Source organism: Vidua chalybeata, chromosome 11 (assembly GCF_026979565.1).
Source record: "Vidua chalybeata isolate OUT-0048 chromosome 11, bVidCha1 merged haplotype, whole genome shotgun sequence".
Taxonomy (NCBI): domain Eukaryota; kingdom Metazoa; phylum Chordata; class Aves; order Passeriformes; family Viduidae; genus Vidua; species Vidua chalybeata.
The window spans coordinates 12,361,736-12,483,631 of NC_071540.1; the positions used below are offsets into that span (position 1 = coordinate 12,361,736).

Sequence of the window (121,896 nt, forward strand, 5' to 3'; positions counted from 1 at the left end):
GTATCATCCAGACAGAGACAAAACATGCAAATACCCAATACTAGATGAGATATATCCTTCACTGTAAGAAAAAGAAACTTCTAGGACAGCTTCCTGAGCTTCTGGGTACTGACACAAACACAGACAGTGATCACAGAAAAGTAAAGGTGCCCTTGCAGGGAATGTTACATATCCCATTCCAGCCAAGCTCTCTGTAGTGCCTCTAGAAGACAGAAGGCAGACATTTTGCTGTTCTAGAAATATACAAATAAATACTTATGCAAATAAGGACTTGCACAATTGGTTCTGCTAACACCACCTTCGTTATCTTCTACATTTGCAGCAGCCTCTGCAGGGGGAGACTTGAGCTTTGAGAACAGCTCTTCTGGCTATCACAAAGGCAAAGCACAGGACCTACAACAAAACAGTGTCATCACATGACTTTTTAACACCTTCAACTAAAAGAGAAATAATTAATTAACCTGGGACCAAATCTGAAATGATCACATCAAAGAAACAGATCTGAGAATTAACAGTGCATTAAACAGTTGTGTTTTCTGGAAAGATAACTGGAATGACTGTCAAGAAATAAGCATCTTCTTGAGACTTCTGAGAAATAAACCAATTGGAAGCTCATCAATAAATGAATACTGTTGGAAAGGCAGAACACAGGGCACATAAACCTAAATATGATGGTTTTGCATCACTGCAACAAGAGTCATATATGCAGCCTTTCCTCTTCTTGTCTCAGTATTGAAAGTCCTGTTTCTAAACCACATAAACTTAGAAGTTGATCAAGTATCAACTGAGAGTTTAATGTTGTAAAACGGAATGTAGTTGCCTTATTTCTCATCACTCTCTGAAGGATGATGATTCCTTTTTCTCCTTGCTTCAGAAGCTGAAAGCTCTCTGTTCATTTGTTGTGATATCCCAGGAGATCAAGAGAGACAGAAATTAGACTGTCATGACCACAGCTTTCAGCATTTGCTTTCTGACTACAGCATCTCAGATTCCAGTTTTGTTTTAATGCTTGCTAGTGACCCACATCAATGCAGTTCGAAGACAACATTATTATGTAAAAGTCATTACAGAGTCCAAATTAAAGATCTCATAACTGATCTGAATGATGGGTCTATCCATAGCAAAAGGCTTCAATTGCAAGGCTTGCTTCTCCTTAAACTAACAGTAGACTCCTCTGTGGTCTCTGTTTCACTCTTTATTGCTTATTTTAGAAGATCAAAATACAGTGGTTCGTAAAGATGATTTGGACAACATTCATCTCTGAAATTAGTCCTGCAACATGTTAAAGTAAAAGTAAGCATTTTTGCTTTAAAAAGTCACAGGGAAACTAGTGTTTTGCTATGAGAAGGGCTAATTATTAGTATACAGACAGACAGTAAATTTAGAAACAGAAAAATAAAGCTTAAGCAACAGCATGAAATGAAAGATTCTAGGTAGCTGCTGGCTGCACAGATGCCACAAACCAAAACCCCCAACTGGCTTAAACTAGTGGTTGTCCACTTTGTGGTCACTAGACTTTAATTTCCATGGATTGGGAAAACTTAAACTTGTTTCTTCGTGACAAAACTCAACATAACTGCAAAGATGATGAAAATTGTCTTGAGCACAGGAAAAGTAAGGCAGTAGAGCTACTTTTGCATACTGCAATAAAATTCTAATGTAGAAATGTCTTCCTCAGCAGTAGTTGACCATAGTTTGTTTCAAGCTAAATTTTGGGTTCAACTCAGCCACTGCAATTGCTACTCAAACTCTATCCAACATAATTGTTAAAGTAATTTTACAAGCAGGAATTATTTAATGTCATAACCGAAGCAGAACTTTGGCCCTTGTACTTTAATGTACTTTAATGGACCACATATCACAAGAAGAAAGATGTTGGTGTATCACAGCTGCTATGAGAACTAGCAAAATCCTGAGAATGAGCAAGGTTGGCAAACTGTAGCAGCCAGCCCTGTGATGCTGCCACAGCAGACAAGAACAAAAACTTCTTGCTGAAATATTTGGCATTATAAAAAACAATATATAAATTTATTCCACCTGAACAGAGCAGCTCATCAAGAAATTGTCCCCTTAGCAAGGTTATCCATTACAGTTGATTGATTTCTGACATCCTCTAGGATTTAAAGAGAATTGTATCTACATAAACCAATGCAGTATAATCCTAAAACATCTCATCTATCCCAGTTATTTCAAACAGGGATTCTGAAGGAGAATTCCATGGTAATGCAGCTGAACAGCTGTCAGTATCCAGCCAGTCAAACAGAGCTAGCACCAGGACCCAAGGAAAGCCCCCTCTCACGTCAAGTTGAATGGACGACAAATGCAAATCCCTGGCCTGACATGGAAATGCACCCTCAAAGTGAGTTACCCATGGGCTGCTGCATTCCTGCTCTCTCACTTTTGTAAGGGATATTTATTTCAGCCCCCTTCCCTCCCACCAGAACAGACATGTACAGTCAACAGATCTGGAAGTAGAAAACTACATTTTCACCAAAGATTGATTTTCTGAAAAGCACAATCACAGCACCACATATGCACCAGTGTCAGACCAGCAGCAGGTTGCAAATTTCTGATCACAGATGGCTGGGCTTGCCTTCAGTCTCCTAGGAACTATAGCCTAAGTTCTTACTTTATAGTCCACTTGTACATCAGTAAAACTAAAACCCATTTCTATGTAATGCTCTCCATGGTTTTAAAATGTATTAGTGTATTCCAGAGATTCTCTGGCAGGAGACCAGTGATCCTGCCAGAGGGGGAAAAAAGAGAAATCTTTTAAAAGGTCATGTTTGCTACATTTGAAATGATATGCTACCTATTTGCTAAGTGGACAAATTAGGCAAAGTGCTGCTATGAAACATAACTGAGCTTTCTTTGGCTACTGAAAACTTCGGAACAGTCTACAAAAATCCTTTACCATTAACCTCAAGAAAACTGTTACTGCAGTTCATTTAATCAGAATTCTTGCTAGCACAGGTTCTTATCTACACATACTTACATGCCAAGAAATCACTTACTACTGAGTCATTACAAAACTTCTTCTGGAAATTACTCTCACCGAGAAAACCAAACAAAAGCCAAAACTCAATTCTGTATTGTTTAGTGTCCTCTCAGGAAGAGCCAGCACATAAAGATTAAAACACTTCATGTGAATGATGAAAGTAAGAATTTAATTTATGCTTTATTTTCAGCCTCTTGTTAAACAAATCTTTCATCTGTTTGTCAAGGAAGATTTCATCCTCAGGTCTGTTTTTTGCTACTATATGTAATCCTCATGTCAGATCCTATATGGAATACACATTTGTGTTCCACCTATAAATTCATCAAGCTAAAAAATTGGAACGGTTTTTCATTCTCACATGCAGACAGTTGTGAGTTATAGTTGGCAAAACCAATGAAATGAAAATATTCTTGTTATCTTCTGTGGTTTTTTTCTAGTTTCCATAATATAAGGCAGAGATAAGAATTAGTCCAAATGATATAAATAAAGTGATTTTAATCTCATCCAAACCCATACCAACTATGCCTAATACATTTATTTATAGAGTTCAGAACTGAAAAAAGAAATAAGATGAATGAATGGTGACTTTCCACTGGAATTTTCTGCGGTGTCTCGTTGTTTTCCCGGTCCCGGGCAGCTCTGGAGAGCCCGGCTAAGGCGCTGGTTGAGGCGCTGCTTCTCGGTGGGACCGGGGTTGCCGCGCGTCCCGGCGCGGTCGCGTTCAGCGCACTGGCGGTGGGGCTGGACGCGCTCTGTGGCCGTCGCTAGGGCGAGACAAGAGGGAAGGAATGTCCAGTCTGTCTGCACAGTTGGCTGGAGAGTTTTTATTGCTGTGTGGAGCTGTGATGGAGAACTGCGGCCGCTCCCTAGCGCCGTGTGGGCAAAATGGCGCTGGGACCGAGGGTGAATGGGATTTTATAGGGGGAGGGCAGATGAGGGTGGAAGCCCCCCTCGCCCAATGGGGACAGGCACCGTGGCGGTGATGTGGACCACGGTGACCAACGGGAACATGACAGGGGCAGACACAGGGCTCTGGGACGAACGGGGACACGGGGATGGGGTAACTGACAGGGAAGTTTCAGGAATGAACAGGGGGTGGTTACTGGAGTGACGTGGGGAAGCTCCAATGGCAGGCAGCCTGGAGCGAACCATCGCAGGGGGAACGGGGGTGTACAAAGGGGTACACAGAATCGGCTACCTTAACATTATAAAACCCCTAATCTGAACACAACCTGGGATGCAACACTTTTCTCTTATCTTATATTGTCTTAATCTATTCAGGGTGTCTGATGTTGTAGCAACTTTTATTTTACATCTTTTAGTACTTAAATACTGTTTAACTGATATCTTATACACAGAGGATTAAGTTATCTACTTGAGCAAAGACTTCAAAATCAGTGCTTTCTGATGATATTTTTACTCTACTGAGTAAGAAGCCAGAAAGACAAAAATTGTTATATTAGCTTGATTATGCCAATGATTAGCTCAGTCTTGTCTCCAGTGCTGGCCAATATCAGACACTGATTGCAAAAGTATACCAATTTGGAATCTACTTTGTAGACAAACCAGGGAGTTATTTTGTTAGGCTCTGGCCTTGCTGTAGAGGTGAAAGCTTTCTAATAATTCTTAAAACCCCACAACATTAATGTCGTAAAAATCATACTAAAGTGTACAAAAAGGCAAAATTCTGTTCTGTAGTTAAAACTAGAAAAACTTAAACCCCACACTTTCTATGTCAGGTTAGAAGTTACTCTCTTCCAGAGGGCACTGAAGTCCATTTCTCAACTATTTAGCAATTCTGCTTCTAGGTGCTGGGAGCAATACTTTACAGATCACAAGATGGCCTGGGACCCTACTGAAGGGAGGTAAAATGCTCTATTGGATTTGTGGTGGAAGAGAACTCCATGGCAGATTTAACAGGCCCTGCAGAACCCAGTCTGAATGAACACAGAACAGTCACAGCGCAAAATAACCAAGGAAGTACATAGAAAAGGCAGTCCTTTTGAAACTGAAAAGTGAGGATGTAAAACAAAGTCTGAGGTTCTGGGCATGATTTTGATCCTCTTTAGGCTATAATCATTGTGATACAACAGCACCCACTTCTCAGATCCATCTTATGTGAAAGATATCTACATTACTGTCTCGGTGAAATCAACACTAGAAGCTTAAATAACAAACTTTTAAAAGAACTGCTCTAAGTGCTAATTTCTGTGAAGACTTCAGACCTCAGACCTCTTTTTCCATGATGCTTATAGATTATTCCAAGTTCCTGCATATGAGTTTCCCAAACCTAAGACCTCATTTTAAGACACTGGAGAAACTCAACTTATTTCAGTTTTCTGCTTTCACTGATAGTAAGAGCTAGGCTAGGTTTCCCATTACATTGTATAAGCTACGTTTGGATACATTTACCATGCTCTATAACTCAGTCTTCCAGCTTGATAAAACAGACAGAAGACCCCAGGATTGGAGAAATGTATTAGTTTGTTATACCAAGTAAATTCCGAGTGCATATGAACAAAGGGAGGGTGAACAAAAAGGCGAACGTCTTAATAATTTGTGAAGGTTTCTGGTTCTACAAATAATATAACCACTTATGTATTTGAAATTAGGTGTTTCTTGTGAATTCTTGTAGCAGCTGCTAAGATCCCTGCTGCAGGTCATGCATGACAGTACAAGAAGAGTAAACAAAACCAGGCATAGCTTGTCCCAGTGAAAGGAGATGGGAACATTTTGCACAGAGGTTGCATTTTTTATTTGATTAAAACTTCAGCGCTGTTCATGGCATTAAACCATTTAATTAATTTACTGGAAGATTAGTTTCAATGCTATGCCTTTTAAAAGAAACTTAACCTGCAAGCCAGAATTTCTGAAATGAGCAAGGCAACCAGCATACTTCAAATACCAAAGTAATTTTTATTTAACAAAGCATATACATAATTCTAAAGCAATCACATAAAGATCTATTGACAGCAGGAACACTATGTATTAGTCAGGGTAAAAAGAGGAGTTGCTATCAAAAGTGAAGCTGGCAGAGTATTGTTTTTCCTATTCATCAGTGCTCTGACATGAAAAACAAATCCATTGCAGATCTCAATGAAATCAAGGCTTTGTATGTGTTCATGGAAGTATAAGAGGGAACTCTTGTCTCAGGTACTCACTGTTAAATTCAGAGCCAAATCCTTGTCTTAGTTAATTCAAACCTGCTGCTAACATCCTAGCTACTGCCCATCCATCCAGACACTAGGTTTGCCTCAGCACTTCCTTGTTGATGGGATTTCATACCTGAACAGATCAACAAAGAAACAAATACTAAGAGCTGTACCCTGAAAGCAAACCATTTAGAGATGAGAGCTCAAATGCAAACTAGCAAGTTCAGGAAAGAGATTATATTTCTCGATGTGCTGTTGACAATGGTTGTTATTAATTTTTGGCTCACAGGTAGTAATTGTCAAGAAATAATGAGAATTTGTTGTGTTCCAGCGCATCTTCTGCACCCAGAAGCTGTGAAAATACAATGTTGTCAAGATTCACACAGTAAGAAGGAATGAAAAGAAGGATATTTGGCAGAAAGATATTTGTTCTCCAATTTGCAGGACAAGCTATGTGTCTCCTTCACATTTCCTTTGTTAATAAATACAAATAAAAGGACTTGACAGCTGTGCAAGGCTCCTTTACATATGTGGAGAGCACACAAAAACACTTGCGATTTTTAAATTTTCTGTCTGAAAAAGGTACCAAATATCAAGTCCTTGTGCTTGCTAGTTCATTCTTAAATACATTCCATACTCAATTGTTTTAAAAGAGAGTGAAAGAAAAAAAGAAAACCACCACCAAACTTTAATGTTGTTCACTACCTGTGACTAAGAAGTGTTTCTAGAGGACTCCAAGCATATTTCAACACTTTTTATTTTAGTCTCCTGACTGAAAATTAAATTCCTTTCGGGCCTCTTATATCAGTCTTAGCAGACGATGCCTAATGACAACATTCTGGTGTTTTAATAACAACAAAAAGAACAGCTATCTTATTTTATGACCTATGATTGGTTCTGCACCTCTTCTATATTACCATTAGATTAAATGGTAAGTAAGTATATTTCTTGGCGAGTTTTCATTTCAAGTGACACTGGATTGTGCATAAATAAATCCAACAAATGTTAACCAACTAAGCAAATAATGTTCCAGTGCCACAGCATACAGCTTTTGGTAATGGTGATTATTATAATGAACAGTTAAAACAAACAAACAAACAAACACTTTTTACCAGATTCAGAAAAAAGAGAAATGGTTAAGGTTGCATTCAGTGTCCCAGCTGACATACAAGAACCACTGTCACTCTCTTGGATGGTAACTTACCTCAGAATAGCACGGCTCATACCAGAAAGAAGAGAATCAGTACAAAGAAATGTTTGGGTTTTTTTTTTAATGAGGAAATAAATGTGGAAAGGAGAATTGATAACATGAAGCTAGTTTAGGTTTGAAATGAAAGTCAGATAATTCAAAGTTAATATTCTCATAATTAGAAATTGCATTTCCCCTCCCCTGCTATGACTCTGCAAAGCACTTGCTCACAGGAGCTTCACAGCAAACAGATGAGAATCTTCTGCTCCAGAACCCACCTGTGAACTCCCAAACCAGAAGATAATGTTATGTCATTTATTTGCTGAGCTTTGCTGGGATGCAGAGGAGACTGAAATGTACTGTTCCAGTAAGAGCTGATACAACTTAATCCACTTGGAGCATTTACCCCACTGTAACCTTTTGATTAGATGAGCTCTTGAGGGCCCAGGCTTCTCTCCTGGGTAAGTGAGTAGTGAGCACAAATGTGAAGTGATGGTCTAGAGCAAAGCCTGTGGGTGTGTCTGGGCTTTGTGCAAAGGTCTGTTTGTAGAAGGGAAAGGTTTCGTGCTGCCTGTCTTGGCTCTGAACTTCTGCTTTGTTCAGCCCCTGAGGAAGTGACCTGGAAAGAATGAACTTGCAAGGTGTGGGAAATAAAGTTTCAAAGATGCAAAGCACGTAGCATTAACAAAAGCAGAACTGCCAGGTGGTAAATAAGCTTAATGAAGAAATCCTACATATCTTGACAAAAATCTTCTGGACACAATGTACAAGAATAAACAATGAATATCCCAATGGTCAGTCCACCTCTTTTGGCAAATATTGAGCCTGCTCTCATTAAGAACAAACTTTTAAAGTAAACTTTACACTAAAAGTTTTAAAGCACTATTATATGAGCTAATGCTTTTTTCAGTTCTCATTCCCTCTCCCGGGAGAAATTATCTTCATCCTGTGTTCAACAAATATGCATAAGCATGATCAAAAGGGTATATATTATTTATTTCTGCATAAGTTGCAGAATTCCCTTGTTTACTTGGGCACTCTAAGCATTTGAAAATGAAAGATATTTCACTCATCTGCCAAAATAGGTGACAGAACCTTTGACACCAATGTTCTAGGGGGATGCACAACATAAATTAGGCAGGCCTGTTGCAATAAATTGACAAATTGCTTTTACAAAACTGCTCAGCCCCAAATGGTGTACAGTAATTAGCAGAAGAGGTTCTTAGCACCTCATCAACATGAGGAAATTCAACACTTTGGATGTCACTGCCCATGGCAGGGGAGTTGGACTAGATGACCTTTAAATATCCCTTTCAACCCAAACTATTCTATGAGCAAACAATTTTTTTTTAAATTGAAGTATTGTATAATGAAATGTCTACATTTTAAGTTTACAACTTGACTATTGGAAAGTTTGCTTTTAGCAGGAAATATTCCAATAGCAATGGTGATTAAATGGCTTAAAAATTCTGGCACTTCTGCCATCATATCCCTTGAACTGTTAACTTGATACTTTTCCAGAGCACATATCTTTATGAAAACCATTAGTGAAGCATGGAGCAAAATTTTCCTTGGAGGAAATTGTGCCCCATTCCTCTTTCCCCTCACCCCCCTTAGCCCTTCGATTCAATTCGTGATTCCTATTTCAGTGAAGATACAATTTTTAAAACAAAAAAATCATTGAGAAGGAGAAATGAAGAGTTATTTAAATGGCTTTAGACAAAACCACATTTCTGTTCATTCTTAATTTCACATCTAAATGACTTGCGGCAAATGCTCAGCATAGATAAAAATTCATAATCCTTTTAATAACAATTTGCCCGCTGTTTAAATCCATTTTTTTTTTTTGGTTAACTGAAGATATTTTGGAAAGTATCATAAAATCATAAGAAACCAATTACAATGTTTTGTTGACACAATCCATTTTTTATGTCACAGGGTGTGAAACTGCTAAAATGCTAAAACTGGAAATTCAAGGATGAAGCCACACAGAAAAAGAACTCTGAGAAATAAATCAGGGTGTTAAGTGTCATCATATTATTTTAGTTAGCATTGTGGAAAGGAAGTATTTAGCATAGAAATCCAGTCTGAAGCAAGTCTTCAGCCTTCAACCTGAGCAGTGTTCTGAGGGTGAGATGATCTTCACCTATTGTACAGTTTGAGGTACTTCTGCACCTACCACAGTGAGCACTTTCAAAAAATACACTCAAGTGCCTGCAGGAGATAAGAGCAAGGAGCTTGGCAGTCCATCAGTTGAAAAACAAATCTCTCTGATAGCAGAAACCAAAATATTTCACTGGAGGAGAATACTATGTCATATCAGAAAAAAAAAGAAAAAACTCTCTCAAATTCTGAGTCAGTAAGTCACTGAGATTTCTACCAAATTCACGTGTTCAGGTTCACTCTCCCTCCTGATTCACTTGTTGCATTGTCCTTGGAGGAATTAAGGACTTAAATAATCAGTAAGTTTTTAAAACCAACTACCTAGTGGGAATATCTTTAATAAAAACAATCATAGAACGTGTAGCTCTAAACATTAAAATATTTCCTTCAAGTCCAGAAAGAATCACTCAATAGAGCCAGCTAGAAAGATCACCCCAAGTAGCCACAAATGTCTTCAAATGCTTGCTTGTGGATTTTTTTGCTTTGGTTTTCTGTTTGTTAAATTTTGTTTTCCACTAAGAAAATTAGAAGGAAATAGAGAAGCTGTTCAATTCTAGACTTTGTTCTGATCATTTTGATTTATTACACAATGTGTTAATTTTATTTCATCTCTCTAATATTTTTTCTCAGAGGTTTCTGTTTTAGCAGACATTGAATTTATTTCATAAAGCTCATTAAACTTTTTCCTAACTATTTATTACAGTAATTTTTTTCCCCAGATAGAGAGTATATGCCTTCAGTATGGACTAATACTTAATGAATCTTGTTTTAATCAGCTTAATTCTTTACCTCCTCCCAGTACTACTTAATGATCTATATTCAGATTAAATATTCCTGAAATAATCTGTTATTCAATGTTAATTTGAGAATCAAAGTCAATTTTTTTACTAGAACCTAATAAGGCAAACTGTTTATGGCAATTATTCAGTATTAAACTAATTTGAATTACAAAGCATTCTGAAATTTCCCAACTTGGATGTCCAAATGTAGGCAGCTTGATCTATGCTTAGGAATCTAAATTAATGGTCTGGCTTTTCAAACATGCTAAGCAATTTTTTTTCTCTAATAAGGCTTAACTAATTAAGTCTAGTCCAAACTTAGTATTTTTGAAGGATTATGAAAGGGGTAAATACTTGGTTTTCATTTCACAAATAGCTTGCAAAATGAATAATGGTATTTTAATGTTTTTATACTAAAAAGTACCATAATAAGTGGTTTTCTATTCCAACATAAATAAAACATTAAACAAAACAGCAAAACCATCCATAACATCAATGGAGTTGTCTTCTAAATACCAAAACATCCAATTCAAATGAATAATGAAAGGCTTCAGCACAGTTTTTATGCTTACAGTATTTACTTATAGATCATCTAATTTCCTCCTAAGGCTAATGTGGAAACTGGAAGCTGCTACCATACACAATCAATAATCCTCTTAGAAGCTTAGTGTGAGATACAGGAGACATTGCCAAAAGTAGTCGGCCAGAAATTAAATTCATTTCAGTTTTGTTGCTGTTGCTGTTGTTTTAAGGAGAAAGCAACTCAAACATTGCCCAGCATCTCTCAGTTTGCTTACTGACTTTTTTTCAAAGGATGATGTTCAAATCTTCTAAAGCTTTGTCTGACTGGCTGGACCTTATTAACACAATTTGAACTTAGAGAAAAAGCAACAAAACATTTTGTAGTTCATGATAACTGTGAAATGTTGGTTACAACACAGAGGGCAAATTCAGCTTGTCAGTCTTTACTGCTATTAAACATACCTTGGGCCCTGAAGAAGGCTGAGTCACTTTGTGGGGGAAGAAATTATCTGGTTGCATTAGAAAGTGGAATTCCAATAAAAGATTACATCTGATGAGAGGCACACACATTTTCTTAGGGACAGCAAGAAGCAGAAGCAAGTAGAATCAGATGTACAAGAGGCTGCACATTTTAACTAATGCTGTTCTCTGACAATATCAAAAACCCCAATGCTCTGTGTGGATTGGCCTCTTGCACACTGGGGGAGAGAACCCATTTCAGGCCAACATGAAAAAATCCAGTTATGCAAAGCAACTTAACTGAACCTCTGAATTTAACTATAGTGTCAGCAGTATTTTCCAGTTTGTGCTCCTGAAGTCAAGCCTAGAGAGCTACTCTTCCAGAAGTGATCCAGCCTCACTCATTAAAATGATAACATTTTCAGAGAATTATTAGAATGGTCCACCATTAAATAGCTGCATCAGGCACTCCCAAGGAATGAAGCATTCAAAAGCATTCAAAAGAATTATCCACTTCCTCTGGAGTCACTTAAATGTCTAAGTTATTAAAATATTCATCCCAAGTGTTGAGTGATAGATCTGTAGGCACATTTAAGTTTTCCCACCACTGGGCCATCCAGAAAAGCAAATATTAAGCAGGATTTGGAGAGCTTTCAAGTCAAAATTCTTAGATTCACTGAAAAATTATTGCTATAATGTTATTTTTTCAATCTTTGAACAAAAGCTCTGCAAACCCCTTGTCTCCATAAGGGAAATCTGGACACTAAGAACTGAAGGGAAATAATCAATACAATGTGAGTTTTAAGGAGAATGTAGTCTCCTTAGTAGGTAGTTGAAATGTCTGTAATCCTCAAAACTTGGTAATGCTTTGCAAGAGGAGAGAACTGCCAAAAATCAAGTTAGGAGATTGCACATACTACTTGGTATTATTTTCAATTCTGATTAAGTGACAAGCCCAAAAATCAAGAAAGGACAAGCATTTCAAAAAAAATCAACATAAACTAGTAATCACTCAAAGTACAAAGAACTAATCAGAAAAATCCTTGAATTTAGTAACTGAGAGGTAAGAGTATTTTGTGGACTTTGCTGATTCTGGCTTGCTTCTGTTTTTTAAATCAAGGTTCCTTTTTACTGGGGATATATATGTTATATAACTCCAGTAATGAAGGCATGTGTCTGCATTCCGAAGGATGGGCAGTGAACAAGCAGGAATACAGATGGGTGTACAGCTTCAAACAGAATGATCAAAAATCAGAGACATTTTTATTTGCCCAGAGAAACCAGGTCTGTAATGTCTATTAAATGTCATTAAAACTGTTCACAGGACAAGAGCTTGAGATGCCCTGATGTTTCTGGTTATTAAGACAAGACTAAAAGCAATCATCATCCTCTATTGCTCACTTGGAAGCTACAATTATCCTGGCCAGTAGGACTTGAAAAAAGATACCCATTCTCCCAGAAATCTGAAGCATAGTCTACTAGTCTGGATAATTACACTGCTTAAATTGCAGATCCAACCCTAATTATTCAATTTGCTGAGCAACAAAAAGATCTGAAGCTGGAAATAAACATTTGGCTCCTGCTTTGCTGTCTTTTGTACATTCTACCTAGGAACATAAGAATGGAGTGTGTGCCTTCAACCTAAGCTTATGTGTTTCTCTGAGTGGCTGTCTAAACTCACTTTTATATTTTCTTCCACTAGGATCTTTCTAGATTTCAAGATATCTGTCAGATGGGCTTTAAGATGAGATTTCTTAGACTTATAATGTAAAAATAAGAGAAATACAGGTCAAGAGAGAGAAAAAAAGGAAAAATTTCAGACTGCTTTCCAGTCCTGATGAGGTAAAAACAGCTTACCTACAAACTTCAGAACATCTTGTTCCCTGAAGATATCCAGATACTGGATAAATCATTCACCCTCATTACCTTATAAGAGGTAACAAAACCTCTTACAATTTTGAACTCAGTATGTTTTCTTGGCACCAGATATCTGATGATAGCTAACTAAGGTAAGTGTAATATTGCTGTCTTGAATTTAAACTCTGAGAGTTGAAAGAAATATGAAGTGAAAAAAGTACAAGAAAGTTGCTTTAATTATGCTATTTTTAACTCTCAACATTTTCTAAATGCAATCTGCTCTATAGAGTTGATTTGACTACAATTTATATTAATGATATATTTCAAGAGCACACTGCTTTGCAATAAAAAGCTTGTAGCTATGAGGACAACACTGATTAAAATGAAGGTTGTGGTGGTGGTCTGAAAAAAGCTTTGTTGGGTTGCACCCAGTAACTGAGAGGGGTTGTGGTGCTTTTTTCCCCCCTACACAGAAATAGAAACAACCTGTCATGGTTAAAAATTATCTCAGATCAAAAGTATTGCATTTTATTTCCTGTTAGAGGAAGATAATTCTCACCCATACCCATAAAAAATTCCATCCATAAATTATAGGCAGCCTGAAGCTATAGTACCATAAATACCAAAAGAGAATACTCACTGTCAACTACCAGATGTCTTCATGTCTTAATCTATAGTAACTTGCCTTCTGGTTGTGTGATCCAACAGGTGAGTTAAAATAGATTTTGTAAGGCTGCAATAGTGGTTTTGTACACTGCAGGCCTTCAGTTCTTGATGGTAAGCTGAATTTAGAAATAATTGCTACTCTCGTGTCAAGCAAATCCAAGTAATTTTGAAAGCCAGGGTTTATGAGCATTATTCTCATGGTATTTAAGAAGATGAATAATTTTACTTCTAAGGATTCAGTGTTTAATTAGCACACTTATTTTACTAAACTCAGTTGTAGGAACATGAAATGTTTGCCTGCCTTTTGGAAACTGACACTTTAAATGCTACTCTGCTAAAGAAGTTAAACTAAAAGTGCAGCAGGAGATAAAGCAAACTTGCTTTTGGGAGACCATGTCAGTAAAATATTTTTCATTATCAGTACAACACTATTAATGAAAAACCTACCTAACTTTACTCTCTGGATCAAGTTTTACCTTCTACTACCTTCAGATATGGTTTAGTCATTATGAGACCCCTTATCCTTCCTTGGTGACAGCAGGACAGTCAATATAATCCATTCTCTTTTCTTTACACAAAGCACAGTTGCCTTATGATGAACAAGAGAACAAGACACAGATTTTTTTCCTCATAGAAAAAATATTCCTGCTTCAAGTTTCTTTCTGTTCATGTAGCCTTCACAGTGAGGGTGTCAGAAGCCACAGCATAAAGTCAGACTGGAAAAATTAATTTCCCACTGTGGATACTAATAAATGGAAGTATGCAATTAAATATCTAAAAAATGCCTCTTCATAGCAGCAACAGAATAAAATTTGCTGGCAACAATTCCAATACCTACCCCAGTACCTTACTGTTCACTATACCTTGCTTTCTCTGCTTTTTTCATTCTCTACTTTGACTCCTTTACCTGACTTGCTTCCTAACAACACAGCTCAATTAGAGATACTGCATTGTGCTCCATTTCATTTCTGCAAACATGACAACAGTTGTCACCTTCTGTGAAGCCCACTTGATCACCATCTTGGATTCTCCAAATCTTGGAGAACTACAGCAAAACATTGGACTGTCTAATTAAAGCCTTTTAGCATTATTGTCTGACAGTTCCCTGTCATAATTCTGAAGTCTTACACATTCACAACTTTTTTTTCCTCCTGGTTTGTTAATTGATGCTCTGAAATCAACTGCTTTCTCAGTTTAATCTGTTCTGTCTGTGCATTTGACATCTACGCTCAATCAGTGGTAAACAAACCCTTACAACTCCATACGTAGAATCCTGTGCCTTGGTATCTCTTACTTGTATAACATTGAATCTCCAATGGCAAAATAATGAAAGACTTATGCAAGACACATCAAACCACTTTGCAGTATTCTCTATGTGAATTGGAAGGTCTAAAAATAATTTCAAAGCCCTATTTAGGAAGTGACTATTTAAGGCCTGATCAAGGCTGTATCTATGAATTTTTAAAAACAGTTGTATTTTTTAGCAAATACCTTGAATTTCTTCTTTTATATGTCCTTTCAATTTTATGAGACTCTAACTGTATATGGCTGTGCCATTTATTTTAGCTATACCATTTGGCACAATCTCAGCTTTTGTATTCTGTTAACAACTTAAGAGAAATATTCTTACTTTATTCTGTCAGTTTATTTCTTTGCAAGGCAAAGAAAATGCTGGCCCTGTATGGTTATAATTTACTGAGGATGAGAAAATGTAGGTAGTGAGGGTGAATCATCACATCTGCTGTACTTTTATTTAATAAGAACAAACCTTCGAAAGCATAATTGGGCAGTCCTTAGACAGAATGATCAGTGATCCTTCAGTATGTCTAATTAAATGTTTACTAAGCCCATCAATAAGAATTTGGATGTACAAAACCTTAAAAGAAGAAACACATTGTGGCATCTGTTGAAAATAACAGTAAATTTTTCTTGCTTTCCTTCATAAGATAGATGACCTACTGAGATAAATGCAGGGATTTCATTGAAATTGGGAAGAAATTTAATCTTTTATCTGGGTTTCCCTGAATCTATCTTATGTGTGCAGGAAAATGGGAGTCACTGTCTCCAGGGTAAGCAGCTTGGTTGCTGCTGACAACAGCACACTACAGCTGCTGTTAGCAGAAACCAGAATCCATGAATCCAGTGATTCAGCTGTACTTGAATGGCTGATGGCTCCTTGTGTAAGATCTCAAAGAACTTTTCATATTTGATTTGATGAAGATATTCCAATTTTACTTCCATCTGGAATCAAGTGTAAGTGTAAAAACCTTAACCTAGCCAGATTTGAAGGTAGTTCTCAGGAATTTCTATGAGAGCTTGGCAGCAAAGCAATGTTTGTTCCTCTATTTTGATGCTCAGAAACTTATAGTTCAAAACAGGGGGTATGAAAGAGGAGAGTAGAAATGATATGAGCTTTTGATTAACTAAGTTACTGTGTATTAAAGTAACTTGTATTAAATTCTTTGAGGCACTAAATCCTTTGATTAAAGATAATTTGAACTGTGTTATGGTTTGAACTAATGGATTTAGATTATTCAGAACTATTTTAAAAAGTGGTTTTAATGTGTCTATATTTCTATTTTTCTTCTTTACAAAGCAGAACATGGTTAGTAGCTTAGCAGGACCCTTTCAGCTAACAAAAGAACAAATTTGGCATCATTAAGATTAATGGGGTGGGGAAATAAAGAGCAGGGAGTAGTGGTAGCTGTCCTCCACATTAGCAATAAAAGGTTTGCTTACTTGTGGTCTTGTAATTTGGGCGTGCCCTATAGCTGCTTACACGCTTGAAGGTTTTCCTCAGGCCTCATGTTTGCCTCAGGCAGGGTCTTTGGCAGGGCAGGGCAGGTTTCTACTGCCTCCATCTCAGGCAGCCTTCAGGAGAGGGAGCCCCAGTTGCACACTAAAGCCCCAGCCTGGAGGAAGTACATTCTATTGCTATATGAGTGTGAAGAAGATGCCAAGTGGAAGAAATTGTTTTCTGTAATTTGTTCTTTACTATATCAAACCCACATCTTGAATAATCTCAAGAGTCATTATTCAAAGTGAAGCATTTGCCATAATATTTTCATAAATACTTTACACATTTACAACTGTGTTTCAGTCAAACAAAAGTTGTAATAAAGTAAATGCTGCTTAAAACTTGTCTACTATACTTTGCTACAACTTTCTAATGCTGAAAAGTTCAGTAAGGTAGGGGACAGAATACGTAATTCTGAGCAGAGTGAATCTTGTGGAAACACTGGGGAAGGTACTTCAGGAAGCAATTTAGCAGTCAGCATGTAGCAAAGATGAGAATAATTATCAAACAGCTGTATATATTCCAAAGACTTATGCTGTGATCAAGTTAGCATGCTGGTGGCATAGAATGTCGTATCATATCAGGCATCTATTACAACAGATCTGGCAGTACTTTAAATCCATGAACCACTGTGCAAAATGCAACATCAGTGTCAACTTCTCAGCCTTTCAGGATGGCTGCAGAAGAGATCTTGCTCAGTAGGGTGTGACTGTGTGATCCAGTTGCTGTCTGGGAAATCTATTACATTTAAGAACTATCCAAGAAAGCATCCAAAGGTGGGCAAGAAATCATTATATTATATACCCATTGAATAAAAAAAAGAAGTAAACCTAACTCCTGCATCTCTGATTTAGAATAAACAACATAGGGATGAAGACAAGACAGTATAAATAAAACATATTGCTCAGTTTATTTGACTGCCCTGGATTTCTGTCATATTTCTTGAAAGTTGGCAGTACAGTAGCTAAAACCTTCTCCTAGATGAGGGCATTGCTCGGAAAACAGGATTTCACAGCATCAAAAGCAGGGACCTTCATGCATCTCAAATATAGTGGATCCTCCACAAGCCTTCAGCATCTTTCAGCGCCACATAATTCAGGGTGAGATGGGAGCCCAAACTTCTACATTCATTAGTTAACTATTTTTAAAATAATACTTGAAAGATTCTTTTATTGTAGTCATTGGCAAAAGAACGTCTAATTTAAAACTACACTAAATAATGGCTTTTTCTTTTGATGACCAAGTAAATAGAAAATGCTTGGAAATACTGTACCATTTAAGTTGTAAATTAACTAATAACACATCCTGCTTCAGAAAATGCTTAATAACTACATGAAAAGCCCTGTATAAACATAGATATCAGAGATACCTTTCTAAGAGCCATCTGCAATTGGATTACAAGCTTTCTTGCTACATTTTCTGCAGTGTTTTGCTTCTAGTGAGGCAGAGTCCTGACTCTGTTTGGCTCTAAACAGCTACACATGTATCACACAACATACAACATGTATCTTATATCTTCCGAATCTTGGTGGGAGGAAGGGAGGCAGTACAGCTTTCAGGACTCTCTCAAAGACCATAAGAACTATACTGTCACATTTTTTTGGTCCCCAAAAAAACCTGACAAAAAAAGGGCAGTCTAACGTGATGGAAATGCTCCTTTTATAAAAGAAGATCCAGAAAGACAATTGCTGGGAGCAGTAAGGCAAGCTTAAAAATCAAGTTAATATGACTTGTATCAGTTCTGATGTTATTAGAGATTCTCCAGTCTGAACAGAAATATTGTACTTCTTATATTCAGCAACTTGGCTTTTATTCTTTTTTTTTTTTTTAACTAATGCTTAAGGTTCAGATATGTAATTCATTTCCAAGACAGCATACATTCAATTTGTCTTATATAGACTGCAGAGTAGCAGATTTTGTGCTTTCCTGTAATAAAAAGTTTTTTTCTGCCCCCACCAAAAAAACCCAAAAAAGGACAGAATCAAACATTTTGGAAAGTCCCCACACAAAGCGCAGCGCCGCAGTGCCAACACCCTGGTGCGCGGCAGCCGCGGCCCCGCGGGCTCCGGGCGGGCGGAGCTCGCCGCTCGGGGGGCGGCGGCTCCAGGCGCTCTCCCGGCGGGGCTCCCGTCCGGGCAGCGGCGCTGCGGCCGCCCGGATCAGCTGCCGCGCGGCCCCCGGCACCGCCCAAGCGAGCCGGCGCTCTCCGCGCTCCACAAGCGCCAGGACTACACCTCCCGGCTGTCCCCGGAGCGAAGCCGCCTCTCTCCGCGGGGCGGCTGGGAAGCGTGGTCACTGCCGCCCATTCCGCTCGGGCGCCGCCCGGGCCGGGGCCCCGCGGAGCGCTGCGGGGCGGGGCGGGGCGGCCGCAGCGCGGCGGGCGGAGCGCGGCCCCCCCCGCGCCCAGGGGCGGGAGCGCGGCGCCGGCCCCGCCCGTGGCGCTCCGTGGAGCTGTTCAGCGCCCAGGTGCTGAGTCTCCCCGCGGCTTACGGAGGCTCCGGCGGCGTTCCCTTCTCACCGCTCCCCGGCGCGGCCATGGCCCCGGCGCTCAGCCGCCTCCGCCAGGCGTTCTGAGCGCCCGCCCGCCCGCCGCGCCCCGGCGTGGATGCAGCAGCTCCAGGCGCCCCTGGCTCCGCGGGGGAAGGCGGCAGGTAAAGCTTTTCCCTCCCCGCCCATCCGCATTACATCTCCGCCCGCCCTCCGCTCGGAGCTGCCGGCTCGGGGGGCTCTTGCCGAGCCGAGAGGCTGCCGGAGGCGCGAGTTGTGTGCAGGGAGCGAGCTCCGCGAGGCGGACCGCGGGGAACAAAGCGGTGCGATCCAGATGCCTTTGAGTAGTTTCGTTATTTTAGTTTCCGAGGAGTGGGGAAGGGAAGAGCGGGATGACTGATTAACTGCAAATATATGTACTTACTTAGATGTAGGGGGAAAATACCCCTACGTATATTAATTTGCTCATGGAATCACATTCCTATTCTTATGGTTCAGCAGGGGGAAAAAATGTGTTTGTCATACAGGTAAGATAGTGCTATAGTCAAGACTGCAAAATGGTTTCCTTGAGTACCCTCCTTAACTGTAATGCTTGTAGATTTTGCACTGCAATGATTTCTTACTTCTTTCTGTGTGGATTACCAGCCCCACTGAAGAGCTAGGACAAGCAGCAGAAGGTCAGAGTAGCAGCCACAGTGTTTCTGTGACAAGGTGTCAGAAAAAGAGAGGAAAAATTTCCACTGTATTTAAGGCCAAATGGCAAGTTGCATCCTACATGAAGTCATTTAGAGCCAAGCATTGTGCTGTTATGCCTGATGCTTCAGGCTTCCTCTTAGCACTGGGTGATGAATAGGGAATTGAGCAAGCATATTAACCATGCATAATCAAGCAGCAAGTGTTCTTCACTTCTTGTATGCGTAGTACCTTCTGTCACAGGATCATTGAGTATTCCTGAGCTATAAAAGACTGTTTCACCCTAAACTGAGTAGGATGCAGCTGCACCCTTTTTGTGTTGTTGGAAAGACAGGTTAACTTACCCTTCTGAGAGTTGCATGGGAAGGGGAATCCTGGCAAAACAGAAACTCAGCACTTTTCTCAGGTGTAGATGGTGAGAAAAGTTTAACCCAGGAGACTGCATGGAGTCAGAGCAGGAACTTCTACAGTTTCTGTGCTGATTTTCAAACGAAACTGAAGAACCAAACTAATATTAAAAAATTGCTTCCTTTAGAAAATCAAATGCAGTCTAATTAGGATATTCTTAGCACTTTGCCTTAACTTACTTCTGCCCTGTATCTAGAATTTCTTTGTGTATTAAGCATCTCGTGCTCCCCATGTTACTGTATCATTGTCCGAAGAAAAGAGCCAGAAAAACAATTGCAGGCAGCAGTAAGGTAAGTAAAAGCAAAATCGTGGGACTCACATAAATTCCCATAATATTAAAGGTTCTCCAGTCTGGACAGAAACATAGTCCTTCTTATTTTCATTGACTTGGCTTTCTTCTTTTTCTTTTTTTAATTTTTGGTACTAATTATTAGGATTCAGGTATGTAATTGATTTCTAAGATAGTGTGCATTCAATTTGTCTTATAGCGGCTGCAGATTGACAGATTTTGTGCTTTACTGTAATAAAAAGAAGTTGAATAGATTGAATGCAGTCTGACAGTCATCTCACATCCAAAAGCTCTCCTTCCAATATGCACCTTGGACATGCAGGGACATAACATCTGGCTTTTAACAGTAGCCTTTTAGGGATCAATTGAGTTAATAATTAAAATAGTGCTTTACTGTAAAATTAAAAATCAATTTGTGCACATGACTGTGTGCAAGGCAAGCTTCTCCTCACACCAGCAGAATTAGATTTCCTGACACAGCTCCTCCCTACCTCTGCCTTTTAGTCTAAGAGCCATCGAAGCCTCAGAGCACGTGATCACTATGTGTGATTTAAGCGATGCTATTGAATTTTTTCCACAGGGAACAATTACTATAGAGTGACAAGTCAACCATTTTGATCTTAACAGATCCAGCTCTGTTTAGTGATGGTAACCATAGCATACTCTGCTTAACCCAGTCTGATTTTCTCACTACAGCAGTTTGCTTCTAATTTAAAAGGACACTGTTAAACCTTAATATAGGTTCTCATTTTTGGGTAGGAATAAGTGGCTTTATAACAGAAGGATGTTGTAGACATTTCAGCTCTATGTTTGCAGTTGCTGCTGCCTGCAACAGCCCTCAAGAAGCCACTAAAATATGAGAAAAGCTAAACAGCATGCTCTGACCACACCCCTACATTGCCATAATTCATAAACCGAGACTCTGTGCTTGCTGCCACATTCATATTTCTACCTGGTCAGTTAGGACAAAGACAAAGCTGCTTTGTCCTAATGAAGCCAGTGCAGCATGCTTTTAATAGAGCAAACAATCTGGGCTTCCCAAAATATATTAAAAAGGACTCTTGTGTTTCCCAACATTGTTTATGCTAAAGGCTATTGCAAATAGAATATTTCTGCTAATTACTTGTATGTCAGCTTGGGCAATAAACAATCAATATTTTACTGATGTAGGATCCACTGCAACTTTCTGTGTCCAGTTATCATGCATTCAGCACAGTAAATTAAATCTCAAGTTGCAATTTCTTTGTGGAATGTTTATTTTAACTTCCAAAGGGGACTGCTGAAGTCATGGAAATGTTTCCATTACACTTCAGTAAAAGTCGGTTTTTCAAAAAGACTTGCACAGAAACCTGACCTGGATGTATTTTTACTCTTAGAGCCACTGTTCTGATCACACTATACAGCAACACATTAAGGGTAAGGGTTTTTTAAGGATTAAAAAAATTCTTATAAGGACAATCTGTATAAAAATGCTATAGTTAATAATCAACATGTGCTATAGAAAACCAGAGACTTTTTAACTGCTGTCTGAGAGAGAATGACAGGACACATACCTTTATATGGTATGGAGAATCAAAGTACTCTGTATTACCAAAACATCTTTTTAATATTGTCCCCTAGGTATGGCTGAGATGGCTTATGTATTTTCTACAATTCTAAAAACAGAAAAAATGATTTTATGTATTGTGTAGTGCCAATTTTCTACTTGAATTTTAGCAATTCTTGGCATTAAACATAACTAGATTTTATTTATCCCCATAAATGCCTGTAAATTGTTGTATGATACTCCCAAGTCTACTCTTTAAAAAAGGCATTTAAATGCACATTGCAATAAGCAATTATGTACTGCTTCATTTTAGAAGAAAGGGCCTGCTAACTAAAAAGGAGCAATCCCAGTGACCTGCTTCAAGTATCAAGTAATGTTTTCAGTGATTTTTGAAGGTATAGCTTGTAAGTATTTGTAGTGTCTAAGCATTTGTTTTAAGTTCTACACAACACTCCGTAACAGAAGAAAATTGTAGCTGCACTCTAGGCATTATTGCTATACTCACGTACTTTTATGTCTCATGGGTCAAAGCCACTCTAAAATCTGGGGAAATGTTAGACTATGATTGAATTGTGACATTGTTGTAAAAATGGACAATCCATAATTTGAGCTGACAGCACAATGCTGACAAGATTTGCAGAAATACTCACTTCCATTTTATTTTGTCTTGAACAAGTAGTTTCTGAGGAATGGGCAGTTTGGAGACAGTATTTATGTAGAATTGCAATGAATACAAGATTTTCCTCCTTGTGTAAGTTCTACTCAGCTTTGTTTCTAGTGCTTGGGATGGGGGCAAGAAGAGGAAAACTATGGGACAGAGGTCAAGCCCTGCACATGCAGTTGTACTTATCCACTGGGAAGTCACCAGATTTTGGTGATTCCTGAGTTGGTCATGCACATACTGCCCTTTGAGGGCTCTGCTGTCAGCCACTCAGCTTTTACTCTAAAAGGAGGCAGAATGCTGGCATACCTTAAAGAAGTGACCAGCAAACATCCTCTTGAGTCAAAGAAGGCGTAAGCAATTTTATGATTGTAGAAAATTTAAGTGAATATGAGGGAAACTGAGAAATCTCTCAGTCTTGAATCTTATGCTGCAAGTTTGAGGTTTAACAAGCATATTTAAAGAACAGAAAGCTCACTCTGTGTGAGCTGACCCCAGTCTCCTCAGTGGGAGTAAGTGCCTGGCAGAATGCCTGCTTCTCTGTCAGAGATGATTATTCTCTCTGGCCTAATACTTGATTGCATTCTTCACTCACCCGTTATTTTACAGAGCAGAGGTGATAGGCCTGGACTAGCACCTGTTTGCAAGCACTGCACGAAACATTTTGTTCTGTTATTTTTCAAATTTCTTCTTTTGCTTTTTTTGGGATGTGTCTGAGGCTGTGTCTGCTATCAAAGAATTACACTTGGGGTTTTTTTAGATCTCATGCTGCTTGTCCTCAAAAAATGCAACTTGACAAAATTTGCAAATACAGACATCTGAGGTATTCCACATGAAACATACAGGACCCAATTATTGAAAATTTCTGAAACAAACAGAATTTCCATTAGTTTCCATTTAAGATGGTAAATTATAAAAGAAGAGTAATCTATATACAACCAATATTCCACCCACAAGAAGTTTATCCTCTGCCTGTCCACTTACCTTTGTGCCAGCATAAAAGGATTATTCTTGCTACATTTGCAATAGAGAGTTGCTCTGGTGACATGGTTTGCTATCTTTGCTTTGGAAGTGCATTAAAACTTCAGCATCACTAATACAAAGCAGAGAAACATTAAAATGGCATCCTAAAAGTATGGGAAATTATTTTTAAAGATGCCCTTTGTTAACATGATTCACACAGCATCTGTTGAAACTTGCACTTTGGAAAGTAGTGCGTGACCTATGACACAGCTCAACTACAGAATAAAAACAAGATTTAACAATTCAGTTCAGTTTTGAGATAATTAAAAATGCATATTCTTCATATAATAAGAGGATGTTTACTCTAGAAATATGTTACCAGGGAACAGGTTACAATTAAACAACATAGGCTGAAAAATTCAGATTTAAAAATTAACTACATCAGTGCTTAGACTTCTATCACTGTCTTATGGGGAAAAAACCACAAGATGAACTATGAGTTCAGAGCAAACTGCAGAGAGATGTTCTGGGCTCTGTTCTGGGTAGCTGATTGCTGTCTCAAGGAGTACAGTTAAGGAAAAAAGTTTAACGTGGGTTTACTGTACAATCACACCCCCACCTCCACTCCCTTGTCTTCTAAAAGGCATCAACTTGAACAGCATTCTATTACTGTTACATAATTTCAAAGTTTAACCACATATATCTGCTTAACTCTGAAAGCTGAGTTAATAAATGCAAGACAAGTGTTTTCTCTGAGGTACTTAAGACTTCTGTTAACTACTGTTCCTCAATCTATTTCAGTATTAACAATAGCAAAAATACCTTTAAAGTGACAAGCCATATCTGCCACTCAAAAGTACACAAGCTTCAATATATTTTAAAACTGACTCAAGTAAAAGAGAGATGATAACTGGATTCCATCTGTCCCTCTTGACTATTTCTAAATGAGTTAACATTGATTAACAGTTTTGCTTTAACACAGGGTTTTGGTGATTTTTTTAGCTCTTTTTCACCTATACTGTGCTCCAAGCACAGTAGAAGCTTTTCAGTTTTAAGCAGGATGCTTCAATCTTTTCTCTGCCAAAAGAGTTAAGTAGTCATTTTATTCCTTTCACTTACTCCAAACATTGGTACAGCCATGGTGGAAAAAGGGGTAAAATTCCACAGATTCCTCTGCAAAGAGGCTAGCAGGAAAATTCATGATCAGCAAGCTGTGAAACTTTGTTTTCTTACTTTACTAAGGAATTACTGCCTGGAGAAAAAGTAGAGTTTAACCCTTTCTGGGAAGAGATAATACCTAAGGAAAGTAAGTAGCTATCTGTTGAGGGGCTGTACTTTTCTGTACAGGCTACTCCATCCCTCCCATCTTGCTAAGCAGAACTGTCATTGAAAACAATGAGAAATTCTGTCTCAATGAGAAATGAAAAGTGAAAACACATCAGAATTATAAGTGTGCCCTGAAACACTTCAAATCTCACAGACTAGAAGAAAAGATCTGTGAAGCGGATCTAGTGTAGCAGATCTAGTCAGAGGATAGAGAGCAGTTGGTGTTCTCTTGTTGCCATGAGTGAGAGAAAAGGATAAAATCCCTCTTGGAATTCCTTAGTGCCCCTTTGAGAGAGAGAGAGAGGGAAGAAGAGACCCTGACAATATGAATTCCTGAGCAGGTGGATACAGACACTGCTGGCACAGGCTGGAGATGGGGATCCTTGCTGGTCCCAGAGGATGCACCTACCACCCCCTTTTCATTCAGGTCTCTCATTCTCCTCATGACTTAATGCTTTTAACTATGACTTCTCACACTGTTTTTTCTTGCACAAACAAGTTTCAAATGTCACACCTAAGAGGAGGAAAAGGATTTTTAGTTTGTTTAGTTATTGTAAATAAATACATCCATTATGCCCATTCACTCCTTCACCTGGTGGTCTGCCAGCAGCTACCTACAATTCTTCAAAAGGGCTCCAGAAAACAGCCACAAAGTTTTCCTCCATACAATCTCAGTTTCAAATGAATGTATACTTCCCATAGAAGCTAGGAAAATCCTGACAGATGGAAGAACCAGTAAACAGCTTCAGTCCAGGAATGGCTTCATATTAACTCTATGTCAGGCAGAGATTACAGCTCTAATTTCATAATCTGCCTCTGAAGAGCCACTTCTGACAACACTGCAAGGCCCAGCTCCAGATTTCTCCACTCAGAACTTACCTATAGAGTCTTTAGATTTGTGCCACAGCTGTTTTTACAGAATATATAAAGTCACTTAATTTAGCTTCTTACCAAAGCTTCTTACTTACATTATAGGTGAATGGAACAGCATGCCATGCCCTGTTTTAAAATGTATGAAAAAGAATAGTAACCTCTACACAGTGATGTTCCTATTACTTTAGGATGTTGCAATGAGCATTTCTTGACAACTGGGTGTGACTTGCTCGCATAGTTTTGATAAAATGTAAATTTATTTAATTATAATACAGTGTAAAAACTATGATAAAACTAAAGCCACGATAGAGAGATTTTATTAGCCTAATATAAAAATTGAGTTTTTATTCACTTCACACTTCTTTAACTATAGTAGTGGAAATTCCAGCTGGTGTGTTAGCTGGTGTGTTAGGAATTCTCTTTGGTAACTGAGATTATTTAAAGCATGAAATCTTGGAATTTTGTGAGGCCTAACTTTTTTTTTAAGAGGGAATTAATTGCGATTTCTTTTAGTTAATAGCATGCTAAGTAGTAGCTAGCTCCTTCTAGCCTAGCATGTAAGTAGATTTTGTTTGCTCTTAAAATACCCTTCCAATCACATTCTGGTGAATAGTTTTATTCTTCTGAAACCAGTTTACAACTTATTTCAAGCAGAGTAAATTATCATAGGCAGTGTGTTCACCTAACAACATGACATTCCTTAATGTTCATGGTTTGAACCCAGACTACAGAGCATATCCTGGTAACAAGAAGTGAAAATAAGTTGTAGCTCACCAGTTTCCTCTGCAGCTTTCTTGGATTTGGATACTTGCTCTTCTTAGCCTAAGACATCTGTAGCTTCACATAATGAGAGAAAAAGTGTATTAGTTACCAGTTCACTGTTGAAGATTTCTGGACAGTTGCAAATTTCTTTGTCTCTGCTGGTTATATTTAATCATATGACTTGCCATGATCACACCTGAGTACCTCACTTAAAAAGGTTTTGGAGACAATCTCTGCTGTCACCTTCTTACTGGAAGTCACACTCTGGAGTTAGGGAGTTGATATGCCTGGGACAAAGACAGAAAAGAAATTCATTTACTCTCACTGTCTTGTATGTTGCTGTCTTGAATGTTTTCGCTTTCTGTGCACAAAGGAAAAAAAGGCCTGAGCAATGGCAGAAAAACATTGCGTAACTCGGTAAAACTTTTCTGTACCACTGGAATTACTTATTACACTGCCATAAATTCTGTTATCAGTGTAGTAATACAGCTTTGACTTTCTGTTAAGCCCAGAAGAGATGAATGTATTATAAACACACTTCTACCAGCATAAGAGCATCACACTATGAGAAGACCTGTCTCAGTGGCAATGTTTAGTTTGGAAGCAGACCTTTTTCAGATGGACAGCCCCTCATGAGAGGCATTAAATGACAGGTCTAAATTTATCCTGGAGGTTGTAAGTACAGTGGGGAAATAAAATCCATCTCACTAATTATTAGTTACTACTGTAAGCATACTCACATTTCTTTATTGTTGAGAAACATTAAGTGTGGAAGAAATCTAGAAGATTACAAACAATGACATCTAACATGCAAATCAACTGGGAGTTTTAATTTTCTGGGGCTTCTTTGTTGTGGACAGCTGCCAGCTGCAGATGCTTGGCTGACTAATTGGCACTAGCAATAAACAATATTTGAGTTTGTCCAGGAAAGGAGCAGAAGGTCTGAGAAAGGCTTATCAATATACATTAAAAAGAAGAAAAGCTGCTATGTCTCTATTGAATTATTATCTGAAAATTGCACTAAACCCAAGTAGTTGTTTATAAAGCTCTCAACACTATCTAACTGAATCTTAGCTATTGGAAGATTATAAAGCAAGTATAGTGTACAAAAATAAACTGCTACTATAATAAGGAATACTATACTCTCAGGGCTTCATAAAGTAATTTTGCATCCAAGCAAAATGGCTTACAAGCAAATGGAACTTCTCATCAAAAAGATTGTTTAGCAATATGCCAGCCCTTGAGCTACAAGAAAATCTATCCTCCTTGTAACACTGATACAGCGCAGAGAAGTTATTATCTAACTTATTGACAAAAGGTAACAATCTTACACTTCTCAGGAACTATTACCTGACTCGTGTAATATCTGAAAGTACTTAGATGCTTCTTGCAGTGATTGTAGATTTACTGTGCCACAACAAACAGAACTGGATTAGGCCTTCCTTGCATTCAGACATTCAATCCCCCAGACAGAATTCAGGGACAAGTTGTCAAATTGAACAAAATTACTCTAAAACTTTCAGGAAAAAAAGTGGAGTGATAGACAAACAACTTGCAAAGGAACCTGTAAAAAGGAGGATGCAGAAGAAAGCAACCATTAAGAGCCAAGGATGGGATCAAGAGGATTGAAATGTAGGATATTCATGTGCAGCAACAATTGTTTTAAAAGTTTCTGAATAAAAAATTAAGAGCTGATGGCATACTCACTAGGACTTACATCTAGTCTGAGAAGGAGAGCTGTTAAGATAGTGAGTGAGCCAGTATGACAGATGGCTGGTGAAGGAACTGACACTGCAAGAGCTGGAACATTCAGTAGGGAGGAAAAACAACAGCTATACCCATGAAGGGACTGCTGCCAAGCACGTAAGTGAAGTGAGCAGAATCACACAATTTCAACAGTTTCTATAAAAATGTCGATGATGTGCTGAACTGCAGGAAATGTATAGGGCCCCAAGCTGACAGTTCTGCATCAGCACAGAAGCAAATAGACAAAGGAAGAATTAAAAGGTCATTACCTGAAAAAACAGCAGCAAATAGCTCAGAGATGTGAAACTACACAAGTGAGTAAAAAGAGATTTTACAAGTGAGGAAATGCTCAATAAGCATAAACATTTAAGAGATAAATATATCACCTAGCATTCATTTGCAAGAACTACCTCTTGTACTCAATATGAAAAACAGTGTCAGAAACTAAGGATTATGACATCACCTCACCCTCCTCACCAGTTTAAATTTATCTACTACAAATAAAATAGTTTCCACAAAGCTAGCATTTCTCACAGCTACAGATTTACTATTAGTGACATTCCAGACATTCGTAACAGTCAACTCCAACACCTGCATCTTGAAACCCACTAAATATTTGCAGTCAAGTTTCCACATACTTTCAAATATTTTTAGTACAATCCACTTCTCTTTACACTGATTAAAAAAAAACAAACAAAACAAAACAAACAAACAAACAAACAAACCCAACAACAACAACAAAAAAACCCCCACAACAAAACCAAAAAAACTGAAAAATCTGCCCATAACATATTGTTGAAAATTGAGTGAATTCAATGCACAGGCTTTAGGGGTTGTAGGAAGAACAAGTTTGAGAACTGAACAGCTTTGCATGCACAAGGAGGTGTTGTGAGGTCTCAGGAAAACTGACCTTGAATTTTGATACCATCATGAGGAGAAATAGTTCTGACAAAAAAGGAGGTTTTCTAAACTTCCCAGATGAGCACCTTATTAAAAAACTTTCAGTTAGCCAAGTTGCCCTTTCTTATTACTTTTCTTTATTACTTTCCAGCCCATTACTGCTGCCAATCATTGAGAACAAGAAGAAAAGTGCATCCTGCTTTTGAGTTCTGTGGTGGTGTTTCTGTATTTAGCATTACCACACAGACACGCACTGAAGTACACACTGTTTTCATTAGTCGTGCAATGTATAATAAGTGTTTAAGCTGTACAGTTCAAGAAAAACAGCTCTGAAGACAGATCTCCAGAAATTCTCTAAGCACTGATGAGTCTATTACCACTACTATAGTAGAAAAATGACTATAGCATAGACAAGTAGAATATTAAAAAGCATGCCAAATTTCATATGGAATGTGATTATCTTTCTGGTATTTGGGAAATTAGATTACTTTTCAAGATGCAGAAAGATTTTAATATAGAGGCCAGGCAAACTAATTAAATAAACAGTATGTATGGGACGGCTCCAAAACATTATAGATCACACATTAATGCAAAAAGCCAATATAATTATGAAGAACTCAAGTCAGGCATCAATAAAGGTAGTAGGGCTTATTCATTATTATTAGTAAAGGCACCTTTTCCCTGGTTTAAGAGCTGTGTTGCTGAAAGTTTGTTGCATAGCGTTAGAAAGATACAGGTAAGGTAAAGGAGGCTATTCCTCAAGAGGGCACTGACACTTTATTCTGAGGCCAGCATTAACTTCGAACAAATACAACATTGAGATGAAGAAGATACAGATCACACTTGATCTAGAGGAGAACAGCGGCGGACGTTTCACCCTCCACCAGAGCACCCGGCTCCCGGGAAGCGGAGAATCTGTGAGCAGCGCCCCTCACGCACCGCCGCCTCAGCGCCCCGAGCGTCCCCGCCCTCACAGCCAGGCCCCGCCCCCGCCGCGAATAGCCAATCAGAGCGCGCTCATCTCCGTCCGCGCCGCCGGGCAGCCAATGAGAGCGCGCGCGGCGGGAAAGCGGGACCCGCGCGGCAGCGCGTGCGGGCGGGCGAGCGCGCGGTCAGCGGCTCCCTCGGGGCGGGCGCGGCGCCTCAGGAGCCCGCGCCGGCCGCTGTGGCGCTCCTCCGCTCGGGCGTGTCGCGGTAGCCTTGCAGAAGGAGGGAGAATGAGGGAAAAGCCTGGGGGAGCGCAGGAACAGCAGCAGCAGCCGCTGAGAGAGGCCGGTTAGCGGGAGGCGCGGCCGCCCCGTCCGGATGTCGTGGGTCGTCTCCTCGGAGCGCGACTTCTGCTCGTAAAGTTCTTGGTTCGCTTTCTTCAGCGTTGTCGTTGTGGAAATAAACGCTGCTATGCAGTATGAAGCAAAAAAAGTGTTTCAATGGCAATAATTTTATTAAGTAATTAAATATTTTATTAAGGAATTTGTTATTAAATAAGCATTGTTTTACTAGATATTTCTTTTTTTTCTGTCGGTGTGCAGATCCTCGCCCAGACTGTACCGAGCTGAAATCAAAGCCTGGTTACAGTTTCTCTTCAAGGGGAATGTGAGGTGAGGCTCAGGGCAGATGTGCCCATTTTCAGGGCATCTCACGAGGGACCAGCCCAGCACACAAAACAGGGAGTTAGACAGAAACAGCACCAAATGATAAGAAAGTCTTGCAGGACAATGTCTTCCCTCTAAAATTACTGAGAAATGATGGAAGCACATGGATCTTTCATCCTCTCCCTCTTAAGTGAGTGAACCTGTAAGTTGGGTAAGCACTCTAAATCCTCGAGGCTAGCCTGGCGTGGCTCTTCTGTAAGCCTCCATCAGGTTTTATTGAGGCTTTAGGATCTTGGGATCAAATTGATTAGCTATTCTGTGTTGTATTTGCTCAAGGGACAGGAAGGAAACATTAAATTACACCCACCTGAGGTTACTTGCTAATGAATAATGTAATTATACACACGGGTATTAGAAGGGTTTTACATTTAATCCCATATGTTTTTGTTTTCTCTTAAGAATCATCTATGTTTAGATAAGTTAGAATTAACATTGCGTCTTTGAAAAGTCTGTATTTGTGATGACAGTAAAAATAGTTTTTGTTAGGAAAATAACATGTTTAAATTATCAGGGCAGGTGGCAGAAGTAAAAAGCCAAGCACTTCATGCATATGTTCTAAAGGCAAGAGTTCCTTAACAGATGCACGGAGACTTCTCCTTATAGCTCTGATCACAGCAGAAAAATCATGGTTCTTTTTCTATATTGGCAGTTCAGAGAATTAATGGAAAGTGACTTTCTAGTGTAACAACTATGTGAATTGGTCAAACCTGTCATTTCAGTTTTACATTTGAACACAGAAGCATAAACAACTACTATAGTGCTAAATTCCAATATCCTCAAATAAACTCCAGTAACAGAACAACTTTTATTTGTGTCTTTGGGACAAAGCATTGTGCTGATGGCAGAGTTTTTGCCTTGGTATTCCATATTTTATATCAAAGTTCAAAGCTGGGAAACATTTTAAATGTGTAAATCAGGCTCATTTTGCACAACACTTTATTTTAGGAAATAAATTCTGGGGTGTATGTTAAAGCTAAGTGATACCATTCTAGCCCACGTAAATAGCAAATGGTTACATTCTCTTTCACAACTGTACAACTTTACAGTTGGATGAATATTCTGGTTTTGGTTTTTTTTTTTTTTTTCCCACGGTGTGTAAACTGGGATAGTTTACAGACATTGAACCTGATTTGGTTACAGGAAAAGTAAGGTGTGAGGGATTGCTACATTTTCCTTCAGGCCAGCTCGTTGTTCTGGCTGCTATCTACTGTCTATAGCAACACCTCAGGCTGATATCAGTGAGGAATTGGTAAAAGGAAGATATGCTCAGTGCTGGCTCAGAAAGACTAATATATAAATAATAGAGGCTAAATCCAAAAGTGGATGGTGCCAGTAAATGTGGTAGTAAGCTTTGTGATTACAAATAGACTTATTCAGTAGATTTACTCTGTGTGTTCTAGGTTGCCTCTTACTTTGTTCCTCCCCTGGTAGAAAAACAGTCAGGACTCCCTTTAGTGACTGCAGTGTTGGTTTAGAATATATGAAAATGGATTTTTAAGAGCTGGGAGCCAGGTTTTCAAGTACTTGGCATCTATAATTGGGGCAGATTTTCAAAAGAGGTAAGCACTGCCTGTTCTCAGCTCTTGTGAAGATTTGTCCATTTGGATTTTGTGCCTAACTGAACTGATTTGTTGAAAATCTGGTCTCTAGCTAAGCATGACATTCTTAGAATGCTGTGAGAGCAGTAATAACACTTCCAAGAAAAAAAAAAAGCTGTACAGCACCCCCCACTCAGTTCAGTACCCCAAAACTGCCACCCAGAGCACAGAGTATGAGTTAGGCAGGGTTGTAAGTTGGTATGTGTTGCCAAACAGTTCTCTAGGATTTCACAGTGAAAACAAGTGTGGTTTTGCTACTTCTGTTCTGGATGTGTTTATTTAAAGTAAAAGCTGCTGTAAAAAAGAAGCTATAAATGCTAGTTATAAGAGTGCAAAAATGTCCTATGTGTTTGGGAAGCCACAAGAGGAAAATGCTTTAATTAAAATGTACTGTAGCTGTTGTTAATAATTTTGTGAGTTCTGAGATAACAGCACTGCTTCTAGAGTTGTGCTGCCTTCTGACCTGGGGCCTGGGATAAACATTTTGATTGTCCATCACTGTAATCAATGGTGCAAATCCTACTGAATTTGATTTAACACTGTTGAGTCCTATATTAAAATAGTAGCAGCATGGACAAAATGAGTGTTTTGTGTTGAAAAAATGTTATTTAAATTGTTATTTAAATCAGCCATGGGCCATCTTTTTTACTGGCAGAGCTGTTACAAGGTGATAATATTGATTTATGTGGTTTTTCTGGCTAGTTATGTCACTTACTATTGCAGATTACTGCAGAAGATTTCTATTTCTGTTTTCAAATAATACCTTTTATTTGAAATTAATTTAATGTCCATTTCTGCAATGTTTTGGCCTTGTCTTTGGTCTCTTAATCACTGTCTGAGGAATGAATTATTAATTGTTGCAGCTGAAGAAACAAACCAATAATTTTCTGTGTCCTTTTGAGGGGAAAAGACAAAAAAAACCAAATCAGATATTTATTTTTGCACACACTGTACTACTTTTATTCTGTACTTGCACAGTTGAAATAAGGATCTTCAATAATCCAGGATAAGCAAACAATAATACTGTAATTTTCATGTAGGAAGTATGGGATCCCTGTCTACATGCTAGGATTGCATTTATAGAATAGTTGAGTGAACCTCTGACAAACAAATGAAAATAAACTGAAAATGACTACATTTGAGTTGATAACTCTCAGAGCAGTAAGATTCAGAGACATTCACATAGAGGTGAGAAGGGAAAAGAGATGAGCTGTTGTTGAGATGCCTGCTTTACAGACCTTTGAACTGGAGATTGAGGCATAATGCTATTTCTTGCCAATTGCCAATGCTAGCTGGAGTGAATTCTAGACTTTAAAAACATTAATAAATTAGAATAAGATGGTGATTGTAGAGATTGAGAAAACTTGCATGAAGGGAACTGCCCTTAAACAGTCACTGCTCTGAGTTCCATGTACAATCCTATTTTGCTTCCATTTTGTTTGGGTGGTTGAATGGAGTTTGTATTTTACTTGTTACTTAACTGTCATGTTGTGTCATTATTCTGCTTTGGTGTCAATTGCAAGCAAGTTTAATGTTAAAGATTTTGTCCAGACTTTGAGAAGTGTTCTTGTGTTCCTTGTTAGCCGTGGCCACAAAGTTCTGGAGTTTGTTGTCCCTGTACTGTTGCATATGTACACATCAATAAACACATGTAATGGGTCTTCTGAAGTCAGTGTGCTATATAGAGTCTATATTTACTGACATCAATTCCACATAGCAGTTGCTAATATTTCATCTCGTGGTTGGTATAGTTATAGAAGTAGAACTTGTACACTGAAATGGCAAAGCACAGCCTGTCCTACTCTGCAGTTCCCAAAGCTATTTTCCCAGGCACATGACTTGGTCACTGTGCTTTCTGTCAGTCCCTTATGGCATGTACATCGTGGTCACAGTGTAAATAAACAGCTTGGGAAAGGGTATGTTTTAAAAAAATTTTTTTTGCTAATTATTTAGTGTGTTTAGTCTGTGTTGAAAAAAATCTCAAGGCTAAAGAAGTCTCACAACACTCACAAACCTCATTTTGGACAAAGACTATTTGATGTGCTTATGATAAGATTAAGCATCCTTTCTCACACTTTTGGCGTAGGTGGATAACTTAGGTATGTTTTACATCTGTATCCCTTGAATGTCCTCCTGCAAATGAAAATTTGATTTGGTGAGGTTAGTACACTGAATTTGATTCAGCTTGCTCCTCACTGACAGTGTGAGCCCATTATGGCATCATTACTCTCCAATTACAGGCATGAAGGTGAGAAGTGACCTAGTAATGAAGGGTACACACCCAGAATGGTGTGGTGAGAATTTTACATAAGGCAAAAGGGAAAAAAATCTACTACAAAGATATCTTTCAAAAGGCTGTTTGTCATAAGTGACTACTTTGAAAGAGTCCCCAGAAGGGCTTGTGCTAAGCATTACTGTGCTCTTGCTGGGATGTGTCTCGGGTGCAGATATCTGCAATTTCTATAGTTCTGTGTACTGCATAGTACTTGTACAGAAACAAGGTCAAGCAGTTTGGGACTTTAATACTTATTTAACTTGTTAGAGTAATGTCTAAGCTACAGTTTAAAATAATATTGACTGAAATATTCTGCTTTAGTACTTAATGTTCTTTCAGTTTTGAAAAAAAAATGCTTTGTGTCAAATGTACTCTAGAAAACACAGATATTTACTAGCATTGTTATTTAATCAATTTAGTTGTATTCTGTGGTTTAAGATATTAAAAAGAACTTTGTCTGCCTTTCCAAAATGTCCTTTCTCTTGTGTGAGTAGAAGTTTGTGACAGTAACTGTTATGAGATCCTACAGGATACATTTTTAGAGAAACTGCACCTGCTGCAGGATCACTTTATTGGGACTGTTCTGAATATGCTGCAGTGAACTGAAGGCTGGAGAGGAAGCAGCAGGATAATAAGTGTCAATAGGAGGCAGAGTCCATCTAAGTTACATTGTATTGATTAGTTTCATACTACTTCACAGGGATGTGTATTTTCATTCTCGAATCAGAACAGACCCACAGAGGAGTGGTGGCCAGAGAAAATGGAATAAACTTGAGCGGCAGGGAAACTACTTCTGGTACAGCAAAAAGTGAAATCTAAGAAAACTGATAAAAGCAGAGACAAAAGCTGCACATTCTTTTCACAGGATGTATCTGAAAGTTGAGGTCTTCTGACAGAGGAAGGGATCCAGTGGAATATAAATAGTAAAGCTGTCAACTGGCAGAGCAGCAAGTAATAGTGAGTTTCATTTAGATTCTCTTCTTTTCCTTTTACCAGTTTATCTACAAGTAGTCACATAAAGATACCAAAGTAGTCAGCTGCACTGTGCTGTGCTGTGGTGCTGTGTAGTATTTCGGGGATGCAGACCCATGCTCAGTTTCAAGATTATTAAAATCAGTGCTGCTACACAGTTTTTAGCTGCATCAATGCCTTGGTTTAGTTAACTGTGCAGGGCTGCATGAGGTGCCAGTGACAAAAAATACCATAAAAACACGTATAGCAAAAGTGCAAACCAATCCTTTCTGGTAAAGGTTCACAGTGGCCAAGTCAAAAGTTCTGTGAACAGATGAAAAATGGTCTTGCACATAGTTTAGTTACTTCTTGCCATTTAGAATATTATTAAATTATGAAATGTCATCTTGCATTTAAATTTGTTCAGCTTTCTGCTCTGGTTTGCTTTCTGGAAAAAATCACTGAAGTTTTCTAGGTGCTATGGAGACAGTGCTGATGTCAGAAATGTTTTCAGTGGGGGCCTGGAAAAGGGAAGCAGATGGCTGCAGTTGCTGGTGAGCATGGCTGGCTGTTGGTGCATAACCAAGCAGTGGAGTGCAGTGCAGAATTGCTGAGCTGGCTCTGGATGGTGAGTCACACTGGCAGCAAGGTGGGAGAGCCTGCAGAGGCTGGGAGCTTTCCCCTGGTGCTGCAGTCACGTTGTGCCCCATGGTGTCCCCACGAGCACGGCCACACCACATGGCTGCACTGCCTTCAATTCATGCCAGCTCAGGTGCCTCTCATTTGCAGGTCTGGGCCAGATTACACTGCTTGTTCAACTCTGGGTTTTTTTATGTCCCAGGAAATGATGTATTTCTGGTACTTATGTTGTGCAGACCTTTATAGACCTTTATTTTCTAGGTGACTTCACAACTCATAGGGCTTTTATAAGACCTGATGACCCAGAGGTGAAGAGACAGTATAGAAGTGCCTCTGTTAATGAAATAAATTCTTGGGTTTTAAAAAGTGTTGAACTTTTGGTAATGTTAAATGCTGTTGCCTTAAAAAACGTAGCACAGTATCTTGCATTTAACTGGAGCAAAACCAGAAACAGTACCACCAAAAAAGCTTTCAAAATTTCAGACTTCTCCCACACTCTGAGAAGAACTTCCTCCTCTGTGAACCTTGAATCCAATTTTGTGCAGTTGACATCAGTGTAGGACTCTGCTGCTGAGGTCATTGGCTTGGCTCTGGAGTCAACCACGCTGTGTGGTTCTCCTGCTTGCCTCTTCAGCACATGAGTGATGGGACCTTGCCAGCTGATTAACTGGCTTATCTATTGTGTCACTTGCTTTTGGTTTTTATTCCGAAGTACAGATGAGCAAAGAGTCTTGGTGGTTTACTTTTCCAGCTTTCTAACAAGTCTCTTTTGTTTTACCTTTCCTTGTGTTTAGAAGAAGCTGCTTCTAAATATTTCTTGGGGTCACCTTTCTTCCTTTGAAGTCCTTTGAAACTCTTATTTGCTGTGAAAGCTGTAAAGACTTTACAGTGGTTAAACAGTGCTTATTGTGATGTTCACTTGGATTTTCCAGTGACTCTGTTCAGTTGTCTAAAAATAAAATGAAATATTCTGTAAGCTCTTCAGAACAGAGACTGGCATTTTGTACAAGCCTTTAACACAGCAGGGCCCAGAAATCCAGGCAAGGGTCTATAATACCACCTCAAGAGAGAAGAAAAAAAATGTTTCCAGGTATGAATTATTTTTTCATAGGAAGGTAAGTGTGGGGTGCCTTCAGGGATCATTTCTTCATAAGGAAATGTGCATTAATTCTAAGAATATGTAATGATTTTTAGTCAGGCTTACATATCTACAATGGAAAGATCAAGGTTTTTTTTTATTAATGGTATTTGGGGCACCAGTAGCATTTCTGTGAGCTCGAATGGTCTATGTGCCAAAAATTATTCTGCTGGAAACCTACAATTATTCTGTAAACTTCAAAATTGAGAATTCAAGATGAGAAGAGGCTGAGAATTTCTGCACTTGATGGGCTCAGGCTGAAAGCTGGAGAAAAAGCAGTTTGCCTTTTATGCCTTCTGTCAGCTACAACAATGCTAACCAAAGAAAGTGTCATCTCCCTAGAGTCTCTTTTCAGACAAATGTGCTACAGGGCAATAATGAATCTTAAAAGAAATTCATGATCAGAAAAAGCAGTGTTTTGCATATAAATGTTTCTAATGGAACTATAAGAATCAGTCTTTTGCTCTATTATTTTGAAAAATACCATGTGAATCCTTGTAGCTGTTAGTAATTCAACACACGGAAGGTGCTATATATTTTTATTTCTGTTATGTTCCTTATAAAATATTAAATACTCTTTTGGCCAAAATTAGTCCTAACTCTTTGAGACTGTTCAGAAATATTATTCATAACTTCAAAAGCTTAAGTTGCTAATGGGTGACTTGGATAAACGGTGATTAGCAGAGAGCAATTCCTACTTATCTCCTAGAGAGGAGTACTACAGGTAAGTAGATTAAAATTTGTAAGGAAATATATTTCTCCAGCATTGTTGACCTAATGAATTTTTTAAGAACAAAGTAATACTTTAAAGCCCCAAGTAAGTCACTTAGATTTTGAAAATTTTTCTCTTAATTTTTCTCTTTGTATCATTTGTGATTATTTTTAGGGCTTACACAGCACAGATTTACAGCTCATCTCTTTAACAATGAGGAGTAAACTCCCTGACTATATTTTAAGAGAATTAAGATCCCTATAATTTGCTGGAACCTTACAAGAAAAAAAAATCCTAGCTCCAAGTATGTTAGGAGTTGTTAATCGAAAGTCAATTAGATCAACATTAAATTAAAAAGAATGTTAGACTTTTTTCCTGTATTGCACGGGAAATTGATCACTGTTTTAATTGTCCATCTTCATGCCACATCCATCCCAAACTCTGCCCACAGAATGTGTGATCAGGAAAATGCAACTGTGCTGAGATTCCACTGCCACATGTGACTGAAACAAGTTTTGACACTTCTTGGAAATTTCATAAGCACATATATAAGCTGAATTCTGAAGTTTTTGGACCAAGAAAATATTTTAGTGTTTGTACAAGTTTTTCCAAATTCAGCTGTTGCAAAATGCTATTCTTAATACTTTTTAGTAAAGCAGGAATAAATGGTTGGCTGCATTTGGGTGTTCTTGTTTGTTGTAGTTCCTCCTCCTTGCAAAGAATATCTCCAGGGAATGACTATTACAGAATGATCTGACTGGAAAAATCTATGTTCCATTAAGACTTTGGTAGAAGCAGCAATCCAGTCTATTTAGCAAATAGAGACTTTATCCCATTGTCTTGTCATTGTTTGCCAGTGGTGTTGCCTGAATAAGTTATGATAAAACAAAGGGGATTTAAGTCCTAATAAGTGGACATAATGTCAATAGGTACTTTTCTGTGGTTCTGGAAAATATTGACAAGTGCTTTCATTTCTTCTTGGGTGTAACTGTGACCTGGTTGCATTGTGCATAATAGGTATTTTTGCCAGTTACAGTTTTTCACTGGAAAGAAACTTGTAAAATTTAAGTTACTCAGGAGTCCCTGGCACTTCTTGCAACTTTGAAACTCAAATGACAAACCCTAATTGCTTACTGTGTTATGTTTTTCTTTGCTATTAGGAAGTACTGTAGTGATGGCTGCAAGTTTCTAAGGCTTGTATGCAGTGATTCTTTTTTCCTGACATAGCTGGGCTCCAGTGGGGACTGCAAATATTTTTGCCTGAAGACAGAGCCAGTTGTGATGTGGCTTGTGCTGGTCAGTGCTTATTTTGCTTGAGTTTGGCTGTCAGCAGTATCTGGTTACTGGCTACAAAAATAGTATAGAATCCTTTGGGATGATAGTACTGATTTAGAACTAAGAAGACTCTGATTTCAAGGTTTAATGCATGTCTGAAACTGGAGGAAGTGCACCTGGTGGATAAGATGAACATCTGGTTCTGAGTTACTTGAGTGTGAAGGCATTATTTGCTTTGCCATATGCAACTTGTTTATTACAGATCTGGATTCCAAAGTAGTTTCTTTTAACTAGGTTTTTCTCTCCTGGACTATTTTGATGATTTTTTAATAAAAAGTTTTAAATAAAGAAAACAATAAATTAATGTCTGACCTAAATCTGCCTTTTGCTTTTGAAGTCAAGTAGTCAGCCAGTAAAAACCTGCAAATAAGCTGGTATTATACTCCAGCTTTCAGAACCAGAGGAATTTGCAAAAGGCTAAAGGTTGCAAATATAAAAGTGTTTGTTGCTAGACTGTATAGGTGGACTCTAAAGATTTTGGTGTTCTTTGAAATACCTGTGGAACTGCTCTTTGTATGACAAATCTTTTATGTTTTTCTTAGAAACAATGTGAGAGAAAAGCAAACACTCTAGAGATGGGGAAGAGAATACATGGGAAAATAACACATGTTCAGTTTGTAGTAGGGATTTTTTTTTGTTCCTGAGTGTTAGAAAACCACTTATAACTGTATCAAAATCTACCAATATTTCACAGTCCTGAATTTTTGCCTACTAATAATCACCAATTTATTCTTAATTCTTTACTGCTAGACACTGAAAAAATATATATAGACAACATTAGAACAGTCCTTATTGATTCTAATATCTTCAGTGTTTTGTTTTAGAGTCAGAAATGCAAGGGTTTTCATGTGTCACATCACCAGAGGAACATTTTTCCTTAACATGTTATACCTTTTCTCACTTTAATAGTGACATCTCATAGAACTGACAGACTTATAGTTACTGTTCAATCTCTACAGAAAAGTAGAATTTACACGAGTTTCCTATTTGTAATCCCTATTTGAGATAGCATTCTGTGTAGCATGCTTTCTTTTCCTTAGTAAATCCTGTTTAAAAGATTTGGCTGGTTTCAGAAATTAATTCTGCTCCATTGTTAACTTCACAATTCTTCATTTTCCTTTGCTGTAAATCTGACTTCTGAAAAAAAATCTGTTGTTTTTCAGACAAAGGCAAAATAATGTATTTTTAAAAAAAAAATTGTGCATGGAACTTCATTCATACTATTACTCCTTCTTATAAAAATTGTGAAATTTGATTTTAATTAAGTTTTAGGGGAGTGAAATTTATTTAATTTAGGCTGCCTTTGTGTTAAACTGTGATTCTTCAAAAGCACCAAAGAGGCCTATGTACTGATTGTAAGATTTAGGGACTGGGAGATCTGGATTCTTTCCCTGATGTTCCTTCATGTTTTCTCTGTGTGTCAAGTTGAAATCTTGCTTCCTTCTGCCTTTAGAAATGCTTACAAATTATGCCTGAAAATTGTGCTGATTTATAGACGATAGACAGTGCACAGAATGTTTAACTTCGGGTTTGGGTGTTTGAGTTCTGTGAGGCCTTGTGCTGTCCCCCTATAGGAAAACTGTTGTCTTTGAATATTCTTAACTGCCAGTACTTTCTGAAAATATAAAGACATGCTTTAGATACCAGGTGTTTTTCTGTTCATGATTGTGTTTTTCTACAGTTTAATTAGAGCTGAATTTTTAAACTGGCGTGGATTTATCAGTACAAGTAACCTTTTCTGCTGGTATCTTCAGGAGAACAAGGATGAAGAAACAGGTGTTGTGGCAGAAAGTTCAAAACAGAATAATTCAAAGTAGTTTCAAAGGCCAAGGGAAACATTAAGGTTACATTTCTGTGAGGAGTAGTCAGCTTGTGTAACTTTATGCAACTACAGCATAAAACTGTTGTGTGCACAGCATCTCAGCTAATCCTCTGCACTTTTTTGGTTTTTTTTTTTTTTTTTTTCATTTTCAGACGTGGGCACTTCTGTGAGAAGTGTATTTCAACTTTGTAAGTCTGAGTAAAAATAGCTGCTTTACAGAGGTCAGAGCAGTCTGCCCTGCTATGCCTAGAACATTTCTTGGATATATTTGAAAGCAAAGAAGAGCACAACACTTTGGCTGTGTCTTTTATCACTTCAGATAATGTTTGAACTCGGTATGCTCAAACATAGAACAGTTTTGTTTGGAATAGGTTTTGTCCACACCTAGTTGCTTATAAGAGAGGCAGTTGCTAATTCACAGCGCAGCTCCACAGACTGCCAGCTCCTTACAGGGACTTGAGGCACCAGAAAGACATGCTGAATTTATCACATGCACTTTATATTACTTTCCTTTGAAAAGTGGAGCAGTCTATATTTACTGTTTATATTTACTAATTCTTGACGTCAGGTGGATGTTGATGTGTTGTTAACTCTGATGCTTGTGCTAAAGACAACAATTAGTGTAAATAATCATAACTCAAAATAGGAAGAAACAACATAATTAGGGAAAGACAGCATTGTAGTGTTACTTAAAAACTAAAGCACATCTGATAAGAATAAAAGTTGCAGTTTACAAAAGGATACTCCTGCCTTCTGTCTTATTTGCTCAGGTGAACTGTAATAGGAAGTGTGGAATATTATAGAAATCAATGTTTGTTCAATCCTTAAAGGCCATTAGAATTATGAATGCCAAGCTTTTGTGGAATTATGGTAAGGAATAATTAGTTTGCCATTCCTGTGTCCTGCTTATAAGTCTGTGGTAAATGTCTTACTATGTATTTCTTTAGCCTTAATCCAAGAGAAAGTAAAGCAACTTCATATATAACCCAGTCTGGATGGGCACTGAAAATGTTAGATACTTAGAAATTCCAATACTTAAAAAAAAAATTTAACTAACATTGGTGTTGGTCTATAACAGAGGACACACTGAAGGGTAAGTGAAACGCAACGTTTCACATTGGATAAGATGAAGGGAAAATAAACTGTAAAGGGTATCCATGTATAATCTGGTTACATGGACTGGCAAAGCAGCACCAGCCCATTGATACTAATGTGGTGTTGATTGTGACTGTTTTGATGTAAAGTTGGGGATTTCCCTCTGTAAACCATCCTTTTTGTAATAATCAATAAGTAAGATGCTGTGACTTTGCAATTTGTTTTCTCTTTTCAGAGTTGTGGGAGATTTGCACATTTTGTCCTAGTGTGTGTGAAAGACTGATTTATGCATAGTTATATGGATTGGGCATATGCAATTAAATGCATAACATAGATTTTAGAGTTTTTGTTTGGCTTTTTATTTTTTTGTTTTAATCTAAAGCCAGTTGTAAGTAGCTCTTATCAATAGATAAATGCATCTTCCAGATGTATTGGTAAACTGTGGCTACCCTGTGCAGCAAAACATGAAAAAGAAGTAAAAATCCACATTAGAAATTTATATTTTAAACGTCATCGGAAGATAAGTGTCAATTTCTTTTCAGCAGGCCTGCAGTTGAAATGAACTGCACTAATAAATTTTCAGAGTAGTTTACTAATTTCTGTTATTACTGCCTTACAAAGCAAGTACTGTCATATCTACTGCAATGAACTAGTATCTCTCCAGTCTTTTTTGTTTAAGTCTCCATAGTGTTTATGCCCATGTCTTGTACTACTGTTCCTGGATATTATAAATTTTGTCTTTAGCATTGTCAGGAAGGCACATTTCAGAAGGCAGTTACTGTATATATGCAGAATTACTCAATTAGGTATGACTAAGCCTAAATAAAGTGTCAGGTATTTCTGTCAATGATATGGCTCAGAAGCTACTTCAATGTAGGTTAAAAACAAACAAAAATGTGTAGTCTAGCTAAGGGCTTGGACTTGTGCTTTCATATTCCAAATGATGATACAGTGATACTTTGGTGTACTGTGGAAATGTGCTCTGACACATGGTCATCCATCACTATGAGTGATTATCCCATAATAAGAAGTACAGAGATTAATGTTTTATTACAGCAGGGTAGCTTTTACAATTACATATGTAATGAGAGAGGGAGCAGGGGGATTGCAAAGTCTCCATCTTTCTAAAACTAATATGGAACTCAAATGACCTAAAAATGAAGAACATTATGATCCTGGAAAAATTAGCTGGCTTAAGTTTCATTCTTCCCCCCATCATGGCTCATTACTGAGGAAAATCCTTTCCATTGCTATTTTGTACAAAATGATATTCAGCAAGAACAGAGAGTGCTCATATCTCCTAGATGACACTGAACCCTCCCAACAGCCATACAGAATAATTTTATCTCTGCAATGAAATGTCTGTAGTTCACACTAGGGTTCTTTCACTGGTTTGTAGTAGTGAGGAAGCTCCTTTCAGTAGTTGGTTCTTTGTGTTCTTCACCTTAGAAATTACTGATAAGATAGGAAGAACAGCCTGCTTGATTCTGCTTTCTGTCCTGCTGTTGGGCTTTCTAAAATTCACAGCCATTATCTGGCTATATAGAAGGTAATTACTCCACAAGCCAATACTGTTTTCCTTAGCAATTTACAGTTATGAATGGTGGGAAAGTTTTTGATGTCATCTGTTAATTTCCTCAAATTGATTTGTACTGACTAGTTAAACCAGGTTTGACTTGAATACTGGGGAAGAGCAAGGTAAGGAAATCTACCCATAGTCATTCTATTTTGTTGTTTTCTTCTAATTCAACACCAGTTCTGGATATGATAAACAGAGCCAGTGATGTGTAGCATTTAAAATCTGGTAATGGTCACTGAAAGCTACAAGATGAGAAGTATATACTTGATTAGCCTTGATTTAGTCAGTAACAGACTCATCAATTTCTCAAGATGCAACAAGACAACTAATGGCCTGCTACACGTTCTCCAGCTGTCTCCTGAAATGTGAAGAGATCAATAGGCCTGCAAAGGGTCAGGGAGTGGGGCAGTTTAAAAAAACCAGACAAACCCAGGAACAACTCATATTGAAGAAGGGTCATGGAAAGGAGAGAGAAGATGATTACCCAGCCAGCATCACATCTTATCAGGGACACAACACTAATGCAGCTAATCTGTATAAACCTATTATAGACAGCAACTAAAAATGGGGGGGAAGGCATGCTCCTGAAACCTGGGAGCAAGGAGAAATCCACCTGATTGTTAATTAAGTATGGATGGTACTTGCCAATGTCAGCACGTCGCAGTCAGTGGATAACTCAGCAGGTACCTTGCTGATTTTATAGCTGGCATTTGGGAGGTGGGCACAGTGGCAGTAATGCTTCTCATGTCTGTTGTGTGTCACTGTATTGTTACTGTGCACTGTAATAGGAATATGATTTAGAGAACAGCCCTAAACTTATTGAAATTGATGGATATTTTGTTTATCTGCAACTGTGTGCTCAGGTTGAGTCCTTTAGTGTCCCGTTTTGTAAAACATTTCTTGAACTGTCTTCAAGCTTGTTGCTTTCCCCCACTGATCTGCTGTCAGGAGAAAATCAAACACAGCATCTGTTTCTCATTGACAGAATTAATAAAATAGAAGCAGACAGGAAACAGAGCAAGTGTAATTTCTAAAACCAGCACTGCTGTTATGCATTTTTCTTCCCCAGCAATGGAAGAGACAAGTTTAACTTGATATCCTTCAACAGCTCTCAAGGTGAATTCCTTTAAGTAAAGCTGTCAATTTCATCATTACATCTCAAATTAATATCAGAAGTTCTAATGGAAATATATGTAGCTTCTGTTATCTATTCTCTCACTTTAAGGAGAAGGAAAGGAAAAAGAGTCTGATGGCAGAGTTGCTGGATTGATGTCACAATTACCTGTTCCACTTCAGGGACTTGCATACTTGGTTGCCTGCCTGCTGTTAAATGTAACTGGGAACTTTAAAGGGCTGTTAAATTCTGTGGAGGTGCTTGCAGGGTTATACCCTCATTTTTCTTCTGCTCACTGCTTTGCTCTATGATGGTTAAAACATTTAAGACCCTAGTTTGAACCATCTGTTAAATAGATTTAATATTAAATTTTGGAACTGACTGGATGCTCAAATCAGCAGATAATATTTTGAATGATATAGGAGCATATTCAGACCAAGAAGGAAGAAGCGCAGTAGAGAGTTAGAGGCTTTTGAGAATCTGTCTTTTAATTAAAAAACTTCCTCCCAAAAACCATAATAGGGAGAGTGGAAAATTAAATCAGCTCACGTTAGTGAGCTTACCACTAAATCAATTTTTTTGGCACCAGAACCAAACACTGTGGGAGATGGGTATGAAGCAATTTCCACTTGGAATTTTATTTGGGTAGAGAGTTTGAGATAATTATTACAAAATTACTGTGGATCTATAGGGGAATAAGTCCATAAAAACTTTAGATTTACTGTTTTTTTAATAATGTAATTACTGTCTTGCTATAATAAAATATATTAAAATATTGCTTAAAGTATATCTTGTTAACCTCTCAGCAATCCCAGACATTTTTAAGCAGTGAAATTAACATTTGTTTAGAGCAAATAAAATTTCAAGTTAGAAAGAGCTTATAGAGAGTTACAAGCTGTGCAGGATCATTTTTCATCCATTTTTCTTTTTTACCACAGTAATTAGGCAAGTTGCCAGGCAGCACAATGGAAAAGACATTTTCTTTAGCAGAATATTTTTTTACAGGCACTGCTGGACACATACAGACATCTCCTGTATTTTTGTTCCTGGTGATGCTCTCTCCCTGGTTGTATTTTCCATGGGAAAGACTTTAGGTCATTAATTAATTTTTTCCTAAGTTATCTATGGGGTTTGAGCCATGTCAGCTAGTAAGACAATTGTTCACACTGGCCAGAATGTTTCTGGGGATTTTTTGTCTTTGAGGTACCCTGAGGATACTTGATAGGGAGCAATGCTAACTAGGGTGCTGCACAAAGAACCTTCTGGAATAACACGTGCAGGAACTGTCCTGCAGGTTTTACAGCAATGCAAGACTCTAAGAATCCTCCTGCAGCTCAGCACTCACCTCTGTAGCTCTCTCTGATTTCCAGCATGAGTCTATGTCAAGAAAAAAATACTTTACTGCAGTAGTTCCTTAGCTCTTTGTTTTACATTGATTTTCTATCATTGTAAGACTGGCTGTGTTTTCAAGAATATTTTATTTGGCTGAAGTATGGAGAGCCTTTTGCAGACGACCAAGCTGCAGAGAAGGTTTTTTGTGTTCTTTCTCATTTAAAAGGCTGTAACACCATTTAACTTCTGTTATTGACCCATGGTACCTGAGATTTCCAAAACCTTCAGTGTGATTTTATGGTATTTTTGATTTTATTGAAATCTAGCCTACATTTTTTGTGGATTTGGTAGTGTCTGTTTTTCATTCTGCTACTGTAGTTCAGCTATTAGAGTATGAATAATCAAATCTGGAGTTGATTTTAAGAAAAATCAGACTGTCAGCATTAGCAATTCACTTAGTAGTTGGAGGTACATTTATTTTCCTTTAAATATTTTTTAAGCCTAAGTTTGAGCTTTCAGATATAAAATTGGAGTGGTTTGGAATTAAGTTGGTAATAAACAGTTTGAGTTTAATCAGTTTTCGTGGGTACCAAATGCATGACCTTGAAAAGATTTTGTATTGTAGGATTTCATCAGCACTAGTAAGCTATTTAGCAGAAACTGTTCTCTTCCAAAGTCTATTGTGAATTCAAAAGTCCTCTCCTCAGTGCTGTAAATATTTTTTTTTAGTACAGTTCAGTAAGTTACTTAGCAAAAATATACCTCTTCTATTGCGGAGACAGCTGTCTTTTAACGTTTATTGTGCCTTTTAATTGAGACTCCAGTCCCAATTGGTGTTCATGTAGCATTTTCAGGAGGATAAAACACAGAATACAAAGATTTGTCTTAGGTTTTAAAACTTCAAAGGCTTTTTGTGGGTTGAGCAAATTTTGTATTAGGTTTTAAGATTTTACAGGCTTGTTTTGAATGGAGCAAATTCTGCAACTAATTGCATCTAAAGAATCTGTGATTCTGGTTACTGAGAGAGCTCCTTCTTTACTTTCCATTTCTACAAGTGAAATGCAAACATTTTGTGTGATTGTTGCCATCTTCCAGAAAATCTGTGCTTCTTTTTGTTTGTGGGATGATTTGAGTGGCTTTGACCATTTTATATAAGCTTACAGCACTTGAAATCTTTTAGTCACAGCACAGTAATAAGTGCCTGTGGTAGGCTTGATTTCTGTAGAGTCAGAATAATTGGAGTCTGAACAATGGATGTTGTGTGTATATGTGATTTGATGAACTAATGCAATAAATAGTAATAATAATAATAATTATATGCAAGCTGGTGCAGAACTTGGTCTTGCTGAACAACAGGGAATTAACTTGAGGATATAGAGTAGCCATTTTCCTGTGACTCTTAATTGCATATTCAGTTGATACTTCAACTAATACTCTTCCATTGCTTGACTGTGGGAGGGACATGGCCTCATAAAGAATCCACAAAATAAGTGACAAAATGGAACCACAGGGACAGGAATGCCTCCATTACAGAGGCTGTGCTTCTTCTGCCCTGTGCTTGCAACATGACCTCACCCCTTCTGTGAGCTGCATCTGAAAATGCTGCTGGGAGAGGATGGGGTCTGTAGTTCCAGACTGTTTTCACTCTCTTCATTTCTAATTATAGGCTAATTTCATCTGGTGCACTTAGACCTGGGAGAGTACAGTTAAATACAGGTTTTGTTCAAAGTTACTTTATTTCAAAATTTGCATTCTATACATGGGGGTTTTTTCATTAATTTTTTATATATATTAGAATTCAAAGAAAGTGAGTGGGGAATTGAGGACGTTTTTGTATGCTAAAGAAAGTGATTTTAGTATTAATGTTTCTAAGCATAGGAAAAAATATCTACAGTTAAAAATTAACTGCATATAGAAAACTACATTTGAAGTTGCACATAAAGAGGATATTTAAGGTTTTCTTCATGGAAAATATAGCACATCTTTCACTACTTAACTTTATGTGTATAATATACTGTTTTACGTGAAGATCTCTGTTGGGGTGGAACAATTTCTCCTAGAATATACAAAGCTTAATATTATTGTCTGGCACACATCCTGCTGAAGGACCTGGGAAGTGTCAGAAGTTTGGTTACTCAGACTGAAATTTTTTCAGTTTCTTGCTTAGTTTGTAAGATCATATAGCACGTGCTCTACAGGCATGTCTGTGTATACTATATACCTGCTGACATTTTTTCTTGCAGAGTCTCTACCTTTTTGATATAAAGTGATCATATTGACTACAGAAAAGTAAATTAAAAAATGGTTGGGAGCCATGTTACTGTATTGAAAATACTGCTATTTTGCAATCTAATCACAAAGGCTTTTCCTTACAAAAAAATAGGACTAATACTTGGATATTTATTCCATCTTCATTCCTCCGTATCATTTTCCCATGTTTATATATGTGTTGCAGACCAAGTGTTGATTTTTAAAATCAGCTTATGTGACCCTTTCATGGATGACATTCTATTCCCTTAGACTGCACCTGGCAAATGGGGAAAATGGGTCACAGCCACGGAAAACTGTTCATAGGCCCCAAATATCTAACTTGTACTTGTCTGGTGGTAATTGTGGCAGTGTGGCACTGAATCTGAGCAGGAACTGCATCATTTTCTTCTGTGGTTCTTTCTAAGGAGCAGTCTGAGAACTGAGATACAGCAGCAGCTGCTGTCCCTGTGGCCCTCAACACTGATGGAAGCTGTTCACAGTTCCCTTCCATCTAAAATAGATCAACTACTACATTCTGGTAACAACCTTTTAGCTTGTAGTGACAGCATGTGTAGAGATATTTCCTCTAAAAATTAATCCAGAATTGAAGTCCCTGTTGGGCAGCTGATGCTCTGAATCTTTGCTGTTTCTTTTCTCTTCTGCCCCTGGCTTTACAATGCTGCAGGGAAGGCTCAGAACCTTGGTCATTTTCCAGCCAGTAGGATGAAGTAGCTGCACTGGAGCAGTTCCTTAGCTGTAGTTTCTGAGCCCAAGGTTGGTGTATTCTCTTATTGTACTGTATTAGCTGGAAGCTTTGTTCAGACTTAATACAAGCAGGAAGGACCTTCTCTGTAAAGAGAAGCTGTTTCATTTTGTAACTTATAAAATAAGTCTTCTATCTATGTGAAATGTAATCATTTCTCAAAGCTGGCAGTCACCTTAAAAATTGTATACAAAGGCATTTTGTTATTTTAACTATGAAATACACAATTGGATTATTTCAGACACATGTGAACCAATTTAAAATAGAAAACTAATAAGTACTTTTCATTAAGTCTGTTGATATTTATTGACTGATAGCTATGTTTGAATACTTATATTTTTAAGGGGAAAAAATTCTTTCACGCTTTCATTTATTAAAAAAGAAGTTTAATAATCTTCATTTGTTTGACTCAGAGGTGGCTCTTTTTATTAGAGATTTGCTGTCTCATTTTTGAAAAGCCCATTGTTTGCTTCTGAAAGGTCCTTAATAGAGCTTTAACAGGAGACTAAATTTGAACAGCCAGAAATATCTGAATAAAAAGTTTGCTCATTCTCACTTTGGGTTGTTTAAATTTTGATCTTTAGAACTGCAAAAAGAAAGTTGAAGATGTCTCCACTCTGCCTCTGCTGCAACTTTAGCATTTGAATTTTTTCTCTACCAGCAAAATCTTGTATGTGCTATTGATTATCAACATAATTATTATTTGTTACTCTACACATCAAAATTTTACTTCTGAAATTAGATGTTAGGAAATCTAATTTCTTTTGACTTGTTGGGAGAAAAAAGTTATACACTTAAATATTTTACACACAGTCTGTTCTAAAAATGTTTTAAGTACTAGATTGTTGTAATTCTTGCAATAACTTCTATTTGATTAAAATTATGTTGACTTATGCCTCAGTAACTTTGAGTTATATAAATCTAATTAGAAACAAGAGAGGACTGAAAGAAAACTTGAAACATCAAGCACCAATCTTACATCCTGTTCAAGCAAGGGTTTTTTCACTCTTTTTCAAGGTCTTGTAACAGTGCATGAAGAACCAGGCCCAAGAAACAGGCTGAGTTAACTGAGTCTTTTTCCTGAGGAAACTGTACTTTTGTTTTATTCATAAATGTGAAAAAATGGATTAGCACATCAGGCCTAGCTAATACTTAAAGGAAGAGTTGCAAACACCCAAGTTCTATCCATGTTTCCTAGTTGGGGACCAGAAATTTGCCACTGCTTAGGAAATGTAATGTGCAGGGAGCTCGTATGCAGCAGTAAAACAAAGTGTAGGATTACATTTGTAACAATGTCACTAATTCCATGCAGTAGGAGAACGCAATTGTGTGCCTGATTGCACATGGGAAGTATAAATTAAAGCAAAGTCTACTGCTCCAAATGTTTGACTGTTCACCAGCTGATGGTGAGCAGGTGCTTTGTGGCCATGTCTTCCCAGCCTCTGCACAGCTGAGAAAAGCAGCAGTTGCCATTTCCCACCTCAATCCAGTTCCTGCTGAAGAATCTTGTAGGAAAGGAAATCGACCTTCTTGATGATTTTTTACATACATGGGTTATGTAGAAAATATGGATTAACTGAAAGCAAAATCATTTGCTGAATAGGATTTTTTTCCTGTTTTTCTCCTGCTTTAAGAAAAACCAATTTTGAGCCAAAATTATTGAAACTTTATATACTTTAATATTTTCAGAATTAAATATTTAGGGCATTCATTAAACATTTTTTTCAGTTATTTTCTGAAGAAAATCAAAACACAATTATTCAAAATTACTGACTTTGAAATCAAATTGAGATAGAAGGGACAGAGATTTGAAAATTTTCTACTTCTAAGGAAATATTTCAGTATTTTAGACCTTTGGCTGTCCTGAGAAAATAATTCCATAGAGAGATTTTCACAGGAGGTCACAGAATAGAATCTTGCATATTTTGGACCTCTTTTAAAACCTACACCCAAATGTATTTCCAGATGACTGTGTAGCCATGACAAAGGTGAGAGCAATATCTGCTGAACATATCTAAATTCTGATTGTGGGCAATTTATTAGTAGTTAGATCTTATAGACTGTAATAATTTTGGCCAGAATTGTTGAATCACTTTCTTGGTGCTTTTTTCACTTCATGCTGTCTTCTGAAATCTACAGCAGGGTGGGGTCTTTTGGGGGGAAGGATATGTGTGTTTGCTTTCTTTAAGAAATGCTGTCTTTTTACAAATTTTTAATTATTTTTTGCATTTAATTTCTCCTACAGTTTTCTTCTTTCTGTATTGGGTACTTTTCCTTTTTTTGTTGTATTTTGGCCTAATTTATTTTCTTCCTGTTTGTTTTGGTCATAATTTTGCTGTTGAAGCTTTCCAAAGATCTTTACAATAGGCTCACAATTTTAAAGTATTTTTTTGTGTTTGGAAACCATAATATTTGTGTATAGGGGATCTTTTCATCTTTTGAAAGTTCACAGACATTGTGGGCCTGGGTTATCAATACTCAGCTCAGCCATACTCACAGTAAAATGTTAAAATTGTATTCGCAGGTGTTGCTTGCATAAAGCCAAATGTAATTACTAGAGAAGTCAGCAGGAAATGGAATTCACTTGTGCATGTACCAAGTTCAAACTGCCTGCAGTGATGAGCAGCAGGACTCCTGTATGTCCAACTGCTCCCCTGCAGAAAGTCTTAGAATGGTTCCAGAACCTGTCAGCAAAAGTTTGTCCCATTATTGCAAAGGTTGAACTTGTCCCATGTAGAAAAGTCCTTAAATCATGGCTGGTGGTCCCAAGTTTCCTACTCTCTTTAAAGTCAGATTTGACCAAAATATTAGCTACCAGTATGGCTTTTTCCTTTGCTTAACCACAGGGTACAAATCTCAGGTTTTTAACTGCTGCTAATCTGTTGCTGAATCCCACTGAGGAGAAAAGGTTGCTGCATAATGATTTCCAAATAGTTCTTTGAAATTAGAAAGCAATATTTTTATTGGGAAATTATACAAAGTTTTTCTTGTTCTTCTTCTAATATTTGAAAGGTTTGTACTAGAAATATTTTTGTGGAGCATTAGTTTGTCATGCTGCAGTAGTCTTCAGGCAAAAATTATGTTCAGGGACCATTAGCTTACTCATGTTTTGTGAGGAAACACTAAACTATTGGGGTTGAGAAAGTCACTTGGTTTTATTTTATTTTACAAATCTTCTCAAGAATTCGGTAATGGAATGCATTCTGGAATGTTTACACCAAGTAGCTGTGTAATCTTGATAAAAGTATGTTGCTGGGAGGATGTTTTTTCTTTTCAATAAAGCTGTTTATAGCTCTTGAGTCTAGAAAGATTGGTGCATAAAAATTGACTTGTGTAAGCAGAGATGGTTATTTATAGGATAAAATGTGTGTTAGTAGCATTGCAGAAGCTTTTCCTTTCTTAAAGTCTTATATAGTCTCGTTACTATTGTGTGTTCATAATCATTTATATTTAATCTTTCTTCCATTAACAGCTGAGTACAGAACTATTCTCACCTTTGTTGTGCTGGTATTGCACACCAGGACCTGGTGTGAATATTCACCTGTGTGATTCCTGTTGATGTTAACAGAATAACAGAGCAAACTTTTTTAGAACCCAGATCTTCAGACCAGGGAAGTGAGGAATATGTGCTCCTGACAGACAGGTCTAGGAGGGTGCTGCCTTCTGATGTGGCCAGCACTGGTGGAGTTGCAGGGGCTCTCTCCACGAGGACAGCAGGATGTGGCTGCGGTCAGGGTCTCTGCAAAACTGCAGTAATTCTCTGTCACCAGGATGAGGGGATGTGCTGCAGTCTGCTGCTGAGAGAGGAGGGTGCTGAACACAGTGCTGGAAATATCCATATCTGGCTGCTGAATGGGGGAAAGAGACATGCATGGAGTTTTTAAAAAAAAAAAAAGTCCCGAAACTTCTGATATTAAACATTGTTTAGGAATATGCATATTGAATAGACTTTGTTTATTTGTGAGATACAAATATTGTAAAAAATGAAGATTTTAAGCCTTTGGAAAGTCAACGTGTTCAGATATCTGTGGATTTAAAACACATCTGCTGTTAACTTTTTTCTGTGTTTTACAAAATGTTGAATCAGTAAGTGCCTCTGAAAACTGATGTGGAGAATATGTCTTTCTGTCTGGCTGATTCAGAATGAAGTAGTTCAGAAGCACAATGAAAAGCAGTCATTGTTTTGTCTTATCACTTTTGTGCCATATGTTCATTTACTCAGCTGAAATGGTGACTGGATAAGAATATCCAGTCTTCTCTACAGGATTGTCTGGAACTGTGTAAAGGGTTTCTGACAGGTGTTTGTAGCAACGGTTGAACTTGGAACTCGGTTATACACTTCATGTTGCTTTTGTCACTTTTTTGCAAGAAATTTCCAAAATGATTGGAGCATATTTTGCTTCAGAAATGTTGATTGTAAAGCCTTGATTACTGCGGTGCATGAGGTGCTCAGTAATTCCAAATGGGTTTTGTGGAACCTGATGGTAGAACAAAACCATAGAGCTAAATGTCAGGAATGAGGCACTGGTATGAAGTAAAACCTTTCATTACCTGATTACCAAAACCAGCTCTAATGACCATGTTTTGGCACATATCCTTCTCATGCTTTGCTTAGCAAAGATAAATATGTACAACTCTGAAAATGCCATTGTTACACAATTCTTTTTCAGCAAAAATCTGCTGTGTTTCCCTTGAAGTTTCCTCTTCAACAGGTATTACTGAAATTTATGAGAGAATAGTAAATATGTCTCCTGTGAATGATATCAAGGCAAGCATACTGGTGGTAAAAATGTATTTTTTGGATGAAGTTTTTCATTATTGTTATTTTGTATGCTAGTTTTAAGTCTATTGTAAGTGGAAGATGCTGAAGTGTGGAACTTCTCCATTGTGGCAGAAATTAGTGGCAGGGCTGAGTGATGCAGTTGGAAGTACAAAACAAATGTAATGCAATTTATTTGGCTTTGGTGACTTGCACTTCTCAGGAAAATATGAGGTGTTTATTATGTGTGACAAATGTGCTGGTGAAGCCAGGCTTGGAAACATAGCTTTTGATTACTACAGGGAATACTGTACTTGATTTGTTGTGCAAGGTTTGCCAAGAGCATAATGAAAATTGCTTTGTCATTTAATAGATGCTTAAAAGATGCAGTGAGCTTGGCTGAGATGTGAGGGATCTCTGTTAAGGAAGTGGTTACTGTAAACCCCAGTGATGCTAGACTGCTAATACCATCTGCCCCTTTGTCTTCTGATTGTCTTATTTGCAAGATTTCTGTTTGTGTAGTTTTAGTGCTTGAATGTGCAGGATCTTGTAGCTATAACAGTGTTTTACAATATGGGTGGGGAAATTATTCATGTACCATTTGTCACCTGACTGTACAGCATGACAAAATGTGAATTTTACTATTTTTTTTTTTAGTGCAGATAGTAGTAGAACTGGCTTGTGGAACATTTGATATATATTTACCAATATATGCCTAAATCAATGACAGAATTCTCTGCTTATATGCATCCCTTCTGAAGGCTGCACAATTCCAAGGCATGTAATGCTTGACCAACTGGTGAGACATACATGCAGGGGATATTTATTAACTTTTGTAAGGAAAATTCTGAGGCTTGGTACTAGATTTTTTTCAAACATTGTTGCTTGTTCTTATTTACAGCACACTCTATAGTGTGCATGGCAGTTACCTGTGTTTTTTCTAATAGCATCTGATACACTGTTATGAAGATGCTGCTCAGGAGCCTAAATACTAACAGCCACCCCTAAAAGGTCACCTCTTTTTCTTTACTTAAACCTATGTATTTTTTGTTGGTTTCCTAGAAGGGAATTCTCTCATTGCAGTTCTAAAATACATTAAGGTTTGGATATTGGTTTCAGTTTAAAAGGGAAGAGCAATAATAGAAGGGAGAAGGGAATTTTTGAAGTCTAAATAACTGTCTGTAAAAAGATTGTCGAAATTCCAAAAGAATGGCAGGCAGAGAGGTCAAAAATGATAAATAACAGACTTAATAAAATATGTAATTAAACAAGATTAAAGCAATAAAATATCTAATGCAAAGGACTGGTGATTTCTTTTAGTCATGTTGGCAGTAATAACAAATTTCTCATGGGAAGTCTTGGTCAGTTTTAGACATTGACATATACTGCTGTTCTTTAGGCAGAATTTGCCGGGTACAGAGAATAAATTAGATTATTTCTGTAAGCTTAGAGGTTTACTAATGTGTAAATCACTATACATATCCTGATTGATTTCACATCTACGATTCTGTGAAGTGTTAGAATTCTCCAGTGTGAAGAATGAACAAATAAAGTCAGCATTTGTTGCTGAGTGAAAATCACTCTCTCTGTTCTCCAAGTGGCTGATGGGCTGATTAAACTGGTATGGGCTATCAACTCTCACAACAAATATTCTTCTTTGGAGCAGAAAGGAGAAAACACCAGGTGCAGGAGAAAATAGGGTTCTCTTCTTGCTGTGACGGTTAAGTAATGAATGATGACAGACACAGAAACTCAGATACAAAAGTGCCATTGCACCTGTTGCTCTCCTGCTGTGGTATTTCAATGGTAGAAACACCTTCTAGAAGTGTTTGAGAATAATTTTGGAGCCATGTGTTTGCCTTGCTATCTCGGGATCCCCCTGTATTTACTGTGGCACTTTGTTGTCCATTTTCGGGGATGGACTTCCTGGGAATTCTATTTGAGTCAGTGAAGTAAATTCTGGAAAAGAGAAGCCCTTTCCAGCATCTTGTACCTGACCTTTCAGAAGCTGAGATTCCAATTTCCTGATCCAGATGATTGAGGAAATAGAATAAGTCTCTACAGAATCTTTACAGATGCAAACAGTTCATTAATAATTCAAATTGCCTGAATTAAGACAGTCATTCCATTCTTTATTTGGTGTCTGAATTAGTGTAATCCTATTTCCTTTATTTCCTGTACTGCCTTTACCAAATCTTATTTTGATATAGCATATTTCATAGCATAGGCCATGCTATGAAATAACATGTTGTAAAGGGTTCTATTGAATGCCTTTGGTCATAATAATTTGAGCAGTGATGACTGGAATGTATTTGAAAAGAAATCTTTACATATGAGACCCAGAACAAATAGCTTGGAGCATTATATAATTATGTGCACTCATCTGCAGTTACATCTCAGGGTGCCAATCTGATCTAACAGTAAATTGGATGAGAACTTCCAGACATAACTAGGTCTTCTATTCAGTATATTTTATATATCTGGTTTTCTGTCATTTTGGTGCTGTTTAAATATTAGCTGTTTTAGCATTCAGTTTTAAAATTGTTCATGGTTGTTTTGTCTTAAAAATTAGTAAAGTTATTATTGTTGCAAATGAGCAGCCCTTTCACTATTAGGTGTTTTGAAATTAATCTTGCACTTCTGTTTTGGGCACTAAAGGTGTCCTCTCTCTCACACACAGAGGGGTGGGAGAATCCTTAAAAATGCTAAGTTACAAAAGGAAGTAGGTGATCCTATGAATTTAATTTAAATAAAATTTAATAAAATAAAATAAAAATTTAAAGGTGTTTCTTGGCCAAGGGGAACATTATGGAAATGAGTGGTAACACTTAAACTTTATGGGAAAAAAAATTCTAATTTTTTTAAACTCTCACTGTCCATATAAGAAATGTTAAGTTTAGATGGCAAGTCCATTCCAAAGCTGCTGTACAGAACTCTGTGTCAGTCAGCCAGAAATGCTGGTTAGCCCAGGCTGTCAAGCCTGGATTCTCACACTACAAGAAATAACAGAGCCCTGCAGAGGGAAGCTTATGAAGCTGAACTGAGCTCAAGTGGAGGTGAGATGCTCTATTGTTCAATCAAGAGGAAAAGCTCTTAAATACTTACCTGAGTTCCTGATTGTTTTTTGGCCATACCTGCTTAATCATTTTGCTGCCTATAACCTTTACTAGTGAAAACTGGGCTCTCCAGAAAAGTAGGGATTGTAGGTACTAATCAGAGCAGGTTTGCATTTTTTTTTTCCTAATAGTAAAAATGTTAATGCACCAAGCTGCTTCAGTTCTTCATCTTGTAAACATTTCTTTGAAACATAGGTAATTCCTCTCTCTTCTAGCTTGTTTTAATAAAGGGATTTTATTTGAGAGGGAAAGAGATGCCTGATTTAAAGTATTTAGCTTTCTAACAGAGAGGCTCTGTAATGCTGGGCTGTAGAATTGACTTGCAGTTGGTTGCACTTTGGATTCTACAGAACGGAATGGTAAAGTAACAGTGTAACATGAAGGGCCCAGATCACCCCCTCTCACACCTGTGGCCATTAGAAATGCCAGTTCTGCAAACATCAGGCACACAGCTCTGTGAGTGACAAGGCTTCCTGGCTTCTTTCGTCAGGTACCAGTTGTTAGGTTATGTGAACATAAATACAGAAGGATTTCCACATCCAGCAGTCCCACTGATGATGGTCAAAGCATTTTGAATGCTTTTGTGAAAGGTGAGCTTTGTTGGTGGGAAGAAAGAAAGGGCAGTGGTTTTAGAGATCTAATGTTAGGGGAGGTGAAGTGGAAGAACTGAGACGTGGGAGGGATCTTACAAGCAGCCAAGACACTTCTGTTAATTATATTGCTTTTTAATTTTTTTTTTCCTAAAAGCTCTAAGGAACTGGAAAAGAATGAACTTGAGATTTGATTAATGGTTGCCTAGACTGCAGTTTGAAAGAAATGGATAGAGTACTTTGGAAATAGATTTGACTTTTCAAAAAGAAAGATAATCTGTTATTGCTCTATTTCTTACATCATCGTCTGGCAAATGAGATACACTTTGAAAGAACAAAACATAGCTGAGATACCAATGTGACAGCACAACTAACTCACAATCACAGAAACTTCCAGAAGGCATCAGAATCACGTTCCCTGTTTGTTTCTGCAAGAAGAGATCACACCACTCCTACATGTGTAGAGAGGCATTGCATACTATAGGTGCATGCAGTGCCTGGAGTGTCGTTCTGTTCAAAAATAAACATTTCCTAAGCACTGAGTAAACTCCTGCATGTATAAAAGAGAAAGTTACATAAACCTTTAGATTGACAAGAGTACTTGTCATGGGATATATCACAGACCCTGGGCATCCCCTTAGCATGTCCACTACAAGCAGTGTCTAATGAATTCATAAGTTATTTGTTATGCACCACGTGCCTTTGACTGTCAATCTATATTGTGCAATGGAATAGAGAAAAGAGCTGCACTAATAGGAAATCATTCACTTGGTCATTGAGGCAATCCTGGAGACACTTACAGACAAGGTTAATCTGCATGCATTGTGATTTTGACTTTTTTCTGATAGTCTTCTAATAGTTAGTGTTTTGTTCCTCTGCAAGTTGTTCTTCTGAGATTAAAAAAAATGGAAGTATGAGGCGCTCTTTTCTTTGTTTTAAATTTTTGACTGTCATTTTTCCTGTATATAAAATTTGATCTACTAAGATCATGACTGTTATTATGATGACTTTTTAAAGACTTTTTCCAATTCTGACCATTCTGCTTTTCTACTGAAAATGATAATTAAGATATCAGAGTGAAAATTGAATCTAGTCCTTAACATGACTCTAATCAGATTGAACAGGTTGTTGATGTATATTTTTTCGTGACATTGTTTTGAGGAGTATAGACATGTATAACTTCTTTATATGGCTTTTGGGTTTCTTTTTTTGTTTGTTGTAGTTTTTTGTTGGTTTTTGTTGTTGTTGTTGTTTGTTCATTTTCAATCCAAGTTGTGCTTCTGCTCTTTCCCCATGTAGGATTGTTGTATTTTCAGACAAACCCCCTCTTTTTTTTTTTTTTCCCAAATCACTAGTGCTATCAGTCTAAATTTACCTGATCCTGAAGCTAACAAAAAACTCATATGACTGCTAATAGGAAAAAAAAGAAAGACATAGAGCCTGCAGTTACCATGCCAACACTGTTCCCTGGGGTGCAGCAACACAGAGATGGATGCTGTGAAATTAAGATCTGTGTGATAGGTAGGAGGTACCTGTGCATGTGACTGTGCACTACTTGGAGCTTTCATGTACATTGTATTTTACCATTTGTATTTTTAATGGTATGCACTAATCTGGTCTTTATGTTGTTCCCTTCACTCTCTGTGTGCACATTGCAGTTTCCTATTTTTGTGGAATGAGAGAATTTGGTGTTTCAAAACATATAGTGTATATAGTAAGAGTAATGAAAAATGAAAAATAAAATGGGTAAGATTTGATGAAGAAAGAATGGCTTCTGGCTTGAATTCTATCTAGAATTTAATTGTTTCTGTAAAGCAGTTGGAGTGCTACTCTACTCTCACCTCACACATGCACAGTCTGTTTGTGGGGGCAATATGGGGATAAGCAAAATGCTTCACAAGAGATCCACTAACAAAACTCACACATGAGACTGGAGCAAGACAAAATTTACTTTGTATTTCTCTGCTTATATGTGATTTTTCCATATTTGCTTACAGCTGATCTTCAGGTATTTGTTAAATATCAAAGACAAACCTCCTTTTTCTTAATGTACTTGATGTGTTTTTACCTAAGGCTGCATGATTCTATGAAGTTACAGCTTATTCCTCACTGCATAAATACTCTTTCCTTAGATTCAAGAAAAGGGCTCTGATCCACATTCTCTCTCCCATTCTGTGCTTTGTAGGTTGATGGGATGACAAGGGATTAGGGAGTATAATTCTTAGTCAATATTTAAGATGGTTATAAATCAATAGGACTTAAATTTGAATTGTAGGTTACAATTCTACAATATTGTCCCATTTGAATGTTTTGATTCAGTGACTGCTTTGAAAAACCCTTTTTTAATACCTTCACACTACAGTTCTTGAAGCAAAACCTTTCTGAGTTAAACACCTCAATTCGTTTTCTTTTTTTTTCCTGCTGCTTTATTTGTTTCTCCATCCTCCACTCACAAATACAGGCAAAGCAGAGGCAGAGCTGTTTATAACATGGTGAGCTTGCCAGGTTAGTTTACTTGAACTTTTTTTGAAGACTGTGGATTGGTTATGTAAGTAGAAATTCTGTGGGATATTTTACTGACACTTTTTCAAGTCTCTGAGAGGTTACTTTGTGCACTAGAAATGCCAGTCTTGAAGACTGAGACCAAAAGCAGCAGAAAGCTCATCAGCTCCTAAATTTAAAGTCTGTTTAGATTTTTTGTGGGTCATATTAAAGATAACAGTCTTTAACTCGATAACAGCTAATTAAAAATATTTAAATTGCAATGTTTTTGCATACTGATTTCTGCTGAGGTCACAAAGCAACAAAGTGATATTCATGGTAACTGCACTTATATAATGTCCCAATGAGGTTTCCTACCTTCCAGGCCACAGCTACACAAGAAATGTTCAGCACAGCTGCAAGTGCACTTTGTCAGTGTTAATAATTAACATTCAAAAAGCAGCTGAAACAAGAACTCAGCCAGAAAGGTAACTAAATCTATTACTCTTAGTTATGTGGAAGTATAAAAGGGATTAATATATGTTGCAATGACATTTTAAAAGCTGGTCTGCTGGATGGAAACTTACCAAACCAAAATATGTGGTTTGTGGTTTAGATCTACTGGGTGCAGCTATGTATACTGGGGACTTAGAAATTAAAACTAAAAAATAACTGAGATATTAATGCATCTGAGTCCTGTCAACCAGTGGTTCCTTCTTGGAGGGTTTTTTTGAAGTGGCAGCTAAAGCATCACATATTGAAACCTTTCTATTGAACCAGGCTCAATGAAGCTGTTCTGGACATCTGCAAGCTTCATGTTCATGAGGCTGAAGTATAGAAAGGTGGATGAGAGCAGAAAATCTAATTAGGAGCTGCTGCATAACAGCTGTTACATCAAAACATAGCGCAGATACAGGGAAAATACGCAGATGAGGGACCCTGATTTTGTATGATAAATGTATATTTTGTGTGTGATGCACATAATAGCCTGTCTTGGATATATGTCTACAGTCTGTCTTGGGTTGCCTCATTTGCACAGTAAACTGCTTCCCTGTGACTCCATATGAAGAAGGAATTCCTTGAGCAATTGAGGCTAGCTCCTTATTTGTCTACAAAATTTGACTGTGAAAGCCATGGGAGTTGTAATTCTGACTTAACAAAGATTTTCATAGCCTCAATCCTTTCCTGTAAAACCTTATGAGTTAATTAAGCTGAGGAGAAGGGTCTGGAGTTATAAGTTACTAAAACTCACTCTTTTCATGTTTCTAAAAAATTCCCTTGAACAGGTTATATTTATTAGGTTGTAGCCTGTAGGGGTTGTGTATTGATCAATGTATAAAAGTGATGAATTTTTCCCTTGAAAATATCCATAATCATGTATCAACTTAGCAGATTTTTTCTTGTAAGCAAAAAAGCCTTTATCTCTAGTCTTACATCCTCAGTTTTGGATTTCTCTTGGTCTTTTAGCAACTGAATTGCATAATGCCAAATTCTCCAGTTGGAACTGGAGTGAAACTCCTGTTGCCACACAGAATGACCATTTGACATTATTCTTAAATGCCTGCTGATACCGTATTAGAAATAACTGTTATGATGTTTGTGACCCAGCTTGGAGGAAAACTGTTTTTCAAAAAAACTTTCATTTGCTCATATTAGCTAATGAACTAAGAAGGCCTCAAATGTAACACATTTGTAAAACAATATTGATAAATTTACTTTCTGTAGAGAGTAATGCCACTTTGCAGCTATGTTAATGGGAAGAGCCAGAACATGGCAGCTATGTGAGTCCTGAAATTAAAATGAAATTTTTAGCCCTAACTAGTGGTTAAAGCAAAGGGTTTTGATTGTGAATCACAGAAAATCAGCTCACAGAGGATACTTTAATCATGCATTGTCAGGCAGAGCATCTGGAAACATGATTTAAGTGCTAATTCTAAGTATGGCATCTACCTACCTTGCACTGCACAGGAGATGAGCTTGGTATGCTGATGCAGAAGTGAGGCCATGCCTCTGGATTAAACCCATCAGCCTGTCTGAATGAGGAAGTTACCCACCTGACTGAAAGTGTGCCTCATCGATGTTAACTCCCACTGCACTGGGAAAATACAGAGCAGATTACAACATCTAGTTAATAAACAGATGCCTTCTCTTTAGCATGCGTTACCCCTTATCCACTCCCGTTTTTTTAGGAATGTTTTCACAAGATTGGCACTTGACTTCTCCTGTAGTGGATTAGTTTGTCACACAAAGAGCAGAAGCCTGGGGTTGTGGTGTGTGCTCGTGTGCTAATCTTCGTCTGCTGAGCAGCTTTCTGCAGGCTTCAGTCCTGAAAGAGGGACTTAAAATGGAGACTGTGTGTTCCCAAATAAGCCTTGATTTGCAGAGCGAAAGGGAAAATCACAGTCAAAGACTGGGCTAAAAAGGAGCTGGGCACAGCTGATCCTAATCCAGGGCTGGCAGCAGGGATTATAGTACAGATATTACCAGCTGTATGACACTGGCAGTGGGGGTCTCTCCCAGGAATCTCTTTGAGTATTTAGTCAGTGCAGCAGAATTGTGTGATTAGGACTTCCCAAGATGGTAGTGAAGTCTGTTGAGTATCCCCATGCAATTCTAAAATCCGAGAATAAAATTGGCCTTGCTTAATTACTGCCCAAGCAAAAAAGCTAGAGTTGAACTGTATATCTGAGGAAAAAAATATTAATTAAGACCTCTATAATATACTTGTAATTCTGATATCATGGGAAAGTGATTCTGAGTTTTGCTATGATGCTGCCTGACAGGGCTCAGTGCTGCTTCCTTGCTTTTGATATTAGGAAAGCTGGTTGGGTGATCCCTCCTAGCAGATCTTGACAGAAATTAAAAATCCCCAAACTGAATATCTTATGTTGATGTTGATATACTGGTAAGGAGGTAGCTGTACTTAATGGAGCAACAAATTCTTCAAATTATTTATTGTTTCCTTTTGAGAGGAGTTATCTTAATGCCAGTGCTTAAAATTTCATTTTGTTAATGTTGGTTGTCAGAGTACTTGGAAATTTTTTATAATTGTCACTCTTTAATGCTGTTGAACATGTTTAGGTGTGAAGAGCGTAGTGACTGTATTAAAAAATTAAAATAATGGTAATACAGCTCATCCTGAAAAAAGGTGATATACAACAGTCTCAACATAACCCATTGACACACTGGGTAAGTTTGGTCCTAGCATAAAAGTATTTCAGTGTGTTTGATAGTGATAGAATTGTTTATAATGTACATTTATTAAACTGGAGCTTTATATAGCAATCTATCAAAATACACATCGATAGCTAAATTAAATATGAATTATTGTAGGGGAGAAAGAGAGAAGAAAATAAATAATGAAAAAATAGTGACAGTCAAAGCAATGTTAAATTTGAATGGAAGAGGTGATGAATTAAAAGAATGCAGAACACAAAGTGATCATGTAAGGAGAGGAGCAGTTCAAGTACAATCACATACAGTGTCTCTGCCATAAAAAGAATAACAAATACACAAGAGATGTTATTAGATGTTCTCTGCTCTGTTTAGAGATTTTCTAAAACACTTCATAATGAATGCACAGAAAGTGGAAGTCACCTTAGCAAAAAAAAAAAAAAAAAAGAAGGAGCAACAACATTTGATCTGAAAACTCTTCTCAGAAGGTTTTGTATCAGTGTCTGTTATGGTGTGAACTTCTAAGGAGAGCTTCTGCTGTGGGGTTTTTCTCCTTTATGTTACAGATTTTTTCTCATATTCTTGTTTTATTTTCCTTGAAGCTTATGCCATGCAAGTGTTTGCACAGATGGGCAGCCAGGCATGCAGGGTTCAGTAATAACAAATAATAATAGCATTTGACCTCTTTTGTCTGTACTGTGATAGCAACATGTATTCCATTAGCACTCTGCAGTGCTCTTGTCAAGATTCTTGGTTTTTCCTGCTGGATTCTAAAAGTATTTGTTCAATTGATCTTGGAAAGTGTTGAGCTTTTCCCAAAGTCTTTCATACTTAGCTGTCATCAAGTGAAATTTTTAGCAGTTTGATTCAATCTGTAAGTAGAGGTGAATGAATCAATAAATGTTTAATGATTTTTATTGAACTAGAGAATCAGGAATATATACGTAAGAGAACTTTCCTTTTTCTGCAATATTTGTTTGTAAAATTAGATGAATAATACAAGGATCTCAATAGGACACTGGGTGCTGTCCTTGCAGTCAGAAACTAAAAGTATATTTTTTTACTTTCTGGAGAACTTCCTGTACTGTATGCTCTGCACTTACTCAATTTTTAAACTTGTGTATGGGTAGGAAGCTTGTACTATGCAAGTCACAGGTTGTTTATTTCTTTTTATTTTAACAGTGTGTATTTTAAATGCGTGTGTTATAGCACATTTTTTTCATATATAACCATGTGCCTAATTCTACTTATAGCATCACCATAATATAAAATATTGAAAAGGAGAACAAATATGATAGGAAAAGCCAGTGATTTTTTGAAATTTCCAAAATGTGAAAGGCTATTAGTGTGATATCCTAGTTCAAATCTAGAGTTGCAATGCGACAGTTCCAAATTTTGCAGCTGGTGCTTATCTATGTGTCTGACAGAGCAAAGCTTGGACTTCAGTAACACACACCCTAACAATTCAAGTGTTATTTAGTTTATATATGCATTAACAAAGACCCTTTGCAGTTGGAGTCATTACTTTGCAATCCTTTTAAGGAGAACTGTGAGCTTGCTAGTTCTCTGATCTTTATCCTATCCCAGCCTAATAGGGTAAGAGTAGTTGGGTAAATGACAGCAAAAGCCTGCTAGCAGCCTTAAATAAGAATCAGCCCAAATATGAACAAAGAAAAAAAAATAGAGAAAAGCTGTGTCATGTGTATTTTGGAGAACCCCGTTGTTACACCTTTGTTCAGTTTTCTATAGTTTGGGGATAGGAAGCAGGGACCTCCCATCTCTCTGTGCCACTGCTTTAGTAAACTCTCACCTCTATCCAAAATGGGGGATTTTGCTTCCTCCTTGCCTATTTCTCTGAGTGATTTTACTGTCTTCTGCTGCATTTTGAAATTGTCTAGACTAATATTCTCTGGGCAGTGCTGTATACTGGAGAAGTTTGGGTTAGAATTTCCTTGATCCTATAAAGGACAAAAAGCTAACTAACCATGTTGATAGATCAGTGGGGGAAGTAGGGAAAGCAAACAAATCATTAAATAAGTTACTGTTGTGGGCTGATACGAGAGGATTTAAATAAGAGATGCTTAGAGATTCTTTGAAAAGACAATGATGGAAGCTCTGTGAACCCTGCAAAGCAAAGATGGAGACTTATTTAAGCTACTGACTTCTAAGGAGATGAGAAAATCCCACTTTCAATGCTTTGTGTGGGGGGAATTCTTAATTACAAGAAACTTGTTGCTCTTTCTGTAGAGGAGAAACAAAGGACCAGCTTGTAGTGTTGGAAAAGTCAGAGGTGTAACACTAACTCACTTCCCTGGTGGCTTTCTAGCAAAAACATTTTTAAAGGCATTTGAGCACCAAACTGTTCTTTGTGCCTTTGAAAAATCCCTTGTGTGAAATCAAGCGTGATTTAGAAAGGCTTATCATTTGGAAAACCTTTGATAACACCTCATACGGATTTCACAATTTCAGAACAAACAATCTTAATTAATTCTTAATAGCAACCTGCTTACAAACTCACTCCTGCTCTCTCAAATGCATTCTTAGTAAAGAGAAGGCCACAGTGAATGTTTGCATACCTGATGTGGATCCCTGAAAAGGATGAGTTGTGAGCAGTGCACCCTGAAAGAGGTGCCTGACAAAGAGCAGTGCTTCAGATCCTTGTTGACTGTTACACAAATGTGTATTAAATCTTCCAGAATTCATCTCCATATTTATTCCAAACTGGATTTGCTGCTGGTGCTTTCCTTCATGTTTCCTTCCAAGCTTATTCCTACCTTCTAAACCATGCTGCCTTGGATCCTTGCTGAAGTCATTTGTTTCCTTGGCATCACATCTTAGTGGTGGTTTGTGTAGTCAGGGTTGCCTATCAAGTTGCAAGTTCTTATCAGTCTTGAGCTCCACATCACCACATAACTCCATGAAAGTCATTCCATGGAATATGCACAGGAACAATTGCTGCTCCTGGGGTACAAACTGGGTTTCCTAGTACAAAATCAGCTGTGTTGTTCCCTTATAATACTGGATCCATGGGGATTCCTTGTGAGGCCAGTCCCTGGCTGCCACCCTGATGGGGCAGTAAGAGAGTTGTTGCTGCAAAAAGGTGTAAAGCCTTTGAAGACAAGATGTAGATCATAAAACAGTGATGGGAAGTGCTCTTCATGTGCTCATCAAATACCCATCTCCACACAAAAATACATCTTGGTGACTATTTTTAGAATCATCATGTCCAATAAAATGTCAGGTTTTTATGTATTTCATTTATTTTCAATAATCCTACTTCTGCTGCTGCAGATCTGGGGGAGAGATGCTGCATTTATACCTTTGCTTAATGATAAAACTAGCGTAATCTTCTGATTTCAGAGCTTGTTAACACAAACTGCATTTGAAAATGGTAATTTTCCTTTAGTGAAACAGTGTTAATGGGGCTAAAACTTGCTTGGTAGCTGCATGACATTTTAAAGAATTTTGTGATTTTTGTGTGCCATGTGGCATCAGTTTACAGTACTCAGTGTCCTTTTTAAGGAATGCAAGACTAGAAGGGACCATCTGGGTTATCAAATACAAAGCCTCACAATTTCAGGCAGGGAGAAACAGACCTGGTGCAGAAAGGCCCACAGAGTAGTTTTCTTTCAAGCATCCTCCCTTGCCAAATACAATAAAGTCATTCCCAAACCCTTACAACAAAGTAAAAAATATTTTTAATTAAGAAGAAAGAAAACTACCATGTCAGGTTTTATCAAGGCCAAAAAGAAAAGCTGAAGTGTAATGAATTGCATACAAGTTGGGAGAAAAGAAAGAGCACTTACAATTAACAGAGAACAGGATTCAGAAGGGTTGCAAATTCTTCCGGTTTACTTATTGCCAAGTGCATTTCTAAGAGCAAAAATGAGCACTACTTGGCACACAGGTTGTGTATAAATCTCCTACCAATTTGGAAGGGACACCAAAGCCTACTGAAGCATGTTTGTCCAAAGCACAGCGAAGTATGATTCTGAGATAGAAGGAACATTTCATTTGATGGGAAAAATTATCTTTACCTTCATCTTTAAGAGAAATATAAACTAACAATTATGAATAGGTAGTCTAGTAGTGCAGCTATTCATTGTAAGCAATTTTTAGTGGTTTGATTTAAAGTTAATTTTGAAAAACAGCATCTTTTGTTCAGAGAAAGGAACTGCATGTTACCATAACATTATGCAGATCAGCTGCCATTACAGTAGCATTTATTTTAATAGGAGGAGGTTTTCCTGCTGTGAGGGGGACAGGCAGTTGTTTAGTTCCTTCTTGAGTGCAATTCTTTTTTCTGTCTTAGTGTCTCTTGGAAGATATATCCTTTTTCCATATCTGTGAGACAGTGAACAGGTGTATGTATACTTAATGTATCTGGAGTTTCTTAATCCACAGGGGCATGTACTATACTGAATTAATCTCCAGAAGAGAATTACACAAGGGAAATTCCTCTTCCCTGGCCCTTTTTCCTTCTCGAGAGAGATATTAAGGATTAAGTATTTTTTTTTCTTTGCATATTATCTGTGCTTACTTTAAATTAATTTTTGCTGCTTTTATGAAGGTTTTGTATCATAAAATAAAAATAATTTAATACTATGAAGAAGTGTGAACTGGGAGTGTTAAATATACACCACAGTGAATCCACCAGTTCTTTACTGCAGCTTTTACATGAGTAATGAAAAAATAGCTTAACAGTTCTGCTTATCAGTATTAATATATGCAAATACATCCAGGGATGTTGGTGCAGACCTACATGCTCATCAGTTCTTAGAGAAGAAGTCTTGGGTGAGCAAAGTCAGGAGTGTGGTCAGCATGGTGCAGGGTAAGTTCCCTCCTGAGGATGAGTTTTCCAGTGCTCCTGATTGGTTTCTGTCAGGTGTCCCAGCTCCTGCCTGTGACCAACTCCTCTAGCTCTTATTTAGATTTAGTTTAGGTAAAACTTTACTGATTTGATTTTGCCTAGCAGAGACTGAAAGATTTGTTTCTAAGTGTCATGATTAATTTATATAGTACCAATACTTATTCAATTTACAATATTAATAAATTACCTAAAAATGTAAAAAAATCCCATTAAACATACTACCATACAATTAGAACAGCAGGAAGGAAAGTTACTTAATAACTTTGTAGATGGAAACAGAAATTTTATTTAAAATAATGAGGGTTACCTCATGTTTCCATAAAGCCAGTGCACAATATAGGAAGTACAGAACACTAGATAATACATTCCAGAATGTTAAGAGGTAGAAATTTAAAAAAAATAAAGCAGAATAAATAACAAAAGTAAATTTAAAAAATTTTAAAATATCCCTGTGTATGTCTCCAGTGTTTGTGGAGTTCTGATTTTTTTTCTTCTTAATGCAAAATGTTTCTGTCAAGGCAGATTCTTTCCAAACCCATGCAAAGAAATAGATTCAGATTCTGTTTCATCTCTCATGCACTGTGTAACTTCAATACTGGTAGGGATTTTTTGCCTGTTACTATCTACATCTGGTTTAAAAACTGCCCTGTTGGAGAAAAAATTCTGGTTAGCATTTCCAGTGCAAGCACATAAAACAAAAAGTCTGATAAACAATGCACACCCCTGAAGACCTAAAAAATGCTGAAGAGCATTTAACACAGAATTTCTGAGTGATATTGCAACAGCATTGTTCCTGTGAAAGGCAGCAATATCCTGCTGGTTAAATAAGCAGCATTACTGCCTTGTTGGGAGCTTCTTGCATTATTTTTATGAATATAATATTTCTTGCTTCTTTTTTGTTGTTTCTCATTGTTTCTGTTGCTTTGCTATTTGCATGCAAAGGGTTACCTATTGCTAAGTTACCCTCTTCTGTCTGCAGGAGACAGGGAGCAGCTTTCAAGAATCACTTTGACATAATTTAGTAGATTGTGCTGACTGCTAATGGTGTTTTAAATTTTATCTTCAGTATCTCAGGGTGCGATACTAAATATGAGCTGAAGAGTTTCAGCACACTCAGACTGAACAAACCTTCTCTGGTTAAAACTGAAAACCCCAGAAGTGACTGAGAAGCACCTTTGAGCAGACAGAGCCCTGCCCCTAGGAGATAACAACGAGAGATAACGAGGCTGGGATAAGTTGACTCTAACATTTATGTTTTCCCTCAGTAAGATAGAGAAAGAATTTGGAAGAATTAATTTCTTTTAATTCCTTCTTCTATATACTGTATTTCCACGTGCAATTAGATAGAATTAATTTTGAAAGAGTCATTCTGGATCTGTGCATTTGCACAATGGTCTCTGCTCTTTTGGTAGCTGAACTGTCAGCTGGCTGTCTTTGCTGAGAAGCTGGTGAGTGCAGGTTCAGTTACCAGGGGCATTATGAATCAAGGGATGATGCAATTCTACCTCAAGAGTCTGATCTTTCTGGGAATGCATTTCTAAGAAGTCCTCAGAGAAGTCCTGAAAGGTGAAGATTGCCCTACAAGAGACAAAGCCTAGCTGAAGGAATATGAGAAATAATTGTAGCCCTAACACAGCAGCAGGTAGCTGCTGCATGAATCTGTTTTTCCCTTAGCCCTTAGGTCATTGCAAGTGATGCTCTTCAATCTGTTTCTGATGACAATTCACTGGAGGAGTCCAGTGTGCGTCTTTACAGTGAAAAATATGAATATGCTGAACGCTTCCAAATGGTTCTTTGGGGTATGTGTATTTATTTACTTTGTCAGAATTTGTTTTAGGGGGTGGGAGTGGGAAGCTGAGAGTAGATAACAGTAGATGTCTTTAATGTGAAATAGTTATGGCTGCTGTGAGCTGCTGCTCCTAGTGTGAGCCTTCTCTGTGATCCAAGCATAGCATCTGTCTTCACTGTATTCTGCATTTGCACTGACAAAATGATTCTGAACTTAGGATCAATAAGCTGAGAGAATTAGTCATTATATATGAGTACTGTGTTTTTTCCCAGGGAATTTAATCAGTAACACCATACACAATTAATTTGAACAAATCTCAGCAGGGTACAATGGGATCAGGAGCAAGAATATATTCTTAACAGTCAGGCAACACCTACAATAACTGTTCAGATTAAAATTAGAATTTGAATTAAAATTCAAGTGATGGCCATTTGCCTTTAACGAATTTCTTGGAAATAATCACTGCTGAAGTACATATTAAGCCCTTTCATTAACCTCTAGAAGAATGCCTCTAAGTGTTGCTCCTTGGCTGAGATGTTAATATGCTAGTCATGCTGATGACCTGTTCACAAAAGCTGAATTACCAGCTGCACTTGCATTGATCTACAGATGAAGAGTGCTATTTCAGAGCTATGGTGTTCTCCAGCTACAACTGTATGCAATTATTTGAGTGATAATACAACAAACATTAATTATGTTGATGAAAATGCATCCATTTTTAATATGATGAGTATGAAATATATGATTTTATATATATGGTGGGAAATCTTATACAATGAATAATAATTTTTTCATCAAAGGCACCAAAATAGACAGTTACTGCACTCATAAAAGGCTATAGTGAAGGGGTGAGACACAGGGCAAGAAATTGACTGATCTCAGTGGGGAGAGTTGCTTGAGTAGCACTGCACAGCTCATGAAATAAAACTGCCTATTTTCAGAGGACAGCTTCTCTTCAGGTGTGCTGACTAGCTGAGCTTCACAGCTCATGGGTCCTGAGCAGGGAGGTGCCTCCCAAGCAGACTGTGCCTCAGCCCGAGGTGCATGGCAGCACAGAGCTCAGGCAGCACTGGCAGACGGGCAGTGAACCAGCAAGGGCACACAGAGGCTCAAAAGCTCCTGTAGGGGCAGGTGGCAGGTGCAGGAGCAGAACTTCACTCTGCTCTGGGCCTTTGCTCCTGCTGCTGGGAGGTTTCTGGATCACTGTGTGTGCCTGTGGTGTGCACTGGGCAAGGAGGCAAAGGCAGGGGCTGAGCTGGGAGCGTGGCTGACACAGATGTCAGAAATGCTGAAGCACACCTCAAGGTTTCGAATCACTGCTTTGTCCTGTGCTGCCTGCCATAACCTGGTCATTACTCTGGCCATGATGTTTATCCTCCTGATACAATAGAAGAAAATAATGCAAATTCTGTAAATTTACAGTGTTGGGTTTCTGTGGAGAGGTCACCCTTTGTTTTGGCCTGGCAGTCCAATTAATAGCAGTGATGGAATTAACTGTCTCTTCGAGATGAAAGCTAGTGATGAGACACATCTCTGATTCGTTCTTGTAATATTTCTCTTTAATTTAGCATATCTTGAAGGTAGGGTTTTAAGCCTAAAAGCAGGTAGGAGTGCTATGTTGAAAGCAGACATATGCTGTGTAAAGACAAACAAGTGGAAACAAGGTGTATTAGCAGCACTCATGTTTGTGTGCATTAAAAGAAAACCGTGAAACAGAAAATGTTAGGCAGAGTTAAAAAGAAAGGCATGTTGTAATATATGGGCTTCCTTCTGTGTGAATGGCAAAGTATTTTGTTGGTGATTAGTTTTTACTTGTGTAGTTATACCTGACCTGTTCCTGTTGGGGGAATTTCCCTAAAATAATAGTAATAATAATAATAATAATAATAATAATTCAGTTATACTCCCAAAATATGAAGAAATATAAATAATTCAAAGGATTTTTATAATGAAAAAAAGATGTGGTCACAGCCCATAGGGAAAAAGAAATGGGACAAATATGCTCAATGCTTGGTACATCACTAAAAACTAGGGCCAATAGGTTTGTATCATAAAACAAAACAGCTGAGTCACACATCTTGTGTTGTGATTACTTTTAGTATTTGATGGGAAAGTTTCCTAGATTATCTATTTGTAAATAAGAGTTTTTTTCATTGTAAAAAATGTCTGTAACGTCTGTCCTAGCCTCACCATATGAAACTGAAATGGCAGTAGATAACCCTCATCAGCTTCCAGCCTCCTTGTATGAGGCACAGTATCAAATAATCCTCAACTGTTCCTCATTCAGTATTACTTGAGTCCTTTACTCTGAGATTTATCTTAAAATAGAGTAATGGTACTGATGAGTGTTAATCTGCTTTTCCAAATATTTTTCAAAACATATCCCAAGATTACAAAAGAAGGTTTTCTTCTGTGCCCCAGTGGGGAAGTTGCTCGTAAGGTCCATGCAGGGGTAGAAAAAAGAAAAAAAATAGAAAAATTAAAAATTACTTTTAGAAATTTCCCCTCAGAAAGCCAATAAACCTTTGAGTTATTTCAACTTTTCAAATATTATACTAAGCCCAACATAGTAGAGAAATGGCTTGGGTTGAGCTCTGTCCTGCAAAATAATCACTGTCTGTGCTGCCTGGAGTATTTTGGAGTTTGAAGTTCCTGATCTTTTTTCCTCTACCAAGTCAAGTTTTCCTTTGTAGTACTTCTTTCCCATGGCTGTTGCCACAAATAGATAGTATGAGTTTCTTCAGAGACTGACACTGATTGTAGCTGATTTTGGCATTCTTGAAAAGCCACAGCTACAATCTGAGAAAGGGTTTGTTGCAAATCTCTTGTGTGGATTGGTGGGTATGAGCCATTGTAGGTGGACTTGGTGAAGAACTTTGGTGAAGAAAATAGGCTCCTAACTTAACATACACTGGGAACTGTGAAGTATTTTACATAAAAAGTCATGTATAAATATGTGTTACATAACCACAGCAAGCAGCTGTGATGGAGCTTCTGAGGGGCCTAGGACAGGCAGCGCCCACAGCCTGCTGGAGAGATCAGTGTCAATTACAAAAGCAGTTGTTTCCCCAAAATTTGTTTGTCAGAGTTCTTGCAATTGAAAAGAGGGATGAATGTGATAAAACAAGGCAGCTATTTGGTTTCCAAGAAATATTCACAAACATAGAATTAGTGCTTTTATTTGTTGTTGTTCTGCTTTGTTTTCAGATAATGCTGCAGGACAGAAAATACTGGGTTGTAGAAAGTGGAAAATCATTTAAGATTTTATTTTATGTAGAAAATGGAAAATTACTTAAACCTGCATTTAAGTTACAGTTGCTTTCAAAGAACACCTCTGATCTGGAGGAGTGGGTTTGGAATGGAAGTGAATTTGCTTTGAATTTACTTCTATTCACACCTTCCTTTCTTCTGTTAGTTGCTTATAATTTCATTGATGTATGTACCAGTGGTGTATATAAAAACATGGTATGTTAATGACATAATTAATATACCAAGCAGCACATGAAGGCACCTTGACAGGCTTGTGGTTTACCAACACTGGTTTTACAAGATTAGGCTGGAGCTCTCTGACTGCCTGATGTGAGTTGTTTACTCAGTCTCTCATAATGCTGAAAATCAAGTTGTTGTCAGCTGAGGGAGCAGCAAAGTGTTACCATCTTCAGTGCTTACCAGTTGGGCTTCTTTGCCTTAGTGAGCCGGTCATAATTTTCAATTAGTTTAAGGATAATAAATTCAGAGAGCAATTTTGATCTCAGCTACAAAATTACTTGTTTAAATGCTTAAGACAGTTGGAGACACAAAGGAAAAATTATTCATACATAGAAAAAAAAAAAAAAAACCAACCCAGAACACAAACATTTTTAAATTTAGTAGAAGAGATTTTTGTCTTTGAAGGTTGAAATGACTGGATCTTGCAGGTAATGGCCTTACAGCTTTTGGCCAGTAGTCCAGTCCATCCCAACAGATCAATAATCCTTTTAAGCAGAGTGAACAGAGTAACCAGCTGGCAGTGCCAGTGTTCTGTGCCAGCTCAGTGACCTCAGCCCAGGCCCTGACCAGCCTGATAACCCTTACTACAAAATGCAGCAGCAATATTTAAGGACTTTGTGGTGGTTTTGGCTGTAGGGTGAATGAATGTGGCCTGTAAATGAAAGCCTTCTGCTCCCTAGGAGAAGGTGATTCATTTTGGAGTGGCTGTGTGGAGTGTGCTGTTCCCCAGGTGTCTCTGTGATAGCACTCTGCTATTCCAGCTAGGGCAGCTATGTCTGCTGATCAGGTTGAAGTTGTTGTCCTTTTGTGTGAGAGGTTTGCTGTTTAATTACATAGACATAAGTGATTTCTTGTCACCTGTAGTCAAGGCACAGCGGAATTTGAAGTTCTGCTGTGCTTGCTGTACAATATAGTTTTATGTCACTTACACAAGGCCTCAGGTCTCCTGATTTAGCAGCTTAACACCTGTCAGATTCATAGAACAAAGTCAGAATAAAAATTAATGTTCTCTTTTGTGAATTCTCTTCACTAGAGGTAATCCAAAGGCTTTATTTCTTCAGTTTTGCTGGTGCATTTACTGCACATAACAATAATTATCTGAGATAAAAATCTACCGTACTTTGACTCCCATTGATAGTGAAGCTCATTACACCCCCATTATAATTATTACCCTCTTTATGTATACCTTGTTAAACACTTCAAAAGCTGGCATCCAGGGAATGCTGTTTTAAGAAACTATTTAAATGATCAGGATGAATTATGTAAGATATTAAAAGTATGTTCCTTCTGCATCACTTCAAATCTTACAAAATTTGGGGTGCATAATAATCAGAATTATACAAATAATATTATTCTGTCTAACAGTTCTCTGACACTTTCCCAGTATGCATTTGCTTCACTAATGCAAATTTATCTCTGGGAGCAGTCCTACTAAAGGCAGTATAGGAGTAAAAGCCATGGCTAATAAACAAAGGGTATCTCTGCCTGCAATACTCAAGTAAATGTATGTCTTGAAAAGTGTATCACAGGCTATGGGCAGCCAGGAGAAATAGAAATGCAACTAATAGCTAATAAGGATAATTACAAAAACCTCAAACCCCAAACATTTGTGTTTTATCAGTGAAGCTGTACCATTCAAGACACGGACTCTTGGCTCTTGGTATGTGACAACTTCAGCTGTGTAGTGGGGATCAGTTAAACCAAAGCCACAGAGATTACCACTGTCAGAAATGTTACTTTTCACAATTTACACCTTTTTCCTTGGCATTTCTTTGGCAACTGTTCTGTGACATGCAGGAGATAATGCAAACTTAGACTGAAATATGATTTTCATTTCAGTGCTGAAGAGCTTCACTTCCAAGAACACAGCATTCAATATATGAAAGCCTGTTTTTCTATTAAAGACAATTGAATTTTTAGAAATGTATTTCTGCTCTGCAAAATGACTCTTAAAAATTGAATTCTGAAGTGAATCATAGGGCAAAATGAGTTTATTTAATAGCAGGACAAGACTATGTTGGTTTGGAAAATGTAGCAAAGGTCTCTACAGTTTAGGCATTGCTATTGACAGTTCTTCTGTGTGGATTCTCTACTGTTTAGCAGTTGCATGAACCTGATAATTTACACAGATATTTTACATGCCTGAGGATGCTCTTTGTAAATAATGGACTGCAGAGTTAGTCCAAAGAATGAAACAGACTTGACAAATACATCAATGCAGGTCTTGTAAAACCAAACCCCTATTTAACTCACTATGGTTAAATTGGTTGTGAAGAGTTTACTAAAACCAACCTTTTAAAAATAGTTTGTTGCTTGTACTGTGAATATGCATCAGAGATATGGTTAAAAAAAAAAGGGGGGGGCAATTTAAAACATTTTCAGACCATATTTGGACCAAATTTTAATGCACTTCATTTTTTATCCCCCTGGAATAGCAGTATCTATCCATAGTAATTTTTTGCTGAACCATTGCAACAGTAAAGCTTACCTGAGTGAGTGAAAGAAGCAATAAGATCTAGGATGTTTGCTTTGCATCCTAAAACTAATACTGAGATCAAGTTGTTTATACTGGAGGTAGGCCCAGGTCTATTTTGGAATCATCACTTCTGATCCTCTACAATTTTGTTATTTGGACTGAGATCTTATTTAACTTGTCTTATATTCAAGTGCATGAAAAGATCATGCATGGAATGCCATGCATGAAAATCTAATCTGGAAATACCACACATTTGTGCACACAGCTTCTGGTTATTTATTAAGGAGCAGCTGTTTCAATTAAACATTTTACTTTTGGTCACAATAAAAAACTAGTAATAGTTTGACTCAGTTGACATTTTTAAAAGCATATTAAATATTTAAACATTTTTTTTTCTGCTGATGGCTTAGAGAAGCGTCTAGTTACTTCATTTTTTGGTGATCACATAAGAACACTGCAGAAGGTATTTTTAGATGTAAGCTAACACTCTGTCCCTCTTCTGGATATAGGAAACTTTCTGATTTCATTCTAGTTCCAAGAGTAAATAAAAAATGGGGTGTGAAATGAAATATCTGTATATTGCTCTGATCTTTAAAACGCATTTAATAACAGAAAAAACTACAAACATTTGCTGTATTTTTAAGGAAATAAAAGTCCACAGGATAGTGAGGTGAACTTTGTATCCCTATATGCATACCCCACTAAAGTAGCTGCTCATTTGCACTCATTCCTTGTTTTTATTCTTTTAGATTTTTGCCAGATTCTGTTACTGGGTTATGCTACTCTCTTGATTTAGAAGTGGTAGAATGTTGGCTGTTTAGCCTAGCTTCTCTTGTTTCTTTTCTAAATATGGACCACTTTGATTAACAGCAGTACAATTTTGATATTTCAGGTGTGTTATGGATTAAACATACATTTGTATACTACAAAAAACAAGATTACCCTTTATTCTTGTTTTTCCACAGAGATATAAAAGCTTCTGGCTCAGAAATAAGATTCCCCTCTCCCTATCCCACCTCAAATTTTGTGTTCACTTTTTTCTAGCAAGTCCTTTCCCAACTCATGCAAAAAAGCAGTGATGTCTGAAGAGCAGCAATCTCTGAAACCTGGAACCTGAAATGTTGAAAGTGTCGAGGCATGAGCCAGGATCTGCTCTGCCACTAGAAAATATGGGAGACTCTTGGGCAATTTAATGTAGAATGCCAGAAACCTGGTTCTTATCAGGCAATGTCAGAAGACTTCAAAGGTTGCTTTGTGGCTGAACATTGCTCCCTGTGCTGTAACAGTGAGGCATCCAGAACACACTGAGCATATTCTCAGTTTGTCAGGATGTCTTGGAAGGTGAGGAGGAAGGATCAGCATTTTCTGCGTAATGCAATGGTTAATAAAAAGTGAAGGAAATTTTAGGACATGTGGGAAACATATTGCAGTCTTTCTGTTTTGCGTTCTTGTGAGAGTCCAAAAGATTTTTTTCAAGAATGTCATTTTGGCATTTCAAAAAAACATTGCAGGGTTGTGGCGTTCCACCCTGAAGGGAAGGGAAGCACCCAAGATTTGTATATGCCCGTGGTTGAAAAGGAACCACAAATATCAGAGGCTTTTAAAAAGACAGTTTTATTGGTAAATTATACATTTGGCATGGAAATTGGTATGTTAGTCCCTTATCTTCTCATGTAAACACAGGGGTGGATTTTGAATAAAGGGTAGCGTGAAAGAGAGAGGGAGAGACAGAAAGATCACCAGTGCTGGCTCCAGCATTGATCCAGCACCCTGGGATGTGCACACCAGGGCTCTGTGGAGGTAGGTTTTTATAGCTATGTTTCCCTACCCTGGAGGTAACTTTCTCTCTGTCTGTGCAAGCTGTTACAATGTGCAGTTCATTCTCCTTGGCGTGTCTGGAAATGGGTCAGAGCCCCTTGGGGGTCAGGGGCGGTCTTGTTTCCCCCTACTGAACCAGCCTTTGGTCCATGTCTGCTTCTTGACCTCAATCCCATGGCTGTGCTACGCTGTGCTTATTCCCAGGACCCAGAACAAGGACATTTGTCCCAGAAAAGTACTGCCCTACCTCCCTTGTGGCCCCTTCTGCAGCCCCATCCCGTTGTTTCTCTCAGCATGTCCTTGCCAGCGATCCTTGTTGGCTCCGTAGCTGCCGGTGTTTGAGACCTGCAGTCAGCCCCTCGTCCCCAGCCTTCTGCAGGGCTGTCTGTACAGATGTGTAGCAGCAGAATGTGTGGTGAGGCACTAGATTTTTGACATGGGTCTTTTTAGGTGTCCCTGTTCTCCCAGAGCTGCCCAGCCTAACAAGGAGGAGCGTGTTACTGTGGAGTAGCCAGAGAAGCCTCGTAGTTAGAACAAGCCATGAAGCTTCCTGGAATAAACCTGGAAAAAATCTTCTCTCTGCTTTCTTAGGCGTGGTTTTAAGACAAGTCACCCCATAGATCTTGTGGTTTTAAATAATTCATTCTTGAGTATTTGAGAGATCAGTAGCTTTGTAATATCTGAGCTAAATTTAGCTATGCTTTATGTGAAGATGGCAACAAGTGTTCTTTTAGAGTGCTAAGTGATTGGATGGGATAATTAAAAAAAAATCACATATTGCTTTCTGTCTTTTATGTGTTACTCTGTAAGAAGAAAATATGAGAGGATTGGCACACTTTAGTCTACCAGTGTATTGCAGTGACATGAATTTATAAATAAGTAAAATATTTTTGCTTGAATTTCCTATCACATTTGAAAAGCTGCAAGTGTCAAGTGCTCTGGGTTGGTTTTTATGTTGGTGGGTTTTCTTTTTTTGTAATGAGAATTTTAATAGATGTGTGTTTGGCTGTATGAAAATATGCAACAAAAGTACTCAGCCTATCTTGGGGCAATTTGATTGTAAAAAGCTTGAGTTTGAATTCTTACATTTTTGTCAGAGTGGCTTGACATAGAAGCAAGTTTTGGGGGAAGGGCTTGGTATTTATGTGTTGAGTTTTGAGCAATGCTGGGGTTTTTATGATTACCACCATACAGTTAGATCTCTGGGTCCTGGGGAAATACGCCTTTGTCAGTAGAGCTGGAAAATGTGAGTTAAGGAGTCTACTTTTGGGGTTTCCATGAAAACTTATCCAAGTTACAAAGGTTCTGCTTTTCCAATTTTCCATAAGTAAAACATGAATAAATGTACTTTCATTTTCTTTATAAGGGTACCTGTGTTTTAATTCAGGCACATTGTATTTTAATTTCCTTTGTAAAGTATTTTGAGAATTGTAGGTAAGCATTTTTTATAGAGGAACAGACATTTATTGGCAGGAATTTGTCTTGGATTTACTGTAGGTTAAGGTAACTTTTATTTGGCACCTTTAAGAACAATTTCAACAGTATAAAAATATCCACTCTGGGGAAAAATGATTACTCTATACTTCTATTGGGCTGTCATGGAGTAACCAGAAGCCTGGAGGCTCAAAGTGCAGCTTGAGAAAGTACAGCTTTTCATTTTACAGGGAGTCTGTGCCCCTGATAATTTATGGGCAAGGCATGGCTGTAGTCAGACCTCTGTAGGATTTAGATGGTGAAAGATGAGTAGGGAAAATTTTATCTCCACTTCTGTCTTGTGCACCTAAAGCCAATATTGTTCCATCTCACTGGGTTTTGTTAAACAAACCATCTACAAGGATCAGATTTATTTAGCCATTATTGAATTACTCCAGCTCCTGTAAAATACGAGGCTAAAGAACACTAAAAGGTGATTTTGTAAATAGAGCCCATTCTGTTTCTATTGTATAAACAGAGCTTAGTGTCACAGATTCATATTTTTGTAGGCTGCAGTTGTCTCACTACTGAAGTTCACCAAATAAGGTCTCAAAACAGAGTGTTTAGCTTTCCAGGTGCTGAATGAGATCACCAAGTGGTCAGATGAACTTTTTTTGTCTATATCTTGCCTGATAGCAAAGCTTTTCTGAAAACTTAGAGCCCTCTGTATTTGCAGTTATTTTCATCTATCAATATGCTATTGATTCTACTTCTGACCAGTTCCCAAGGCCATAAATAAGAATTGATAATTTGGAAATATGTGATTGTCCCCTGTACAAGAAGAGACAGTTCTGCTGACTAGGAATTTTTCGTATGAATTCTGAAGTAGTTACTTTAACAATGCACTCAAATTTATATTTTAAAGTAATGTCCTTGCAGATCAGAACTGACATTGGTTGCTGTTACTTAGTTTGCATAACCATGATATTTTTAGAGGCATTCGTGGCATTGGCCCCTCTAAAATACAACAGAAACTGTCAGCCTGCTTCTATTTCCACTGAAATAAAAATAATTGAAGTAAGTTTATGGAGTCCAGATTTTTAGATGAGTCTTCATGCCCTCCAGTGAAGTAGAACTAAATGCCCTTGTAAAAAGTTCCCACATGGCTTGTGTTTGATTAGTTAGCTGATGTTCACAGGCTGGCACTGGTGCACTCACAGAATGCACAAAGCTTTGGAGGTGTATTTCAGAATTTGGAGCTGTGCTGGTGAAGTTTCCTGGGTTTGGGTCGGGTCTCCAGGGAGCAATTAATACAGCTGGTGTGTAAACACAGCATTCACTGCTGGGAGTGCAATTTATATGTGTGGAGTAAAGAATAAACCTCTCCTAGGCTTGAGAGATGTGATGTGGCCCTTCTGCATTTATGACTCTGGATGTAAGTTTTGAGCAGGTATTGTTGTGTCAGGGTAGACCCAGTGTTGCTTGCAGGAATTTGAAAGCTGATTGTTTCTGCAATAATGCATTCAGATTCAATTTTTCATCGATGTTGAATGAAAAAGGGGACAAAACTGACATGTTTTAACACTTTTCAATGGGTTATAATTGTTAAGATCTTTTTTTAACCGGTGTTTCCACACATTAGGATAATTGAATTTATACTTTTTTTAAAATTAAGTTTAAAACATAATGCAATTTATTTAGGTAGCAGAAGGTGTGTGGGTATTGTTTTTGGCCTAGATTCAGCTCCCTTAACCTGTGGTTAATAACAGCACCAAATCTCCTTCAATGTACAGCTTTTAGAGCCATTCAGAGAGGGGCATCACTGACATTCCAAGGGTTCCTTAAGAAAATTTAACCCAAGTGCTTGATCCTTCCTTGTGTAGAACACAGATTGCACCATCACAAGTCTCCTCCCTCAATATACCAGAGACCTGAGCAGCTCCCTGGACTTGTAGGGGTGCTTGGGGTTGTTTTCTGCAGACATGTGCTCAACTGCTGACATCTCTGCTATTCAGGGAGACTTGTAAATTCACACTTCTTAGTCTTTTAGTTTTTACAGGTTAGCTCAATTAAGTTAGACATCTTGTTTATACTGATTCTTGCTGGTTGCCTGCCTATGGACAAATAGAAAAGCTGCAGAGCAGCCTGGCAGTGTTTGATGACCTTCTTTAGAAAGGAGGGAGAGAGTTTAGGCAGAAATTGGTAAATGAACATTGCAATGGCAAGTCTGCAAAAACACTGTCCTCCTTCCCTTCTTGTCCTGCCAAATCCTTAGTTTGAATGGATTCTGCTTTATTCATCAGTACCAGTGATTCACCAAATTCAGCTTCTCATACCAAGAGAATCCATGTTTTTACTAAGTTTTTACAAAGATTTTCCTAAGCTGTAAATTGGTACTGATTTAAGTGGCAGTTAAGGTGAGCCAGTAAGTTCTACTTAAATTCCCTTAGCCTGCATTGTGAACTCCTTCATGGAATGAGTCCCAGCCAGGATGACAGGATTTCAGTTAAAACATCAGGCTGTGAAGTGTTCACAGGGGAACAAGAAAACATCTTCATTAGAGCCACTGACCCCTTGAGATGGCTGCATCTCTGTAATTACAGTCATGTAATCAAGCATGGAAAGCAGTTCACGTGGTTTTGGCCTTTTGGAGTAGGTTTTTTTCCAGAAGGTTAGTTAGCTGTTGAACTAGACTCTAATTAAAAGCATGTATAAGAATAATCAGGGGAACAACACTGAATAAAGGAAGGAAGATTTTATGAAGTGTGTCTGGGAGGAAAACCAGATGAGAACAATGAGGAAAGCAAAAATTAAGTTGTGGTTTGTCTAATAGGCCTGAATGACGTGAGAGCCTGAGTGAGAATTCCCTCAGTTACCTCAGATCTTCATTTCACCTGTGCTCAGTTACAAACACCGATTTTTGCTGTTTCACATGGTGTAGTGGGACCATTTTTGTAAGATTGTTTTCTCTGATTCAAATTTCAATGACGATAAATCAAGGTAACAAAAAACCACAGCCTGAATAAACTGCTTTTCTAGAATTCATTTTTAGGTAAATATTGCTACAATTTTCACTGGAAACCAGCTGTCAGGATTCAAGACTCACTAGTTTTAATGAATATATGTAAATTATGATGTGAAGTTACCCATAGGGTAACTTTCCAAATCTGTTAGACACTGATCAGCATTTTTATCCTTTTTTTAAATAAATAACTGTTCTGCCAGTGGTTTACTTATAGTTTTAAAAATACAGTTGATATTACTATCACCTTTGAAGAAGTTTTAGTTGTCTGAATTTGAAAGTGTATTTTAGTTTCTAAGCAAAAGGAAGTTAAAACTTTTCTGACCATTTCTAGACTGTTCTCATAACACTATTATTGCAAGATTTGTTGTTTTTCTTCTGTTTCTCCTATCACTTGTTGACTTGTATTGTCCTTTATTTAGTTTGCAAGCAATACTGGAGGTAGAAACATCTCTTTTGATCTATGATGTCTCCATCATACTTCTGGGCATAATTATAATCATAAAAATCTTTGAAACCTTTCTGCCTGATGTCTTGTTATCACTGAAGTTGAGATGTTCTATACTGCCACCATAAAAAAAAATTAAATAAAGTCTATTTTTAGCCTTCAAACACTCACAAAGTAATAAAACCCACCAAACAACGCCGCTGTTTACGTCTTTGTAGCATACAAAAATATCTGTTTCATTGCAATATCTTAAATTCTCCCTTAATCTCCCAAACCCCTATGAATAAAGCATTGGATTACCAAGTAATACCCTTCATCACAAGGAATTAGGCACTTTAGCTTTAGGCTCCATCTAAACCGTTGCATTAGGAGCGATGTGACTGACGTCATGTTTTCCAAGTTCCCGTTGACTCACATGGTGCCTTCCCTCACCCCTTAGGATCTTGTTGAGATAAAATCTGTCTCTCATGACCCTCTTAATTCTCTTTTTTTGGGGTGGCTTTGAGGCACTAGCGCGCGTAGGATTTTCTAGCAAGGAGTAGGAAACTTAGTTCCTGTTTGTGTGTGTGCCAGTGAGTCTGTGCCAGAGCTTTGGCAAGCTTCGTGATTGCTTTCATCTGTAAGTTTAGTAAGTCACGATAATAATTTCCTTCCAAGAGGAGGGTTTTTAATGAGGACCTTGACGTGTCCATGTCTTCTGTCTGCAATATGCAAAAATTTAAAGGACATCCAGCTAATGATACCCTCTTCCCTTTTTTCCCAGCCATTATATTTTTGGTACCAGGGCTTTTGTACTTCTGTGTCATGGGTTGTGGGAATTCTATTAGAATTCATGGAATAAAATGCACGGAATACAGTTATTGCCTCCTCACTTCAGCAGGCTGGTAGTGAGAAATGCAGTCGGCACCTGGTCAAAAACAAAAACTCTTCTGATTTTGAAAGATGCTCTCCCTTTTTAAGGCAGAGGAAGTGTAGGAGTCACCAATGTGGCCTTGAACCACCATAGAGCCTTTAGTGTTTACAAAGAACCACGTTCTTGCTAAAAGTTGTTAAAACAAACCTCAGTCCAAACCAATTTGCTTCATGACATGTGCTGTGCAATCTTATCCCATGGAAAGATTGGTGATTCCATTCATTTTTCTTCCATTTTTACAAATACACAATAGTATGTTGGATCTACAGTAAGCATGAATTCCTTTTACATAGTATGTCTCCACAACCTGGATAATTGCTTTTGTGCAGCTGTTTTAGTTGGGTGTTTTATGGTTTGCTGGACAGCTTTATCTTGTAGATTTATCTTGTAGATAGATTATTGATACTGCAGTCCATAATAGAACTGGCAAGAGTTGTATTGAATGGATTTTTTTTTTTTTTTTTTTTTTTTTTTTTTTTTTTTTTTTTTTTTTTCTTCAGCACATCACTAAGCAGGCACTGACTGCTCTATCTACAAAACTGTCCCTTGGTTTCATGTTCCCCAGGGAGCTGTAACATCCTGTCATCATATGCTCAAGGAAACACCTATTGAAGACCTAATTAGGCAATTTTTTTATGGATCCATGGAGCTTTTGCATTTTCTTCTGGTCTTTTATTTTAAAATAGGAGAAGTCAAATTGCCCTTATATTCTGCAACACTGCTGCACCTTTCACCAGGAAGGCTGTCAGCCTGGAAGTTGGAATATAAGGCTTGCAGTCTGTCCTCAGTTCACAGATCCAAACATGTTCTGTTTACCCTTGGCACTGCTGTAAACAAGAATCTTTCTGGTCTGCTGAGTGATTATGTAAATAGGGCTTTTATAAAGCATTTTAAGCACCCAGTAGAACAGAATAACTTCTTTAGAGTTTTTTCTTTTCTAATGGTAATTACATAATTGGATAGGTTTTAGGTTATTTTTTCCTATCTGATGTGTAGATGCCAGAGTCACTTTTTGAGCATTTTTACTGAAGGATCCTAAAAATCATCCAGGAAAACAAATCTGCCAGGCTTCCCCCTATTATCAACATCCCAAAATGCCTTTGGCACTGAGTAAATGCCAAGCATTTGTTATTTGGCACTTGACTTGTCCCTTATTTCTTTGAACTCAAACATGTTGCATAAAATTGGTGAAGTTATGCTGAGGTAATAATTGAAACAAAACAAAACCCCCCCCAAATCCTTCCCTGATCCAACCTTTCCAATTTCCATCTAAATGCACTATATGTAATAAGTCTTTAATTGTTGTGAGAAAAAATCAATCTGCTTTAAACTTCCAATAAATGTTACTTAAACTTCCAATATATTTTGTCTTTTGTTTCTGCAGGTTTCTGTTTTGCCTCTGGAGAGTTTCATTATGGCAGCCCCCAGTGAACAATGACATCCTTCGACAAATACAGATGCCAAAAAGCCAGACGAAAACAGTGGCCTTGTTTCATTTTTACTCCAACACAGTGAAATGGTGCTCTTAAAGTTTTATTATTGACTCTCACTGGAAAAAAACCCGATCTCCTGACCAGACCTTTTTTCCCCCAGCCCTCTCCCAGTGTTCTTATGGATGCTTGACACAGTGACATCATGTAGTAGGCCCTGAAGCGTTGTCATAACTGAGTTGCAATGGTTTTATACACTTCTCCATTTCCCAACAGCTTTCTGTCAGTTCTGCATTCTTTTTCCTGGGGCCTGATTTTCCCATGTTACTGGCTAGCAGACAGGCTCGTGGGCTCTTTTGTTCCAACCACCTATGAAAAACGTCAAAGAGCAGATGACCCATGCTATTTTCATGCACTCTGCATCATTATTACCACTCCCATCTACCTGGCACTCTTGGTGGCCTCTCTTCCTTTCGCTCTGATTGGCTTCTTGCTCTGGTCCCCGCTGCAGTCAGCCAGAAGGCCCTATATCTACTCCAGGCTGAAAGACAAGAACCACACCAATGGAGCCACACTGCTCACTGAATGGAAGGCTGCAGGGAGTGGGAAAAGCTTCTGCTTTGGCAGTGCCAATGTTTGCCTGCTGCCCGATTCTCTGGCAAGATTCAATAACGTTTTCAATACACAGGCCAGGGCTAAAGAGATTGGCAGGAGGATCCGAAATGGGGCGAGCAGGCCACAGATTAAAATATACATAGATTCTCCTACCAACACATCCATCAGTGCAGCCAGTTTCAGCAGCCTGGTCTCCCCCCAGGCTGGAGATAACCGTACTGTCAATGCTGGCATCAAAAGGACAACATCCATGGAGTACAAAGGAGACAATTGTGGCTCAAACAACGGCGAGGAGAACAGAGAAGATAAAGGTGGAAGCGGAGAGCCACACGAGGGAGAAGAAAACACTTGCATTGTCCGTATCAATGGAGAGGAGAACGGCCACATGTCAGACACAGAAACAGACACCGTCAATGGCCAGGCTCGTGCCAGTGGCCCAGCAGAGCCCTCACTGGAAGGTGATGCAGAGGTGTCAAAAACACCAAACCACAAACAGAAGGAAGGAGATTCTGGGAGTTTAGACAGCTGCTCTGCCTCACGAGAGTCCCTAGTCAAAGTCCGTGTTGGAGATGGTACAGTGGACCAAAGCACTGTCAACAACAAGCTCCTCTACAAAGCTTCAATCATGAAGAAGACTTCAGTGCGGAAAAAGAAACACACAGATGAGACCTTTGATCATGAGATCTCTGCTTTCTTCCCTGCCAACCTGGACTTTCTGTGCTTGCAGGAAGTGTTTGACAAAAGAGCTGCGGAGAAATTGAAAGAGCAGCTCCATCACTATTTTGAATACATCGTCTATGATGTTGGGGTCTACAGCTGCCATGGCTGCTGTAGCTTTAAGTTTGTGAACAGTGGTCTACTTTTTGCCAGCCGCTATCCTGTTATGGATGCTGCCTATCACTGTTACCCCAATGGAAGAGGAATGGACTCCTTGGCTTCCAAGGGAGCCTTGTTTCTCAAGGTAAGAGCCTTTTTGAAGCTGTAAGTATTGACTCTGTATATGTGGCAAAGTGGTAAAATTACATTATTTTCTCATTTCTTTAGACCTCAACAGAGGCAATATTAAGATTTAGATTTCCTGATATAACCGAATGGGTTATAGATACCATTTTTATGGGATTTGTAGCCTGAATTCTGTGTTAAAATGATGGATGTGTCTGAAACAATGAGGGACTTTTGAGGGAAGAACTCAAGTATAATTTCAAGACTCAAAATTTGAAGTGATTTTCATGATATTTTAATTTCTTTCTTTACAGAAATCTCTGCAAGAAAATGCATAAATTCTAAGCCTCATAGCATGAGTACAGTGCAATGAGCATCACTGTTGGAAACCAGCTTGTGCTCGTTGTGTGTTTGTCTGGCAATCAAAAGACAATCAAATGTCTAAATGTCAGTATAATAAAGCTGAAAGAATTGCAGTGAAATGTATGGCTACTCTGCTCTCTTGCTTGCAAAAGAATTAGTAAGGAGAGATATGAAGAATAAACAAGACAAACGTGCCTGGGACACTGGGGAACACAGGGCTTTTTTGCGTTATTAACACAGTTTACATAAATTAACTAATGGTAGAGAGAGCAGGAAGCCTGGGGTTGTATGACTGTAAATCATGAAAAGCAGAAAGTCTGCATTTGCTTTTCCAAGACCTAATGGCTGTTCATGCTTAACTCTTGGGAGTATCTGGCTGTGCTGTTTCTAACCTGGAAAGCAGGCTTTTCTAATTTGTGATTAATCAAGAAACAAAAATTTTTGCCAGAGATTCAAGTCTGTAGACTCAAACCTAGAAAGATCTGAAAATGTCTGGAATACTGAATTTTAGATTTTGTGATTTGGAATGGGTTTCACTAACTAAATCCTGAACTTCTTTTCTAACACTGGCAAAGTACATCAGATGCTCAAATTATTTTCTAGTCACAAGTCCTGAACAGAAGTCATTAACAGCCATTAAGGATATGGATTGTGAAAAAGGATCAGTGGGAGGTTTTGTACTCCATTTGTAGTTTTTAACCAAAGCAAAAACTTTTGGTACTATGACTTGTGTAAGAAAACACTCAAATATTAGAATTTTGGTTCTGATAATAGTTCAGTATTTCATGTACATTGACATAAACAAAAGCCAATCCCTATCTGAATACATGTTTCCAAAAACTGGGTCCAAGCTCTCTCTATGTTGCACTCCTATGTGTTTATAAACAGGAACAATTTATTTTTTATCACAAATTGCTGCAAACAAAAAATAAATATAGATCTTGTGCAGTATAAATATTTCTGGGGTTACAAAGACTACCCTTGAACATATGCATATATTGGGGATTAAGAGATTAAAACCAATCTGTTTTTAACTGCCCATTGCTGAGTCATTGATTTTCCACCCTGCTAGGCAGGCTGCAATGTCTCCATTTCTCTTGCAGAAAATTAAGCCTCTTTTCAAGATTCCACTGGGAAGATGAACTTAATTATGGATCCAAGTTGTTAAATAATGTTATAGTTGAGCAGGGAATAGAGGCCAATTATGATAAAGTTCCAAAGATGACTCCATTCTTTTAAATGTAACAGAGTTCTGCCCAGCCATAAGACTGTTTTTCCTCCTGTCTGTGTCATTCTGATATACTTTTTTTCATACCTAAAATATTTTTCATTCTGAGTTAAGTCTATCTTAACATGAATTTGCTTTCTCTCTTAATTGTACATTAAATGACCAATTGTGCATAGGTAATTTCTTTGATGACAGCAACAACATAGAGTAGGAATAATTATTTAATTTTGTCTTTGAAATAAAGTAGGTTTAGAGGCTGTTATTCTTGATGTGGTGTTTAGTCAGCAACTGGGTGGGTGTGGGCTCCAGAGACAAAAACTGCATGCAGTAAGTAAAAGCCTGGTTGCTTTTGAAGTCAGCAGGAATCAGTGCAGTAGCTTCAGAAGCCTCGAGCTGTTCCACTGGGCAGCAGGAAGCAGCAGGAAGAGGGTGTCAGAGCTCTGGGTGGCAGGCGTTGTTCTGGCCATCCCAAGATGTCTCTGCCATCCCAAGGGACAGCTTATCTCCCTGCTTCCAGGTCGGCCTTTTACTGGCCCTTACAGAATTTTGAATGTCCATAATACCAGCTAGTCCTACACAGAGTGTCTCTGGTTTTAAAGAAGGTAAGAGAGCCTTGCAGAACAGGAGTGTCCCAAGTGCTGCCCACTCCATAGGGGCATGGAGTTGAGCCTCTGTCCTATGCAAACCCTGGGGTTTTAAGTTCCTGACTCCTGTGGAATGCAGTGTTCCCATTTCTGAAGTAGAAAAGGCATCAATTGAGTTTTGTTTTGGAAAGATACTTGTGAATACTGTTCCCCTTGCACAGCTTCCATCTCTGAGTAAAGGAACAGTTGCCCTCTGTGCTGGTTAAAAGCCAAAAGTTGTGCAAAGCAATTGAGGGGAAAAGGCTCATATGTTTTGAAAATATGGATAAAGCCAGTTAATGTTTCCACTCATGGGGAGGATGAAGCCTTTATTCCAATTATTCTAAACTTTAAGAAACACCCAACATCTAAATTCAGAAGAATGTTCAGAGAAAGAATCTAATTATTTTTTAGTAAGTACGATTGTCTCCTTACTACAAATAGAACTGTTAGGGAGATAAAGATCTCAGAACTAAATATTTAAAGAAAGTTGAAATAATTTGAAAATTACAAAACTGCTTTGGGGGACTCTGACACAAAACAGATCCCTGCTGCCCTGGTACAAGTGTTTTGCACATTTTTTCATTTTAGAATGGGTTCTGCTTCCAGTGAATAAGAAATGATTTTCCATTGCCCTTGTCTTCCCTGCCCTGTCTTCACTATCTAGATTGTAAAGTTCATGTAGTGATTTGGAAGGATTTGAGAGATTTGCTTAGTCATACAAAATTATTTTACCTGAGAGACTTACAGAGCTCAAGGATTATTATTAGTAGCTGTAATAACAATCAGGTCTTACCTACAGCTTTTCATTCCTACGTCTCAGAGTGCATAATGAAGAAAGGTCAATATCTGCTTAATAGAAGGAGAAACTAAAGTACAGGAAGGTAAAGTGATTTGATTGTGGCTTAACACCTAGGGTGTCACAACAAAGGAGCCAAGTTGGAAGTAAATTACAGAGGCTTTTACCACAGTTTCATGCTACCTAACAGCTATCTGGAGACTCATGCAAAGGAAGTCTGCCTCTGTTCTCCTCCTAAGGATGTCTGCCACAAAAGGTGCTACTGCTGGCATTTTCCTGACAGAGATCAGACTGGTTTCTCCATTTGCAGAGGCTGGTTCTTTCCAGGTCAGATGAAAACATGAGGATGACGTACTTGTGAGGAGCCATTGTGTGAAGTCCATTTTCTGCAAAGAGGAATAATTTGCATTTGGCACTTGGAACTCTTCAAACTCTATCAGTGCTTTCTGTCTCCAATCTGAGGGTTTTATTGGGATGTAAGAAAAACACGATCACAGAAAAAAATAGCATATATGAAGGGGGGAAATGTCACATTCAAGTCACAGTTTCATGTCTGAAGTGTTAAACCATTGTTCCTAGTTGCCACTAAAGACTCAGAGGAGAAGTTAGCAAATACATAAATCAGCCAATCCATTTTCATACTTTGACAGTCTGGGCCCTTGGGAGACTCTGCCGAGACTCTCTGTTCTAGCGTGGCATTTCACATTAATTTAAAATGCCAAAGAGAAAGAGCCCTGGAGTCACTTTGTAGGTTTTATAACTTCCATTGTCTCTGCTGCTGCTCAGCTGCAGACAGAGGTGGGAAGTGGGCCTGGCACAGCCCCTGTGCTGGTGACTGGTGCTGAAAAGGCTTGGACGGGTGGCTGGTGGCTTGGGAAAGGTGGCTTGGACAGGTCTGTCTGGAGCGTGGTGCAGACTGCAGTGGTCTCAGCTCCTCTGCAGCTGCAGCTTTGGCACACACATGATGTTAATGCACTGCAGTTTTGATGGATTTAAAGGGAGTTATAAAATGCCCATCCTTTTCAGAAACTGGATGTTGATTTTACAAATCAGCATTGTCAAATCCAGTTTAAAAGGTGTCAATGAATGCTGAGTGGAAATTGTGTAATGCATCACCTATCTGTAATTTACTAGATGGTTTAAAAATGTCAACATCCCTCTTTAGACAGAGGATCTAGTGTGGGGCCTTGGTTTCCCTGTCCCAGGGATGCTGTGTAAGTTTTGGACAGTAGTGGAAAACAAAACTGGAAAGCATCCTTGACTTGACCTGGTGAGTTTGACCATATTTTTCCAGTGTAGCAATCTAATAAAAACTCACTTTTGCTGACAAATTTCACCTCTCTTATCCTTAAATTGTAATAGTTGTAAGAGTAATGTAAATCTAAGCTATCCAAGAGATGTAGATGCCCAGTCAGAGCAGAGAGGTGAGTGAAAGGGGCATCATTCTCAAAATGGCTCTTGACTGAGAGAGAGGCTTTGGAGGCTTCTTCCTCCCAGTGGGACTGGGAGATACAGAAGTATGGGGTGTAGAAGGCTGTGCTTCCTACTGCTCCTAGTAGGAAACTATTCTGGGTTTTGGCATCTGCCAAAAGAGTCAATTTTAGCAAAAATAAGAATTCTAAGTTAAAACAGAGTATGTGAGCATAATGCAAAACTGCAGTCGGATGTGGGAAGTTTGAACAGTTAATGGTATTCTTCAAAATCAAAAGGAAAAAGAATGCCTTGTGGATTTTTCTAGATTTCTGGAAGAAGTTGTGTTTAATTAATATTAATTCCTAAGGTTATTAACAGATTTACTTTTCAAATTCTCTGAAAATGAAGGCTGTTCTCAGGGAGTACAGTAATTGTGCAGAGAGCATGTTATTATTCATTGCTTAAAGGAAACCTAGCAACCTTTGCTCTGTGTGCAAAGCTCAACTTGTTTTCCAAAGAGCTGATATGGTGGTAACAGATGGTAGAAGGAGCAGCAGCTCTGATTGCAAAACTGTTTTGAAGTACATTTTTTACTGTTTTCTCCTCTCAAGGAGCCTGCTTTGTGTGAGAAAATGAGGGTTCCCTGAATTCACCTCTGTGATTCTCCTTTTTGATATTTCTGATGCAGATTCATTTCACTTGGGTCATTTAAGCTGCCCTTGCTGTCCCAAGCCAGCCCATGTGAGCTGTGCCTGGAGTGAAGGGGCAGCTGCTGCAGTTCCACGCTGGATTAAGGGGAAGATTTTGGACCTCAGGATTGCACAGGAAAGGGGAATGGCTCCTTTCTGACCCCAGTAAAAGAACACCTACAGTTTCCAGTGGTTAGATTTTCTTGTCCTTGATCAGTTGTCCAGTACCTACAGTTATCCCAAGATGTATAAAAGAAATGTGTAGTGCTGCTCATGAATTTGTTTAGATGACTCTAAAGCTGTGCCATTTAAGGCAGGAGGGTAACCTAAACATTTTCCACATGCTGAGTTTCTGCTGTAAAATGTTAATGCAGGAATTGGATGGAGCCCAATAAACTGAGACTTTTGAAAAAAAAGAACAAAAAAAAAAAAAAAAAGACTTTACCATGGTACTGTACCATGTTCCTTTACTTTGATATAATTAATGTTATTAATCATGGTCTTTTCTCCCTTCATTAATGGGGATAAATAACAACTGTTGTGCAGAATGAAATACAGATCTGAGAAAATGTGAGTTGTGGGCTTTGTCCTCTTCAGAAGAGGAAGAGCCCTTCATTTGTGGCACCAATTTACAGCCACTTTCCCTCATATATACGCTTAATGAAGCTTTGCCAAATAACAAATTCTCTGAGTCCGTGGAACAGTAATTGTTGCACATGGCAGGTGGGAAAAATAGGATTCTGAAATAATCAAGTGCAAATGTAGCTAGAAAGAATTGCAGAGCACCACACAATTTTGAGCTGACTTCTGTAATATTTTAAATTCCTTTAATATACTTTAAAACACATTTATTACAATAAATTAGGGATTTAACTAATTTTTCTTCTTTAGAAGCTGCTACATATTTCTGAAGGCAAAAGGCAGAGCTGTTAAAGGACGGAAAATAAGACAGATATTTTTGCACCATGTCTAAGCCAACCAAAAATACATCTTTCTTGGGAGCTATGACTAATCTAAGTCATCTCTGTGGGACAGGGATGTTTGAAGTGGGAATGGGAGTAGCTGCAATTTCTCCTTGGCATCTTCTCTTAACAGTAACAGGAATGAGGACTGGGACAGTTTTGCTGTTCCAGTTAGGTTCTTAATGCTGCCTCTCCTGCTTGTATTGGAAATTTGCTGAAATGGGAAAAAAGTCCAGGAGTGGTTGATACGATTTGGAAGATTACAGAAATGTTGTACTGGAAAGAAAACAAATTGTGTTTTCCATTTCTTTCTTTTCCCTTCCTCACTGTTAGCTCATTCTAATTGCATTGGATTACATAATGACATCCTCACTGCAGTGGAATAGGGAGGCACAGAGCACATCTCAGGGCACCAACCCCTCAGTGTGTGTGGAAATGCCACTCCTTGTGCATGTACACCTGCTTTATCCACAGCAACTCTGTTGAATCTCAGGCTCTTTTTAAAGGAGTTTCCCTTGAACCCACACAATATTGGCTACATATGGTGAAATGAATATTTCTGTGGGAGTAAGTCACTGTCACATCGACTGTAAATTCTGTTTCTATGCCCTGCACTTACTCTCTGTCTGAGGTGTTTTATGTCCAACACAAAGAGATACTCCAGGCCCCTGTGCAGATGATGTTCTTTACAAATGCCATGTTCGTCCTTGTGTTTTTAGGGAGAGAGGTTTTTTTTCCTCCCCAGAGCATGCAGAGGTTCTTTCAGCCTGGTTAGTTTTTTTCATAGTATGTCCATCATTAGTGTGGTTCCTGCCATGACTGTGAATTCATTTCCTGTAGAGTTCTGTACTTTGGTGATTTATCCTCTTCAGAAGAGCAATGCAGGGAGCAGTACTATGGTTACCTTTATTTCAGTGGCAAAATTGACACCTCCATGGTCACCTAAGTGGATGAAATGGAAGGTTTTGCTCATTTCCAGCCCAAGATGTGATTAAACTACACTGGTTGAGGCTGGAGCTGGGCTGTGGAGATCCCAATTTACCTGAAGAAGTCTCAGTGTTACTGGCAGGTTATTTACCTTTCCCAGCTCTGGCTTTATTGGCCTCATGGAGATTCTGGGCTGACAGATATTGTGAAGAACTTTTTCCATGAGTATGCCAAAATTTTAGCTCTTGTCTGGTTTGCATACCAGGATTTGCTCCCCCTGAAGGGAGAGGCAATCACATATGCTTGGACTTGTATGTAAATAACTCCTTTGTTTTGGAGGGTACACATTTAAGAAACTATTTTATTTTTGAATGGCTCCCTCCTGGCAATGTGAAGCTTCTAGAAAATGTCACTAAAGATTCAGTTCTCCTCATAACAAACGTTTTGGGTTCATGTACCATTGGTCAGTATTTGAGACTCGAGGTTGGTTCTTTAATCAAGTGAGATTTCACATGCACAATTCAAATTTTTAATCATTAAATAGCATTTCCTTCAAAACATTTGATGATTTACTAACACAGCAATGACCTGTCTGAAACTGCTTTTCAAGGTGGTAAAGAAATGCCCCAGTACTGAAGTAACATTCTCATGGGTTTTGTTTAAGTAACTGTTGATGCTTTTCTTGACATCCAGATGTGATAGAATTGTTTTGCACTGCTGGAACAGATGTGTGTAAATATAAACTCTTAAGAGACAAGGTATTTGTCAAGTTTGCAGCTTTGTATACTTACTGTGCTAGCATATGGGAAACATGAGATGTGCAAGATTTTCCAGTTAGCCCAGGAAATTCCCATGATAGTAAGCAGTGTGATTAGATTTCAAGTTATTTTCCCTTGCTGTAGCTCTAAAATTTCAGTTCTTGCTACCCATTAGGTTTTTTCCCTGTTAACAAGAATCTTTCTGCCATAACCTTGCTGCCTTGATTTCTTTCATGAGCCATTCATTACCTGATACCAGTCTCAGTGGAGGACAGACCATTCCTCAGTCACGTAGGACAAGGTTTTGCAAAACAATTCTAGGAATATCCCCAGTCTTGCACAGCACAGTCCCAGCGTGGTGTCTCCAACAGATTGTACTAATGTGCTGTGGCATTGAGATGAAATATTTTAATAAAATGTACTTGATGTCAAGTACTTTTGTGTGCTTGACACAGCCAGTACTTGGAAAACAAAAATTCAGATCGGTCAGTTTTGCACTTACTTATTTCATTTGCAGGTAGGGGACAAATAGAATTATGCAGCAGCAGAAAATGGCATTTTGGATTCCAAACACACCCTTAGTAGGATTTCCCCCTTAAGGGAAAAATTCTCTTTCCCATCTATAATGAGCTTTTTTTGCCCCCCTCTGAAGAGCATGCAAAATGTAATGGTCAGTGGTGTAATAGGGATCTGAATCCACTCTTAGCTTCTCAATGTTTGACTAATTAGATTATTGCAAATCTAGTGAGAATTAGAATAAATTTTGCATATATCAGCATAATTGTGAAAAAGGGTAATTTTTTATGTGAAAATTATATAACTGGACACTTTATTAAACCACAAATAGGTTCTGTCAGTTTTAATTTTACCTCTAGAGTTTAACAGGTTATCATATACCTTATTTTCTCCTGTGATAATTTTAAAATAAATATTTTAAAATAAATATTATAAAATATATTTTATTAAAATTATAAATATAATTTTAAAATAAATATTTTAAAACATTGGGACCTTATATTTAGATATTTTCTTCCTGTACGTTTCCATACACAAAGAGGAATGGTTAATGGCACAAGCAAGACTGTATGATGGTTTTCAGAAAGCAGAGCCTGAAGTAGGTCCCTGCAGAAGGACAATTAAATAAATGTGTTATTGACACACAGCTACCAATGTAGAGCAGCTGAGGTGAGCTAAAGTCAGGCTTATGGTGACAGAGCCACTCTGGCTTATTTGTCTGCATATATTTTCTTTGTAAGTGTGACTGTGGATGTTTCTTCTGTGTTAAGCAGCTAAAATGATATTTGTGAAGTGCTGACTTGGTGTGGTGGAAGCAGAGCCTTCCTGCCAAGGTCCACGTTGGAGGCTGGGCTGAAGGCTCAGCGTTGTCCTCCTGCCACGTCGCTGCCTCAGCCCAGTCAGCACCATCCAATACAGCCTGGAAAATGCAACATCTGAAATAGCTCCTTGGCCACACAAAAGAATGTTTTCATGTAGAATTATAGGGCTTGTAGTATTTCAGAGGTCAAGTAGGTTTCCTGTCTGCACAGCCCACAGTCCATTTCCATCTGTGAAATACCAAATTAGACTGAATAAAAAGACTTTTCTTACTATTTTACTTCAGGTTGTATTTAATACAGTAATGCCTCTACTGTATCAGGGAACTGACCAGGAGGATGCAAGGGTATTTATTTACTCTTCTAGTAGTTGTCACAAATATTTGCCTCCATTATGATTATACACCAAATATACTCAGTTTAGTGGTTGCCATCAGTACTGCCTCTCAAAAGAAACTACAAGCCCTTAAAAGTCAAAAAAGCTGGAGGAAATGGGATATCTGGGAGACAAACTGCTTTGGATGCACTTCCATGCTGGCACTTTCCAAGGAAATCCTAATTATGTCAATGTCGTCAGCTCTTGCTTTTGAGCTGTATTTTTAATTAGCAGTGTTTATGGAAGCCCCTCTCCCTTCCCCGTGGGACTGTGTGTGCCAGCAGAGCCCTGGGGCACCGTCCCCGTGGGCATTGCTGTGCTCAGCCCCTCCACAAGCACAGCCAGGCTTCATCCTGGGCCATTTCTTACAATTCTTTGAGAGCAGAAGATCCTGAGTCCATCTCAGCACAGATCTGTGCACACAGGCACACTGAACAATACACATTTATTCATGATTAATGGAAATTAGGACAATCCTATGCACAAGTTGGTTGAGGAGTACAGGGCCTTGTCAGGCACTCCACTAAGGCTGCACAGGAAATTCTAAAGCCAGTTTGAGCTGACTCTTTATCTCAGCTGGGATATAATTTATGTTTGGATGTTCAGCTTTTACAATTAAATCTTTTCTGCTTTTTGAATAGAAACACTGGAATGATTCCATCTTATTTAGTCAATAAGGGGCTTGATTATAAGGAGCACATTCCTGCTCTAAGGCAGAGCACTTTTGTGCAGTATTCTCCTTGATATTGAAAGTTGTGTGACATCTACACTTGTCCTCTGCTGCAGGAAAACACTGCACATTTGCAAAAAAGTGGAGACTTTTTATAGTTTAGGGGGTTTTAATAGTGTTGAAGAGAAACCCTGATTTTGAATTACTAAGTTTGGAAGATATGGTTCATTCACATGCCTGTCCTAGACAGCAGAGGAAATAAACTGTTTTCCAGTTTTCTACTGGAATGGCTTATGTTGCATAGAAAGCTGGGGAGAAAGCTCCTTATGATTCAGCAGTGAGACTGAGATGCTCAGGCAGGAGGGAGAGGTGTGTGCAGTGCAGCTCCTGCAGCAGGCCCTGACAGCCATCCAGCACAGCTGCCCATCCTCTGGGACTGAGCAATCTTGGGAGTTCAGGAGAATCTCCTCCTCTGAGGTGGAGGCACCAGTGATTGCCTGTGTTTGCCTTGGCTGCCTCTGCCTCCCTGAAGCAGCTATGCTGAATGGGAACAGCAATAAGGACACCATCAATATCCATTTATAAAACTGTCTAAAAAACAGACTGAGGACAGAATAATGCCAGTTGTTTATTACCTACTCCCCTGGCTGGCACAAACCCTCAAAGTTAACAAGGCATTGTTAAGTACAAATGACTTCTAAATTCACTTATTGCAAAGCTGCCTTTTCAGTTATAAAATATATCAGCTGGTTCCTGAATAGCTGAAAAGCAAGAAAACCAACCAAGCTGACAAAATTGTGTCCCTATGAAATGGAGCGCTGCTTGTTATTTAGAGGTGTCAGATAAAATTTGAGCCTAGCCTTGTGAAGTAAAGTCATCTGTGGTGGTGCTTTCAGAGCCCTTGGTACAACTTTCCTTTGTGGGCATTTTCTTTTATTCATGCAGTGTTGCCACATAAACTGTCAACAAGAAAACCATAGACTCAAACTAGTTTCTTGCTACAATCCAAAACTTATCCACTTATCACTGGGAATTCTGATTTGCAGCTAAGTCCTGAACTGCCAAAATTCTCAATATAGTTGAAAACCTAAACCAGAACTTGATTTTAAGTTGCTTGTGTGTCTACCTGCAAGTACATTTTTAAAGGATTGTAGCTTAAGATATAGATGAGGAATTATATTACATTCCAGCTTCCCTGGAAGCCCTTCTTCTTCTGTGTGTAAGAACAGGATTCCATACAGTGTTTTTTATCTGCTTGACAGGCATGGGGGCTGCTGCTGTGAGCTGGAGGATGCAAACACTGCTGAGGCACACCAAGGCCCCCAGCACCTTTGCAGAAGAGTGTAAAAAATCCATCAAAATCCAAAACTTACTGTGGAATGGAGAAAACATGATCAAACCCAATATTTATTTAATATTTCATCCTTTTCCTTGGTATATTTCCTTTTACATTCTAGTCATACACAGGCAGCAAGAACCAGGCTGCTGGTAATACAGGCTCATAAGGCACTTGAGTGGTGGGCCTGAATTGTGCACAGGAATGAAAGCTGGGACAGGGAACCAGTGGGATTGCAAAAACAGGAGAAAGTAACATTTTTTAATGTGTTGCAGATCAAAATCAAAACACTCCAAAGGGTCAGTGTGCTGGCCACAAGCCCCAGTAAGATCAGTAAGCCTCAGTGTGTGTCTCTGGTAGTTTTTCTGGTTTCAAATTAGAGTTGTCTGGAAAGAATGGTAAAAAAGGCTGCACAGATGGGCTTGGAAGTAGAGTTGTATGAGCTCTTCCATTAATCACCTTTTTATTTCTTCCCTTCCAGGTGCAAGTGGGAAGTACACCTCAGGACCAAAGAATTGTGGGATACATTTCCTGCACTCACTTGCAAGCTATTGCAGGTACTGTCCTAAGATTCATATCTTTGTCACTATTTTCAGGCCTGTGATAGTAATTTTGTGCACAAGAGCAACAGTGCAAAGAAGGGCAGACAAGTATCCCCAGCCTATCACATCTTCAGTCTCAGAGTAATTATCATGGGGCAAAAACTATTCCTTGGAAACTTCTCTTTGCTCCCTTTTAACCAAATACTGGTATTTTAGAAATACATTAGTATCATTGTTACTCAACAGCATTTAACAACCCATACTGTGAGTATCAGCATATAAACAAAAATTTCTTTGTACATAACTGGGGGATAATCAGAAGTTACATGTTGGGACAGTAATTCTAGCTGCTGATTTCTGGTGGAAAAAGCCAACATTCTCTGGCTTTTGACCTGCAACTTCATCCATAAATGACTACCAAGTTAATATACTCACTGGAAAATTCTCTTGGTCGTATGTTTAAAAGCAGCTCTGAACTTAGAGTAGGTGTAGTTATAAAAAACAAGTCTGCAGACCTTTACTTTGTTTAGCCAGAGTGTTGGATACCCTTCCTTCATTTAATGTGGCTGTGATTCTTGTGCTGCTGGGAGCAGGACAGCCCTGTCAGAGTGGCTGCTGCCAGCCCACGTGCTGGGACCGAGGCGAGCCAGGGCTGCAGGTGCTGCCGGAGCTGCGAACCCGCGTGCTGAGCGCGTGGGGCTGCTCTGCCTCCTTCCCTGCCTCAGCCACACACGGCCCTGGGAACAAACCTGCCGGTCCCTCAAGTCCATTAGAGACACTGGATGGTTCTAAAAAAGATTAATGAATTTTTCAGCTACTTTTTAACAATGTAACATCCTTCTCTGCTTTTCTATTTTTAACTTACGGTAATGTACTGTGAGATTGCTGAGATTTATTGCTGTTCCAGTTTAGTTTAGTTTTTTGGGTTTTGTTTCTAGTTTTCAGTCCTGTTCCTTTTTACTACCTAGTCCTGTATTCTCAGTTAGTCCTTGATAACAACATTGTGAAATCCCTAAAATATTAAAGGGGAAGAGGGGGGAGGGAAGAAGAAAGGGGAAGTAATGTTCTATTTTCAAAGTCAACCTAAAGTTTGTTCAAGGGTACAACACAACCTTTTATTTTCCTGCTTTGTATTTTTAGGCAAACTACAGTCAACTAGAGCAGACAATGATTTAAGAGTCTGTCCCTAGATATATCGTATTTGTTTATGTAATGAAATGGAAAACTAAAGTTCATAAGTTCGGCAGAGCTGTGCTTTCTGATTTGCATCATTTGATTCACAACATTCATGCATTAAACAAATTATCCAAAACCCCAGTTTAACGATGTAAAGATGAGTATCTGTAAAAACAAGCAGTGTTTAAAAGGTCAGCCATTTAAATCATTTTGTCACATGTGGCTGAGTGCAACCTGGTTTCCCTTCTAGGATACGTAAACTTACACTTGACAGTTCTGATACTTACATAAGTATAAAGTGAAATTATCCAACTGCTTATGATCAGAGACCAGCTACTAATGCTTTTCTCAAGGTATGTGCTGGCTCAACTCTGCTCTGAGCAATTAATATTTGTTCAGACCTGACCCTCAACTTTTTCAAGAAACTTTAGAATTAGATGTAGCTTTTCCTCTCAAGTCTTTGCCTGGTACTGGTTGCTGCTATGAAGAAGCTCTTTATTTCCATTGTGGAAATAGCTGCATTTCAGTGACAAATGAAAGGATCCTTTAATGAGATTTCATGTAATTATTTTGCAGGGCTCTTAATTTCACATGGTTCTTTTATGTCTGTTGATTAGTCAGTGATTAATGTTCTGGACAGGTTTTGCTGCTTTGAATCCACCCACATCCCGAGTCCCGTTGAGTCACAGCTCTCAGACACCCCACCAAGCCATCAGTACAGAGTTAGCCTCAAGCTACTCCAGCCCCACCTGAAGTGATGTAGCCTGCTGGATGCTGGCTCATAACCTGCTCACATCCCTGTTCTGCATTTAGTGTGACTGTAGCCACTGGCAGCCCAGCTGCTGGGAGCCCACACTTCTCTAGCCTGTTTCAGGCTCCCAAGCCTACACAGAGCTGAAGCAGAACTGAGAAAGCTCTCAGTGTTTGAAACTGTGGTGGTACAATTAGGAGTAGCTCCAGTGCTGAGCATCCTTAGGCAGTGATTCCACAGCTGTTGCTGAAGTAGCAGACCTTTGTGTCCCCAGCAGGGCAGCCTGTCCTTCCCCTCCTCTCAGCTGTGCTGCCCCAGCTGTCATAGGCTGTGCTGTACTTGCCTGGGGACCTGACCCAGCTGAGAAGGAGCCCAGCAGAATAAAAGGGGACTTTGGGTTTTGTTCTTACCTTGGTTTATTTTATTTCCTCAGTCTACCCTGGATTAAGTGTTACAAGTGCAGGGGTCTGCACACAGTCAGGTGTGACACAGCCTGTCTCACAGTTAGCTGAAGCCTTTGGTTTGTGACTTGGAAACTATTTTTCCTTGTGATTCGGCTTTACATCCTGCACTTTGCAATTTTTTTTTGCTCTTCTTCCCCAGGTTCCCTGCCAATATATGCCATACTGCACTGCCTCACTAGATCCTTTAATTTCCAGTGACTAGGCCTGTATGTGCTTTGTCCCACAACCATAATGCTCCTTCCAATGTCTTTCAGAGTAGGATAGAACAGTCAGTGTATAATTCTTGCCTGAGTTCTAACTGAAGCCAGGGTTTCACTCAAGTGTTTCCAAAGTGAATGGAAAGGGCAAGTATGATTATTCTACAATGAACAAAGGTGAAGTATTTATTTATGCTGGCTGAAGTTTCCCATATTACCCTTTCATCCTTCTACAAAATTTGAAGCTGAAAGGAGCTTTCAGAGAATTCAGAAATGCTGGCTGCAGGAACCCGTCACGACACAATTACGTGCATTTTTCTAGGCCAGTTACTGAAGAAAAGAGTGCAGAGCAATTAGCAGAAATCTGTATTCTTTGGCTAATCCCTGGTGGCAGTCAGACCACTGATTCTATCTGAATGTTTAAGAAGTTGAACCTTTGCTGGGAGTTATTACCTAGTTCTCTTCTGTTAGTATTTACTGAACTGTCTGTTTCCCTGAGTGTGCTGGATGCAACTTTGGATTCTCTTCTACTTGGGTGCCTGATGAGTTCACTTATCTTCATCTCCAAAGTTATTGATCATTGGGAGCTGCTGAGACTGGGGTCTGAGTAGTGACTTTTGCATGTGGATACATGCAGTACCTGTTGAGAGCTGCAGTGAGATATAAATCTCAGAAAACAATTACATTCAAGTCATTCATTAGAGGGATTCATTAGAGAGATCCCATCTTGTGTCCTGGAAGTGTAGCTGACAATATGCCCCTGCTCCCAGCAGTGCCCTGAAGAGCAATTACTTCTGTGACCTCTAGTGGGGATAGTCAGGGATGCTGGGCTGTCACAAGTCCACACCTGGCTAAAGACAGATGGAAGTCATGTTCCCAGAGCTCCAAGGTTTACCTGTGAGCCCTGAGGTTAAAAGCTGTCCAGGGCTGTTACAAAGGCTCAGCATCCTCAGAGAGACGTGTATGTCACTACGCAGGTAGTGCTTTTCTAGTAACAACAATGCATCTTATCAGACACAACATCATTTTGCCTGTGTGTCTCTTGTCATTCTCAAGATTTTTCTATTGGAAAATTTTACCTTTTTGTGTTTCAGTTAAGTGGGTTTGCTGTATTTTTCATGCTGATCTGGGACGGGTTGCTGCCTGAGTTCTATGCCCATGTGGTAATGGGCCTGTTATTTTATTTCTCATTTGGTGAAGCCATGCCAGATGGATAATTCACAGAAAATGAGTGAAACATTCCTGGCCATTCAGGAATGTAAAAGCACATCTTAAAAAATGAAGCAATTTATGTAATTGGAACTTTGTGGGGAATGAGATTTTACTGCATTCTTGTCAACAAGCACCATGCTTAAAAGTTCCTTATGGGGAAACAGTGACAGGTCAGAAAAAGTACAGCCTAGGGAGAGGAGACAGGAGAGGAAGATTCAGATGCTGCAAAAGGAGTACAGTCCATGAATTTGAATGAGCTTCACCAGGAAAGAGAAAGCTGGGACAGCTTCAGGAGGAGAAAGCTCTTGTCCAAGTGTAAATACCTGATGGGAGGGTGCAAGGAGCATGGAGGCAGCCTCTCCTCACTGGGACAAGAGGCACTGGGCACAAACTGAAATGCCATTTAAACACAGGAAAATGCATTTTATTGCAAGGATGACAAAGTTCCACAACAGGCTACCCAGAGGTTATAGAGCCTCCAACTATAGAGATTTTCAAAACCTGACTGGACATGGTCCTGAACAACCTGCTGTAGGCAATCCCTGCTGGGCAGAAGGGTTGGACTGGATGAGGACCCTTTCACAAGCTCACACATTCCATGAATCTGTCATTTCTCCCCTATCTTTAGCCAAGCAGGAAGGATCTGTTAGTCACGCACACCTTTTGTAGTGAGTGTCACCTGCTCCAGGCTCCATTTATTCCACATGACCTATTTCCTGTGCTTTTGTTTAGCTCCATCTTCACTGTGGGGCTTTCTTGTGCTGTCATTGCAGGGGCTTTCCCAAGCTATGAGAGTAGGGTACAATGGGAACCTGAGGTGCAAGTAATTAGAAACTGTAGGTTAGGGAATAGATCTGGAAAGCACATCTGCTTTTATATTACAGCCCAGCTAGTAAAGGTTTGTTAGCAGTAACATAAACAGAAGAAATAAATCAGTTTCTTTGCTGTTGGAATTACCAGCCTGAAGAGATGAGTCAGTGTCAGAACCTACTTAAAACCTTCTTTACCTAGTCATGTTTTTTTCAATATATCTTTTAATTATTTAGCATAGTATCAAATAATCCTTGGTTGAACATTTCTGATTCTGTTTATATTTAATTGTTGCTTTAACATCTTCCTGCTCATCCCTGCCTCAAGATGGTGTTGTGATTCCAGCCTTTCACAGGGTAATAGTGGCAGGAAGGTGAAGCCCTAGTGGCTGGAACCTGTGTGTGCTAATGCAGTGACAGTGCTAATGTTGCAGAGCTCACTTTTTAAGAGTCTCTAAAGAGTCCTGGTGACAGCTGCAATTGAGATGAGTGATTAATAAATTGTGAGGGTACAGACTTAAATATTCACCATCTCCACAGTGGCCTCTGAAAGAAGGTTTGGACATACACAACTAAACAGGTTTTACAAAGTAGTAAATGATGTCAAAGTAAAATTCTACTCAGACTAAGTAATTTTGGGCTTGCTGTTTTTGCTTCTGATTCCAGCATTTGAAAACAAATTTTTATTTTGAAGAAAAGCAATGTTGTTCTGACTTGATATACCCTTAAAAGTCTGAAACAAGCAAAATTGTAGCTATTAACTCTAGGGACAGTGAAAAAAAAAAAAACAAAAGGAAAGACAATATGGTAAAGAATTGTTTCTAGAATGTATCTTTCTGCTCCTTTGTCCACATCAAAATGATTTGCTGTAATCATTGTAAGAGAGAGACAATAATAATTTCTTGTTAGACTTCATGTCACTTGATGTGCTTGAAGTTAAGTGTGGTTAGTTGCTGTAATTAAAGAGCTGGTTTGTGTGTCAGATGGTTCCATTTGGCAACCAATCAATCTCAACCCTTCCATGCAGAACAAGGCACATGCTGGTGTAACTCCCCGGAACTGGTGAAAAGAATCCTGTTCTTCATTTCTGGATTTCTGCCTACCTAAACCTGTTTCCAACATGTACCTTTAAAAATATGAAAAAACTTCCAGTTTAGGCATCCTTCTCTTGATCATAAATAGAACCCTTCCTTAGATGGACTACTACAGTATAAGTAAGATGAATGTACCATTGATGTGTATTTACTATTTACACTTGGAAGCTATTCCTTTTTAAAAATTAGAAAGCAAAGCAAGATCAAGTGATTTACCAGAGATCATACTGTCTAGTTCTGTCTGAAGTAGGATTTTAACTCTGAATTCCTGATTATAGATGTAGTGCAGCAGATTCTCCTACGACAAGAAACATCATTGTTTTGGGTGGTTGTCTGCAGCACAGGGAACTTGTCCTCTCATTTCTTCAGACGTGCCTGGTTCCCGAAGGAGATACTTAAAATCACCAAAAAGTGTGAGTCCTAACAGGCTCAGCACGACGAGTGCACTTCTGGCCACACCATTTCTTATCTTGCAGCCTTTTTCTCAGGATGTCTGCCAATAGCTCAGCAACTCATATGTGGCTGAGTAACATTCTAACAGGAGGTCTTACTCCTTGTTTTGGTTGGTTGTTTGTTTGCTACAGGAGACACAACTGTTCGATGTGAGCAACTGGATATGCTTCAAGATTGGCTGTCTGAATTCAGAAAATCTACCTCCTCCTCCAGTACAGCCAATCCAGAGGAGCTGGTGGCTTTTGATGTACTCTGTGGAGATCTCAACTTTGATAACTGCTCCTCTGGTAAGACAAGGTTTGCATTTTCCTGGTGTCTACCAGTCCTCAAAAGGAATAGGAATGTTCTTGATCCCTGTGGGTTATAGCAGTATATGACTGTATACTAAATTGCGACTGGCTTTTGCTAGGAAAAACTTAATTGCTGCAGACACTTCTAAAATAGGTATGAGCTTTGAGTGTGAGCTACTCCCTTTGGCTCATCCCATGAGCTCTGTGGAATTATTAAGCATGATGGGTTTTAAGGCACAAAGAGCAATAATTTGTGACTTGCGGTAGCAATAATGAGGACAGATCCAGTGGTTTACCTTTACTTGAATTAGGTAGACATTTACTGTTCAACAGTTTTAGTTACTGATGAGAGACATGTATGGGATTTTTGTGGAGAAAAAGTAGTAAATTAATGCAGTTAAAAATAATATGGTAGTACATATATACAAACATAGAAGACTACAGAGAGAATTCAACTTTGCTGAATCAGTCTTGGAAAAAAATTAACTGATGCTATGTACTTTTGAATTTTTTTTTAAGAAATTTGTTCTTTTAATTGGATGCTGATGGTACTAGAAAAAGAAATCCACAAAACCATAATTAATGGGTGGTGAGCTCACAGAGATGGAAGCTTTTTCCAAACATAAATATTATGCAGTGTAACAGTTAAATTGCCAGTGTGGAGTGCAGAGTGTTGTGTCTGTGTATCCCTTGTGCCTCCCTGCTCTGTCCTGGCACATGGCTCAGAGGCTGGGGCTGAGGGGCCACCACTGAAATGCTGCACACAGAGAGCACGGGGCAGGCACAGGGAGGGGCTCATCCCAGGGACACTGCCCAGGGCAGCTCAGGCTGCAGCACCCAAGGTGGGATCCAGCAATTCAGATCAGGGTTTGTGGATGAACAGGTGAATTGGACAACAGCACCCAGGGGATTCTGCAGCTTTTATAAGTCTCAGGTTACTGAGATAGAGAGCAACAACTGTACCAGAAGCAATTTTAACAAAAAGCATTGTCTGAGCTAACCCCCCCCCCCAGACTGTAATCTCATTACTTGTATCAGACACTTGAAATGGAGTATTTTAGCAAAGTTTGGTAGAAAAGACCACCAGCTCAAACCCCAGCCCTTCTGTCACTCGTTTCCAGCTCTTATGTACAAACAGTAAATCCATCACAACTTAGGCTCCACAGTAAACTCGGAATGGTCCCAGTGCTGGCCCGTGCTCTCACTGGTGAGGGGAGCAGTGAGTGGCAATGGCTACAGAATGCTGGAGTCAGACACTTCTTAGGGTGAAGAATAATGCAGCAGTGGTAGTGAGGTTTTGAGGGAATAGAGGAAGGAAATGGTCAAGAAGAGCTCTGAATCTGCCCAAGCTGCCACACAGGCCGGGGAGCTGCAGCAGCGCCAGGCAAGGCAGGCTGGGGATGCAGCCAGACACATCTGCTGTGATCTGACCATTCTCTTGCTCTGTTGTTGGCTGGATGGAGTGGCCTGGAGGCAAAGGTGTCCATCAAGGAAATAAACAAGCTGCTGCAAACTGAATGGGAGACTGCCCAGTCAGAGCACAAATGGAGAGTGAATGGGCTCTGCAGCACGAGGAGAGAGAGATGGGAGTGAAACTGTGAGGCAGAACATATGGTCAGGACTCTCCACCTGAGAAGTGTTGGCACTCTACCCAAGATCTTTCACAAGAAGCACAGACCATAATTAATGCAATTCTGAGCTGTCTTTTTAATGAAAAAGCAAAAATAACAATTTGCTTTTGGAAATAATAGTTGTAAATGTTGCAACTACTGCTAAAGAGAATTGAAAAAGGGGTTATAAAAATTAATTTTCATCTTTGCTATCTCTGACACTTATTTACATCACCCTCCCCTTTAAAATGTACCCAGCCTGGAAACTGGAATTAAGCTGGCTATTTATTTTTCTTTATTTTCAGATTGCTTTCTTTCCATATGTACTAAGCAAGATTAATGCAATGTTTTAAAGTCCTCTCCTCCCTTTTCACATTACTCATTGTTTTAGGGACATTTGCTAGCATTATAGTTAATTGAGTATCTTAAGTTTTTTTAAAGCAATAATCAGCTTCCTGTAATTCTCTTTGTGATTTTCTGTATCCTTTCCCACTCCACAAACTGATGCAACAGCTAATTAATGTTTCAGTGAATATCAAGCTTCTATTCTTAGTTATAGTGACAGTACAGTTTTCAAAGATCTTTAGGTCCATGAATGACCTTATGCTTATGACAGATTTTCTGGAACTCAGTTTTCCCCTCCAGCTTTACAGAACATTATGGCAACATTTGTACAGGGAATTCACACTTAGTGGGAATGTTATCAGAAAGTTCCTTACTGTCATGTTGCTTTGGACTGACTTATGTAAAAGTCTATTACGTTTTTAAACCTTTTAGCATAAGAAAAAAAGCCTTCCAATCAGATGGGCAAAGTTTTGTGTCATCAGCTGTGACTTGTCATGGTCCCACTGTTGTAAATTAATATTTTTTAATCTATCTTGGTTTTGAAGGAGATTCTGTAGACGTATGATACAACAAGGGAAAACTTGGAGAAATGAAAAATGGCAAAGATTTCATCTTCTGCTTTTCCGTAAACAAACCGACTGGCTGCTCAGACAGAAAGAGCAATTCTCTGTGTTGCCCACGTGGCAGAACTTAGGGAGGGTCAGTCTTCCAATCATCTGCTACAACTCCAGGATTCCCTGAAAAATTAGTTTTTCAATCTCCTTGCAGTTCTGGGCATGTTCTCAAGACTGAGAGCTAGCTGGAAAGATGTAATGAGACAGATGAACTGTCAGTCAGCTGTACTAAAGACTCTGAATAACAAAATGGCAAACGAGCTGACAGCTGTGAGCACAGCACTGCTTCACTCCAGCTTTTTGTTCAGCAGGGAGATCAGCAGCTCCTTCCTTGGCAAGACCAGCATTTTACACAAGGAGATTTGATGTGATCCTTGATGTGTGAGCTGGGCTCTGTCTAAGAGACACAGCTCACAGTTCAGAGTTTTGTTTTGGACTTTATTTCTCATTTTCACACATGCTCTTGGCATAGACAGGGACAAATACAACAGCAGCAGCAGCAGCTCCAAAATGAGGTGAATATTCTCCCAAGAGAGAGCCTTCAAGTGTTGCTAAGATGTTTTAGCCTTGTAAAAGCTGTAAGTGCTGTGAGGAAGTTTTCAGGAGCTGTTTGCAGTTTCTTTGCCATTTAACAAAGGCAAATGTAGCCATGGGCACTTTCAGGTTCCAGTTTCTTTCCCAGCTATGGTGATTGTGTTGATAAGCAGCACACACAGAACTGGAACCTGCTGGTTTGCTCAGGTGTATGCAGTTTTGTGGGATTTCTTACCAAGTGATCCTGGGAGCTTGATGTACACTTTCAATGCAAGGAGCACTGTAGCAACTAGAAAGAATTCAATTTAAAGTTTGATAGTCATGCTGATTATGTTTAGAATGCTTTTAATGTTGTAGATAACATCCCAAGCAAATGATCAATTGCCTGTCCTTTCTCTGATCTGTCATAACTTGGAAAACATTCAGTCAGTGAATTCTTCTGGAGCAAAGAAAGCCTAAGGTTTTATCTTCAAACTAAGTGAGATGTGTAAATAAGCCCACAAGCAGGCATTTCCTTTGCCATTGGGAAGCCAGCCCAGCCCTCCTCTGGGTGTTCTATCTCAACAAGAGTTTTGTACTGTGTAAGCAAACAATGGCACTGGCAGAGGGAGGAGGTACACTGAAAAACTTTCACTTCAGCTTAGAGCTGAAAACTACCAAAAATATCTTCCACTGAAGACTTTAAGAAAGCATAGGAAAGCCCTGTTAATAGCAAGCATTTGCTGGAATTTCTGACAGAGGCAAGATCCTGCTGTGCAGTAAAGCTGTGGCTGAAGTGACTCAAATCTAACCTATGCATTTAGGATTCTCCTACTGAAGAAAAAAGAGGGCTTGGTGTTGCTCTTGTGGCACAACACAGAGCTTGCACATGTTCACAACCAGGAGCTGATGTGCCTTTTCTTGGGGTTGTTCTTTCCCTGCAGAGGACAAGCTGGAGCAACAGCACTCTCTGTTTACACACTACAAAGACCCGTGTCGAGTTGGTCCTGGGGAGGATAAGCCTTGGGCAATCGGTAAGACTTCTCCAGCTCTCAGTGTGGGAACACATCCCTCCTGTCACCCACAGCCTGCTCTAAGCAGCAGCTGCTTCAGCTGACCAGCAGGGAGAGTTTGGTGGAGGACAAATATTTATAAGGGGTATTTCTATACCATAAATTTTATAGATTTTACCAATATCTTGTAGAATGATAATTAAGAACCAAACAGAGACCTTGAACTGCATTCCACATTCTAGAAGTCATGCATCAAACTACTTGAGTGCCTTCCCCAAATATTCTACTTTTAAAATCATCTCTAGATTACTTGGAGGGGAAGGTAGGCAATTTATTGTTTCTATACTTTGTGCATGCAGTGAAAGCCTGCAGCTTCTGCTCAGAGTGTTCCATTTGGTGCTCAATAAATACTCCCAGTGAGAATGTAACAAAGCAAATCAACTCCATGAATTGGTAAGGTTTGTGTTATAAAAGATTACCTGGAACTCTGAGATATTAATACCTGTTAAGACTCAGCTGAACGCACTGAAGTTTTAGAACAGGAATTAATACTTTCTCCAGAGGAGCTTTAATAACTGAAGATACTAAAGTTAAGTAGAACTTTTTAATAATGAGGCTTTACTCTGTGGTAGGAGAAAAACAAATTAGAGTCATGGGGGCTGAGAAAGTGGAAGTGTGGAGACATTTGCAAGGTGTCAGGCAGTAGAGAGGTCTGGAGAGAGAAGTGAACACACTGCTCTCAGAGCAGACCCCTCTCTCCCACACACCTGTGCCTCTGAAGCTTCCCAAGAGGCACATCCCAGGAGCTATGCTGGGACATTCACATCTCCCTTTCTGTTCACAGGTACCCTGTTGGATCCTGAAGGATTATATGATGAAGAAGTGTGCACCCCAGATAACCTACAGAAGTATGCAATTCCTAACCTTTCCACACGTTTTAGACAGTTCTGTAAAAAGCAAGTTCATTGCTTGCTGTTTAACATTTCAGATGTTCAGACTGACAGGTATTTTATGGACTGAAAACAAAACAAATAATCAAATTTTTACCCAGGGGTGTTTGGGGAAGAGGATAAAAGGGGCAGGAAAAGAGGCTTTTTCTAAGTCAAATAGGGTTGGCCTCAGTGGGTGGGAAGATGAGAGAGCTGCAGGCAGTGTCGCTTTGTCTCCAGAGCTGATCCTACCTGGGCAGCCCCATAGCACAAGAAACTCCAAAGCACTTCCAGAAAGAGCACATGGACAGCTTGTCTGAAAGTCTCTGCAGGCAGCCAGTTCTGAGGTCACAGCACTGCAAAGAACAGCAAAAGGGAAATGTAGTTTTCCTCAAATAAAAACCCCACAAAGTTTAAAACACCACCCCCAGTCCAATAACTACTGAGTTACCCATTCACTGCAGAGTTCAATACACCTGAGAACACCAGCTGACAAATACAGAGAGGAACTAAACTGCACAGCAGACAGAACTAAAAATATGCCTCAGCATCTTCTAGTGATACTAGTGCAGCATCACCTCTAAAGAGTGTTTGATATTGAGAAACAGGTGGCTGTGGTTTGAGCTAGGGGAGTTATGACAAATACAAAAAAATCTTAATTAGCAGAAGTCTTAAGATAAATTTCTTGAATAAATATTTGTTAAATAATATGCCAGTGGAGAGAAATTAATAAGCTTTGTACATTTTAGAGCAGCACTTAATGAATGTGGCAATCCTTTTGTCACCTTCTCTACCATGAAGGCAAGTTTGCTGTGCTAAAGAAATACCTCAGCATCATGACTAACTATAAAAGATGCTCTAACTATGCATTACCAAAATATACTACAGAGGTAAAGGTATTTAAATTAAGAAGTCAGTCCAGATGTTTCTGTTGACACACATAATGGAAGTGGTGCATTGTAGGAAGTTGATGTAATTACTCACCAAGCACAGTACACTTCATGGCATAGATGGACACGTGGTTGAATGTATTAAGTGAGGCCACACCCTGAAGTTTTCTTTCAGTTTTGAACAAAGAAATTGAATTCTAGGCATCAGGTTTGGCTTTAGTTTACATCCAAAATAAAATTTTTTATAGCGAATCCTGCTTTGCACATTTCAGAGATTACAAATTTTCCAGACATTTCTATTCATACATTAAAAACATAACTTCAGTACATGTGAAAGGGATTTCTGGAAAGCAAAAATAAGGTAATTTGGCTCTACAATCAAGTTTGCTAATGCAAATCTGTATGTGGGTGTAACATTATATTTTATGCCTCCAAGAGCAGGTTTGGAGCATTAAAAAAAAAACAAAACACCAGAACAAAACCTAACCCCCTTCATCCCCTAAGAAAACCAAACCAAACCAAACCAAACCAAACCAAACCAAACCAAACCAAATCAAACCAAAACCCAAACAAACCCTGTGTTTTAAAGTGGCCTCTTCAAACAATATGTCACAAAATTCCTTTTGGGGTATTATGTTTTATTCCCTGAAGAGTTACTTGTGTTCAGCAATTACGTTCCACTGACAAATACATGACTGATTAAATAGGGAGCCATCAAATAATCAATAACAAATTAAGAATATTACTTCTGCTACCTCTGGGCATGCACAGCACCTCTGGCTGTGACAACTGAAAAATAGCCTTGAGTGCTGGGAACAGAATATACATAAAGCTCTTGCCTGCTAAGGTGGCTTTCAATTTTCTGCAGTGTGTTATAGTTCTTTTGCACTGATGAAATAACCCTCTCTGAGAATGTAATTTCCCCAGGCTCTTTCTGCAGCTCTGCAGGCAGACAGGGCTCTGCATGTGTGCATTCTGTGGAGGTCTCATGTATTGGAGAGCCGTGGTTTCCATGAGAGGCCGAGGGAGCCTGTCCTGCTGTCTCTGCAAAGGACTGGCAAAGAGGGAATTTGCAAGGAAATTCCAGGAAATTTAAAGCAATTAATGGAATCTGGGCTTTAAAGACCTTTAAATGTTAAATAGCACAGTGGCTGTGGGGCACTGTCTATCTAACAAATATTGTTCATATACGCAGCAAAGCAGAGTACCGCCTAGAATTGATCCATTCTCAAATTTTTTGGTAATAAACCTTGATAAAGCTTCACAGACATTTAAATTGGCAATGTCAGCTATCCTGAGAATTATTTCTTCATCAGCACTCTTCTCTGGTTTATAAATAAAATTAAGTATTTCACATTACTAAAATAAATAGGCCATAAAAGCACTAGAACAACTCGTTCTTAACTATGTCTTTTGTGTTAAGCACAGTGTACTTAAAACATCAAACTAGAACAACAGACTTGGTACAAATAATGAGCAAGTCATTTACAATTATCAAACAATTAATTAGCTAGATGTAGCAACCTGGGCCCTGCCACAGTCCTGGAAGCCACACAAGCTTCTGCTCAGAAAGGCTTCAAGAAATGCACACAAATAATCCCATCTCACAGAGATGATTGTCATCTTTGAGTTAAGCCATGGAATAAGCCAGTTTTATCTCTGAACCCTGACCAGAGGCAGGCCTAGGAGAGCACATTCCAGCACAGCTAGAGAAAAAATTTAAATGCAATTTTCCCCAGTCTCTTCCGCTGGACAGGGGCTCGCACTTCTGGGCTAAAAGCTTCAATACCAGTGAGAAAAGTCTTCCTTAGCTCTGGTGCTCGTGGCCAGAATGAGAGCTGGTCCCTCGAGGTTTGGGATGAGGGAGTTTTGCTTTATGGCTCCCTTGCAGTCAGTGCTCTTGGTGCTCCTTCACTGCAGCTGGGTCGGCAGCACAGAAGCAACCAACACAGGGATGGGGCTTTCACACTCCAGCTCTGGGGCATTTGGGACTGAAATCCTGTCAGGGAAAAACAAAGTTCCAATTATTTCGTTCTCCTTTTCTTTGTATCCTATGAATCAAGACAGTTATTCTGATAAAATTGGTTTAGTTGTGCTCAGTCATGATTAGAAATGTTCCCTCAAATTGTCAGGGTTTAACTGCCAGCACGGCTGAGCCACCTGTCCTGATCTTGTGTCGACTTCCTGGAGAGACAAACAGCAAACCCCTGTGCACAGAGAGGTGCAAGTTCTCAGCAGCAGCACATGCATGCACATTTACAATTTGCTTCCCTCATGTATTTGAAATTAATATTTCCCTTCAATCAGCACTTGTGCAGTTAAGACCCAGCACTCACAGACTTTTTAAAAGACATAACTGAAGTTGAAACAAATTCATGTCTTAAATGAATGCAAATAAGATATTTTTTGCAGTAGTGCTGCAGAGCTAATCAGCAGTTTCTTCTATTTTGTTACTTAATTAGCTTTGCCAAATATAACTACAATTTTTGAAAGAGGTCAGTACCATCAAAGAACTTGCTTCCTTGAACCTAGAAAAACAATCTAAGGAAGTGAATCATTTGCAAGAGCTCTTTGGAGAATCAAAATGGGGTGCAGACAATAAGTTAATTTAATACGAGTTATTATTAAAACAAAGCAACACATAAAAGAAAGTTTACTTTCATAAACTGATTACAATAAGCTCTAAGAACCTTCAATACCTCCCTAAGTCCAAAGGGGGGTTAAGAAAAGTTCAGATCAAATGACTACACGGTCAGTTTTGTCACTGTTATCTGCTGCAGAACATCAAGTGCACCTCAAACATACCAATTGACCCAAACGTAGAGATTGTAACACTACTGAGACCTAATCAGCTGTAGCCAATGCTGAGTCCCCTCTGCCACCATTCAGGTCCCTCCAAAATCCCAAAATCTGACAAAGCAACCATCTGAGTCTCACACATTAAAGCATATCACGAGTGCTTGTCCCTTGTTTTTCCTCCTTTCTGTATTCTCACATGTATACATTAAAAAAATTCCTGAACCCAGCCCCATAAAACCCACCCAAGTCTAGTCTTAAAAACCGGGTGATCAAAAAGATCTTATTTTTTTCCAAGGTAAAATTAAAGGCTTTGTGCCTGCTAGGACCCAAGTTCATGGCTCAGTGTTCCTCCTGTAACAGTTGATGCAGCTTAATGGGATAATCAACTTTTGCAAGGGAAATCACAGAACCGTGGGCTCAGGTTTTGACAGGTGAGTAAAGGAAGGAGATTTTTTAGGAGGTGGTTTTGAAAGTTTGTGTTTTAAGGCAGATACAGCAAAACCACAGCCCTGTCTGTGTGGGCTGTGCCACTCACCTGTGCTGGACTTGATGTCACCCTGGGCACAAACCCAGCACGGGCGGCTCCCAGTCCCGCTTTGGCTCGCACGCCTGGGGCTGCTCCCCTCGGTGCTCCTTTGGCAGAGCTTTTAAATAGAACACAGCAGGGTAAAACAAGTTTCCCCCAAAATCCAACACAACAGCAAAACAGGACAGAACAGCACAGGATTACTGTAAGAACAGAGTGACAGGGACCCTTGTGGGGTACCTGGTCCAAGGTCACATTCGAAGCTGGGCTCAGTTCAAAGTTAGATTGAGTTGCTCAGGGCCTTAACAGTCTTCTGCTTAAAACCTACAGGTAATGTTTAAGCACCCAAAATAAGTATTTTAATGGGAGAGCAGCATCTTATTTCCTTGAACACGATTGGTACCTAGAAAACAAATTCTCAGTTTTGAGTGCTTCTGTTTGTGGCCTTGGGCTGGGTAATCTCCTTGCAAGGTGGGGGCAGTGCTAACACACTTGCTGAGTAACTTCTCCATGTGGAGGAGTTTGCAGTGTCACAGACAGGAATCAAGTAAATTAGGCTGTCATTTCTAGTCAAGAAAGGGCTTGGGGTCTAAGACACAGTAATCTGATGCTGAAACCTGCTCAAAACCACCCACCATGTGCCCAGATATGTGTTCCTGCAAACCACTGCTCACCCATACCCTGTCTGTAAGGCTGGATGTTGTAATTTCAGGAGTTGGTCTAATCAGAAAGGAGAGGTTTGTATCAAAATGGTCAGGTTTGTACTAATACAATCCAGGAAACAACTTCCTCCTCTGCCAGTTTCAGCAACACTGGAAATCAGCAGAGGGGCTCTGAGCTGCCTTACAGCACTGACAGCAGACTCCCCTCTCAGGTTTGTTCTCCTGCTTCAAGGGAGCTCTAGGACAGCACCAGTGATACCAAGCCTGCCATGAGGCTTTAAGAGCATTGTCAGCAGTTAGAGCAGCCTCACACTGGAAATCACATTTGGGAAAAGATGTGCTTTACAGGTTTAACAGTCCTTTGGGACTGGGATTATTCTTACCAGGGATTTGGAGAGAACCCTGGGTAATGCGTAAATAGCCAGGATGAGCAAACATTTAAACATTAAAACTTGGTTTGTTTGTTTTTTTAATGAAATAGGGTGCTGGAAAGTGAAGAAGGAAGGAAAGGGTACTTAGTCTATCCCACCAGCAAGAACCATGGTTCCAGTCAGAAGGGGAGGAAGGCATCACTGAAAGGAAATGGGAGGAGGATTGACTATATGCTCTATACAGAAGAAGGTCTCTACCTGGAATGGAAAGTGGTGAGTTTCAGAGTTGCCAAAAAGGCTGTAACTTGCACAGCACACTTCTCTGAATGGCACTGCAGTCTGTTCTGCTTGGATTAACACCCCTACTCTGGAAGGACCTGCTGCTTTGCAATTTTCCACTTCTGTGTGCAGGTACCATGTTTGTAAAACCACTACATAACAAAGTTGAGTTTAAGGATTCCAGCAGCAGCTCTGATAGACATACTGCTCTTCTAAAACAACCAACCAACCTTGATTTCACTCCTTTTAAACATTTGCCTAGCTGTTTTGCCTGATGCTTTTCCTGTGCCTGCAGTCTGAATATTTTTTAATGTTTCCAAGTGTCTGGATGTTCTTTTATGCTATATAAACCTACATAAGTTACAACTCTGCTGTATGTAGGCAGAAGCTAACATGAGGGAGTACCCAGAGAGAAAATTTGTAGGGTGCAGTCTGCTTCCTAATGTAGGGCCTTGCCTTGTACAGAGCTCCATGATGAAAACAAGGAGCTCATTCACATCTCTATTTGCCATACCCTGCACATGGATCACCTGCTGCAGCACTGCAGATGAGTCTGTCTGGAACAACAGAGATGTTACTGTAAATGGAAAGAGAAGGTGCAACAGATTTCCTCCAGACCAGCTCAGCTGCGTGCTACCAGTGGCTCACCTCATCCTCTGCAGCACACTGCCATGCCCAGAGTGGCAGTTCTCCATTAGCCCAGCCAAACCAGGCTGGCCCACACCTCTACAATACACTAAGGTAGTTCAACGAGGCTGAGTTCTGATGTGTGGAATGACAGACTGATTTTTCAGCTCCTTATCTTACTTTTGTTCTCCTTCTGCAGGAAGTGGAAGAGTTCAGCTTTATTACCCAGCTGGCAGGCCTGACAGATCACCTTCCAGTAGCAATGCGTCTCATGGTGTCTACGGGAGAGGATGACCCCTAAAACTGACCAGCTCTGAGAGATTAAAAGAGGGAAACATAAATGATATTTCAAAAATATCAGAGGATAAGAATGAACTATTCTGGTGCCACGTTAGGAAAGATGACCAGACCTGACCTGGGCTACTCCCAGAAAGTACCAACAATGTGGATCTAAAAAGGGAAGAAATGGAAGGGGCTGTGGCCAAAAGCCACTGTCACAAGTGGCTCAGGCAACAGGGCAGGCCTGTACTACAATGCTTTCACTGTGGACCGAACGGAACCAAGATGGAAGTCCTAATTCCTTCTGAACCAGTGCCATTCTTACTAAAACATGTTTTTATACTAATATATAGCACAATTTAGTTTGTACTTAGTCCGTGAGTTAGTGCCGCTCAATGGTTTTTTGCATCATTTCTTTGTCTAACTACGAAGCCGCAGCTTTTTCTCTTTCTTTAGCCTGTGACAGTTGTAGTTCGTGCTTGCAGCAGCCGCATGCGCCCGCACTGCATGCACCGGAGAGAAACCGGGCAGAGAAACCTGGCAGCAGGGAAGGGAGGGCACAAACCAGCCCCAGCCAAAGCCTCCTGGGACTGGAAACCCTTCTGTCAGTACAGGTAGACCTTAAACCAAACAACTCTCTTCAATTTGCAGACCAGTATCTTCCTGTCTGATTTAAGGATAATTAAAAGATTTGGAATTGAGACTTCAAGAACAGAGTCCCACCCTCATTCCAGCTGTGTTCCCACTGAAATTATGAACTGTTTTGTCTGAATGATGACTCCAGAATCAGGCCTTCAGCTTTCTAAATGCAACTTATTCCCTTAAGAACAAATAGTTTCCCTGTAAAGTTTTTTTCTTTCCCATGTGTGGGACAGTTCTGAATTATGGTATGGGATATGTATGTTACTGTAGAGTGAATAGATTCCTGTAGTACCATTGGTAACACCAGAGCCAACATTCTGCCTTAGCTAGAAAGGGTAAGTGGGAAATGAATTGTAAAATGCATGCTAGATATAGAGTAAAAATAAACATAAGTGACATTTGGGGGGAAAAAGGTGTAGAACAGATTATGATTGATAAGGCAGAATAACCTGACAATTTTCTAAAGGAATCAGTACACTTAAAGGGGAAGTGGAATGTGGCCAGAAGGAGAGTAGAGAATAGAACTGTGACTCTTGGCCTTAGGTAACTGCTTCCCAGGAACAGAGGCTGTTTTCATGTCTGTGAGACACGATTCTTCATTTGTTATCCACCCACAGACTTGAATGGGGGTCTTGCCATCTGAATCATTGTTCTTTGCATTAAAACTCTTCAATTGTGGGGCTCCTCTCTGCCATCTTGTCCCCATGACCCAGCCTCTGTAACCTTAACAAAAATAATGAAAACCTGAGAATCAGGTCCATAATGAGACTTGCCATTTTTTTTGGGATTTAATTTCACAGGGTTTCTGTTGTTGGGAGAACAATGAGACCCCTTCTGTTTTAACCCTCACATAGTTTCTTCTGCCTATTTCCTGTTCTAGTTTAGTTTTATTTCCTCTTGCATTACAAATTCCCTGTGTTAAGAAGAGTTAACCCAATATTAGATGTACTCCATTAAGTAACCTGTTTTAGTTATGCTGCCCACAAACTCCTGAGGATGCTCGTTTTGGTTTAGTTTACACTTGCTGTGAATCAGCTTGAGCTAAATCAGAATAGATCAAAATTAGAAATCTCAGTCTGCACAGCTTCTGGTACTTGCTTAGTTAGCTACAGTAAACAACAGAACTTGTACTTAGGTCTGATTTTGCAAATAGTGAAACTGGTAATAGTCATGAGAGTGCAGGACTAACAGTATTGGCTAATTCCAAGGAGGCAGCAAGGCCACTGCTCACACTCTCCCTCTGCACCTGGTCTTGACACATTTTATGCCTCGTTTTCCAGTCCTGGGGTTCCTTCAGCAGAGACTGCCTCTTAAAATTGTACTGTGCCAAACCGTGGGGTAGTCTGAAGTGTAACCCATGCGGACTCAAAAATGGAACCAGACTCAGTTTCCCTTTTTATAAAATTAGGAATTCAAGTTTACAGAATCAGAGACTTTAGTGTACTACCCCAGTGCACCACCAGTTTCCCACTTTGTATGTCTGTCTTTATACAGAGGGTGCACATATGTGCAATGTGTTTTTCGGGTTTCTTATTGCTCCAGTCAATTCAGAAAAACTTGTACCCAAACCAATGCTTTTTAATCCTGTTTTCTACCTTGCTTGTATTTTATTAATCTTTTTTAAAAAACCCAAACAGTACCAGTAGCAATTTGTGTGCTGTCCAGCAGATATTTCTCAGTAGTAAGACTAACTACAAGGTACGGTATTTTTAATAGTTTTCCTAACAATGTAAATTAAAATTTGATATCAATTTCACCAAGTATCAGTTGCAGGAGCTGAATTTGACACTGTGTGGGATACAGACATAAAACTACTGCCAAACAATGTTGCATTATTTACAGTAAAAGTACCATGGTCTAAATTACTTTAAAATTTGTTCTGTGGCTCTGTGCTGACCAAAAAATCAGCCACTTTCATCAACTTTTTGAGATATGCTGAGAAATGTTTTTTCAAATTTGAAGTAAACTGTTTTAGATTTTGATGTTCCTAGTTCCTCAGTGCTCAAGAACTGGCTACTTGTAAAATGTTCTCTTATACAATACACACACATTTAACCAGTGTAAGTAGTTCTAATTTACTGTTTTAGGGATGTGGCTTTGCAAGGGAGTGATGATGGGAGCTTCAGCATTGTGGCACCACTGTACAGATGCTCCTTGGTTTTTGCATTGATCCTGTGCCTTCTGCTGCCTCGCAAAGCTTGCAGGGGTCAGAGAGTGTCTGTAGCAGTGAGCTGGAATGAACAGGCTTCCCCTTCCATGACAGTGACCTCCAGGAGAAAAATGAGTTTTGCCTACACCACTCCAGCCACCACAGTTCCACCCAACACCCCACAGAGAATCCACTCAGACAATGCCTGTACTGGCACAATATCACTCATCACAGGCCTTAGGCAGACACTATAGAATAAAATATTTGCATTTAAAAAAAAAAAGGGGGGCAGGGCTGGGGGTAAAGAGACCATGCCAGGAGAACAAATCCTGGAAAGCTTTTTCAGATGTCAATCCTACTTTGCTTATGGATAGCATGACCCAATTTGTAAGTAGAATATTATAAGAAATCAAGTTAAGCTTACTCTACTATGCTTATTCCACTTTGTTCTGGGATTTCAGGCAGCTTCAAGAAGTGACTGGTAAGACTATGCTTGGTTTATTACCTGCCCCTCACCAGGGATACTACAGATAAGTGTCATCTTTTTATAAAAGCTAGATAACATCTTCTGTTTCTCATGTTCAGTTTGCATTTTACAGCAGCACTTCTAGAACAAGTGAACCAAAGGCCCAAAGAGGGCAGTTGAAAACAAAGCATTTCCAGGAGTTTTGAAGATGTCAGGTCCTGACAAAGTTGGTAATTTTAGATCACTTCAAAAACGCACCCTAGAGCTGGAGCAACTGAGCCCAGAGAGGTACACCCAGCTTCATGCTGGGGGAAAAGGCACTTGGCTCTTTCTAGTGGTGCTCAGTTTTACTCCATCCCAGCCTGGACACTTGACAGAAGCTGCCTAAAGCACCCAAACAAAAACTACCAGAGCCTGGCTCCGGGAGAAGCCTGCAGCCCGAGAAGGTGTGTCCTGCTGCCTTGTGCCAGAATCATGACAAAGTTTTATCCCAGAAACACTCTCAGTTAGTCTGGCTAGACCCTCAGGCCTACTTGTTGGGTAAGACAGTAAGATTTAAGGAACATGCAAATCCAATAAGGATTTACTTTTTTTTTAATGGCCTTTGTTTGGTGGTCAGATGAAGCCAATCTGACTGTCCCCAGTTTGGTGTGTGACCTACCCTGGATCACACAGCAGCACAGCAGTGTCAGCACATATCATCAGCTCAGAAATAAACAGTTTTGCCTCCTCCTGGCACTACAGGATGAGGACAGAAATACAATTCAAGCACTTTGAAAACCTCCCAATTTTATCCATTACAAGGGTCAAATTGTTACTGAAGGTCTCACTTTTCCATGCCATTTTGTTTTAAATATAATCTTGATGCTTTTAAAGACTTGTATTATTGCTGAGGTTTAGAAGTCCTGTAATAAGAATAACCTTTTTTTATTTCAATGATTTTTCGGTATTGTATCCTTCTGGAACCTAATGTTTTTATATGGTAAGCACACACCTTCTGACATTTTGTTATAAATGTATTTAAAAAAAGGAAAAAATTAAATATTTTCATTGGTTTCTTTACCTGCAAGAAAACCACAATCACAGACCTGATAAAAACAAGGTATTTTAAACAATATGGAGGGGTTTTTGTCTTTTATTGGTGCTGAAAGGAATAACTGGTTGATGCAAACAAGATAATAAAATTTCAAGGCTCAAAAGATTCTGTGCTGTCACTTTCTCTGATTTTATGATGTGGAGTCTGATGTCACCAACACAGATCTGACTCCAAATCACAGTCTGGTGGGTGGGTCAAGTACAGCTCACTGTGGTACACCTGTTGTAGTGAACTTGCAGAAAACACAGGATGAAAGAAATGAGTCCTTTTAACTCCCCCTCCACTGCCCCAACAGCCCCTGCACAGACACCCTGAGCAGTTTTCAGGGGTGCAGCCTTCCTGCAGAGCATTCCCCGTGCATCTCACACCATGTCCCTGCTGAACAGGGCAGGCTGCAGGAGCACAGCTGGGCACCACAACAGTGATCTGGCCCCTGAGCTCAGGGAGAGCAGGTTTTCATCTCTGTGCTGCCCAGTCGAAGATAAAAACCACACATCACACCCCATGTGCAGTTGTTGATTTAACAAAACAATGTCAAGAGAAAAGAATCCACTTAACTGGTTTAGTCTTCCCAAACAGTGCCATAAAAGCCAGTAGGGAACCCCTCCTTGAAGAATTTATTTTGTCCTCAAGCAGAAAGGATGGAATCAGTGGATTTCATGCAAATGAGTAAGAAAAAGGACAGTGCACAAGTTTCTTGTCATTGCCTCAGGAAGGCACCACCCCATCCTGTGAGAGAGGACATTAGAGATGGTTTCTGCAGCTTTCTCCACTGCTGCACAGA

The 121,896-nt window shown here is 38.9% G+C and overlaps 1 protein-coding gene and 1 long non-coding RNA gene across 4 annotated transcripts; one reads left to right on the top strand and one right to left on the bottom strand.

Moving 5' to 3' along the window:
• Nucleotides 1–19,166: 19,166 nt before the first annotated feature.
• On the top strand, nt 19,167–121,218 carry SMPD3 (sphingomyelin phosphodiesterase 3). 3 transcript variants are annotated; one of them, XM_053952636.1, is made up of 9 exons: nt 45,681–45,757; nt 49,154–49,266; nt 85,234–86,855; nt 98,796–98,871; nt 105,144–105,299; nt 109,329–109,418; nt 110,242–110,305; nt 115,685–115,847; nt 116,680–121,218. In XM_053952636.1, the coding sequence occupies exons 3-9, from the start codon at nt 85,524–85,526 to the stop codon at nt 116,779–116,781; spliced, it is 1,983 nt and encodes a 660-aa protein (XP_053808611.1). In that variant the 5' UTR covers nt 45,681–45,757; nt 49,154–49,266; nt 85,234–85,523; the 3' UTR covers nt 116,782–121,218. The 3 variants fall into 3 exon arrangements, with proteins under 3 accessions (XP_053808610.1, XP_053808611.1, XP_053808612.1); XM_053952635.1 differs by lacking the exons at nt 45,681–45,757; nt 49,154–49,266 and adding an exon at nt 19,167–19,233; XM_053952637.1 differs by lacking the exons at nt 45,681–45,757; nt 49,154–49,266 and adding an exon at nt 77,984–78,035.
• Nucleotides 25,303–30,188, bottom strand: LOC128793455 (uncharacterized). The gene is made up of 4 exons (XR_008432810.1): nt 29,911–30,188; nt 26,795–26,877; nt 26,603–26,665; nt 25,303–25,469 (listed from the first exon to the last, which is right to left on the bottom strand). It is a non-coding gene; the product is annotated as an uncharacterized LOC128793455 (long non-coding RNA).
• Nucleotides 121,219–121,896: the final 678 nt, after the last annotated feature.

Bases quoted from the DNA above. Each gene is read 5' to 3' on its own strand.
- SMPD3 (XM_053952635.1), top strand. From the start codon at position 85,524: ATGGTTTTATACACTTCTCCATTTCCCAACAGCTTTCTGTCAGTTCTG. The intron at 86,856-98,795 runs GTAAGAGCCTTT...CTTCCCTTCCAG, and splicing joins AGGGAGCCTTGTTTCTCAAG to GTGCAAGTGGGAAGTACACC. The intron at 115,848-116,679 runs GTGAGTTTCAGA...CTCCTTCTGCAG, and splicing joins TCTACCTGGAATGGAAAGTG to GAAGTGGAAGAGTTCAGCTT.